Source organism: Microcaecilia unicolor, chromosome 1 (genome assembly GCF_901765095.1).
Source record: "Microcaecilia unicolor chromosome 1, aMicUni1.1, whole genome shotgun sequence".
NCBI lineage: Eukaryota > Metazoa > Chordata > Amphibia > Gymnophiona > Siphonopidae > Microcaecilia > Microcaecilia unicolor.
This window is the reverse complement of record NC_044031.1, coordinates 309,307,083-309,423,213: the sequence shown is the minus strand read 5'-3', so window position 1 is coordinate 309,423,213 and position 116,131 is coordinate 309,307,083. Positions and strand designations below refer to the sequence as shown.

The 116,131-nt window shown below is 44.9% G+C and overlaps 1 protein-coding gene across 3 annotated transcripts; it reads right to left on the bottom strand.

The window, feature by feature from the left end:
* Positions 1 to 38,512: 38,512 nt before the first annotated feature.
* MAFF (MAF bZIP transcription factor F) lies at positions 38,513 to 106,907 on the bottom strand. Of its 3 annotated transcripts, none has more exons than XM_030208298.1 (3): positions 106,696 to 106,907; positions 40,138 to 40,203; positions 38,513 to 39,982 (listed from the first exon to the last, which is right to left on the bottom strand). In XM_030208298.1, the coding sequence occupies exons 2-3, from the start codon at positions 40,171 to 40,173 to the stop codon at positions 39,554 to 39,556; spliced, it is 465 nt and encodes a 154-aa protein (XP_030064158.1). In that variant the 5' UTR covers positions 40,174 to 40,203; positions 106,696 to 106,907; the 3' UTR covers positions 38,513 to 39,553. The 3 variants fall into 3 exon arrangements, with proteins under 3 accessions (XP_030064158.1, XP_030064168.1, XP_030064149.1); XM_030208308.1 differs by lacking the exon at positions 106,696 to 106,907 and adding an exon at positions 100,616 to 100,751; XM_030208289.1 differs by lacking the exon at positions 106,696 to 106,907 and adding an exon at positions 52,654 to 52,832.
* Positions 106,908 to 116,131: the final 9,224 nt, after the last annotated feature.

Below are 116,131 nucleotides of genomic sequence, written 5' to 3'. Positions count from 1 at the left end.
ATGGATAATAGGCTTGTTCTGCCACCACTAGCAAGGGCAAAATGGGAATCCATGCGTTCCTCTTAATTTATTTTTCTTGCCCCGGCCCTTTGGAACTCACTTCCTCAAAACCTTAGAGAATTTATATACTACTTTACATACACTCCTGAAAACACATTTTTCAATCTGGCCTTTGGATTATGAAGGGAGCTTTGGTTTAGCTCTGGTACGTCTTTTTAGTCTACTAATCAGTTACTGCACTTGGGGGAAGACATGAAAGACATAACTGAAGTTTTATAATGATATTGATATATTTGTATCAAAGTTCGTTGTTTTAGTCTGTCTGTCTGAATGATTATATGAATGCCTGTTTATTGAATGTCTGGCCTGAGTAATTGAGCTTTACTATCTATATTAGAATTCCTTATACTATATAATCTATGTTCATTTATAAATGTTTTGATTTTATTGTAAATCGTTTTGATTTGACTACAAGAGAAACAGTATATCAAATAAAATAAATGATAAAAGCAGTTTCTCTTCACTGTGGTAGAAAACTGTAGTAACCACACGCTCACGGTAGATGGGAAGGCACTCGCACATGCACGGTGGAGTGACTCTCGCACTCCACGAAGCTCTGTTTAAGCTTGTTAGAAGCTACAGACCAGGCAAAGCAGGATTGTGTTACCCAATTGTGAGAATTATGGCCTGCTTGTCCTCAGAGAATATGTAATACCTTATACAGATATTAGAGCTCCTCCGACCAGGACTCTACTGAGCTGTGGATGTGCCCTGTGTGACCGTACTACTCGCCACTGCCAATGAGAGGCGACTGTGGGCTTGGAGAAATATTTACACCCTGTGTGATCGCACCACTCGCATAGTCCTTAGTATGGTAGTGCCCCGAACTAGATGTTAGAGTATAAGATAACATTTGTTATCAGAGGGCAGCTACAAAATTAGTAAGCGGTCTTGAACACAAAAAATATAGGGACAGGCTTATGAACCTCAACATGTATACACTGGAAGACAGGAAGGAGAGAGGAGACATGATAGAGACGTTTAAATACCTCAAAGGCATTTTTGGACAGGAAGTGAGCCTTTTTCAACTGATGGGGAGCTCTGGAATGAGGGGGCATATGATGAAGTTAAGAGGGAACAGGCTTAGGAGTAATCTAAGAAAGTATTATTTCACGGAAAGGGTGGTAGAGGCGTGGAATGGCCTCCCGGTGGAGGTTGTGGAGTCGAGGACTGTGTCAGAATTTAAAAAGGCATGGGATAAGCATGTGGGATCGCTTAGGAAAAGGAAGAGTTATGGGTTACAGAGGATGGGCAGACTGGATGGGCCATATGGCATTTATCTGCCGTTATGTTTCTATGTTTCTCTGTTATATGCACTTTGTGGTTCAATTTACACAAAATCTTGTTGACTTTTGAAAAGTGGCAATCAGGAGGGAGAGGGGTGGGGGAGTAAAAATAAAATTATGTACCAGTAGATATTCACTAAAATAATTTTGTGGCCTGAAAAAAAAACGTATTCAGAATGTGCAAAAGAATAAGCCACCATATTTGCTCTAATGTTCTCCACTGAGCTGCAGATATACAAGAAAGCATGAGGAGAGCATAGGGGATCCTTGGTTATTGTAATCCATGGGTACAGCCAGAGATCAAGAAAGGACTGCAGTATTGCAACAAAAAGGAGAAAATGGGCAAAGCAAAGGTAGGGAGTTTTCTCTATGATTTTTTCATGCTTCTGTGTTGCAGGGTCTTTATTCTGGGCAGGCTGGATGGACCATTTGGATCTTTGTCTGATGCCATTCATTTATTTTATATTTATTAATTTATTTGATAGATCACTATTAGCATAACATCATAGCAGTGCACAGAACCAGTAAATGAACAGAGCATAGCATCAGCACAAGATAATCATGGAAGGTAAGTAATTGAATAGTCCACAACATACCCCTTGAATTAGGTACTTTATTTTTAATTGTTCCAACTGAATGGATGTTGCAAAAAAATTACACCTAAAGGGTTGAGAATGTGTCTGTGTGTCTGTCTGTCTGGGGGGAAAAAGCATTCTGAAAATTTAATGGAATGGAACCAGTTTGGTGAGGGGGAAAATGGGTGAGATCAGACTGGGGGTTAGGTTTATTAATTTGTATTCCACCTATAGGCAAGCAGATCACACAAAAACATCCTATATAATAAAGCTCACCCTCAATGTTCTGAGGACAGTGACGTCACTGTCACTTCCTTCCAGAACGGTTCGTAAGACCATGATGATGAAGCCACCGAAATCGCCCAGGCTAGGGGCCCCGCCCTCGTGTCAAACGTCATGAGGGTGGAGCAATGTCATTCGGTGTGTCCAAGAGGCAGGTGCGGAATGCGGAGCAATGCCGTCAGAACGACGAAGGGGTCCGAAGGTAGGTAGGTAGGGAGGGAGAAGGGGGCGACGAAGGGGTCGGTAGGGAAGGAGAAGGGGGGTTGGGGAGGAAAACCTTGCTAGCGCCCGTTTCATTTGCTCCTGAAATGGGCCTGTTTTCCTAGTACATAATATAAAACCAAACATTAGGAAATCAGCATCTACAAAATGCCATAAACAGAAGTCCAAATTAGCTAATAACAATAATCAATAATTGCTGTAAACAGAAATCAAACTTAACATCCTGACATCTTAACATCTGCCTGCTGTTTCAATATGTACATTCAATGATATATCCTAACAGACAAATTATGCTTCAACAATTTTTTTTTTAATGCACTGTTTCTCTGACTGTTCTGATGTATGCTGGTTATAAGTTCCACATCATAGGCTCTGCTATAGAAAAGGTACTCTTGGGTCTTTTCAAAATGAGTTTTATAATATTGGTACAGACAATGGAAAAGAGCCTTCCAATCTTAACGCTGGTTTCGCAGATAAAGCTGCAACACAGAGTTAAAATACTGACCAGTTTTATCTTTCAATGCTTTCCTCCAGATTCTATGTAGCGTGCCACAATCCAAGAGTACTCTACAACAATGTGCGCAGCTAAATTGGATTAAGCCAATCAGTGTTAATAACAGTGCATAACAAACAATTGTAAGCATTAATTGGCAATAATTAGAATTTACGCGCATAACTCACTAAGCGTTTTCTGTAATGCACTGCGCCTAAATTCTAATGCACATATCCAAAAAGGGGCATGGTTATGGATGGAGCAATTAGCATGTTGTGGGTGTTCCGAAAAACTACACGGATGGTTATAGAATATAAGTACATAAGCACCACCATACCGGGAAAAGACCAAGGGTCCATCAAGCCCAGCATCCTGTCTCCAACAGTGGGCAATCCAGGCTTCAAGAACCCGGCAAAATCAAAAAAAAAAAACTTAATTTTTAATAATGTTCAATGGACTTTTCCCTCAGGAATCTGTCCAAACCCCCTTTAAATTCCGTAAGGCCAGCTGCTGTCACTACATTTTCCGACAACGAGTTGCAGAGTCTGACTACACTCTGAGTAAAGAAAAACTTTCTCCTATTTGTTTTAAAGCTACCATATTCTATAGCTTCATCTTGTGTCCCCTGGTTTTGTTGTTGTTTGAAAGTGTAAACAAACGCTTCACATCTGTCCGCTCTATTCCGCTCATTATCTTGTACACTTCTATCATATTACTCCTCAGCCGCTTTTTCTCCAAGCTGAAGAGCCCTAACCTTCTCAGCCTTTCCTCATAGGGAAGTCGTTCCATTCCCTTTATCATTTTCGTTGCCCTTCTCTGCACCTTCTCTAATTCCTTTATATCTTTTTTGAGATGTGGCGACCAGAATTGGACGCAATATTCTAGGTGTGGTTGCACCATGGAGCAGTACAACGGCATTATAACATTCTTGTGTTTGTTTGTTACATTTGTACCCCGCGCTTTCCCACTCATGGCAGGCTCAATGCGGCTTACATGGGGCAATGGAGGGTTAAGTGCCCAGAGTCACAAGGAGCTGCCTGTGCCTGAAGTGGGAATCGAACTCAGTTCCGCAGGACCAAAGTCCACCACCCTAACCACTAGGCCACTCCTCCACTATCCACTATCCATCCCTTTCCTAATAATACTCAACATTCCGTGCACTTTTGTAGCTGCTGCAGCACACTGAGCAGAAGGTTTTAACGTCTTTTCAACGATGACTCCCAGATCCCTTTCTAGGTCCGTGACTCCTAACACGGAACCTTGCATGGCATAGCTGTAATTCGGGTTCCTTTTACCCACATGCATCACTTTGCACTTGTCAACATTGAACTTCATCTGCCACTTGCACGCTCAATCTCCCAGTCTTGCGAGGTCCTCCTGTAATCTTTCACACTCCTCCTGCGACTTGACAACCCTGAATAATTTTGTGTCACCTGCAAATTTAATTACCTCACTAGTTACTCCCATCTCTAAGTCATTTATAAATATGTTAAAAAGCAGCGGTCCCAACACAGACCCCTGCGGGACCCCACTAACTACCCTTCACTGAGAATACTGACCATTCAGTCCTACTATCTGCTTCCTATCTTTCAACCAGTTCTTAATCCATAGTAGTACCCTACCTCCGATCCCATGACTCTCCAGTTTCCTCTGGAGTCTTTCATGAGGCACTTTGTCAAACGCCTTTTGAAAATCCAGATACACAATATCCACCGGCTCCCCATTGTCCACATGTTTGTTCACCACATCAAAAAAATGCAGTAGATTGGTGAGGCAAGACTTCCCTTCACTAAATCCGTGATGACTTTGTCTCATCAGCCCATGTCTTTGTAATTTTATTCTTAATAATAGCCTCTACCATTTTGCTCAAAGTGTAATTTAAGTGCCAGCATTTACACCAGGTTTGACTGGGCATAAATGGCCGCGACTAAATTTGGTTGCGTGCAGAGGCACTCCGTGTGTTCTATATACTGGTTGAAAATTTAAGCTGATTCCATAAAATGCAGGTGTACTTTAAAGAATACGCTTAGGTGTAATTTCTTTCTGTGCGAATTTTTCAGACACCATATATAGAATCTCCCCCTTTATGTATAGGAACCAGCAAAATAAAATCCCTCCCAAAATGGCCCAGTGCATTTCTGTGTGAATGAGTTCAGCTTGTGCAATATAGAAATACTGATATTTATTTATTTGGATTTATTTACTGCCTTTTTGAAGGAATTCACTCAAGGCAGTGTACAGTAAGAATAAATCAAACATGAGCAATAGACAATTACAGCAGTAAAAATGTTCAAATAATGCAAAGTATGACATAGTATAATAGTATACTACTTACAATGTCAACACAATACATAGTAGAACATTTTAATTGACAGTGTACGGCATAAGCAAAGATAGAACATATTGATAGGCAAGAGAGAAAGAGGAGTTAGAAAATAAGGCTTATTTTCGAAAGAGAAGGGCACCCATCTTTTGACACAAATCGGGAGATGGGCATCCTTCTCCCAGGGTCGCCCAAACTAGCATAATCGAAAGCTGATTTTGGGCATCCCCAACTGCTTTCCATCGTGGGGATGACCAAAGTTCCCGGGGGTGTATCGGAGGCATAGCGAAGGTGGGTCTTGGGCGTGCCTAACAGATGGGTGTCCTTGACCCATAATGGAAAAAAGAAGGGCGTCCCTGATGAACACTTGGACGACTTTACTTGCTCCCTTTTTTCTTATGACCAAGCCTCAAAAAGGTGCCCGAACTGACCAGATGACCACCAGAGGGAATCGGGGATGACATCCCCTTACTCCCCCAATGGTCATTAACCCCCTCCCACCCTCAAAGAAACAACTTTAAAAATATTTTGTGCCAGCTTCTATGCCAGCCTCAAATGTCATACTGAGGTCCCTCGCAGCAGTATGCAGGTCCCTAGAGCAGTTTTAATGGGTGCAGTGCACTTCAGGTAGGCGGACCCAGGCCCATCCTCCCCTACCTCTTACACTTGTAGTGGTAAATGTGAGCCCTTCAAAACCCACCAGAAACCCACTGTACCCACATCTAGGTGCCCCCCCTTCACCCCTAAGGGCTATGGTAGTGGTGTACATTTGTAAGTAGTGTGTTTTGGGGGGCTCAGCACACAAGGTAAGGGAGCTATGCACTTGGGAGCAATTTGTGAAGTCCACTGCAGTGCCCCCTAGGGTGCCCAGTTGATGTCCTGGCATATCAGGGGGACCAGTGCACTATGAATGCTGGCTCCTCCCATGACCAAATGGCTTGGATTTGGTAGTTTCTGAGATGGGCGTCCTCGATTTCCATTATCGCCGAAAATCAGAAAAGACCAAGTCTAAGGACGACCATCTCTAAGGTCGACCTAAATTTCAGGATTTGGGCATCCCCGACTGTATTATTGAAACAAAAGAATGGACGCCCATCTTGTTTCGATAATACGGGTTTCTCCGTCCTTTCACGGGGCCGTCCTGCGAGGACATCTCCAGGAAAACTTGGGCATCCCTTTCGATTATGCCCCTCTAATTTAAAGAAATGCTGAAACATAACGGTTAAGGAACCACTCCTTACAGGCTGCTTCTCCTGATCACAGACAGACAGGCACACACACTACATAAACACATAGGGGATTCAAAATAATCCTTAAGGCATGCTTCATGTGTTTTTCCCACCACACACCACCCCTGTACTGCCATACCCCTATCCCTAATTAATTGGCTCTTAATCTATTTTGTTGTCTTTCTTGTGACTGAATCAGTGCTTTCTTAATGGTAGCTATGTATGGAGACACCTAGTGATTGAACAGTACAGTTTGCTGCTAGTTGTGTACTGTCAACTAGCAGTGGATAAGCATGGCAATACATGTTGCCTTGAGACTAGCATCTTGTTGTTTAAACTGTAAATTCTATCCTTTGAAATTTGTTGACAATGACATCTAATGGTTAGGTATATTATCACACTTGGTTTCATTTTCTTATTTCCAAACCAGCTGAATGCTTGGGTACAGTTCTATTCATATTGTCCTTCTGCTTTCCCTACAGGTCAGAGAGATACACAGATAACACACATGCACAGAAGAAAACTCAACTAAGGGTTGAAAAGAATTCCATGAGCCGTGCTCCGCATGCTTTCCCTACTTGTTTCCCTATGTCTTATGCTCATAGCAAATTCTCCTTATCTCTAGCTGTTGATCTTGGCTGCTACTGAAGATATTACATTATACTAGACTTATATCCCACCAATACCATGAATAGTTCCAAGCAGGTTACATTTTAAACAAGAGTGAACCACATGTTCAGATATTAGATCTCACTCAGTTAATAAGTACAATAAAGATGAAAAAATATATATATTGAAGTACTTCTGAAATAATAATAATAAAGACAAGTCTTAAGTGACTTCCCAAAATATAGATAATTTCCTATCAATCTAAGTTAGGAATACATTCCAGACCCAAACCAGGCACACACCAGTCCTGCAATATCCTCAAAAGTGCTGTTCAAGCTACGAGGAACGCCAGTTCCCCTTTACCAACTGCTAGGTAGATATTTCTTACCAAGTAAGAATTACTAGCTTCCTTTTTACCGTTTGCCCTCACAGAAGAAACACCCTAGTTTGCCCTTTAAATCTGGCTTATGTTTGGAATATGATGTTTATTTCCATATTTGCTATACTACGCTTCTAAAGAGCAAATCAGTGCTTTGTGTCATCAAACTGGACAGAAAAATAAGTAGAAAGCATTTGGGTCAATCACCTTACAGTGCCAAATCACATGGTCCCCATCGTAACCACAGCTATCTTCACTAGCAGTCATCAGAAGCTGGGAGAAAATGGACTTTTAATCACTTTATAAAGTTTTTGAAATTTGATTCAACTTTAAGATATTGGGGCAATGCATTCCACAGTGCTGGTACTAAATAAAGAAATGCAGTTTGCCTTGTTATGCAGTCTATACTTAGACAGGAAGGAAACGTTAAGACAATTTTGGTCCTGACAACGCAACAGCCTGTTTGTTACATAATGTGTTTTTCATATTCTTGCTTTATTGCATGTTCAGGTATTCATAAACGAGTCCTGTTATTTGTTGATTGTCTCTAGTTTGGGGAATTATTGCTTCAGGTGTTTACATCTTCATTTTTTTCCTGCTGCTTTGTACTCTCATCTACTACTCATTGCCTTTGTGGCACTAAGGTGTCATAATAGCTTTACTTACTCTAAAAAGAGTAAGATTTCTTTTAGTTCCTACTGTAGAATAGCTCTTCTGTTCCCTAGGTCAGCTGGGAGAGGGGGGGGGGGGGCTGCTGCTACAGAGATAGAGGTCTCAACCCTGGGAAGAGGGGTATCCCAGTCATTTCGGAGTGTAGGATTTGGAGAGAATTCCTAGTGCATGGTTGCTGAGGATTGCCACAGCAAGGACTGGGCTAGGTGAGCTAGGAGGGGATAGAAAATAAGGGAGAAATCCCAAGGTAGTTATGAAGTACATCTCATAGTACCAAATCCCAGACTTGATTCCAAGTGAGCTGGAAGCCCATAGGGCATAGGAGCCAGCTCTGTGAGTGCTGGGCACACTGAATATTGAGTAAGCTCCTTCATTGTGTCCAGCAAGTGATTTGGTGTTATTACAAAATGATTGAGGGTGAAAACATGTTGGTGCTTATGCATAGACTTGAAGAGCAACTGCTACCTCCCACCGCAAACAATAAATGTAATGCTTTATGCTACTTTTTGCTGCAAGCTTTGTTGTGCTAGCATCTGCAGTACTTATTAAATTAAATGAAAAATAACTGTAAGAATTTCTTCTAGAAAACTAGTTCTCTCTCAGGGTTGTTTCAGAATGTCATTTTTCCTTTAGGTAATATTGCACTTTTAAAGGCCTCATGACCTTGCTCAGTCTCTCAACTTGTTTTTTTTTTTTTTTCTTAAAATCATGCACAACCAGCCTTGAACCTGCAACCTTCAGGCTGAAAGGCAGCCACCTTCTAGGTGAAGCTATTCTATCTTTTTATGAACAAACATTTCTGCATCCAGTATGCTGCCAGAACCTCTCTGGCACTCAATCCAAGGCATGGAGGATTAAGAGACAAGAAGCTCCCACGGGATTTGAATCTAGGCCTTCCAGTTCCCAGAATGCTACTCAATTAGGCAGTGGCGTACCAAGGGGGGGGCGATGGGGTGCTCCGTCGTCTCCTGCTACCATCCTGCGTTTTTTTTTTAATCCATGCAGCGACGCAGGCAGCGCCTCGTGTCTCGAGGAAATAGGAAGTTATCTCAAAAGTGGGCGGGACATAGCGAGAGAAGGCCCGACGCCGGCAAAGCGATTTTCTTTTTTGACAGCACACTGCAGGGCAGACATGAGGCGCTGCCTGCGTCGCTGCATGGATTAAAAAAAAAAAACTCAGGATGGTGGCAGGAGAAGAGGGCTCTGTCGCTCTCCACGGAGGGGGGGGGGCTCAGATGGGAGAAGGAGGTGGGGAGCTCAGAGGGGAGAAGGGAATTGGGGAGGGGTGGGGGGAGCTCAGAGGGGTCCGCAGAAGGGAGAAGGGAACTGGGGAGGGGTGGGGGAGCTCAGAGGGGTTCGCATAGGGGAGAAGGGAACTGGGGAGGGGTGGGGGAGCTCAGAGGGGTTCGCAGAGGGTTGAAGGGAACTGGGGAGGGGTGGGGAGCTCAGGGGTTCGCAGAAGGGAGAAGGGAATTGGGGAGGGGTGGGGGAGCTCAGGGGTTCGCAGAAGGGAGAAGGGAATTGGGGAGGGGTGGGGGGAGCTCAGAGGGGTTCGCAGAAGGGAGAAGGGAACTGGGGAGGGGTGGGGGAGCTCAGAGGGGTTCGCAGAGGGGACAAGGGAGCTCAGAGGGGTTCTCAGAGGGGAAAAGGGAACTGGGGAGGGGTGGGGGAGCTCAGAGGGGTGCTCAGAGGGGAGAAGGGGATTGGGGAGGGGTGGGGGTGCTCAGAAGGGAGAAGGGGTCTGAAGCTGGAACTGTGGTCCAACAAGGGGGCAGGAGGGAGAATGGGTCCATGCCTGAGGCAGGTGGGAGAATGGGTCTGGGGCTGAAAAGGGGGGTTGCAAAGCATGTGGTGGATGAAGGGGGCTGGAACTGGGGGCTGAAAAGGAGGGTATTTGGGATAAGGGGGCTAGTGCTAGAACTGTGGGCTGAAACGGGGCAGGGGCTGAAACTGTGGGCTTTAAAGGGGACAGGGAGAACTGGCTGGGGCTGAAGCTCAGGACTGGTGAGAGAAAAGGGCTGGGGTTGAAACTAGGGGCTGAAAAGGGGACAGGGAGAAATGGCTGGGGGCTGAAGCTCAGTACTGATGGGAGAAAAGGGCTGGGGACTGGTGGGATAGTGGGGCTGAAAAGGGGGGCCGGTGGGAGATGTGGGCTGGGGCTGGAACTAGGGGCAGGTGGAACTGGGGGCTGAAAAGGGGGGGCAGAGAGAGAGGGGACAACAGACCCTGGAAGGAAGTGGGGAGCATGAGGGAGGGCAGACCCTGGATGGATGGGAGAGGGAGGGCAAGACGGATTGAAGGGGCAGAGAGAAAGTTCAGATGGTGGGTGGAAGGGGGAGAGAGAAAGAACGCAGACTGGGGCAAATGGTAGATGGAGAGAGAGGGCAGACAGTGGATGGAAGGGACATTAGAGAGGGCAGACACTGGATGGCAGAGAGAGAGCAAAGACAGATCCTGGATAGAAGGAAGACAGTGAAAAGAAGATGAAAGCAGAAACCAGAGACAACAAACTGTAAATATATATTTTTATTATTTTGCTTTAGGATATAGTATTGTAGCTGTGTTGTTTATAAATAGAACATGTAAATAAGGTAATCTTTTTATTGGACTAATTTTAATACATTTTGACTTAACTTTCAGAGAACAAAACCCCCTTCCTCAGGTCAGGATAAGATACTGTAACAGCACTATACTGTACTGACCTGAGGAAGGAGATTTTGGCCTCTGGAATGGTATTATTTTATTTTCTGTATTTGTTTTATTTCTATTTGTTAATTTGTAAAGTGGTGATTGGTATTTGTTAGTTTTTTCAAATTTACATCTGCTGTCTTTATATTTTGCACAGTACTAGAGGACATTTTCTGTTTCTGTGGTGTTGCATTGTATACAGAGTCTGGCATCAGGGGTTCAGTTTAATTTTTGTCTAAATAGAAAGTTTATGATTACTTATCCTATAGTGGATTAGGGTGTATCTGTCTTTGTGAAAAAGACATGGCTTTCAGTTGGCATTGACTGTGCAGGATCTACGATCTGTACTGTTCTGTCTGGTTTCGTTTTACAATAGGTGAATTGATGTTCTAGTGCTCACTGTAGTGTTTAAGATGCTTTCCTTTTCCTTGTGTGACTTGTAGAAATGACTGCTTATGGTATGGTAGAATTGCTCTGTAGGTCCTGAGTGTTTTGTATTCTCGGTATGCCTAGTACTGGATTTGGGGGGGGGGGGGGGGGGGGGGGGGTGTTAAAAAATGACCGGCCCCGGGTGTCAACTACCCTAGGTACGCCACTGCTATTAGGCTACTCCTCTGCTCCTGGGTACATTTTACCTGTAGATTTTCTGTCACTTCTTAAAACATGGAAAAGAAAATAAGATGATACCTTTTTTATTGGACATAATACATTTCTTGATTAACTTTCGAAGGTTGCCCTTCGTCAGCTAATCTTCGAAAGCTAATCAAGAAATGTATTAAGTTATGTCCAATAAAAAAGGTGTCATCTTATTTTCTTTTCCATATTTTATTTTGTTTTATTTCTATTGATTACCTTTAAAAGTGGACTAACACGGCTACCACAGCTCTCTATCACTTCTTAAAAGGAAAAGCCTAAGCATTTACTTATTTATTGGCCCCACTTGACCTCCCACCTTTTTTTCCATGGTGTACTCGAAGGGGAGACACAAAACATAAAAATCAGACATTGCAATACACAATACAGAGAAATGTACAATACACATCAATAAAATTCATAACCAAAGATCTCAGAAAACTGATGACCTCCTGAGAATTCCAGTGTCAGTCCCAAAATGTACGTACCAGAAAGCTTAATGTACAGACAACTGTTGTAATGCATCCTTATTAAGTGTATTATTAGTATTATGCTAATATTGTATTATATCTTTGGTATTTGAATTCCAGTGCTGTTAAATGTGTATATTTTTTATACTGTTTCATGGTAGTTCTATTTTAGGTTTCAATTTACATTTTAGTTTGCCTCACTTATTGTATTTATGTTCTTGGTTATTTTACTGTTATGCTGTTAAAAAAAAATCATAAGTTTTATGTTAAACTGTACGTGCTGAACACCGTCTTGAGTGAATCGCTTCATAAAGGCAGTTAATAAATCTCAAATAAATAAACTGCAAAGTCATGGAAAAGCTTGTACAAAACATGATGATTTGAGGTGCCTTCATGAAAAATAATTTTAGAACATGCGTCCCTGCACCGTAGCCCACATTGTAGATTCAATAATACTAAATACAGTTCTATAACTGGAAATGAAGGAGAATGAAGGAACAAACAAACAAACAGCAAAGCTAACTGTGAAGAATGCAAATTTCTTCTAGGTATGTTTAGCATTAAAACATTAGTAAAGTACTTAGCACTGAACATGGCAGCATGAGGCACAAGCTCCCAAATAAAAATTGAGTGATACCCTGATAATTTCAGTGGCTTGAGTAGTAGAGGTCAACCGGCTTTTGCCTGCTTGCTGGAGTACAGTGTCAGAGTTATGGTGGGCAAAAAGAAATCAGAATTGACTAAGGTCCCGAGTTGTATGGAAGATGCCCCTATGGTAAGTGGTGCATGTGCAGGATAAATGATGGCAAGCCACAAGTCAGGCAAAAGTGCATCTGAAAATGAGAATATCATAGCCCAGCGACATGCCAGAGAGATTTGGATTCAGCTTCTTTTAACAAACAGGATATGAAGGATTGGGTGTCTGAGTTAAAATCTGAATTCCAAGCTTTGAGGGTTATCAATAGAAATCAAACAAAATAAAACATGGAAAAGAAAATAAGATGATACCTTTTTTATTGGACATAACTTAATACATTTAAGCTTTGAGGGGAAAGCTGCGAGATGCGATTAAGGATGTTAGGGCAGATATTGCTGATCTGGAAGGCTGCCTTGCCTTGTTACAGAAATAGCACCAGGATCTACAGCAGGAGATTCGAGATTTGATAGTACAGGTAGAAGATCTGGAAAATAAAGCCTGAAGAAATAATGTCAGGATTTAAAGGGGTTCCAAAGAGTGAGGCTTTTGCAGATGCCATGTTGGTAGTACAATGTTTATACAACGAATCGACTGGTGTTGGTGATGAGAGGCCAGGGAGGACACCCGCCCTATGAAAATAGACATAGCACATTGAGCCCTGGGATCTAAAAGAGGCAAACTTTCAAGAGACATTGTGGCATGTATACATAATTTCAGGAAAAGGAACTTTTGCTAATGAAAGCCAGGGACATGATAGTGGCATCATTTGGGACAATTGTAAGATTCCTCAAGCTCACCCTGAAAAAGAGGAGGGAAGTTAAGGAGGCTTTGGAAGTTTTGTGCAAGGAAAATATCAAATATTGTTGGTTATTTCCCTTCAGGCTATTGGTGAACATTGGAAGAGAAGCAAAACAAACCAGTGAGGTAAGTCCAAGGAGGATAAAAAATTCTTTATTGAGAAAACGTGAAACATAAAAATGACCCGACACGGCTGTGTTTCGGCTCGAAGGCCTGCTTCAGGAGTCTTGATTAATCTACATAGAGAACAGATATAGACAGATATAAACATATATAGTACGTCTTTTAAATTGATAAAGTAAATAAATAGTGAACAAAAAATGGAATAAACGCATAATGTGACACACAAAGAATGAGAATAAAAAAAGGTGGGAGTGTGAGCCAGGCTATCCAAAGACTGAAACCAAGGTAAAATTAAAATATATGACATTTAATAGTTTTGAAACAAATAATAATAAAACAATTATACATAGAAAATGACTCGACATAACGTGTTTCGGCCAGACGGCCTACATTGGGAGTCTGATGCACTAAGGTGAACAATGAATAGAGATTATCAATGGTTATAATCACAAAATCTCCGTGCACACAAAAAAAAGCCAAATGAAAGATCTGCAGACAGGATCTAAAAAGGTCTTGAAAAAGACCGTTCAGTGAGTGATCCATCTGCCGCTGCGTACTGCACCAACGATAAAAAAGCGCTTTCATTTGGCATTTTTTTGTGTGCACGGAGATTTTGTGATTATAACCATTGATAATCTCTATTCATTGTTCACCTTAGTGCATCAGACTCCCGATGTAGGCCGTCTGGCCGAAACACAACGTTATGTCGAGTCATTTTCTATGTTTAATTGTTTTATTATTATTTGTTTCAAAACTATTAAACGTCATATATTTTAATTTTACCTTGGTTTCAGTCTTTGGATAGCCTGGCTCACACTCCCACCTTTTTTTATTTTCATTTTACGCCCCGTGGGATCTACTGAGTTCTCCACGCACGTGGATTCTCTCTACATAAAGAATGAGAGCCATTATGACTGTATAACAATTGTATAAGTGATGTAAAGATAATTAAAATACTAAGATTTAGTTATACAATGGAACATACTAATCCAGTAATATATATATATATATATATATACATGATGTAATATTTAGTTTTACAACTACTAGGCATGCAATTGCATAAGGATGTGTGAAATGGAGCAAAACAAAAAAATAATATAAGCCATATATAACCTAATGTAGTTAAAAACACCTAAAATTGTGAGTTCATTAGGGACAGAAAAAGTACCTGCATATGATTTGTACAGCATCTAGTAGCACTATAGAAATGATGATTAGTAGTAGTGTCACAGATTTTTCGTGTTTCAGTCAATCCTTGGGAAATATAATATTCTCCCTGGCAGATTTGGGTGAAATTTACATATAAACAAAAAGTCGGCATTGAATTTTTGCATCTACTTTAGAGCATTTGGATTTTTCCACATGAACACGGGCTCTAGCAATATTTTCAAGCCTGTTTTTGAGGATGCTCACATGTATTTTTAGGGCCCTGTTTACTAAGGTGTGCTAGCGATTTCAGCACGTGCTAAAAAGTAGCATGTGCTAATGCTAGAGACACCCATAGTGTCTAGCATTAGCGCATACTAATTTTTAGCGTGCACCAGTGGCGTATCAAGGGGGCGGGGGGGGGGTCCACCGCGATGCACGCTGCTGGGGGGGGGGGGGCCGCGCGCCTGTTGGCCGAGTCCGCTCGTTCCCTCCCTGCTGCTCCCTCTGTGCAGAACAGGTTACTTCCTGTTCGGGGGCAGAGGGAGCAGCAGGGAATGAGCGGACTCGGAGCCGACAGGCGTGTGGCACCCCCCCCAGTAGGTAAAAAAATGCACCCGGGGGGGGGTTTGCGCTGCACCCAAGGGGGTTATTTCCCCGGGGGGGGGGGCGCATCGGCGATCCGCCCCGGGTGTCAGCCAGCCTAGGAACGCCACTGGCGTGCACTAAAAATGCTAGCGCACCTACAACATGGCTTAGTAAACAGGGCCCTTAGTGACAACAGTCTTTGTTTTCAGTGGCAGGAGGTGAGGATGGGATTTTGGGAAGTAGTAAAAGAGAATATTGATTTTCTTGAAACTCTGATCAAGGTTTTAGAGTCTCTTGCTTTCTCATTTTACCAGTTCAGTCTGGCAGGGATTTAAGTAAAAGCAAAATCCATAGGCTCAGTGAGGTGAATTTGGCAAAATATTCCTGAATCCATTGGGCTTACATAACCCTGGATCCTAAAGTGGTTTGCTGGTCCTGTTGCCATTGTCAAAACCTGCTTGCCAACACTGTTTTTCTTGAACGCAGTTGCTGCAGGAGGGAGAAGGTGGAGGTGCCATCATACCATAAAGATCCGCTTCTAAAAATAACACAGCAGATAATTGCTTTTGTGATAATGTTGATTGCTATGAGAGGCCTTGGGGTAGGTGAGTCATAGATAAACCACACCCTCAGCAATGAGAATTCAGCTGTATAGCCAGGTGGCCTCCTTACCTGGCCTGTGCTTACTGTGGCGCCAGACTGTCAAATTGACTCCACCTCTGACCTGCTGGAGTACATTGTGTTGTTCAATAAAACAGTTCTGACCAGATATTTATTTATTTATTTAATTTAGATTTTGCTCACACCTTTTTCAGTAGTAGCTCAAAGTGAGTTACATTCAGGTACTCTGGATATTTCTCTGTCCCAGGAGGGCTCTGGATATTTTTCTGTCCCAGGAGGGCTCACGATAGTTTTAAAACATGGATCCCTCCCTTTTATTAGGATTGGGCAAGTTTGGGAGTGAGACAAAGGTAATTTCTCTGTCCAAGTCTGTGGATTTCTGTGCATTCCTACAGAACATGTTGCCATCTGATATCACATGAGATGTGGGAACCACAGTGACTGAAAATGATACTGAGCTGATTCACCATAAACTTCACTTTGTCAAGGAAAGTGTGGGATTATGAGAGATGCTCCTTCCTCTTCTGAACAGGAAGGGAAAAAAAAGAGCAAAATCAGAATGAAGTAGAATTAAAAATAGCTTGATAATAGCTATGGTGGAAACATGACAACAGCAAAGCTGAAGATTGAACAGGGAGTGGAGGAGTAGCCTAGTGGTTAGTGCAGTGGAGCGGACCTTGATCCTGGGAAGCTGAGTTCAATTCCCACTGCAGCTCTTTGTGACTCTGGGCAAGTCACTTAACCCTCCATTGCCCTTGGTACAAAATAAGTACCTGAATATATGTAAACCACTTTGAATATAGTTGCAAAAACCTCAGAAAGGCAGTATATCAAGTCCCATTTCACTTTCCTTCTTCAAATTCTGAGTATTTCTCTTTGCTGACTCCTAGGAATAGTGCACATCAAAGAGGTTCTTTCTCCCAAGGTTCAGAATTTGCCAATAAGTAGGTTTTTGTAGCCCCTGCCTGGCAGGCTTCTTCTGCCACCCAAAGGTTTGCCCTGCCACCTCCACCTTCTCTTGGCATGTGAAGAATGCTGATGAGGAATTGATCTCCTTAAAGACCTTCTGACCTGTAGGTAAACATTTCTAGAATTCCACATCAGGGCATTTATCTGTCCATCCATCCATCTCACCTTATTTGATTTCACTCTACCCAAAGCTCTGCGCCTTCTTAGTTTCTTGGGCTCCATTTTTATTTAAATTTGTAGTTATCTTCCTCTTTCACCTCTTTGCTCACCCAGCATGTTTGGACAAACTTTGTCCTTGTTGGGCTAAAAGAATCAGTCCTCTGAGGCTTGCTCTTAGCACCGCTCCTTTGATAGGCAGTGATTGCCATGAAATCAATAACCATCTTCCCTCCATGCCAGGGCTTGAGTGCATTGCTCTTGCAGTACACCCAGGCAGCCCACTTTGGTTTATCCAGACCTTTAGAGCAAGATACTCAGCTGAGAGTACTGTGGCCTGAGCCACAGGTAGGATCACTTAATCAATTTTTATAGGACTAAAATCTGAATTTAGTGGCAAGTCTAATCCAGGCCCCTCAGTACACAGTAACTTTAAAACATTTTAGGTGATAAAACAAATTGATTCCTTGGCAAGTTGGGGGAGGGTGAGGATATTCATCTTTAAAGATTTTAAATGTGCCTCTTAAATTGCCTCTTTCATGATTATGCCCCTCAATACATTGGGGTACTGCTATGTTTCATGCTCAGAAGAACCTTGTATACATCCAGGGCCTCTCAAAAGGGAGGGGGGGGGGCAGCAGGCCTCACACAGAAAAGAGGCATCCATTGGGGGGTGGGGGAGTTTAATATTTGGTTCTGCACCTGGGTTATTCTTTCATTATAAATGTTTGCACGTGTACAGCTAAAAATCTGTCTCAATTGCTTCTATGTCTTTTATTGATTAGTTCCAGGACTGCCTCTGTGATTACCTGAAAAGCCCGGACTGGAGTAGAATCCTCAAGATGTGTTTTTTTAAATGGAAGAGGAAGGATGCAATAAATGAGGTAAAGTTTTGTTTTGGGTTTTCTTTAATTCTAAGAAGAGTATGGGAATGTAAGAAAATGTTAATGAAAAAAAGAAAGAGAGAGTTTAATCCTTTGTGGTCATGTACAGACAAAGGAATTCTGTGGATTTTGCAGTAACATTTTGTTCATGTAATGAAAGGATTGCATTGGCTACCAATTTCAGCCAGGATTACATTTAAGATGCTGTGTTTGGTGTTTAAGGCTTTTTCTCTCTTTATTTAAGTGAGAAAAATATCCAAGCTTTTGTTTGCTTGCTGTGTTCATCTCAGTGTTGTTTATTACAGCTTCCATGGCTCCAAGTTGTGAAATTAACTTCCACCAGAAACAGAACTTTTTGTTACATTGGTCCTCGCTTCTGGAACGCTTTGCCTACAGAAGTGAGTTAAACAAGCAACCTTATTATTTGTTTACCTAGGAAAATAGTGCATTTCCCCCCAAAACAACCAGGGCTTTTAATTACAAAGCTCTCCTATCTTTCAAGTAATACGTATCCATATACTTTCTCTAAGAAGAATTATAGAGAAAGAACAGTCCTGCATCTCTGAAACAGTATATAGTCTTTAAAAAAAAAAAAAAAAAAAAACCTTGAGTTATATATTTTAGCAACTGTTTCCGTAGGGGAAATACGAAAAGGGAAATGGGACGTGATATACCGCCTTTCTGAGGTTTTTGCAACTACAGTCAAAGCGGTTCACATATATTCAGGTACTTATTTTGTATCAGGGGCAATGGAGGGGTAAGTGATTTGCCTAGAGTCACAAGGAGTTGTAGTGGGAATTGAACTCAGTTCCCCAGGATCACTAACCACTAGGCTACTCCTCCAAATAGGTAGTGGGTTGGTATTGGACAGCCTTGTGAGGAGTCTACTACACACTGTTTCTTGGTTTTGTGAATTCTGTGGCTGGCTGAATAAGTAAGCAGGCATTATCCATATTATCTATAACTACACAAAATACAGACCTAAAAAATGAAAGAAATATGTTCTGTCCCTAAGCTTTCAAACTTCAAATTTCTCTTGAACTAGATCAAGACAGGAGGGATGTTAATTTGTATTATGTATGTCTATTTTACTTGTATGTTTCCTTGTACCCCACCCCGCCTATGTGATAGGCAGGTTATAAATATAGTTCATAAGTTAATAAATAAAAGTATGAACTAGGTTTCAGTAGTGATGCACCAGTTCAGAGGGAGTTGGGGAGTTTTGGATTTAAAAAAAAAATCCCTTTGCAGTAGGAGGAACTATCTTCAGTTCCTAGAACCCTGATTCTGTCTGGTTCCAGAAAATGTAATGTGTGGACACCGGTTTTACAGAGAAAAGAAGGCAAGTCCAAGGTTATTTCAGTGTGGTCTGGAAATCACCACTGGCTGGTTGAACCTACCTGCTCTTTCTCCTGTAATATTCATAACTAAATAATCAGCATCCTTTATTCTTTATTTCAGCTTACTATACTGCTCCAAACTGACAGGAAGTAACTGCACAGTTACAGACTAAATTTCATAGAAAAAGGGAACTATAAAATTTGGATAGGAAAAGCACTCGTACTTTATAAGAAAGGGTGGAAGGAGGGTAGAGAAAGGGAAAGGAACAGGGAGAAAGAAGGGGGAAGAAGGAGGAGACAGGAGGGGAAGCAGGTAACAAAATAAGTGTGGAGTCCTGCAGGGATCTGTACTGGAATCGGTGCTATTTAACATTTATAAATGATCTGGAAATCGGAATGACAAGTGAGGTGATTACATTTGCAGATGACACAAAACTATTCAAAGTTGTCAAAGCACAGGCAGATTGTGAAAAATTGCAGGAAGACCTTAGGAAATTGGAAGACTGAGCATCCAAATGGCAGATTAAATTTAATTTGGACAAATGCACTGTGATGCACATTGGGAAGAATTATCCAAATCATAGTTACCTGATGCTAGGGTCTACCATGGGAGTCAGCACCCAAAAAAAAGATCTAGGTACCATTCAGGCTTATTTTCGAAAGAGAGGGGCACCCATCTTTCAACACAAATCGGGAGATGGGCGTCCTTCTCTCAGGGTTGCCCAAATCGGCATAATCGAAAGCCGATTTTGGGCGTCCCCAACTGCTTCCCGTCACGGGGACGACCAAAGTTCCTGGGGGCATGTCGGAGGCGTAGCGAAGGCGGTACTGGGGCATGCCTAACAGATTGGCATCCTCGAGTGATAATGGAAAAAAGAAGGGCGTCCCTGACAAGCACTTGGCCGACTTTACTTGGTCCATTTTTTCTTACGACCAAGCCTCAAAAAGGTGCCCGAACTGACCAAATGACCTCCTCTGACTCCCCCAGTGGTGACTAACCCCCTCCCACCCTGAAAAAAACAACTTTAAAAACTTTTTTTGCCAGCCTCAAATATCATACTCAGGTCCATCGCAGCAGTATGCAGGTCCCTGGGGGGGGGGGGGGGGGGGGGAGGGGGAGGTGTGTGTGTCAGCGAAGGCATGGATGTCCTCCTTTCAAACATTTTGGATGTCCTGAACTTCCCCCCCCCCCCCCCCACACACACACAGGGACAGCCAAATTTCAAGGGAGTGGAGTGGAGGAGTGGCCTAGTGGTTAGAGCACTGGTTTTGCAATCCAGAGGTGGCCAGTTCAAATCCCACTGCTGCTACTTGTGATCCAAAATCTGAATGAATAAATAAATAAATAAAGGGGGTGTCAGAGGCATAGCAAAGGCATGGACATCCTTCTCATAGAAACATCCACATTTTGGACATCCTCAGGCATAGCAAGGCGCCCAACACCTGGACGTCTGGGACGGAAGCATAGCAAGGTGCCCAACACTTGGATGTCCTTCACCCATACTCAAAAAAAAAAAAAAAAAAAAACGTCCCTGATGAGCACTTGGACGTTTTCACCTGGACTTGTGTTTTTTTTAAGGTTGTAGACAGCAATTTATTTAAGGTTGTAGAAGGCTATTATACACGCATCTTGTCTGCGTGTATGAAGCCATCTTTGGCATGCGCAGAGCAGCCACGCATAATGCTTGGCTGCTCTGCACTGCATCCTTCTATTTGTCTCATTTCAAACGTTACACATAGTCGTGTGGCATTTCGTTCGCAAGTCTCTTTCCATTTGGAAAGCTGAGTTGTGCTCTAGACTTTCAGAAAGTAATTTCAGTCCTCCCTTCCTTAAGAAGATTGTATCAGAATCCTGACACACGCTTTTCAGGCAGGCTTCTCTAGAGGAATAGCACCATCTGTGCATTACTCTGTCCAGCAGAAAGTAGTGGGATTGTAGCAGAAGAACTGGTACTGTGGGCACCTCAACTCTAGTAGCACAAAAATGGAGAAAAATACCCCCACAAAACCCTGTGGGCACAGAGATATGAGTATGCTAGTGGGGATGCAATCCCAGCCAGCTGAAATAGCAGGAGCAGCAGCTCTTCTGACAGTTAAAATCAGGTGGCCAGTGGCGACCTAATCCCTGTTGGATGAAGAGCAGGCAGCTCTAGAAATGGTGCAGGAGCTGGCTAGCACAAGCCAGGGACAGGGGAAGTGACTGCTGGAGAGATGAGGAAGGAGGGATGATGTGAGAAAGTGACTTCATGGGGGAGTGAGTGAGTGAGGATGAGGGTGAGAATGAAATAGGAGACAGAGAATTCAACTGTGAAAATGAAATGTGCATCACCTTCACTCATTCCACTCAGCCCCACATTCGTGGAACATACAGGCATTCTCTAAAAAAAAAAAAAAAGCATTTCTTTGACTTTTCCTCTTTGCATACACTTGTTCACGCTTTTTATACTTTGCAGTTAGATTATTGCAATGTGGTTTATGTTGGCATCCATTGTTCAAATGCCTTCAGACACTTCAAAACTCCATCTGTTTCCTATGCAGGCTTGTAGAAATGACCATGTTACTACATTATTCTTCAAGCTACCTTGGCTCCCTATTTCTTTTTGTTTTACGATATGTCTCACTCATAAAACCTACCACCATTGTGCCCCATCCTCTCTCTCCTCTCTGGCCATCCCTTATACTCCCTCTCTTTCTCTCAGGTCGATTCCCATCACCTTGTGTTTCCAAATCCTAGGCAGGCTAGTCTACTGGTAATTCAGCATTGTATTTTTTAGCTCCAAAATTTGGGAACGATCTTCTCCCAGCTCTTCATAATGAAGGGTCCTTTGTTAAATTAAAAAAAAAATCTTTTGAAATCTAATTTTTTTTTTTAAATAAGCTTTCAGCGGCTAAGTACTCTGGGCATGGACTCCTGCTAAGTCTACCTGTTATGATTGGACTTGTCTTTCTCTGTCCTCTTATGATTGTATGTATGAAATATCTTTCCTATCAGATATTGGCATCTTTTTCATTGTATTGTATTTCCTCTTTTAGACTGTGCACCACCTCCATTGCCCCGGGTACAAGTAAGTACCTGAATGTAGTTACAAAAACTACAGAAAGGCGGTATATCAAGCCCCATTCCCTTTCCCTTAACCTGTTCACCAGAAAAGACGGTATAGTAAGTGTTTAATAAACTCACTCCACCTCCTTGCAACCCAATCATACTTGCAAACCACCCACTTATCTAACCCTACCCCACCCCACACTTGCATATACACATTGAAAGGCACCTACTGTATTTGCAACATGCCCTTTACAACAAGTTAAACTCAGCAAAATTCCACATAAAGGTGCATATGATGGAACTCTCCTTCTCTATAGTTTTGGTATCAAAAGCAAAGCCCCCTTGAGCTGAAATATTGCCATGTCTTTACCCATACCCACCTGAGATGCGACTGTACTTAACTACAGTCGCATCTCAGGGGGATATGGTAAAAACACTGTCAAAGTTCTCTGTGTTATTTAAATTTCTTATCAAATCTGGCAGGGTTCTTTCTTTAGTTGTTGTTTTCATTAGAAACAGCAGGGGTGGGCTATGAGGTACTCTGCAACAGCCTGGTGCCCACTCTGTTTTCCATTCAGAAACTGCACTGGAACAACAAGGGGTCTAGTTGTAAATTAGACTTTCCGAAACTAGACAAAATGACACACACAGGAAAATCTTACGCAACCTTAATATCTAAAATTTGGTTGCCCTTTAAATGCAGCATCTTCAGGTAAGTAGTAGGATATGCATACATTGATTCCATTTCAGGAGCGATTATGAGAAATAAAACTGCATGTGAGGAACTTTGCCACCCACTCCTTCCTGACAAATGTATTCTACAGTTTTCAAAATGATAGAACTTGTGGTTTCAAGGTCCACTTTATCACAGGTTCACTACCTTGAGCCTTGGTATCACTTTATTATTATTTATTGCATTTGTATCCCACATTTTCCCACCTCTTTGCAGGCTCAATGTGGCTTACAATATATCATGAATGGTGGACATATATTAGAAAATAGACATTTAGTGTTACAGAAGGATCTTGGGCAGCATGATGAAGAAAAAACATGATAATAGTATAACAAGCAAGTATTATAAGACAATTCAGAATAAATGTGGAGTAGTTGTGTATATTCACATTGGTTGGTCTTTGTGGTATGCCTTGTTAAAGAGATGGGTCTCCAGTAGGTTGCTGAAGTTCGTTAGTTCGTAAATCGTTTTTAAGTTGCGGGGCAATGCGTTCCATTGCTGTGTGCTCAAGTAGATGAAGTTTGATGCGTGCATTAGTTTGTATTTTAGACCTTTGCAGTTAGGGAAGTGAAGATTAAGGAATGTGGTGGATGATCTTTTGGCATTCCTGGGTGGTAAGTCGATCAGGTCTGACATGTAGGCTGGTGCGTCTCCGTGACTGATTTTATGAACTAGTGAGCATATTTTGAACGTGATATTATCACAGGTTCACTACCTTGAGCCTTGGTATGAGTCCGCATTTTGCTAGTGTCATGGATGTGGAGAAGAGGTTGACCACCTTGTTGGTTCTGACACCTTCTCCCCAGTCCACAGTTACTAAACAGGGAGGTAACGAGCTCCATATTGTTGAAGTTGTAGGGAAAAAAAATATTTTTGTCAGTACTGTACCGTAAATGGAAGCTACTGAACTACTTTTGGACTAACATCAGCCAATGTGCATGAAGCCAGTTCTGATGGGGTTATTGCAATAAATCCTGTTGCAGCTATAATTGGTTCAGATAGCGAAATAATTGTTAAGCTTGAAGGTGTTAAACACTACATCTGCTACCACCAACTGCATAGGCTACTGCCTTGGTCTTCACTCCCAATGGGTCAGGTTAGCAGGATACCCCTAATAAATATGCATGATAAAGATTTACATGACTGCTTACATCAATTGGCAGCCCTCAAGGACTGAGAGAAAAGACAAAAGTACATGTAAAATACATTTTCACTCTCTATGTATTAAACAAATTGTATGCAAATAATGTGCATGCAAAAAAAAAAAAAAGTATGCAACCAGAGAGAGTATACCAAGCACCACAGAAACATGCATCGATTCTAGTGCTGTGGTTTTCAACTCAGTTCTCAAAGAGCACCTGGCTAGTTGGATTTTCTAGATATCCACAATAAATATGCACTAGATTTATTAGTATGCACTTCCTCCATTGCATGCAAATCTCTCTCATGCATATTCATTGTAGATATCCTGAAAACCCCGTGGCCAGGTGGTCCCGGAGGACTGGGTTGAAAACTACTACTCTAGTGTATTATCAAAAGAATCAATATTTTTTTGCTGAGATTGCACCAAGACCTGGAGAAATATTGCAGGCGCATGTACCACCATATGTGAATATCAGCTTCTCCGAGGACAAGCAGGCTTTTGTAGTCTCACAGCTGGATGATGTCATCTGATGCAGCCCGGTGCGGATCCTGAGTAATGACTGAGAACTTTCTAGTAGTGTCCCGCCAAAACGAACTGGTCCCTCAGTCTTTGATTTTCCATAGAACAGAGAGAATACAACATTGTGTTCTCAAAGTGCCTTCCTGTACAGGTATTTCTCCTGTTTTTCAAGATTTTTCTTTTTTTTTCTTTTACATTATTTCCTTTTAATTTTCATAGTTTTTTCAGCACTTAGTTTCCTTTCATTTTCATGAGTGGCTAGGCTATTTTAGGCCAGAGCACTGACCTCAGTTTTAACACTTCCCCTTTTTCAGTTCAAAATTGAGTTTAATTTGGCAGCCCTTTTTTCTCGATGTCCTAGAAGGTTTCCAGTGGCTTCAAGAGGTGCACTGAATGTAATCAGGTGATTTCTGTGATGGACTCGCACTCTTGATGTATCAAGTGATTTGGACCTGACCATCAGCCTAACTCTTGTTTTCTCTGTTTAAAAATGCAGTTGAGAACACAGAGCATGGCAGGTCCAACAGGAAAGACTTTTTGGCTCCTTGAAGGCCAGTATATCGTCATGGGTACTGGAAGCATGGACTTCGATGACTGCCAAAACTTCAACATCCATTGGGAGTGCACCAGCATCGACATGGTCTCCACCTTTCGCGACATTGGGCGCTGAGAGTAGGCCCCAGGACCAGTTAGCATGAACGCAACACCGAGGGCCACTATTCCCTCTATGCGAGGAGGAGTCCTCCCACTGTATTGCTGCCAGTGGAAGGTGGTGCTTGCTTCAAAACTGTGTGTTAAATAACTAGGGGCAGGCAGGTTTCCTGGTGTTCTACAGAGCTTGCCTATCTCTCACTATTGAACATGTGATAGAGAAACAGCACCCACCACAGGCTGGACTGTAGGTAGGGGACTCCTGCTCAGCTGAGAGGGAACAGTGCTGAGGGCACGTATGGGTCCTTCGTTCTAGTTGGCACAGAAGGACCATGATGGTGAGCATCAGGGAAAACCCATGAAGCATAAGCATTGGTCCTCATTGATGCACGGAGCCAGGAGCACTGGGGCATTGGCTTCACCAGTACCTGAGAAGTGCTGGCATCGGGAGGAGCACTCACCCTCCTTGGAAGAGGTGCCGGTGCACAAGTTTCCAGGCAGCTAGGTCCCTGCTACCAGTTCAGCATAGACTTTCTCAGATTGCTTCTTTCCTGGCTCCTCCACCTTTGTCAATGGAGTAGCCTAGTGGTTAGTGCAGTGGACTTTGGTCCTGGGGAACGGAGTTCGATTCCCACTGCAGCTCCTTGTGACTCTGGGCAAGTCACTTAACCCTCCATTGCCTCTGGTACAAAATAAGTACCTGAATATATGTAAACCGCTTTAAATGTAGTTGCAAAAACCTCAGAAAGGTGGTATATTTCCCTTCCCCTTTCTTCGATGAGCAGTTCTGAGCCATGCTGAGGGAGGAGCTGGCACAGATGCTGCAGCTGCAGTCCGCTCAAGCATCAAGGGTGCTTACGCCAGTTGTGCATCAGCCCCCGATTCTTCCTGAGGGCTCAATCCATGCCTGTGCAGAGATTCTCGATGCTTGCACCATGAAGGACATCAACACATACAGTACCGCTCTCGACGTCGGGTGAGGAAGCTTCCCTGGAGTTGGAGGGCAGGGCTGTACTCGGCACTTTTCAGGGCACGGACATGGTTCCACTGCGCCAAGGCAGGCACAAACTCATTCAGCCCGTTCTGAGTAAGATGAAGAGTCTGAGTGGGGACCATTCATGGGACTCACAGGAGGACCTACACTACTTCTTCGTGGAGAAGCCTTATGGGATGCCCCCTGATCCCTCCTCACCTCAAGAGAGATTTAAATCTCCACCTCAGGGTCTCTCTTTCACTGGTTTTGTTAGAGAGATGGCTTCTGCCATCCCCTTTAAGTTAGAGATAGAGGAAGAGCCTAGGGCAGAAAGTTTTACTGTCCTAGACTGAGTCTCCTCCTAAGGAAGGGATCACAGTACTATTGCACCCTATCTTTAAAGATGTACTGATGAAGAACTAGGAAGCTTGCTTCTCAATGCAGGTAGCACCTAAGAAGGTGGATATACAGTATTGTATCCAGAAGGTTCCCGGATTTGAGAGAGCCCAGCAACCTCACCACACTCTTGTGGTCCATCCCACCCTCAAATGAACTAGGAGCTCCAGGACTCATGCCTCGGTACACCTGGTTGAGAGGCTTGGATACTGGACTTGTTTGGAAGGAAAGCTTTTCAGTCCTCAATGTGCATTGCCCGCATCCAGTCCTACCAGTTCTACATGAGCCTTTACTTGCAGTCTTTGGTCCACAGTACACTAAGGTTTGCGGATTCTCTCCCACAGGCCGCACAGGAGCAGGCCGCACAGCTTTGCCAGTTGGCCAGTAAGCAGCTGGAGTGTAGAAAATATTTGGCCAGGGCCACATACAACTCTTTTGATAAAGCATCCAGACTGCCATGGGTTTGGAGATGTGCAGGCTCTCATGGCTGTGTGTCTGACCTAGAACAGCGTGTCAGGACAGTTTGGCGGACATTCTTTGCCAAGGTGACAACCTGTTTGGAGATAAGGTAGAAGAGGTCGCGGACCTCATCAAGAAACACGCAGATATAGTAACATAGTAGATGATGGCAAGGATAAATCAAGATCAGATATACATATGATGTGATACATCATATGTATATCTGATCTTGATTTATCCTTGCCATTTTTAGGGCACAGATCATAGAAGTCTGCCCAACATTGGCCTTGTTCTAAAATTTCTGACGACATTAAAGCCCCTGAAAAGTCCCACTCCAGTCTATCCAAATCTATTCAGCCTCAATCAGGGCACAGACCACAGAAATCTTCACAGCACTAGCTTTCCTACCTAAGCTTCTTTGGATCCATTCCTTCTAAACAGGATTCGTTTGCGTTTGTCCAAAGTATTTGCCACCATTTGCATCTCTACCACCTTCCATGGAAGGGAATTCCAGGTATCTGCCACCCTCTCTGTGAAAAAAATACTTTCTGACATTATTCCTGAGTCAGCCCCCTTTCAATTTCAATTCATGTCCTCTAGTTCTACCGCCTTCCTGCTTTGGCACATGTTTGTTTGAGGATCAATAGCTTTGAAATATTTGAACATCTGTATCATACCACCCGTTTCTCCTTTCCTCCAGGATGTACATGTTTAGGTCAGCAAGTCTCTCCATGTACGTAAATATTTTCAGGTTAATTGACTTCCAGATCTCGACATTTCGAGCCCCTATTCTCCTAGCATTGTTGTTTTCAGTGTTATTTTACTACCATTACTAGTACTACTACTAATCATTTCTATAGCACTACTAGACGTACGCAGTGCTGTACCTGGGTAATGGAGGGTTAAGTAACTTGCCCAAGGTCTCAAGGAGCTATGGTGGGAATTGAACCCAGGTCATCAAGATCAAAGTCCACTGCACTAACCATTAGGCTACTCCTTCACTCCTGGTGAGCCTGGTAGCTAGGGGTTCCCAGCAGTGAGAATACAAAGGCCTGTTGTCCTCTGAGAAAGCAAAGTCACTCAACTTTAGCAGGTGTTCTGAGGCCAGCAAGCCAAATATTCTAATATATCCTCCCACCTCCCCTTGGTGTTGTATTCTTCAGCTATTGAACATGACTGAGGGAAGGCACCAGTGCATGCACGGTGGAACGCTACTAGAAAGTTCAGTCTCGCTACTCAGCGTCCACACTGGGCTCTGTTGGATGTCACCCAGCTGTGAGAATACTTGGTCTGCTGTCCTCTGAGAACACCACCTTACAGGTGGGTAACTTTTGTTTTATGCACCTTAGATGCATGTACATATTATGTCAAATAGGCTCAGAAAAAGTCAAATAGTAGAAGTAGAGCATATAATATCCAATAAACAGAACTCTACTATAATAATAATAACACATTAAAAACCTATTTCAAGAACCTCGGTGGTACCACTCCGGTAGCTGATAAAATCATTGCTACCTAAGCTTTACGTTGCTACCTAAGCTTTATGTATCAAATTGTCATTGGTTCTAAATTTTGAAAGAATTATTTTAAACATTAACTTTGGTTTATATTCTACTTCACTAACTTAATACATAAATGTAAAAGTCAGGAGAGCACTTAGCTTAATCCTAAGCAGTAGCAATGGCAATTGTAGCAGGTTTAAAGCTAGTTTCCAGCATTTTGTTCAGGGACTACTTTGCAGACATGTTTTGCCCTAAGGTTTTTCAAGGCTAGTCCCCTACAGAAGCAGAACACAATTAAACAAAATCACTATTGTTCAACCTATTATAATACTTTTTTTGTAAGAATAATTTTAAAGAAAAATACCTCAGTATGCAGTCACCATCTCTTAAACATGCTCTCTCTTCAGTTTAAAGATGGTTGCTGCTTTTTTGCTATGCCTCTTATACAAACACTCAAAAATCAGCTGACTAAAACTAACTAATCACAAAACCCTGGACTATATCAATGACATCCATTCTAATTCAGCATTTAAACCAAATGGATTCATTGAGTTAAGCCTATATATCAAATTCTTTGTCATAATTACCACCCTTCTTGCAATACATCAACAACTCTCCATATGATATCTGTGACTTGATCAGTACATAAGCATAGCCATGCTGGGACAGACCAAGGGTCCATAGAGCCCAGCACCCTGTCACCGACAGCAGCCAAAAGAACAAGCAATTTGTCCCACCCATCCTAGAAATACTGTATTATTCCCTCGTCCATTCAATAACATTCTATGGCTTTTTCCTCCAGGAAGCCGTCCAACCCTTTTTTGAAGTCCTCTAACCGCCTTAACCACCTTTTCCGGCAGCAAATTCCAGAGTTTAACTACCCACAGTTGCACTAAAGGGGCTTGAAAGTTCCTAGTAGAAATAAGAGATTTGCATTAATTTAACCAGAGCCAACCACCACATCTCAAAAAAGATATAGTGGAATTAGAAAAGGTGCAGAGAAGGGCGACGAACATGATAAAGGGGATGGGACGACTTCCCTTCAGCTTGAAGAAAAGACAGCTGAGGGGAGATATGATAGAGGTCTATAAAATAATGAGTGGAGTGGAACGGGTAGACGTGAAGCGTCTGTTTACTCTTTCCAAAAATATTAGGACTAGGGGGCATGCAATGAAGCTGCAAAGTAGTAAATTTAAAATGAATCGGATAAACATTTTCTTCACTCAACGTGTAATTAAACTCTGGAATTTGTTGCCAGAGAATGTGGTAAAGGCAAGTTAGCTTAGCAGTGTTTAAAAAAAGGTCTGGATGGCTTCCTAAAGGAAAAGTCCATAGACCATTATTAAAATGGACTTGGGGAAAATCCACTACTTATTTCTGGGATAAGCAGCATAAAATGTTTTGTACTTTTGGGGGATCTTGCCAGGTATTTGTGACCTGGATTGGCCACTGTTGGAAACAGGATGCTGGGCTTGATGGACCTTTGGTCCGTCCCAGTATGGTAATACTTATGTACTTAGGATGACTACTGCGACCCATGTACACTAAAACACACAGACATTTCATAATATATACAACATGCCTTCTTGCACAGTGTCAGATCTAGAAGAAATAGTTATGGATGTTCTAGTATTGTGCAAAATGGACCCACCAATGTAAATGCACACCATTGTCAGCCACCACAAGCTGTATGGCTATTAACTATTAGCATCTTTTTCTTTCTCTTGCTACCAATGAGGCATAAACATTCCCCTATAGTTTTTCCCCATTGCTATGCTATAGTCAAAAATTGAGAAAAAAATGGATACAGCTACAGTATATTCCAATGAGATCTCATAATAGAGACTAGCTCTTTAGATAAGGTGGAAAAATGTTGAATTCTGTAAATAACATTGGTCTGGTCTCGGGCACATTTTTACAGTTAAGCGTATTGTCCACCATTTTACAGCCACAGTGCACCCTTCTCTCTTTACCCTGCATTCAGCCATGCAATCACCTCTGCCATTTTATTGTTCATTTTATTTTCAACCCATCCTCTAATAAAACAACAAAAGTTGTGCATAGTTCATGGTCACATACAAGAACCTACGCTACCCTCCCTTGGGCGAATCTCTTGATCAAGGTGGTTAAAAAAACAAAACACCCCAAAACTGGTGTTTTGTCTGAAGAGGAGGAACATGTTGGCTAGCTCTGGAATCAGTGTGGTAAAACCAGTTGGCCTAACAGGGTTTAAAAAAAAAAAGGTTTAGACAAGTTCCTAAAAGTAAAATCCATAAACCAGGGCCGTAGCCAGCCACCCATTTTTTTTTTTGGGGGGGGGGGGGGGGGGGGGAGTGCCACTAATTCCTCTCTGCTCTTCCCCCTCCCCCATTAAAGATTTATCTTTGCTGGCATGGATGCCCAAGCCATGCCAGCTGAAGATCTCTGTGGCCTGAACCCCTCCCCACTGTGAAGTTAGCAGTGTGTTTTCCAGCCATTGACACCAGTACTCCTCGCACATGCTCAGAACACAGTACAGGTAAGGAGTGATGGCATTGGTGGCAGGAAAGCATGTTGTTGACTTCTTTGCACTAGGGGAGGTTTGGGTCACGGAGCTCTTCAGCTGGTGGGGCTTGGGCATCTCCACCAGCCAATCAAGGTACAGCAGTTTGGGGAGCCAAGCCCAAAGCAGGAGGACCAAGGCCCCCCCCTCCCCCGGTGGCTATGCCACAGCCATAAACCATCATTGGGAAAATCCACTGCTTATCTGCTTTACTCATCCTGCCAGGTACTGGTGACCTGGATTGGCACCTGCTGGGAACAGGTTTCTGGGCATGATGGACCTGTGGTCTGTCTCAGTACAGTAATACTTATGTACAGCAGGTATTTTTGTGTCCTTGAAGGAGTCACACTCTTAAGTTTGTACCTGAAATTGAGGGACAGTATTGCAAAGTAAACAGGTGACTTGATTTACCACTCTGTCGGCATTAGGGATCCTATTTATCCCATGTTAGATTAAATTCTGTTACAATGTGTTTCCACTGCTGCCTCAAACAGGCCGTCCAGTTTAAATCTACCCCTTTAGAGCTTCACATTATGACCCCTGTTTCTACAACTTCTTTCCAACGGTAAAGCTTTTGTTCTTGGGCATTATCACCTTTCAGGTATTTAGATTTCTGTATCAGATTGTAAGCTCTTTGAGGGACTGTCATTTTGTGTAGGGTGCACAGCGCTGCGTATGCCTTGTAGCGCTATAGAAATGATAAATAGTAGTAGATTGGCCCCATCTCTGCTCTCAGGGGCCCATTTACTAAAGGGTTGCTGTGCGCCAATCTGGAACTACTGCTGGAGCCCAGCGGTAGTTCCCACCCCTAGCGCTCACCATTTTTGGCACTACAAGAATATTTTCTATTTTTATAGCGCTGGTGCTTACCCAGCATAATCCCGCTGCCTGGTTACAGCCAGAGCCCTTACTGCCACTTCAATGGGTTGCAGCAAGTGCTCCCCCTCCCAAAATGGCCACACAGCAAGTGGTTCACTTACCGCACAGCCATTTCTTTTTAAGAAACAAAGACAGCCTTTTACCTGCTGTGGTAAAAGGGTCCTTCAGCCGACTTTTGGGGCCGACTCCACATCATCTGGGTTGCCTTTCTCTGGACTGCTTCTGACCTATCTCTGTCCTTTCTGAAATAAGGCTTCTGGAATTGAACAGAGTACTTATTAGAACTTTATGCAACTGGAGTCCTTTAGGGTATAAAAGAAATTAGTACCTGTGGTGCAAAAGTACCACTGTGAGATGTTTTCTGGTGGAATTAAACAGGTATGTTTGTGTCACTGAGGAATTACCCGCACAAAAACAGAGAGGAGAGTACAAGACAAGCCCAGGGAGCACGAGACAGCATGTTTTTCCAATAAACATCTATATAGTAGATGATGGCAGATAAGACTAGCATGGCCCATCTAGTCTGCTTAGAACAGCGTTGTATCTGTGACTCCGTGTGGGTTATTCCCCCCCCCCCTCCATCTTGTCTTTAGGGTTGTAACTGACTCCTGCTGCAGTCCACTCCATTCTTTGCCCTTTTGTTTTTTAAATTTTGTTTTACTGTTGAGAGGAGATGCTTGATATATTTTTTTCACCTCATGCTACAGCTATTCTCTGTGTTTATCCCATGCCCTTCTGAATTCCATGTGTTTTTGACCCCACCACTTCCTGTGGAAGAGCATTCCAGGGCTATAGTTTTCTTTTTTTACACTTGGGGTAATTGGCTTTTTTTTTTTAATGATTTATCAGTTAAACCTAAAATCAAAAGCCCTAATTACCGGTCAGACCACACTCCTCTGTGTCTCTTGATTTTCTAAACTGTCTGTGACTTGGCATGTCTTCAGTTTATTATAAATTATTCAGATATGTTAATTATAAACCAATTAAATCTGTAAAATTATGACCTATAGACTTTGGACAGTATACATACTTCTCCCTAGGCAGCCTAACCTTCCACGAGTTTTGGTCAGCACTTTCAGTACCTTGGGATCATTGGACACTTGTCACCCAGAGGGGTTGCTCCTGGTCTGTGTATATCCATTTCTGACACAGCCCCTTTGTGCACTGATCACTTGCATTTAAGTACCTCAGATGCATGACTCTGCACTTTTTCATATTCTATCTCAACTGCCAAGTGTCCTCTGGTTTTTTCCTATCCCTCTTCAGTCTGTCCATTACTTCAGAAATGTTCATTCTGGTGCAGATTTTAGTGTCACAAAGATATTGAACAGAACCAGGTCAACAATGATCCTGGAGGCATTCTGCTAATTAACTGTTCTCACCTCAATGTGAATTTCATTTACCATTTCCAGCTGTTGTCTCTCTCAAATGGTTTCTAAGCACCCCCCCCCCCCCCCCCCCCCACACACACACACCCTGGCACTGATCTCAGGCTGCTCAGCTTATTAATGAGGCTCCCAGCCTAGGTAATGTCAAAACCTTTGCAGAAATCCATCTAAACTACTTCTGGTGCATGTCCTTGATCTAAATCTTTAGCCACCTAATGGGGGGGAGGGGGGGGGGGGAAGGAAAAGAAAATTATTCAGGTGTATGTACCAATTTTCACCTTATCTTTTCCAAAATTATGATCCAAAGCAGTTTACTGCATTAGCAGAATTCAGGCACAGCAAGAGATTACAACCTGAGGCAATGGGCAATAAAGAGATTTTCCCATGGTCACGAGGAGTGTCCCTTGGAGAAGTGGGAACTGTGCTTTACCTGGTTCTCAGTCTGCTGCTCTAGGCACTAGGTCCACCACTCTTTCCTATATTCAGAAAACTGCTTAGAACATTTTATATGGAGGGAAAATTATTATTATTATTTTTAACTAAGGATAATATATATATATATATATACTAGTAAAAAAAGGCCTGTTTCTGACACAAATGAAATGGGTGCTAGCAAGGTTTTCCTCGGAGTGTGTATGTTTGAGAGAGTGTATGTGAGAGTGACTGTGTGCGAGTGTGTGTGTGTGAGAGAGAGAGTGAGTCTGGGTGCGAGTGTGTCTGTGAGAGAGAGAGTGTTTGCGAGAATGAGAGTGTGTGCAAGTGCGTATGTGAGACACAGTGTGAGTGTGTTTCACACAGATACAGTGTGTGCGAGAGAGTGTGTGTGTGAGACACAGACTCTCTGTGAGACAGAGTGTATGAGACCAAGAGAGTGTGTGAGTGACTGTGTGACACATAGTGAATGTGATACAGTGTGAGACAGAGTGCATGAGACAGTGTGTGAGAGTGAAAGACATTGACTGTGAGAGTGTGTGTGACAGAGATACCTCCCCCCCCTCTGGTGTCAGGCCCCCCCTCTCTCTCTGGTGTCTGAGCGTTACTGTGCAGGATGCTGAGCTCTGGCTATGCTTCAAGGAACTGACCAATCCTATTTAACAGAATGCACCTCCAACATTCTGAAGCCGAGAAACCTCGTGTGGTTGGTCACTTCTGCTTGTGACGAACCCGGAAGTGCGTGATGTCAATTCAGGAGATGGATACAGAGAGCAGGAATGCCTCAGCCATACAGTCAGCTTCAGAATGTTGGAGGTGCGTTTTATTATATAGTATATATAATATATATATATTTTTTTTCAAAATGACCTAACAAATCGGGGTTAAAAAGTAAAATAAATTGGCTGCTTTGACACCCAGCGTGCAGTTTTCAGAAGGCCACAGTACTGCAAAGTACACAGGCATTTCTACTATCTGTCAAGCTGCTGGACAATTTTCAAAGTAAAACACAGGTGCTTTGAAAAACACAAAAATATACATATGTACTTGCACTTATGTCATCTTCAGGTAGTGAAAAGAAATGAGAGCAAAATACCACACGGACATGTACACTTTATTCCCTATCTAAATATCTCCTCCCCCGGTAAATTCTCTTTAATCTAATAATATAAGCATGCACACTGTGAAAGCCAACTCTGCAGTTTTCTCATGAAATTGGGTAGCTCTTCTAGCTGTGTACAGTTTCCTACAGTCGTGGGTGGCATTTTATTGTGCAGCCCAAAGGTCCTGCTACTGCTGTTGTATGTTATAGGGCTGATTATAAACTTTGGGTTCTGTTGGGTAACATTCAGCAGTTCAACCTCATGAGTCAAGTTTTGAAACTTTTTACCCTTTTATGAGCATTTAATTTCAGTTAAAAAAAATAAACATGAAAACGTTAAAGGCCATGACGGTTGGTTCCACCCCCCCGCTTCTCACATTGTTAGTGAGCTCCAAGGGGGTCCCCCGCTGCCCCTCAGGCAGCTCTGAGGAGGACCCCCACTCCTCAGGTAGCTGTAAGGAAGAACAAACCCTCCCCCCCACCTTACGTTTGGCCACAAATTGGGCTGGGGAAAAATTTCAGACATCTGCCAACTCTGGCGTGCAGAACAGTTTTGGCCCACACTAATCTAGCCAGGCAATTTTATTGGCACACTAAATCCATGTATTTTCAGCAGAAAGGCCCTAAAACAGATATTTACCAATATTGTATAAAAGCTGAATCAGCCCCTTCCCCCCCCCCCCCCCACCACACACACACACACACACACACAAAAATTGCTTGGTAGAAATCCTTTTGTACACTGTTTTTCCTTTCTTTCGTTCTGGCTGTAGATAATGAAGAAGAACAATTTGAAATTTCTCTCGCTGCTGCTTGATTCTGAACATGTGTTTTCCCCTATGTGAGTACTCACACATACTGTACACACACACACTCACACAAAACACAAAGCCTAGTCCTCCGAGTGTCTGGCAAGCTTGGGCTTCAGTCTCTAATGAAGTCACCACATCTAGGTTCTGCTTTACCAAAGTTTTGTTCTCTTCTGTCTCCATAAATAGGGGGAAGCCTAGTAAGTCAAGGTAGGAGTGTTTTCCCCTTTGAAAAGTTAAAAAAAAAAAAAAGAAAGAAACCCTAAAAACCTACATGAAAAACTTTATTTAAACAGTATACAAAAAAAAAAAAAAAAAAAATACAAGCGTCTAGATAGGGAATGGGGGGGGGGGGGGGGGGGGTGGGTGAAGGTATTTACTGAAATTTGAAAAATAAATAAATTTTGCCATATATGAAAGCAAGTAATAAAAGGAGATTTTATATTTATATATAAACACTCATACAAAATAAAAACACAGTACTTGTGTATACTAGCATTATATCACTAGGACACAGCATAATCCTCCATGGTGAAGGTAGAAAATAATTTATATTCATACAATAAATAATTTTAAGAGCAATAGGTTGACAGTGAAATGCCCAGCAAGAAGCTGCCACTAACGGGCAGGAATGTACCAGAGTCAGGAAACAGGTGTGCGAGGGTATTTGTAAGGATCAGGGTAAAAGCAAAAGTGTATATTTGCTTTTTTGTGGTGAAGTGCCTTGCAAGGGGGAAGGAGGGGTTGGAACTAAAGAGAAGTCAGGAATGGGCCAGATGCTACTGCCTTTTTTTTCCCCTTTTATATTTCACTACCTACAAGGCAGCATGCCTGTATACTCTCCCTCCATGTGTACATAGCTGCTTTACCAAAAATGGAGCCAATATTAAACAATTAATTGGGCTCTAAAGAAAACGTCTGCAGCATCTCCTGTGCCTCTTTACTATATGATCAGATGCTATACTTCCAAGTAGCTGAGGCTCTGGTCTCTACCGAGAGAGACTGGGTGCTAAAGCCCACAGAGATGAGGCTACCAATTAATCATCAAAACAGTCCCTCTCGCTCCGGCTTGATGAAGAGGAAGCTCAAATGTGCTACAGTGGCACAACTAAAAACAAAGATGAAACCTTGGATCATCCCTCAAGAAACCTAGTTCAGGCATGGGTAAAATTAACCATGGTTGCCATTAGCTTGGAATGTAGTTAAAAGGACCAGGTTTCTGGGGTGAGTTGCAGCACTTGTGAGAAGTCAGCTGCTGTCACTTGTCAACATCCATCTTTCACTGTACTTCATGCCACAGGCCAGTGATGGCGAACCTATGGCACGCGTGCCTCAGGCAGTTCCAGCCCCGCCCTCCGAGCACCAGGCCCCACCTCCGAATAAAAGTCATACCTGGTCAGGGTTAAGGCGGCGTTGGCAGCAGCAGTAGTGAAAAGCATGCTGACTCGGCGCGCCTTCAGCCTTCCCTGCTGTCTCTCAAGCTCTGTGGCCCCGCCCTCATTTCCTGTTTCCACAAGGGCGGGACCACAGAGCTTGAGAGACAGCAGGGAAGGCTGAAGGCGCGCCGAGTCAGCACGCTTTTAACTACTACTGCTGCCGCCGATGCCGCCTTAACCCCGACCAGGTATGACTTTTAAATTTCGGAGGGGGGCCCTGGTACTCGGATGGAGGGAGGGCGGGCTGCTCTGGAAAAGCTTTTGCCTTTGACGCCATTGGTTTTCCTTGTCAGACCAGCCTCCATGTAGGGTTGCTGGTGTGTTTTCACTATGACAGCACTGCAGGATTAAATAAAACACCGTTCCGTTTGTGGGGCACAAAGATTGGCTACCACAGTAGTAAGAAAATGCTGATAGGAGAGAGAGTCATTGAATGAGCAGCATTCTGGTTCCTCCCATGACAACCCTCGATCTCTTTGTAACACCAATTGTATCTCTACCCTGGAATGGCGATGCCATAACAGATCTTTGTATGCCACATTGAGCCTGCAAATAGGTGGGAAAATGTGGGATACAAGTGCAATAAATAAAATGGGAGGGAGGGAGAGGGGACCCTGTGGAACTCAGAGGGAGGGGGGATCCTGTTGAACTGGGAGGGAGGGGGGATCCTGTAACTTGGGGGGACGAGAGGGAGTGGGACGGAGAGGGAGGGGGAGGGGGAATGGCACTTTCCGATAAATAATTAGATTTTGGGTTGCTGTTTGGGCACTCGGTCTCTGAAAGGTTCGCCATCACTGCCATAGGCTGTCACCATCCTGCTCCTGATGACATCTTCTACATTGAATATCGCTGTGGATAATAATGACCTCTTGACTAAGTCCACCCAGTTTCCCTGACCTGTTTCTCTCATTGCAGACCTTATTCTATCTCTGAACTGCTGCCCTTAACATAGACATGTGCCTCTCTATCCCCAGTATACTTGACTTCTGACCCCATTTTTATTGTTTGTGGTGATTCTAGGCAGCTATGACCCTGTCACTTTTTTTTTTTTTGACTTGTGTGTGGCTCCGACTTCCTGCTTTCAACTTCATACCATGATCCTCACTGGCATATTTAAGCTCAAGTCTTTTCTTCCTTGATTAGGGAAGCCTGCTTGCTACTTAGCCTTCTATAGCATCGTCCCTTTTCTTCCTCTTCTGTTTTAGTGTGTAAAAAGATTTCTGTGTCTAGGAACCAGTACTGGTAGTGTCACACATGATCTGAAAAGTTTATTATATTAAGGAGGTAAGAAAAGACATCCTTTATCCTTATGTTCACAATGAATTGACAATAGGAGGTTTCTAAGCCTGATTTCACCCAACCTTTTATCTGTCTTTATGACCTAGCTTCTCTTTGTCAGGTGTTTGCTTTATCTGTATACTCTTCCTGTCCTCGCCTTCCTTCCAGTGTTTTGCTGCCACAACTCCGGTCTTTGTACTCTATGCTGCTACATTCTCTTCCCTTTCTTCTTACCTGTCTCTACCATCTTTCTTCTTCAGTACACTCACCCTTTGCCATACTTAACATCTCTCCCTCTCCCAGGCCTACCTTATCCCTTCCTATTCACATCTTCTCTGTTCCTGTCCTATACCAAGGAAGGTGTAATCCTACGTTCAGTGCTTCCCGCTTTCTATCAGATAGTGTCTGTCCAGCAGAGTGAGGGACAAACCCATAGTAAATTGCCTAGAAATGATGTACAGGATTATTATAGCACCAATGTTCTGTTTCTGCCATCCATCCATGGCCCTCCTGTCCCCTCACAAGGAAAAATGAAACAAAGAAATCTGCATGGGAAAAACAGAGAAAACGTCTACAGATAAAGATCACACAGCCTAGCTAATAAAATTCTGACACTTCAAATATTTCCATAGTTCCTTTTCTTTTTAAACCATGACCATTTGAGTTGGTCACAGTACCAAAGCTGATCCTTTGTTTGCTGCACTGCTGTCACTCCTCATGGCAGGGTTCATTTCACAGTCTCCCTTTCCACAAAAATGTCAGATGCAAGGCAAGACTTTGTAATCCTGTTTTCTTCCATGGAGAAAAGGATATTCACTCAAACTTGGCCTCTCTCACTCAAACAAGTTTTATGCTGTCGCATATGATGAGAGCAATTCCCCTCCCTTTTGGATTTGTCAGCCACTGAATGGTGAGGTTGGGAGTCTGCAGTGCTTTCTGGGAAATGGGTATCATAAGACCAAAAAAAGTATTATTTGATTGGTTAAGGCTTACAGTAAGAGGTAGGATAAGCTGAAGACTAGGAATAAGTGGCTGGGTTGGAAGGGATGCTGCCAGTGGATTTGACAATGGTGATGACGCTAGTGGTGGCTACCTTGGCAGGTGCGATGGGACTGTGGGCAACAGTGCGTGCAAAGTTCTGCAGGGCCTCATATTTGGCACGCAATGCATCAAGCTCTAGTTTCATGCTGGAGTTCTCCTTGGCCAGCTTCTCTACCTCTTGCTCCAGGTCTGTCTTCTGTTTCTCCAGCTCTTCTTTCTGAGAGACGCGTTTCACGCGGCAGCTGGCAGCATAGCCACGGTTCTTTAAGGTGCGTCGGCGTTGCTTCAATCTCACAACTTCTTCCTTGGAGAGCCCACGAAGGTGATGGTTAAGCTCACGGACCGTCATGTTCATCAGTTCCTCATCGGACAGGACAGGCATGTTCTCCCCCATTTCCTGCTTCACCTGTTCAGTCGAAGAGCGAGAGGATCTTTACATAAGCAGAGTACTTGAAGGAAAAAGAAGAATATCAAGTAATAAACAAGAAGTTAAAGCAGGAAGGCATAGAGAGACAAGGAAGGCTTGCATTAAGAATACTTTCCGACGGGGTCTCTTCTCACCTTTAGGGCTTTAGTTGATATCCCATCCATGGACATTTCCCACCAATGTAACTGGATTTGGTGCCTCTACAAATAAAAATGCAGAAAGTTAATCTAAATTCCATTAATTTTTCAAAAACGTTCTCTAGTTAAGGTCACAGTTCTTTCATTCTTCCCTCCCCCCACCACTCCTTGAAATCTGAACAGAGCCCAACTCTGAGCTTAGATACATCGGTTCTGCCTGCCCATTTTACATGTGTGTCATTAGCAGGTAAGAACTTCTCACCCCTAGTTTCTACACTACATCATTACCCACCCAATTATATGTTCAATTACCTCCTTTCCTCTTTCCACCACCCCCCTTCTATATCTGTCCAATGCGTGCACGAATTTTCTCAATTTTGGTTGTTAGCCTCTGAGTTATTAGGAGACTCCAGACATCGGCTGTCCTGTCGGCAATAGAGTACATCTGCCCACCCTCTCTTCAATACCTTGACCTTTCATTCATAAGTTCCTTTTTCTGACTTGAACTGAAGTATCTAATTTGGAACCTCACCTCATAGAAGCCTGGCACCAATATTTAAAAGTGTGTCCCATAACAGAATTCATTATGTAAAAATTATAGACTGGTTCAATTTGTATGTTTGCTACATGAATGCCAGATTTACCAAAAAAAAAAAAAAAAACCCAAAACCAGGCTTTACTAAATCTGGAAACAGTAACCTCTCTTCTGACAGAACTCTTTTTTTTTTGTGAAAGAAATGTCAGACTGATTTCCTTATTAGTAACTATTTTAAGATTTCCAAACTATACTCTGCTTTCTAGTGAAATAAAAAGCTACACAACTGTACAGTGACTGTAAGGTTCAATAAATGATATACGTAGTACTTTCACATATATCAAAGAGAGGAAGAAATGGCAATCAACTTGTGGTGTCTCTAGCAGGGCTGCAGAGCTGGTACACCAAACCTTCCACCGACTTCTATTTTTCTACTCTCCGACTGACTTCTACTGATATTAGGCTTCAAATTTTTGTTCTAGATCTAAAATACTGGTAAATATAAATTTAGATCCAGGACAAAGACAGATAAGTATGTCTAAAATGATATATTTACCGTGTATAATAAAACATTTTTTTGTTTTGAAACTGGAGTTGGAGTCTGATTCTGACTTTGCAGCCCTGGTGTCTAAATAGGAGTATTTATGGGGTGGGGCAAACAAAAAGGTGACATTTCCAGACATCATATTCTCATCTCACCAATGTCCCAAGAGCTTTCTCTGCATAAAGAAATCCCTCAGCTAGTTTTGGCTACTCAGTAAAACTTAACATTAAAATTATTTGATAGCATCTTTCAACCAGTTCTTGTAGATGGGAGTGAAGTCTGGCATCCTTACAGGGTAGAAAAGAATCTTAATATACACCTTGCACCTTTCAGTTCTGTAACATCCATGCCACATCTCCCAATAGAGCTAGGACATTTGCCCTTAAAACTTACCTTCCCAAAACGACACACCAAATTGTGGTGTCACTTCAGAAACAGTAACACTCTCCTAATGCCAGACAAGTAACACAAAAACCTGTAAAAGATTCAGCACCTATAAAGCAAATGTAACAGCCCTAACTCCCAGGACCAAACTGCCTATGAAAGATAACAATGTAACTATTTACACTAGATCCTAGACACTAATCTGCCTCCTATTGGAAAGTCCGAATGAGACAAACTATTACAAACTAGAAAAATCCTTCAACTCTTGTCACATAAACACAGACACACCCTCAGCTAATACAGGATAGGAAACCACAAGTTAGAAAGGATCATGCAGACAAAACCAAAATTCAAGCACCTGAGAAAGCCAGACTTTATGACCAGCCCAGTATTGGGGAAAAAAAAAAGAGAAACAAAAATGCATTTCCTCCTGTACTTGCGCATCTCTATTGTTTTATCTCGCAAATTTCCCAAGCCTGACTTACACCAAACCATGGTAATTTACATTTTGTTGTCTGGGCATACTTTTTTTTTTTTCTAAATCGGATTGGTCACAGTCTCTTGGTTACTTTCCTTGTGCTGATCTTCTCCTAAGTTCTTTACCAGGGTCTCCTTTATATTTCTTGTTGTCTTCCCTTCCTTTTGTACAACAGCCAAACATTATTGGTTGGTACCTTTTTTCTACATTTTTCTCTTATTTGCCTCTCCACTCAGAGAATGAGGGGGAAAATGTAGCTATATTTGACACCATGAGACTTCAGTCTCCATTTTTTCACCTATCACTTACCTACCAGTTTTGTTCTCCCCTTTTGTCTTATGTCTCCTTTTCAAGCCTCCTATTCTTCTCCTTTCATCCACTCAATTGCCCACTTCCATTCTCTGTTCTTACCCCTCTGAAACTCTCATATACCACTTTCTGATTCACATTCCATCACCAGCCCCATCTTCTCTTTCACTCAAATACCTCCTGGCATCCACTCCTTTATTTTCTCTTACCCTCTAACTAGTTTTCCATTCCTCCTCATTCATCTTCTCCCCCGTCCCATTTCCACCCCTTCCAGTCCTTTGTCACTTTACACTTCAACTCTTTCCTAATTCTTTCAGATCTTTCACACCATTTCTGCAAATAATATCCTACCCTCCACCTATAGAGAGACTTGCTGTCCTTCACACCTACTATACCAAAATGGTTTTAGATCTAGCTAGCCCCTTTTCAGAAGTAGTTCAAAATGAGTTATATTCAGGTACTATAGGTATTTTTCTGTCCCCAGAGGTCTTAAAATCTCTGCTTGTACCTGAGACAATGGAGGGTTAATGACTTGTCCGTGGTCACAAGCAGTACCAGTGATTTTGAACTGATTTCTCTGGTTTGCAGCCTGCTGTTCTATGTATTTGTGTTGTCCGATCTTCTTTCTTTGCTTGGCATAGCATCCATGTCTTGTATCACCTACTTCCTTGTGCTCTTATTCTCACCTTAATCCTAAACCTCACCATCTCCCATCTGGATTACTGCAACTCTTTGCAGGCCTCCCTCTTCACCCCTTTGAAAACACCTCCAACTCATTCAGTCCACCGTTGTCAAGCTCCTTCATCAGGCTCACCTTTTTGATCAGGTCACTCTTCTACTACGCTCTGAACACTTGACTCCCTCTCTTTTTCAGGATTAAATTCAAAATACTTGTCTTCAAAAGGTCTCTTCCCCACTACTCCATCATACATCAACAACCACTCTTTCCTCTTAGACCCCAACTCTAGAATTCATTGCCTCCCTACATCCGACTTGAGGGATTTAAATCTAGTGAATGAGAATTCAAGACCACCTTCTTTTAAGACGCCTTCCATTGACTTCCCCCATCCAAATTTTTTCCCCCTCCTATCTCACTCCTCCCTTCCTTCACCTTTTTTTTTTCTTCTTAAATTTTATAGCTCATGTAAACTGTATAAATGCCACATATGTGGCTGGCGGCAGTACATCAAGCACCTGGAAATAAAAGTAAATACATATATATGCAAATAGATATCATGCATATGCATGGTAGCCCACCCCCGTGCTAGAGAACACAAGGAGCTTTTTGAAGGGTTGTATATTCCTTTCATGGACTACTAGCCAGGGCGCACCGTGAATGCTTTAGAAGAAGACATCAGTGTAAAGATTAATCTTACTAGTTCTCAACTTTTCCTCTCTTCACCCACCCCATCCCCCTTTTTCTCTGTACCAGCTCCTTAGGTTGTTAATTCCCAGCTTTTCTTCCTCATCTTCTTACCTTTGCCACTCCTTTCCCTCTTCACACACACAAGTAGACACTGGACATCCTGCCTCCGGAAACAAAAAAGACAAACTTCCTGTACTTGAGGAAACGGGAGGGCAGGCTTGGATCTGCGACAGTATTTTAGAACTGACTGAAGCACAGATGCCAAAGGCTTAAACTTATGTTTTACCCAAAAACTGACAAAAAGCCAAGCATTCTGTGCTCTAAGCAGAGACTAGATTCTGATCAGTGTGTCAGCATAATTAAGCAGCACTACCAAACCTTGCCTGGAAGCTGTCATGGTGGAAGGAAAAGTGTTGGTCAGAGGGAGAGAGAAAAAAATAAGTACAATTTTTTTTTTTTTTTATTTTCTAATCTGAAACTTCAAAGCATTACATATGATGAAGTCAAGTCAAGTTTAATTTACTGCTCTGTCTAGATTGCTGATGCTTTCATTATATCCTCATAATTACGGACCAAGAAAGGGATCTGGGTGTTGTCGTCGATAATACACTGAAACCTTCTGCTCAGTGTGCTGCTGCGGCTAGGAAAGCGAATAGAATGTTGGGTATTATTAGGAAAGGTATGGAAAACAGGTATGAGGATGTTATAATGCCATTGTATCACTCCATGGTGCAACCGCACCTTGAGTATTGTGTTCAATTCTGGTCGCCGATTCTCAAGAAAGATATAGTAGAATTGGAAAAGGTGCAGCGAAGGGCGACTAAAATGATAGCGGGGATGGGATGACTTCCCTATGAAGAAAGACTAAGGAGGCTAGGGCTTTTCAGCTTGGAGAAGAGAGGGGAGACATGATAGAGGTATATAAAATAACTAGTAAAAAAGGCCCGTTTCTGGCACAAATGAAATGGGCGCTAGCAAGGTTTTCCTTGGGGTGTGTGTGTGTGTGTGTCCCCTGCTCCCCCTCCAGCCACCCAGCGATTATACTTTTTCCCTTGCCCCCCTGCAGCCATACAGCGATGGTGTTCTCTCCCTTACTTCCCTTCCAGGCAACCAGCCAGTCTCCTCTGTCCCTTGCCCCCCTGCAGCCACTCAGCGAATTTCCTGTGTCCCCTGCTCCCCCTCCAGGTACCCAGTGAGTCTTCTATATTCCCTGCCCCCTCCTCCAGCCACCCTGCGTTTGTTCTCTCTCTCCTGCCCCTCCTCCAGCCACCTAGTGATTGTTCTATCTCCCCTGCCCTCCCTCTAGCCACCCTGCTATTCTCCTGTGTGCCCTGCCCCCCTCTAGCCGCCCAGTGATTGTCCTGTCTCCCCTGCCCCCCCCCCGTCCAGCCACTCAGTGATTTTCCTGTGTCCCTTGTCCCCCCTCTAGCCACCCAGTGATTGTCCTCTGTCCCCTGCCCCCCTCCGATTTTCCTCTCTCTCCTGCCCCCCTCCAGCCACCCAGCGATTATATTGTGTCCCTGTCCCCCCTCCAGCCTCCCTACGAATGTTCTCTCGCCCCGTCCCTTTTGCCACGCCCCCCAGCGTCCGTCACCGTTCCCCTCCCCCTGATGTCTCTGTTGCCACTGCACCCCCTTCCACCCGCACCCATGTCGTCGTTGCTGCCGCCACTCCCCCCTCTCCAAACGCCCCCCCACCCAACTGACCTGCCCAAACAGAAACAGAAGATTTTAAGAAGCAAGACGTTACCGCAGGCAGCCAGCAGGCATTGGCTGTACACTCTGAAGCCGCTCCTCCTCTAGCCTGACGTCAATGCCCCTGCAGGATGAACCCGTAGAGTAATGTCAGAGGCTAGAGGAGGTGCGGCTTCAGAGTGTACAGCCAATGCCTGCTGGCTGCTTGCAGTGCCGTTTTGCTTCTTACAATCTTCTGTTTGTGTTTGGGCAGGTCAGTTGTGTGGGTGGGCGTTCGGAGAGGGGGGAGCGGCTTCAGCGACGACCTGGGTCGTGGTGGGTGCGGAGTCATCGTGGGGGTGGGGGTGGGTGGAGCATAGACTACCTTTGGGGGTGCGTGACGGCAGGGGAGGGGAGAGAGGGGAATTGCTGGATGGCTGGGGGGGGGGGTCTGGAGACTTGTGCCCATCTGTTGTGTGTGTGTGGAAGATGAGTGGAGTGGAACAGGTGGGTGTGAAGCGTCTGTTCACGCTTTCCAAAAATACTAGGACTAGGAGGCATGCGATGAAACTACAGTGTAGTAAATTTAAAACAAATTGGAGAAAATGTTTCTTCACCCAACACATAATTAAACTCTGGAATTCGTTGCCGGAGAACGTGGTGAAGGCGGTTAGCTTGGCAGAGTTTAAAAAGGGGTTAGACGGTGAGTTTAAAAAGGGGTTAGACGGTTTCCTAAAGAACAAGTCCATAAACCTCTACTAAATGGACTTGGGAAAAATCCACAATTCCAGGAATAACATGTATAGAATGTTTGTACGTTTGGAAAGCTTGCCAGGTGCCCTTGGCCTGGATTGGCCGCTGTCGTGGACAGGATGCTGGGCTCGATGGACCCTTAGACTTTTCCCAGTGTGGCATTACTTATGTACTTAATCCATCTAATAGTATTTACTGCACCACCACTGTATCTGAGCCCTGTTCCAGAGGAACACCATTACATATCATATGGGATATACAGTTGTTGGCACCCAAAGCAAAGAAACAAACAAATAGACCTGTGTACAGTAGACATGTGGATATCCAGATGCCAGAAATCTGGACCACCAGAGAATCCGGACCCTTCAAATTTTCTTACCAACCGCCCAAGAATCTGAACTCCCCTCCTCCCCCCCCCCACCCCACAGTACATCTTCTCTCCTGGCCCTGCGCACTCTCCCAGGCCCCCAAGTGGCTATGCCTCCCCCTTCCTTCCCTCTCTCCCTGCACAATCCAGCATCTTTCCCCCTATAGCTGGCCTTGGCTGCTTGCTCCTTCTCTAACCTGAAGTCTTTGCAGTCCAGCGGCAGCCTTATTCACTGACTGCCTCCAGCATGCACCAGGCCTTTCCCCTTTGACCCAGAAGTTGCATCAAAAGGGGCAGAACGGGTCAGAGGGGAAAGGCTCGGTGCAAGCTGGAGGCAGCAAGTGAGTAAGGCTGCCGCTGGATTATGAAGACTTGAGGTGAGAGACGGAGCGAGTAGGCAGGGCCAGGAGTGGGGGGAAAGAAGCTGGAGAAACCTGCCTGAGAACCCAAACAATGCAAAAATCTGGACTGACCTGATCCCTGAGCAGTCCGGATTTTTGGATTTATAAGTACATAAGCATCGCCATGCTGGGACAGACCAAGGGTCCATCGAGCCCAGCACCCTGTCACCGACAGCGGCCAAAAGAACAAGCAATTTGTCCCACCCATCCTAGAAATACTGCATTATGCCCTTGTCCATTCAATAACATTCTATGGCTTTTTCCTCCAGGAAGCAGTCAACCCTTTTTTGAAGTCCGTATGATAACCGCCTTTTCCGGCAGCGAATTCCAGAGTTTAACTACGCATTGAGTGAAGAAAAATTTCCACTAATTCATTTTAAATTTACCACACTGCAGCTTCATCACATGCCCCCTTGACCTAGTATTTTTGGAAAACGCAAACAGATGCTCCACATCGACCCGTTCCATTCCACTCATTATCTTATAGACCTCTATCATATCTCCCCTCAGCCGCCTTTTCTCCAAGCTGAAGAGCCCCAGCTTCTTCAGCCTATCCTGATAGGGAAGTCAACCCATCCCCTGTATCATCTTTGTCGCCCTTCTCTGCACCTTTTCCAATTCTGCTGTGTCTTTTGAGATGTGGCGACCAGAATTGAACACAATACTTGAGGTGCGGTCGCACCATGGAGCGATACAATGGCAGAATAATATCCTTATTTTTGTTTTCAATCCCTTTCCTAATGATACCCAACATTCTATTTACTTTCCTAGCCGCAGCAGCATATTGAGCAGACGTTTTCAACGTATCATCAATGACGACACCTAGATCCCTTTCTCGGTCTGTGACTCCCAACGCTGAACCTTGCATGACGTAGTTATAGTTTGGGTTCCTCTTTTCCATATGCATCACTTTGCACTTGTTCACATTAAACGTCATCTGCCATTTAGACGCCCAGTCTCCCAGTCTTGTAAGGTCCTCTTGTAGTTTTTCACAATCTTCCTGCGATTTGACTACTTTGAATAACTTTGTGTCATTGGCAAATTTGATTACCTCACTAGTTACCTCCATCTCTAGGTCATTTATAAATATATTAAAAAGCAGAGGTCCCAGCACCGATCCCTGGGGGACCCCGCTAACTACCCTTTTCCATTGCGAATATTGACCTTTTAATCTTACTCTGTTTCCTATCTTTCAACCAGTTTTTAATCCACAGTAAGACACTACCTCCGATCCCATGTCCATCTAATTTCCTCTGTAGTCTTTCATGAGGGACCTTATCAAACGCTTTCTGAAAATCTAGATACACAATATCAACAGGCTCACCTTTGTCCACATGTTTGTTTACCCCTTCAAAGAAATGCAGCAGATTAGTGAGGCAAGACTTCCCTTCACTAAATCCATGTTGACTTTGTCCCATTAGTTCATGATTTTGAATGTGCTCTGTAATTTTGTTCTTGATAATAGTCTCTACCATTTTGCCCGGCACCAACGTCAGACTCACCGGTCTATAATTTTCCGGGTCTCCTCTGGAACCTCCAATCTTCCGGTACCACGCTCGATTTTAAGGATAAATTACAAATCAATAACAGTAGCTCTGCCAGCTCATTTTTTTAGTTCTATCAGTACCCTAGGTTGAATACCATCCGGTCCAGGATATTTGCTACTCTTCAGTTTGCAGAAACGCTCCATTATGTCTTCCAGATATTTCAATAAGTTTTTCCGACTCTTCAGCTTCGAATACCCTGTCCGGCACCAGTATCCCACCCAAATCTTCCTTGGTGAAGACGGAAGCAAAGAACTCATTTAGTTTTTCTGCTATTTCTTTGTCTCCTTGATCGCCCCTTTTACACCCCAGTCATCCTGCAGGCCAACCGATTCTTTTGCCGGTTTCCTGCTTTTAATGTATCTAAAAAAATTTTTACTATCAGTTTTTGCCTCTAATACTTTCTTTCAAAATCCCTCTTTGCCTTTCTTATCAGCGCTTTGCATCTGATGACATTCCTTATGCCGTTTTTTATTTTCCTCATTCGGTTCCTTCTTCCATTTTCTGAAGGATTCCTTTTTAGTTCCAATAGCCTCCTTTACCTCACTTTATCTTTATTTTTGTGATGGGAACTGGACACCAGCAACTCATCCCACACAGGCCACCAAACAGCAGCCAATTAGAAAAAGGTTTAGTCACTACTGCTTAGGTCCCGATCTAAACATTGAAGCGGATGGCTTTGAAGTGTTATATCAAGTACATGCACCTGTTCAATGTTAACAGAGCATGTGAGGGAGAACAGACTTGATATCGTTAGACTTGACCCTGCTTTCCATTTATGGATTTCCTGGCTCCTGAGAGAACTTGCTTGCACTGGACATCCAATATTATGTATATATATTTCTTTGTGTAGGAGGCCATCAAAATGTTAAATGTCACTACAGTTGCAGAGAACATTCTGGCCTCTGCTCCAGAGATTGTGTCAAAGGGTAACAGTAGGTGTTACATTTAGAGATTCTGATCCAACAGGATTCCATTGTTTGTAGGGAAGTATAAAAGCCAGTTACAAGGAGCCATAGCGAGGGAATCCTGATATTGAGATAGAAATGGGGAAAGCCACTGGTGTCCCTGGGATTGGTAGCATGGAATGTTGCTATTATTCAGAATCTCACAAGAAATATAATGGAACGACTGTCACTCCTCAATAGAAAAGTGGAAAAAACAAAGGGAGTTATTCCAGAGATGAATCATGGTAGTCAATTGTATTGGTATTTTTACACATGAGTCCAGTGACTTAAGTGTACATTGACCTATTTGTTAAATTGTTATTGTCATTGGTACTAAATTTACTGTCTGTTATGGAAAAATTAATAAAAAACAGATTGAACAAAAAAACAAAAAAACAAAAACAAAGGGAGTAACAAAACTTGCACAACAGTGGTAAGAAACATAAGGCTATCCTGCTTATTTTCGAAAGAGAAGGGCGGCCATCTTCTGACACAAATCGGAAGATGGCCGCCCTTCTCCCAATGCCGGCCAAATTGGCATAATTGAAAGCTGATTTTGGCCGGCTTCAACTGCTTTCTGTCGCAGGGACAGTGAAAGTTCAAGGGGGCGTGTCGGCAGGGTAGCGAAGGCGGGACGAGGGTATGGTTAAGAGATAGCCGTCCTCGGCCGATAATGGAAAAAAAGAAGGGCGGCCCTGACGAGCATTTGGCCGACTTTACTTGGTCCATTTTTTTCACGACCAAGCATCAAACAGGTGCCCGAACTGACCAGATGACCACTGGAGGGAATCGGGGATGACCTCCCCTGACTTCTCCAGTGGTCACTAACCACCTCCCACCCCGAAAAACACAACTTCAAAAACTTTTATTTTTTATTTTTTATTTTTAAAGAATATGTCTTTTGCTATGCCTCCGTCCCTGCGACGGCAGTTGAAGATGTCCTTCTCTGTGATGGCAGTTGAGGACGTCCAAAATGTTTCTGTGAGAAGGACAGCCATGCCTTTGCTATGCCTCTGACACCCTTTTTATTTATTTATTTATTTGGATTTTGGATCACAAGTAGCAGCAGTGGGATTTCAACCGGCCACCTCTAGATTGCAAGACCAGTGCTCTAACCACTAGGCCACTCCTCCACTCCCTTGAAATCTGGCCATCCCTGTAGGGGGGGGGGCAGTATGCAGGTCCTTGGGGGGGGGGGGGGGGGAGGTATGTATGTGTCAGCGGAGGCATAACAAAGCTGTGGACGTCCTTCTTTCAAACATTTTGGACGTCCTCAACTGCCCCCCTCCCCCACAGGGATGGCCAAATTTCAAGGGAGTGGAGTAGAGTGGAGGAATGGCTTCACTAAATCCATGTTGACTTTGTCTCATTAATCCATGCTTTTGAATATGCTCTGCAATTTTGTTCTTTATAATAGTCTCTACCATTTTGCCCGGCATCGACGTCAGACTCACCGGTATATAATTTCCCGGATTTCCTCTGGAACCTTTTTAAAAAATCTGCGTTACAATCTTCCGGTACCACGCTCGATTTTAAGGATAAATTACATATTACTAACAATAGCTCCGCAAGCTCATTTTTCAGTTCTATCGGTACTCTGGGATGAATACCATCCGTTCCCGGAGATTTGCTACTCTTCAGTTTGTAGAACTGCCCCATTACATCCTCCAGGTTTACAGAGAATTCATTAAGTTTCTCCGACTCGTCAGCTTCGAATACCATTTCTGGCACCGGTACCCCCAACTCTGGTTGCCAGTGCTCTCCTACTTTTGATATTTTCTACATTAAAAACCTTCTTTGATTACTAAAAGTAAACTCACAAAATAGTAGGGAACACTTTATAGTCTATGTGCCGAGGAAGGAGAGTACTTTTGTCCACAGACATTGCTAAGTACTTCCAACACCTCTGGAGTAACCCACTGCTCTGACTACAGAGACAACAGCCACATTTGCATAAAGGCTAGACAAGGTAATAACTGAACAACTTACTCCTGTTGTACTAAAGGTAAAGAGAGGATCATGAAAGGGGTATCAGAAATGGAAGGCAAATTCTGTACAGCGCCAGAAAAATAATGCCAAACACCATGACAAAATAACTCCCTAATGCTAATAGTAAGCAAATATAGGCATGCTGTTAGCACGGAGCACTAAGAAGTAAAAGGGGGAGGATGGTGCCTGGCACATGCATAGTCACGTGACTTCAGTCGAAACAACACCCAGAGGGCAAAAGACATCCATTAGTTCCTACCTCCCTGCCCGACTGTGAGGAAGGAGTTTGTGTTCCTTGCCTGATCTTTCTAGACTCGTTCCCAGCCTTCCCCCTTCCTCTTGCTGCTCTGTACCTGTGTCCTCACCCACCTTCCACCCTCCTCCTCCAGGTGCCGCTACCTGCCTTTTTCAGCTGCTGTCCATGGCTGCCACCAGAGCCTGCAGGGCCCTGCTTAATACAACAGGACCTGAGTCGTAGAACCTCTTCCCCAGAGCAGTACATTTGTCATGAGTGGTCAGAGAACAGGAAGACCCAAGTCACAGACACCCAGACACCCTAATGCCAGCTGAAAACTGGCATAGGGTTTGCAGCAGTGTGGGCACCTGTGTGCTGTTCTTTGAGCATCTGGATGGGGGGGGGGGGGGGGGAATAGGAAATGGCCTCATTTGCATGCTTTTGACTACAATAGCATGCTACTTGCACCGATCGTAAACAACCTTGTTTCCCACGGTCCAGGCCTTTGAATATTTGCACTGGTAAATGCGGATGCTAGTGGCCTCTAGCACCCGCATTTTCTTCTGAGCATCAGGGCCTCAATGACACACGGGATCATCACCCACAGCTTAACTGAAAATTAAGGCAGATTCAATTTAGAACAAGCAGCAGTAGAGCTGACAGCAAGAGAGTGGAGGCAGCCAGGATCAGGCATGTAATTCAAGCCATCTGCTAAGGTGCAAACAAACTTCTATTTCTCAAACCTCTCTAACTTGCATTAAATCTTTCTGTGGTCAAGGCTTGTTCCTATTTAGATAGAGACGTAGAGGGAAACAGACACCATGGAGTGTGTCACAAATATGCAAAAAAGAAAGACGAACAGAGCTGACGGGGAGAGGCATAAACTGGTTATTTTAGCAGGCTGAATTTCTGTGACAGAAAATAGCTTTCATCTCATGCCAGGTCCTTTCGTGCCTGCTGAATTTCTTCAGGTTTCACAATCGCTTACCTTTATTTCAGTTTCATTCTTGCATGTCATAGCTGGCTTTACTGAAAGATAATATATTCAAGAAACAGGTATTGCTTTAGTTGATCTTAGTTCTGGTGGAAGGAGGGGAGGAACTCTGGTGCTATTTTCACCTGGATTGTGTAGGCACAAATAATAAAGCCAATTATGTGTCACCAGGAAGAACGGCTTCTGCTGTTTGAAGAACTGTTTAACTTTGGGGGCGGGGTTTAAACGTGTCTTTGGGCTGGGCTCTACCCATACTCTGAAGCCAAACCCTGCCCATGCTTTGACTTCATCTCTGCAAACCTAAGCACCTGGAATTTACAGACAGGCTGCTGCAGTAAGTTTGCACCAGAGCACACACCTTCCTGACACAAGCATAATGCTAAATTTGTGTTCTGATGCAGTAAACAAATTTATATGCAAATATAATCTGTGCAAAAAAAAACTCTGTGGTATCCACAGAAAGCACACACACGACACACACATACATGGATCTACACTAACAGGGAGATGCAAAAAGGTCTCCGGAAAGAACCGCTCGGTATTTCCACCTTGGTAAAAATTACCGATTTGGAAATAGAGCGATTCCTAAAGCAAGTTACATGAAAATGAGCTGCTCGCAAAAGCAGTGAGAAGCCCGATAAGAGGGAAGCCAGTCGATCAGCTGAGCATGCGCAGAACAGCCAATTGCTAAGTGTGACTGTTCCTGTGCATGTGCAGAGCAGTGCTTGTATACGGCTTTCATACACGCATAGAAGCTGTGTGTATGAAAGCCGATGTACTTTTTATTTTTTTTTTTCTCAAAACTGCTGTGGGGTATGCTTCCAGGGCTGAAACAGTGGCTGACGGGCAGACTGTTATATTGGGGCTCCAGCATCTTCCCTGCCTCCCTGCTGCCAGGAGAGGGGGCATGAGGAAAAAGTGGCACCTGCCTCCAATCCCACACTTCACTGCCACAGTCAGTGATCTCTGTGCTCCGGCGTGTCTTGGCTTTTTTTCCTCCTGCAGGAGTGGCAGCGAACCCTGGAGTAGCTGTGGAGTACTTGGACTAATGAAGAACTGTCAGGACTTGAAACCTCCAGACCTCCCGTTAAATTTTCCACGGTAAAAGTAGGGGCTGCTTCTGTGTATCATTTTGAAGGTAAAATTATGTATAATCATACCTGATAATTTTCTTTCCATTAATCATAGCTGATCAATCCATAGACTGGTGGGTTGTGTCCATCTACCAGCAGGTGGAGATAGAGAGCAAACTTTTGCCTCCCTATATGTGGTCATGTGCTGCCGGAAACTCCTCAGTATGTCGATATCAAAGCTCCATCCGCAGGACTCAGCACTTAGAGAATTACACCCACGAAGGGACACTCTGCCCAGCTCACCACCGCCGAAACGGGGGAGGGGAATTAACCCAGCTCATCCCCACACAAGTGGGGGAGGGGAATCCGTCCAGCTCATCCCCGTGGAGCGGGGGAGGGACACCACACCCGCCGATGCGGGGGGATCTGGCTTATCCTGCAACCGCAACCGCGGGAGGAGCTGACTGACCCTAACACCGCCGAAGCGGGAGGGGTACAAAGCTGCCCTACAGCCGCACGAAGCGGGAGGGAGTGCCGGCAGAATTTATGTCTCAATCCAGCCCCGTAAAACGGAGGGGAGAGGAATGCAGCAGCTCACTGTAACACAAACTCGTCTCAACTCTTGAAGAATCCAAGTGAAAGAAGAACTTGAACACGAAGTCCTCCTGAAGTAACTGAAGGCTAAACTTGAACCTAAAATTCAACCAGAATATAAACAGTACAGATATCTGGGAGGGGCTATGGATTGATCAGCTATGATTAATGGAAAGAAAATTATCAGGTATGATTATACATAATTTTACCTTCCATATCATCAAGCTGATCAATCCATAGACTGGTGGGATGTACCGAAGCAGTACTCACCCAGGGCGGGACATAGAAATCCCTGACCTCAACACTGAAGCTCCAAACCGGGTCTCCGCCCGTGCAGCCACAGTCAAACGGTAATGCTTGGAGAATGTATGAGCCGAAGCCCACGTTGCCGCCTTGCATATCTCTACCAAGGAGACGGATCCGGCCTCTGCCATCGAGGCCGCCTGAGCTCTCGTGGAGTGAGCCTTCAGCTGGATAGGCGGCACCTTCCCCGCGGCCACATAAGCCGCTGCAATGGCTTCCTTGACCCATCTTGCCACTGTAGGCTTAGCAGCCTGCAGACCCTTACGAGGACCTGCAAACAGGACAAACAGATGATCCGATTTCCGGAAATCATTGGTCACTTCCAAGTATCTGATGATGACTCGTCTCACATCCAGATATTCAAGAGCGGAGTACTCCTCTGGGTAGTCCTCCCTACGAAAGGAAGGGAGACAGAGCTGCTGATTCACATGGAAGCGAGAACCAATCTTGGGCAGGAAGGCAGGCACTGTGCGAATAGTCACTCCTGCCTCAGTGAACTGCAGAAAAGGCTCTCGACATGAGAGCGCCTGGAGCTCGGAAACTCTTCTGGCTGAAGTGATAGCCACCAAAAAGACTGCTTTCAACGTCAGGTCTTTCAGAGATGCCCTCGACAAGGGTTCCAAAGGCGGCTTCTGCAATGCTCTTAGCACCAGGTTGAGATTCCACGCAGGCACCACTGAGTGCAGAGGAGGGCGCAGGTGATTAACTCCCTTGAGAAAGCGCACCACATCTGGCTGCGAAGCCAGGGAAGCACCCTTCAGGCGGCCCCTGAAGCAAGCCAGAGCTGCTACCTGGACTTTAAGGGAACTGAGCGACAGGCCTTTCTCCAGACCTTCTTGCAGGAACGCCAACACTGAAGAAATTGGAGCAGTGAAGGGAGAAAGTGAGCCTGCTTCACACCATGCTGCAAAGATACGCCAAACCCTGGCGTAAGCAGTAGAAGTAGAGCGCTTCCTCGCTCTCAGCATAGTGGCGATGACCTTGTCTGAGAAGCCCTTCTTCCTCAGACGCTGCCGCTCAATAGCCAGGCCGTAAGACCAAAGGGAGAGGGATACTCCATCACCACGGGACCCTGATGTAACAGGCCCTGCTCCACTGACAGCCGCAGAGGATCGTCGACTGAGAGCCTGAACAAGTCCGCATACCAGGGACGTCTGGGCCAATCCGGACCCACCAGGATTACCCTGCCGGGATGCTTTGCCACCCGGTCTAGCACCCTGCCCAACATGGGCCAGGGCGGGAACACACAGAGGAGCTCTTGTGTCGGCCACTGTTGGAGAAGAGCATCTACTCCCAGGGATCGAGGGTCCCGTCCTCTGCTGAAAAAGCGCGGCACTTGGCCATTGGCCGATGACGCCATCAGATCTAGGCTCGGCTGGCCCCAGCGCTTCGTGATGTCCAAGAACGCCTGAGCAGATAGTTGCCACTCTCCGGGCTCCAAGGTATGGCGACTGAGAAAGTCCGCCTTGACATTCATGACTCCGGCAATGTGGGCCGCTGAAAGCTGCTCCAGGTTCGCTTCCGCCCACTGGCAAAGACTCATAGCCTCCTGGCTAGAGGGGCGCTCTTGGTACCTCCCTGGCGGTTGATATAGGCCACAGCCGTGGCATTGTCCGACAGGACCCGTACAGGCTTCAACACCAGTACCGGGATGAACTCCAATAACACCAACCGAATGGCTCTGAGTTCCAGGAGGTTGATAGACCACTTTACCTCTGCAGGAGACTAGAGCCCCTGCGCTGTCCTTCCCAAGCAGTGGGCTCCCCAGCCCATCAAAGAGGCGTCTGTCGTGACGACAATCCACTCCGGGGTCACCAGAGGCAATCCTGCAGACAACTTGTCTGTCTGCGTCCACCAGCTCAGCGCCTTGCGCACTGCTGGGTCCACGGGAAGGCGCACAGCATAATCCTCCGACATTGGAGTCCAGCGCAGCAGCAGAGATAGCTGTAGTGGTCTCATATGAGCCCTGGCCCAGGGCACTACTTCCATCGTGGCCGTCATAGAGCCCAACAGCTGCACGTAGTCCCAAGCCCGAATAGGAGAGGCTACTAGGAACTAGTCCACCTGAGCCTGAAGCTTGACAATCCGATTGTCTGGCAGGAACACTCTGCCCACTTGGGTGTCGAATCGAACTCCCAGATACACCAGGGACTGAGTCGGGCGCAGCTGGCTCTTCTTCCAGTTGATGATCCATCCAGGGAGCTCAAAAGAGCAACTACCCGGTCCATAGCTTTGCCGCACTCTGCATAAGAGGGGGCTCGGATCAACCAGTCGTCCAGATAAGGATGGACTTGTACTCCTTCCTTTAGCAGGAAGGCCGCTATGACCCCCATTACTTTGGAAAAGGTCCGCGGAGCAGTAGCCAACCCGAAAGGGAGGGCTCTGAACTGGAAGTGTCGTCTCAGGACTGTAAAACGCAGAAAGCGTTGGAGAGGAGGCCAGATGGGAATATGCAGGTACGCTTCCTTGATGTCCAAGGAAGCCAAGAACTCTCCTGCCTTCACTGCCGCTATAACAGAGCGGAGAGTCTCCATGCGAAAGTGCCTCACTTTCCAGGCCCGATTGACCCCTTTGAGGTCGAGGATAGGCCGGACAGAACCTCCTTTCTTTGGAACCACAAAGTAAATGGAGTAACGTCCCTTGCCAATCTGATTTTTTGGCACCGGAACGACCGCACCCAGGCGGATCAGGTTGTCCAAGGTCTGCTGCACTACCACAGCTTGACCGGAGACTTGCAGGGAGAGAGTACAAACCCGTCTCTTAAGGGTTGGCAGAACTCTAGCTTGTAGCCGCCTCTGATGACTTCCAGCACCCACGCGTCTGAAGTTATAGTGGTCCACTCGCCCAGAAACGAGGACAGCCGTCCTCCAATCTGCACTGGGGCGTGGACCAAGGCCCCGTCATTGGGTACGAGACCCTGGGGGAGGACCGGAGGGAGCACCTCCGGGACGGCGGTCTCTGCGAAAGGAATGCTGCTTGGGGGAGAAATTCCTCTTGAAGGAAGAGGGGGCAGAGGAACCCGACTTGCCCGGGCGGTACCGATGGGCTTCCTGCAACCGTCCTCTGGAGGTATCGGGACGAGTACTAACCCGAGCCCTGACCTCTGGTAATTTCTTGCCCTTAGACGTGCCGAGATCGGTCACGATTTTGTCCAGCTCGACCCCAAAGAGCAGCTTGCCTTTAAAAGGCAATCTAGCCAGGCGGGATTTAGAGGCGTGGTCAGCAGACCAATGTTTCAGCCAAAGCCACCGCCGCGCAGAGACTGTCTGAGCCATGCCTTTAGCTGAGGCTCTCCAGACATCATACAGCAAGTCTGCCAAATAGGCTAAGCCCGATTCCAGGGCCGGCCAATCAGCCCTCAAGGAATGATCCGAGGGGGAAGCCCGCTGCACCATAGTCCGGCACGCCCTGGCCACATAGGAGCCGCAAACTGAGGCCTGCAAACTTAAAGCAGCTGCCTCAAAGGACGACCTTAAGGCCGCCTCCAATCTTCTGTCTTGGGCGTCCTTTAGGGCCGTGCCACCTTCCACCGGCAACGCCGTTTTCTTAGTCACCGCAGTGAATAAAGAATCCACGGTAGGCCACAGATAGGCCTCACGTTCACTCACAGCCAAAGGATAGAGGCGGGACATAGCCCTAGCCACTTTAAGGCTCGTTTCCGGGACATCCCATTGAGCCGCAATTAAGGTGTGCATGGCATCATGCACGTGGAAGGTTCTAGGCGGGCGCTTCGTCCCCAGCATAATGGCACAGCCAACAGGGGCTGAGGGAGAGACGTCCTCCGGAGAGGAAATCTTCAAAGTGTCCATGGCCTGTAACAACAGGTTGGGCAAATCCTCTGGGCTAAAAAGCCGCGCTGCAGAGGGGTCATCCGCTCCATCCGATCGGGGATCTATCTCCTCCAAGGAATCCGCAAAGGATCGTTGGGAGACCTCAGACATGCTGCCCTCATCTACATCGGAGGAGACAAAAGTCCTCCAAGGCCTGGAAATCAACCCGAGGGTGTTTACCTCTGGGAACCTCAACCTCTTTATCCGAAGAGGGAGCAGGGGCAGCGTTTTGCATGAGGAAAGCCTGATGCAGCAGCAAAACAAACTCGGGGGAGAAACCCCCCAGACTGTGCACTTCCGCAGCCTGGGCAACAGCCCTAGACGCACTCTCAACCAGCGCTCGCAATAGCGGGGGAGAGACATGCTGCGCATCCAAAATGGCGTCCGGCGCGAAACTCCGTGAAGGAGCCGCGCGGGAAGAACGGCGCTTAACTTTAGCCGCTTTTGTGCCGTCGCCCAAATTAAGGGCGTTCATGGCATTAATGTCTCCAACCTCAAGGGCGGCCCCGAAGAAGCCGTCCGAGCCGCGTGGCCGGCCAAGATGGCGGAGGCGAGGAGCGGGGGATGGGCGTTTATGGCGGGAAAAAACTGCCACGCCGGAGGAACGACCGGGACATTCATCGGTCACTAAACTATCACCCATCAAGGGCGAATCAGGTTGTAAAACCCCCGCATCCCCTCTAGAAGCGCTCCAGCGATCCGGGGAGCGACCCTTTGCACCCTCGCCCTCCGACGCCATTGCCACGAGGAGAAGAATCGGGGAACCCCCTGCCCGCTATAAAAAGGTAAAATTACCTGCTTGCCGCTCCGAGCTGTAACGAACTGGTGTCCCAGTGAGTAGCTGCAATGAACGTTTAGAATTAAACGCCTTTAAAGACGTTTAAAATTTTTTTTTTTTTTTTTTTTTTTTTAAACGGAGCCAGCGGGAGGGGGGGGAAAAGGAGGGACCTGGCACCACCAGGTTTGCACTTGCTCAAAAGAGCCCTCAACCCCAGGCCTCAACAAAACCTAAGGATTAGGCTTGGAGGCCTAGCCAGAGCTGCTGCTGTGTGTGACCACCACCTGCTGAGATAGAGAACATACTGAGGAGTTTCCGGCAGCACATGACCACATATAGGGAGGCAAAAGTTTGCTCTCTATCTCCACCTGCTGGTAGATGGACACAACCCACCAGTCTATGGATTGATCAGCTTGATGATATGGAATATATATTTAAATGCTTAATAACTCATTTAAGTAGATTGGCATAGGATTCCAGTTGTCTGCTCTCCTACATGGTGAAAAGCCTGCAGAACCCCACTGTGCATCTCCCGCTGAATAGCGTGCTCGCTAAACCAGCTGGAACCTGTTTAAAAAGCATATTGCTGGCCCAGTAGGCTGTGTGCATTGGGTCCTAAGGCAGCTAGCGGTGATGTGTTCATACCTGAACAGAAAAACATTTCAGCACACACCTATTGGAATCCACTTCTGTGCATAAAATGTTTGCAGTGCCGACACAGCACATACACAGAATAACATTCCTGCACATGCACAGAAGTGTGTGGTGTAATTTTCCTGCTCAGGCATGGTGGACAAGGCTCTAGCTGCCCTGAGCACAGAGCCAGCTAGCACACTTCTTGCCTTGTTTTTTTTGTTTTGTTTTTTTAAACCCATGCTCTTTATAAACATCACGAGAAAAGGCAAGTTCCGTCACTTGCAGGAAAAAGAATAGGCATTAAATCCTCATAGGCGCTACTGCAGGGTCTTGGGTATAAGCTAACTTTGTGCAAAACTTGCAACCACTGCATAGAAAATTAAAAACATCAGTAGTAATGAGGCTATTAGCTATTCTGCCATAGAAGACTAAGGCTGAGCACAACGCCGGGGCTTTAACATCAAATCTGAGGAGGCGTAGAAGGGTTAGCTAGTTCTGCATCTGTGTACCAACAGAACTGCACTAAAGTTGCCTGCATTTTAGTGCAGTGGCCCAGAATTCCAGGAAGAAAGCTGTACCCTTTGTTTCATAATCCTCTCTCACTATAAATACTCCAAATTTTGTCTATATATGTTAGCATTGGCTTTTTGTGTAGATTTGTGTTTCTGCTCAGTAGCATGAATTTAACTTGAGGGCCCCAAGTGACAATTTTAAAAAGAGCCCCCTGTGCAGGAGCAAAAGTGTCCACCATCCTCTGAAGATCCAGGAGTGGCTGTAAGTGGGCCCCTTTCTTCCTTGTCCCTCCCCCCCCCCCCCCCAGGAGCTACTTAACTGACTAGAATTTATACCATTTTTGCTGCTTTTCCCATCCGTTTCTCAGGTTCTCACTGAAGGAGGTTTTGGGCTTGCCCTCGCTGAAACCAAACACATAACTGAGTTGAGAGTCAATTTAGACAGAGGCTGCATGAAAACTGGAAGAAAGAAGGCCCTATGGTAAAGTCGATTTTCCATCAGTTCCTAGAAGCTCCTCATATGACAGAGGTGAATTCCACTACATATCTCACCAGGTCATTCTGCTCTGCTATAATATGGTTCATGGCATCCTTCTACAGACAAGAGGGAAGTTAACTGTCAAAAATGACAACCGAATGGCACTCTGGATAATTAACGTGACAAAACAGTGGAAGAACTCTTTGGAAGACAGACCCTCAGTTCTGAAGAGAGAGAATTCTAAACTGAAAGGAAGGGCTAGTTCATGTTAATCATTAAACCACACTAAACCCAGAGACTTCCAAAGCAGGAAGTTTAGGAGGAAGTTAACTACCAGTTTATCGAGATTCAATTCCTCTTTTTTTCTTGTTAAACAGAAAGTACATTTGCATAAAAACAGAACAACAGGGGGAAACCTTGCAGAGGCAGAACCTTAACCCTCCATCAGCCCCAGGTACAAATAACCTTAGATTGTGAGCCTAGTAGGGACAGAAAAGTATCTGCAAAAAAATAGAATATGTAAACTGCTTTGACTGTATCTACACAAGCAGTATATCAAGTGTGGAATAAACACAAACATACTTGGGAATTAACCACATCCACCTAACTAGCTACTAACATTTTGGGGAAAGGAATTCTGGATTTAGCTTACACCTTTTTTTCTGTAGTAGCTCCAGGTCATAACATACAAGTATGTGATCCTTCATATGTGCCTTGGAAGATGGAAGAGAAGGAAGGGGGCCTCTGCCTTTATGTAATTCTTCGGTGCAGATGCTCGAAACTCCAGCTCAGTTCCAAACAGCACCGGAGTTTTACCGCCTGATCAGCGCTGCAAAACAGCTCCCTAATAATGTTCAGCACTAATGACATGCAAATTTAGGTGCGATGTCAGCACTGAACATTAGGGAGCTGTTTCCAGTTCTGCGGGAGAATTGTGACTGGACATGAAGAAGGGTCAATCCTCATGCAGAAGAGGTTTGACAGGTCTGGACGTTTCTCCCGGACCTGTCAAACCTGACAGGCAGATGTGCCAGACCCCTCGTACTACCAAATACAAGGGCCCTGGAGGTCCAGTGGACCCCCAGACCCCTTCAGGCACCGAAAATAGTCTGGTTGTCCAGTGGGACCTCCAACAGACCCCGCCCCACCCCCAAGGCTAGTCCTAGTGGTCTAGCGGATGGGTTCACCAATCCAACCCTCTTCCCTCATACTTTAAAGTTGGAGGAAGAGGAGGAGGGACTAGCACTCCCTCCCTCCTTTGCAGGTGCAATCTCAAAACAGTGGCTCTGTCCCTGGTGCATCCTGGGATGCACTGGGTGGGGGTAAAGCCCCCTAATTAGATTTAAGTTTTTATATTTAGTGGAACTTGATATCCTACTTCTACATATTAGAGGTAATTCTATAAATTGGCCCTAGATGTAGAGGCACCACTTTCCCACATCATAGGTGCCAATAATTGCTAGTTATGTTGTGAAGAGTGTGCACTAGGCTCTATTCCAGGGGTTCTAAACACAGTCCTTCGGACACACCTAGCCGGTCAGGTTTTCATGATATCCACAATAAATATACATGAGATAAATTTGCATACAATAGAGATAGATTTGCATGCACTCTCTCATGCATATTAAGAACATAAGCATTGCCATACTGGGAGAGACCAAAGCTCCATCAGGCCAAGTATCCTGTTTCCAACAGTGACCAATCCAGGTCACAAGTACCTGGCAAGATCCCAGAATAGCAAAAGGGAAAATTAGGTTCTTACCGTGATAATTTTCTTTCCTTTAGTCATAGCAGCTGCAGCCATTACAGATGGGTTGTGTCCATCAACCAGCAGAGGGAGATAGAGAGCACACTTTTTTCAGTGCCTCATACCAGCTTGCTCCACTGCCTCTCTTCAGTATTTGAAGCTTCCAAAGCAGTATGGCAAACCGCAATGGGAATAACATAAGCTTTCCTCATAGCGAACGATGGCCCTACAACAAAGGGCATTAACTCAGAATGGAGGGAATGAACCATTCTCCCGGAGGGCATAAACTCATCCTCCACTGAGACATAACTGGAGGGAATAAACTCATCCTCCAAAACATGAAACTGGAGGGAATTAAGTCATCCTCCTTTAATTGAACAAGAATCCTGAAGACTGTTTTCTGACTTTCTCCCAAGGACGGAATCTCCAGGAAATACGGAACAGAACCTGAAATAGATTTACAGCAGATAGCATCAGACAGGGAGGGATCATGGCTGCATCTGCTATGACTAAAGGAAAGAAAATTATCACGGTACGAACCTAATTTTCCCTTCCTTGTCATCAAGCAGATGCAGCCATTACAGATGGGATGTATCAAAGCAATCCCTAGATAGGGTGGGAACAAGCAACACCATGCGCCAGCACTTGCGCTCCAAAATGTGCGTCCCTCCTGGCAGCCACATCCAGCCTGTAATGTCGGGCAAAAGAGAGCTTAGAAGCCCATGTTGCTGCACTACAAATCTCTTGAATAGAGAGTGCTCCAGTTTCAGCCCAAGAAGAGGAAATTCCTCTAGTGGAATGCGCCTTAAAGGCATCAGGCGGAGGCCGGCAGGCAAGCAAATAAGCTGAAAAGATAGATTATTTAAGCCAGCGGGCAATAGTGGCTTTAGACGCTGGAGACCCTCTGCGAGGACCTGATAGCAAAACAAACAGATGATCAGAGGTCCTGAAAGAGTTAGTAACTCGCAGATACTGCAGCAGAGTCCTGCGCACGTCCAACAAGTGCAATTGCCCAAAAGATTCTGGAAACTCCTCCTCGACAAAGGAGGGAAGAAAAACAGGCTGGTTTAGGTGAAACGCTGAAACCACCTTAGGCAAGAAGGAAGGCACGGTCCGAACCGTGACCCCTGACTCTGAAAACTGCAGAAAAAGGTCTCTACAGGACAGCGCCTGGAGCTCTGACACCCGTCTCGCCGAAGTAATGGCCACTAACAAGACGGCCTTCAGTGTCAAATCTTTCTCTGAAGCACGCTGAAGCGATTCCAGTCTACGGTCTTGAATATCCTTCAGGGCAACACCTCCTTCAACAGGGAGGGTAGTTCTCTTTGTCACAGCTGTGACTAGGGCATCCACTTTAGGCATAGCAAAGCGAGCCATATGCTCCTCACTCAGTGGGTATAATTGCCCCATAGCCCTGGAAACTTTCAAAGGTCCCTCGGGGTCAGCCCATTGAGCCGAAATAAGCTCTTGGATGGAGTCATGCAAAGGAAAGGCTTGAGCAGGCTTTTTGGTACTAGCCATCCTAGGATTCACAGAGGAGGCTGTGCCACTGGCAGGGTCCTCAATAGAGAGAGCCTGCAGGGCATCAGAAATAAGCGCTGGCAGCTCATCACGGTGGAAAATCCTCACCGCGGAGGGATCGTCCAGATCCTGAGTCACTTCTGCACCAGACTCTGGTTCCTCAGACCATGAAGGCCTGCCAGAGTCCTCCAAATCCTCGCAGCCCGACCACGGGGGGGGGGGGGGGGGGGGGGGAGGTGCATCACTCTCTGAAGGGGAATGAGCCCTTCTGCGCTTCATATTCTGCTAATTATCAGGGAATAACGCCTCAGAGGGCATACCCAGGCTAGAATCCACCGAGGGGGCATTAGAAGAGGCCCGTGCCGGGCTTTGTGGGAGAGCTCTATTAAGCATGTATGCTTTATGCATTAATAAGACAAAATCAGGGGAGAAAAACTCACCCTGGGCACCCCGATCTCTGCCGGGGCTAGTAGCTCCCATATCAGCCTCACTCCGAGGCCTCCCCCCAGGCTCAGGACTCTCCGACTCAGCAGAGGTCGCGCCATGTGGTAAATTCAAAATGGCGCCCGCTGCCAGCTCAGAGCGCGAAGAATCGTCGCTCGCCATGCTCGGGCCGGCTCTAACGTCTGTACAGCACGATTTACAGAGCCCCGCTGCTGATCTGCGCTTGCCACACTTGGAACAGCGCTTTACTGTCTCCGCAGCCATCGCTGAAAACGGCGGTAAAATTCAAAATGGCGGTTCGCGCCAAAATTGCCCCGATCGCGGGCCCACCCTGGAGGAGTCAGAAAACACTCTTACCTCACTGGACCGAGTATCACAGCTCCGGTCCCACAGAAAAAGGCAAGGAAAAACCTCTGTTCTAGCGTCTAAGCGCGACGCGACTTTTTTTTTTTTAAACGCTGTGAGGAAAGCAGAGGTAAATAGAACTCCGGAGGCTCAGGTGAGTGGGAAAGGCAGGGAAAGGGCGAACCTATGTGCCTGCATCCACTGTTGGTGGGGAAGGACAGGGAAAGCTAAGCAATGTGTCCACATCGATGGAGGTATGGGTAAGGCAGGGAAAGGGCGAACCTATGTGCCTTTAAAGTGAAGCTGCTATAGCCTCCAACACCCTTGCTAACAACTGGCAAAAGCACAAAAGCAACCTCCAGGCAGATTTTAGATGGAGCTCGAAGAAGCTGCAGCCACTCTGCTAGGGGAGATAGAGAATACTGAAGAGAGGCAGTGGAGCAAACTGGTATGAGGCACTGAAAAAAAGTGTGCTCTCTATCTCCCTCTGCTGGTTGATGGACACAACCCATCTGTAATGGCTGCATCTGCTTGATGACAAGGAACAGATTTTATGTTGCTTATCCTAGAAATATGTATTGGATTTTCCCATGTCCATCTTAATAATTGCTTGGACTGTTCTTTTAGGAAACTATCCAAACCTTTTTTTTTTTTTACCCCGCTAAGCTAACTGCTTTTACCACATTCTCAATTACTTGTTGAGTGAAATGTTTTCTCCGATTAATTTTAAATTTACTACTTAGTACCTTGTTTGCATGCCCCCTAGTCCTAGTATTTTTGGAAAGACTAAACAAGTGATTCACATCTACCTGTTCCACTCCACTCTGTATTTTATAAACCTTTCTCCCCTTAGCAGTCTTCTCCAAGCTGAAGAGCCCTAGCCACTTTAGCCTTTCCTCATAGGGAAGTTGTGCCATCCCACTTATCATTTTCATCACCCTTCTCTGCACCTTTTCAAATGACCAGAACTGCACACAGTATTCAAGATGTCCTGAAAACCTGATTGCATGGTGTGTCCCAAGGACTGGGTTGAAAAACTCATGCTCTAATCTATAACGTAGTGCCTAAGTGCTATAGCGCATAACTCAAAAGGCGTATACTTGAGTGGGCCATGGGCAATACACGTAACTTCTAGAAGACTTAGGATGTGCACATCACTTGGTAAGTAAATGGTCGTGCCTACATGTGCCATTGATACGATGTAAAAGGTCACACAAACACTTAGATATGCCCATGCTGACTTATGTTAATATTCTATAAACTTAACTTGGCGCACAGATGCTGTTATAGAATTGGCGGTAGCACTCGGTATTGACATGCCTAAATGGAGGCGCCAATTTATTGAATTGTCTCCATTAGAGAATGACACAGGGCCAAAATTTGTCCCCGTCCCCCAAGGCCCTGTCTCCATCTCCGCCCCATCCCCATGGGCTTTGTTCTCATCTGCAGAAGCCTCAAACACTTATGATTTTACATTTAAATCTTTTTATGAAAGTATAAAAAGGAACAATATGTGGTGCAACTGTTACGTATAAATTACAAATAGAAAACAATAATAACAGCTAGCAGCTATATTAACCCTCCCACCACCACTCTCTACTCTTCCAACCCCAATAATAGCTGACTTCTACTACCCCAAGGAATCCTAATCCACCTTGTTAAATTGTCCAGGAGTACAAAATACAACCCGTTCTGTAAGCCCTAGAGGAAAGAAATATGCCCTATGAAGCACTGTTATGATTTTTTAATCTGTGGATGAATAAGAACTCAACAGTCTCAGGATTCAGTCTAGCTCTCCTGTCTTCCACAGTCCCTCCTGCAATAGAAGATGACTTCTTAGAAAATGGGCTGGTAGCAGGATGTACAGGATTCCCCATGGTAATTTTGCTAGCTCTGGCCAGCATGTTTGCTTCTTTTTTCCAAAAAATAAAAATATTGTCGTCTGCATCAAACAAACATAAATAACAGTCTAAGTTCATTAACAGGCTTCAAAGTAGAATGTGACACGGGGACAAAGTTTGTCCCCGTCCTCACGAGCTCTGTCCCCATCCCCGCACCCATGGTATCTGTCCCCGTGTCATTCTCTAGTCTCAATTAAGTTCAAAACCATATTACAAACAGTTAATTTTTTTTTTATTTTAATAAAATAAAACACACAAAAAATACAACCCACATGAGAACTTTAAATTGGGGAGGAAAATTCAAATCCAGTATCCTCTCACCACTGTTTGTAGTTTTTTCTCTCTTTCTTTCCCACTCTGGTTGTGACAGGGCACTGGATTTCAGTGCTTACTCACCTATCCCCTGCCATAATATCTAAGCAGCTGGCTAGACAGGTATAAGGTAAGCAAAGTTATAGGGTTAATTATTCAAACAACAAATTACTCCTGGAAAGTACTTCAAGTGGTTCAATTAGCTGAACCACTTGAAGTATTCTCTGAGGAGCAATTTGTGGTTTAACTAATTAGCCATACAGCTATGCTTATCTCGCACCTTTCTAGCCAGCTGCCGTAGCAGCTTTTTTCTTTAAAGCCTTTCATACAATAATGAGTTTATGAAGTGAGATATGTTACTAGACTGACGGATTAAGGGCCTGATGCACAAAATTTACTGGGCCAGCAACAGGGGTTTTTGACTAGTTCCGGCCAGTCTTGCAATCACTGTATTCAAGGAGACATGCACAAAAGGGATCTATGGGCTCTTTCACCGTCCGCTGTAGCAGATTACATTAATGATATGCAAATGTATTAAAAGCAGCTGATTGCTATTTAAATGGGCATTCTATGGGATGCACAGCCATTTGCCAGCGATGCACAGCAGGGACCGTCTACCTTTAGTGAGAGAAATTTTACGGGAGGTCCGGAGCTGCTGTAGTGTAGCTTCTCAGCAAAGAAGTCTGCTGCAGGGATCGTTGGAGGGTCAGAAGCTCAGCTAATAACTGTGGCTAAAAGCTGCCCACTCCCGGCATACGAGCCACCATTGCTGTCATTGGTGTTATTGCTGCAGCTCTCCGGTGTCTCCAGCAGAGAATAGTTGCCAGCATGTGACGCGTTATTCCCATTCTGCAAGCTGGTGATGTGGGACAGAATAAAATCCTCCTTCACAAACTTTCCCATGTGCATCGGGGCCTCAAGGTGTTTCTCCATCGGGGTGGGCCTCTCTAGTATCCCATCATGTTGTAGAGCATACAGAGGCGTGGGACAGCCGTAGAGCCGTGCTGGGGCCACTCTGTAAAGAACATGTGCTGCCACTGCCCGGACATAGCCACTGGTTTCTCTTTTGGGGCATCTATGGCCAGGTTGAGGGTTTCCCTTTAGTTCAACGACAGCCAGGTGAGAACAGGAAGAAGAGAGAAATGTTCTTTGCCATCGGTGAACAGTAAACCAATTAAAAATCGCAGCTGTTATGAGGAAAAACATGTACCTTAGCTGTTGTAGCTGTCAGGAGGTTAAGAACTGTTCTGGGCACGAACACAGCAGCCACGTTGACTCACTCCTGTCCTATAAAAAGTAGGAGTATGGGCTTAAATCTTATCAGCCAAGTCCACCATGAGCCATCAGGCCCAGAATGGCAGAGGAAGAAGGCAAGGCTCAATATGCAGCAATTTTTGACACGATCGTTTATTAAAATTTGCTATACTACTATATGCTACGATCTTAGCTAATAGATTAATGGTGGTATTGCCCAGGTTGGTACAAGATCATCAATTTGGCTTTGTGAGGGGGCATAACACAGTTACTAATGTCCGTCATCTCCTGTGTTCCATGTATGTAGCATAGAAGGATGTCTTGGAAGCTATTGTAGTGCTATTGAAAAAGCCTTTGATTCACTCTCCTGGGGTTATCTTTGGCGTATTTTACAGCGTTTTGAATTTTGTGGCCCCATACTGGAATGGATTCAGCTTATGTATGCAGGGCCTTGAGCCCAGGTCTTACTCAATGGCGTTGTCTCCCCTTCCTTTGCTGTTGAGAGAGGGATGAAATAGGGCTGCTGCTTGTCCCTATTGCTTTTTGTTTTATGTATAGAAACATTTGTATTAGAGGTTTTAGCTGACCCAGGATTAAGGAGAAATTCGGTTGGGTAGAACATCGTCAACACTGGCCCTGTTTGCAGATGATTTGTTAGTGGCTCTGGGCATTTTCGAAAGAAATGTCCGAGTTACAATTTGGACGTCTTTGCAAAACATCCAAATTCAGGGGCGGGGAAAACCGTATTTTCGAAAAAAGATGGACGTCCATCTTTTGTTTCGAAAATACCGTTAGAGACGTCCAAATCCTTAAATTTGGACATTCCTAGATTTGGATGTCCCTAGACATGGACATTTCTGACTTTCGGCGATTTTCAAAACCAAAGAGGTCCATGTCAAAAATGTCCAAATGCAAGCCATTTGGACGTGGGAGGAGCCAGCATTTCTAGTGCACTGGTCCCCCTGACATGCCAGGACACCAACCGGGCACCCTACAGGGCACTGCAGTGGACTTCATAAATTGCTTCCAGGAACATAGCTCCCTTACCTTGTGTGCTGAGCCCCCCAACACCCACAACTGTATACCACTACCATAGCCCTTATGGGTGAAGGGGGGCACCTATATATGGGTACAGTGGGTTTGTGGTGGATTTTGGAGAACTCGCTGTTTCCTCCACAAATGTAACAGGTGGGGGGGGGGGGGGGGTAAGGGCCTGGGTCCGCCTGTCTGAAGTGCACTGCAGTACCCACTAAAACTGCTCCTGGGATCTTCAACGCGGTCATGGACCTGAGTACGCCATCTGAGGCTGGCACAACATATTTTTAAAGATGTTTTTTGAGGGTGGGAGGGGGTTAGTGACCACTGGGGGAGTAACGGGAGGTCATCCCCGATTCTCTCTGGTGGTCATCTGGTCATTTCGGGCACCTTTTTGTGCCTTATTCGTAATAAAAACACATCCGGGTGAAAACGTCCAAGTATTCGTCAGGGACATCCTTGCTTTTTTCAATTATGGGTCAAAGACGTCCAAGTGTTAGGCATGCCCATGTCCCGCCTTTGCTACGCCTCCGACACACCCCTTTGAAATTGGATTTCCTTGTGATGGACTGCAGTTGGAGACGTCCAAAATCGGGTTTCGATTATACAGATTTGGAAGTCTCTGGGAGAAAGATGTCTATCTTCTGATTTATGTCGAAAGATGGACGTCTTTCTAAAATGAGCCTGTTAGTGACCCAAGGAGGTCATTACCACAGTTACTGACTATATTGAGCAATTCTGGCTCCTCTTCTGGTTTGAGGATTAATGCAGAAAAGTCTGAAATTTTAAGTTTGAAACCGGGGTTGAGAGAGCAGTGGGGAGGGTGTTTTCCTCTTAAATGGGTAGGGGATATGATTAAATATTTGGGGTGTTATATTCCTAATAACATGTCCCATATCTTTATCATGCTAATGTTTCTCACTTGCTTCGGGAGACTCAAACTCTGTCAATCATGGGGTTCATCGCATTTATTAATTAAGCCTTTGCAACTGGGTGTGTGCACTCTTATGTGAAAGAAATTTGGTCTCTACACTCAATGCTCTAAATATTTGCCAATTATTTGTACTGCAGACGCCTTGCCTGCCATGGTGGATCCATGCTTTTGGTGCTGGGCTGGGGATTAAAATGGGTGTCACGTTTGGTTGAAGATGATGAAGTTGTGTTGTTGGATTATAATACTATTCAATTCAATTATGATCTCAATCCTCACGACTGGTATTTTATTTTTTTAAATTTACAACTGAAACACTAAGTTCAATGTCTATTAACATCCTATCTTATTGACTTTTTGGAATTCGATTTTGATTCAACAACTTCAAAACATATCTCTGGATTAAGATGATATTTTACACTATTCCCAATCTGGATTTTGAAGGTTTTGTAATACAGAAACCATGGTTGGTTCGATTGTTGCCCTGGGCAAAACATTGTTGAGCCAAGGCAAATATGCCATCAATACAATTCAACCGCTCATGTGCTTTTGAACTGGTTGATCACAAAGTCCTATTTACACTGAGCAAATTTGGAATTTCTGGATCTGTATTAAAAGTGGTTTCAAGGCTTTCTTATCAGCAGGTCTTATTCAGTAAAATGGAACGAGGGATCTTCAGATTGGAGACCGCCCTATGTGTGGAGTACTGCAGGGCTTTTCCTTATCGCCCACTTTATTTAATGTTTTATTACAATCACTGGGTGTTTTTTTGGAGGAGGTTAATTTAACTTTTTTCCATATATGCAGATGACAGATTGATTTTGTGCCCTGTTTATTCTAACTAGACTGAAACACTGGCATTATGAAATGTTTCACTATAATTGAAAATTGGATCACTGCTCATAGGTTTAAATTAAACAAGGAAAAGGAGAAATTAGGTCTTACCTGATAATTTTCTTTCCATTAGTTCTTCACACTAGTCCAGGACAAGTGGGTAGTTATGTCCATCGACCAGCAGGTGGAGATAGAAAATCCAGAACTGAGCTCTACCATCTAGCCACGTGCTAGCAGCCCAGTTCCTCAGTATTGTACACAAGCCAGCAGAAAAAAAAACTAACACAAATGCATGAACAGCAATCAACAAACAAGGAAACAAGATAAAACCCCAATGACAGGATCCAAAACAGTGAGCAAGGCAGTCAGAACCTCAAACAAGACTGGGAGGGCTCCTGGAATAGTGTGAAGAACTAATGGAAAGAAAATTATCAGGTATGACCTAATTTCTCCTTCCATTACGTTCTATTTCCACTATTCCAGGACAAGTGGGATGTTCAAACGCAATCCCTGCGAGGGTGGGATAACGGCCCTGCTGCCCTTAAGACCGCAGCCCCAAAGGACGCATCTGCTCGTGCAGCAACATCCACCTTATAATGCTTGCTGAAAGAATGCAATGACGACCACGTCGCTGCTCTGCAAATATCCACCAGAGATGACAAGGACAGAAGAGAAGGACATCTCCGCCCATGACGTGGCCACATGCCTAGTCGAGTGGGCCCTCAAACCCAAAGGCGAAGCCTTTCCTGCCAGGAGGTAGGCAGACAACTCCGCCTCCTTTAACCAGTGGACAATGGAAGCCTTAGAGGCCATAAGGCCCAACTTCTGCTTACCAAAAAAAAAAAAAAACAATCTGAGCGACAAAACTCGTCAGTTGCCTCCAGATAACGGATGAGGACCCTTTGAACATCTAGAAGCCACAATAAAGCATACTGGCTCCCCACATCCTGCCGACAAAAGGAAGGAAGCTCAACCGATTGATTGAGATGAAATTCCGAGACCACTTTGGGTAGAACGGACAGCACCATCCACAGAGAACCCCCCCCCCCCTCTGAAAAACAGAGAAAAGGGTCCCTCCAAGACAGCGCCTGGAGTTCAGAAACACGATGAGCTGAAGCAATAGCTACCAAAAACACCGCTTTCAGAGTAAGGTCCTTCAGGGAAGCCTGACGAAGAAGTTCAAAAGGAGGATGCTGAAGCACCCTAAGCACCATATCGAGGTCCCAATCAGGACAGGGAGCCCGGAAGGGCGGCCGAAGGTGACCCACCCCTTTCAGAAAATGGACCACATCTGGGTGAGCCGCCAAAGAAGAATTACGCAAGCGCCCTCGGAAGCAGGCCAAGACCGCCCCCTGCTGCAGAAAGTCAAGGATACTACTCACTGAAGCCTTAAAGGGATCTAGACCCCTTTCCGCGCACAAACCTTCAAAAAGACGCCAGACACAGGCAAAGGCCGACGAAGTAGACCAAATAACCCTTCTTTCTCAGATGAGACCTCTCAAAGGCCAGGCTGTAAGACCAAAGGGGGAGGAATCCTCCATGTCCACCGGCCCCTGCCGGAGAAGACCCCTCTCCTGTGGAAGCCGCAGCGGCTGGCCGTCCAAGAGTCTGATAAGATCGGCGTACCAAGGGTGCCTTGGCCAGTCTGGAGCCACCAGAATCACCCTGCCGCGATGAGTCGCTATTCTTCTCAGCAAGCGGCCTAGCATCGGCCAAGGAGGAAAAACGTACAGCACGCCCTCTACCGGCTACGGTTGAAGTAGGGCGTCCAGACCCAGTGAATTCTGCTCCCTGAGACGACTGAAGAACTGCGGTACCTTGGCATTGTCCTTCATGGCCATCAGATCCAGGCAGGGCAGACCCCAACGCTGTACCACCAGTTGGAACACCACAGCAGACAGCTCCCACTCGCTGAGATCCAACACATGGCGACTGAGAAAGTCGGCTTCTACGTTGAGAACCCCAGCAATGTGAGTGGCTGAGAGGTAAGACAGGTGCCGCTCTGCCCAACCCATCAAGATGGCGGATTCCCGGGACAGATGGCTGCTGCGGGTCCCCCTTGCCTGTTAATATAAGCTACCGTCATCGCATTGTCGGAGAAGAGCCGAACTGGCGTCCCCTTCAGCCACGGAACAAAGGACTTCAGAGCCAGATGAACCGCTCAAAGTTCCAGAAGATTGATGGGCCAGCAAGCCTCCTGTGCCAGCAACAGACCCTGAGCCAGATGACCCCTGTAATGGGCCCCTCAGCCTGACAGATTTGCATCCGTTGTGACCACCTCCCAATTCAGCAAGGGAAAAGCCATGCCCCGAGTCAGCGACCGGGAACAGAGCCACCACCTCAAGCTCTGTCTGGCCTCCAATGTCCAGGGCAGCCTGATGTGGTAGGCCTCCAACACCAGAGACCCAACGGGAGAGTAGAGACCGCTGCAACGGATGCATGTGCGCCCAAGCCCAAGGGACTACCTCCATGGCTGCTGTCATGGAACCCAGGAGCTGCACATAGTCCCAAACCCGTGGACTGGAAGCCAACAGAAGGGACCGTACCTGGGACACCAGCTTTGCGTGCCATGCTTTGTCAAAAAGACCCGAGCCCACTGGGTATCGAAAAGAACACCCAAGTACTCCAGGCGCTGCGAAGGAGTCAGACAGCTCTTCTTGAAATTGATCACCCATTCCAAGGACTGCAGTAAACTGACCACCATGGAAGTTGCTTCCAAGCTGTCCTGATAAGACGAGGCCCGGATCAGCCAGTCGTCCAGGTAAGGGTGAACTCGAACCCCCTGCTTCCGGAGGAAGGCCGCCACTATAATCTTGGAGAAAGTCCTTGGGGCCATAGCCAGGCCAAAGGGGAGTGCCTGAAACTGGAAGTGTTGGCCCAGCACCGTAAACCGAAGGAACTGCTGATGGGGGCCCCAAATTGGAATATGGAGGCGAGGAACTCTCCCCTCCCTCACGGAGGCAATGACGGACCTGAGGGTTTCCATCCGAAAGTGCGTCACCCGCAGGCACTTGTTGACGCTTTTGAGATCCAAAATAGGCCGAACCGTGCCTCCCTTCTTGGGCACCACGAAATAAATGGAGTACCTCCCATGCCTGCACTCGCCGAGCAGGACATGCACAATGGCATGAAGAGACAGCAAGGCCTGAACCGTGGACTTGACCTGTGCCTCTCTGACAAGACTCTTGGCACGGGGACTGCAAGAAGAGAGGAGTGACTGGGCGGTAAAACTCTAAATCTGTAACCATCGCACAGAATGTCCAGTACCCACTGGTCTGAGGTGATGAAGGCCCATGCATCCTAGAACGCAAGACGTCCCCCTACTGGACCGAACGCGTGGACCAATGCACCATCATTGAGACTGACGGGCAGGAGGGCCTGGCCGCCCTGACTTTCCCGCACCCTTCCTTTCCCCCCGAAAGGAAGACTGCCAGGGCTGGATTCTAGACCGCTGCCCAAAGACTGGGCTACTCGGTCTGTATTTTTTACTGTCCCGAAAGATAGGACAAGGATACCCTAGGCCGGTCCTCTGGTAATCGCTGGGGCCTAGAGTCCCCGCGCTCCTTCACAAGATTACTCAGGTCCTCGCCAAAGAGTAACTTCTCCCGAAAGGGAAGCTTGACTAACCGGGCTTTGGAAGCCGAATCTGCTGACCAAGCCCAGAGCCACAACTGGCGCCTTGCAGAAACCGCCAATGACATACTCTTGTCCGAAGCCCTTAGCATGTCGTATACCGCGTCTGCCACATAAGCGAGCCCTGCTTCCATCCTAGCCGCCCGCAAGCTACTCCTGGCTCCCAACTTCTGGTGCCAGTGCATACAAGCACGGGCCACAAAGGATCTGCAAATCGCAGCCGGCAGACACCTCAAAGGCCTGTTTCAGGGCCTGCTCCAATTTCCTATCCTGTAGATCCTTCAAGGCTACTCCGCCTTCCACTGGCAAGGTAGTCTTTTTGGTGACCGTCGTCACCAAGGAATCTACCTTACGAAAGCTCAACTTCTCTTTTTCCTCCTGCACTAGCGGGTAGAAAATGGCCATGGCTCTGCCTACCCGGAGGCCTGCGTCACGAGTATTCCATTCCGCGGATATCAAGTCTTGAATATCCGGATACATCGGGAACACCTTAGAGGGCCCCCTCAGCCTCTTCATGGAACCAGACGGTTGGGAACCAGAAGGTCCCCCCACAGGTTCCGAAATTGAGCGAACCGATAAGGGCTCCGAAATCAAAATGCCCAACTCGTCCTTTTGGAAAAGTCGGAGCACCCGAGGGTCATCCCCATCCCCTGAGGGGAGTTCCCCCTCCTCTAAAAGCTCCAGTAATGAGGGGCCCGCCGAGGACGTGGAATCCACATCTGACCTGGTGACCCCAGGGAAACACATTCCAAAGGGTCATCAAGAATGACAGACCAAATCCTCTTGGAGGGAGGGGGGCTGACTCCGCACCCCCCGGGACCCCCGGAGCTGGCTGTCCCCCTGCTCTATTAGGAAGGCCTGGTGAAGCAACAAGACGAATTTATGGGAAAAAGGCATACCCTGAGCAGGCAAACCTCCTGCAGCGTTAGCGGCATTCTCTGCCACTGGCAAAGCACGTTTCCTTCCAGCGGGGAACAAAATGGCCGACGTTCCCGCCTCCACAAAAGCGAAGCCGCCAACAGCCCCTCCTGGGGAACCAGACTGATGCTCCAAGTCTGCCTTCCCCCAGGAAGCTCCACCAAACTCCCCTCCTCCACTCGGAGACCCCGGCCTGCACACTGTGCAGTGGCCCGAAGAGGAGGGTCGACCCCTACAGGATGAGCAGCGCTTCACACTCTCAGCGGGGACCGACATGCTGCCGGTACTCAACACCCCGCTGTCGGCCAGGCGCACTGAAAAACGCTAGCCTGTTCCCCCTCTACATTGTTTCTCCTTTTTTTTTTTTGGAAGCGCTAGCGCCGCACAGAAAAAAGGCGCGCCGAGGGAACACGCGAGCCCGACCCCGGTCCACCGACCATGCTCCACTCACCACCTGGATCCTGTAGAAAGGGGAACTCTCCCACCTCCTCTCCTCCCCTGCCACAACTGACGCCGCCGGTCTGAGGCCGCTCTGTAAGAGCGAATTGAAGCGCCTATCCTCTTTTTTTTTTTGTGGTTGCTGTAAAGGCACTGCACTAAAGAGACTGGGGAAGGAAAAAGGAAGAAAACCTCCAGGCGTGAGGAAGACAGGTACCCAGCACCACTAGGTATCTCTAATTTTCTTCAGGTTGGGAACCAGTCACCAACCGGACCAGGAGGCTAGATGGTAGGGCTCAGTTCTGGATTTTCTATCTCCACCTGCTGGTCGATGGACATAACTACCCACTTGTCCTGGAATAGTAGGAATAGAACATAATGGAAGACGAAATTTCTCTGGTTGTGGTCTGTGGATCATCCTTTTAGCTGTCTACAATTTAATAATGGGACAGACTGTTTTCATTTTGATAAGTCAACAAGGTGTAGAGTTAGATAATATGCTATCTCATATCAACTTAGTTGTTAAGAAGTCTTTTCTTGTTGAAAAAGTTATGGTGCATTAAGAAATTTTACCACCCCCACCACCTATGGAACCCCAGATTAACAGTTTAGTTAGGAAGGCCTTTTTAAAGATGAAGCAACTTCTTTTGCCATGTTCTTATTTTCTGAGAGATCACTTTAGAATTATTGTTCAACTTTTGCTGGATTACTGTAATTCAGTATATCTGGGTATAACTGCTAGGCTGATTCATAAAATTAAACTGATTCAAAATTCAGCTGCTAGACTTATCTTCTGTAAGTCCCACAGCAACCAAGTGACTCCTCTATTGCGGGAGCTGCATTGGTTGCCAGTACAGGCTAGGATTCATTTTAAAGGTATTAGGCCTAGTTTTTTAAATTTTGGAAGGTAACTATCCAGATGGATTGTCTCATCTCAATTATTGAAAATTCTAAATTCCATTGTAACTACTAGGCGTTGCAATAAACAACTTCTGGCTTTTCATCTATTAAGTCTGTTAGACTCAAGGCTTTATTTTCCCACTCTTTTTTTTATTTCTGGCTGTACGTGTATGGAATAATCTTCCTTTAGAATTACGTTTGATGAAGTCTTATTCATTTTGTAAAGCTTTGAAAACGTATGTTTTGAGTTTAGTAGTTCTTAGTTTATTTTATAATGTTATGTAGTTTTTGTTTTTAATAGTAATCTTATAGATTTTTTTTGTACACTCTGGATGTTTTGTAATCAGTTTTATTGTATCTTGCCTTGAATCTCAACTTGAAAGAGCTGACGGATAAGTCTGGTATAACATAACACTTTCAGATTAGTGGTGTCATCTTTAATCCTCTCTAGGATCGATTATTGCAACAGTGTTTTTTCAGTTTGCACCAAAGCTTCATTGCATAGTCTGCAGGTAATACAGAATATGACGGCCAGGCTGATTGAATCGATTTGATTGTTACACCATATTTGTTTGATATGCAGTGGCTGCCGGTGGAGTTGAGGGTGCAGTTTAAACCTGGGACTCTTGTTTTTAGGATACTGCATGGTGAGGCCCCATAATATCTTGTAAAATTGGTTAATATTTCCACTGGTTATAAGTCTGAACGTTTAAGAGGACAACGTGTGCTGTATTTTCCATCGGTACATAATGTTAGATTTAAGGGATTATTGTCTACTTCTAAAATTATACTGCTTTATAAGAAATAGATCTCCTTACCATCAGAACTTAGATTGATAAAAAAAAGTCTTAAATAACTTCTATTTCAGAAGTATTTCAATGTATAGAAACTGGTTCCTAGTTGATGTTCTTTCATCTTTACTGTAGTTATTGACTAAGTGATATGTAACATTTGAACATGTGGTTCACTCTCGCTTAATATGTAACCCGCTTGAACTATTCATGGTATTAGCAGGATATAAGTCTAGTATAATGTAATATAATAATGAATTCTGGCCTCTTCCAGCTGTTATGAAGGGGATAACGGGATATGTTTGCCTTAACACCCCTTAATAGAATAGTGGAAAACTGAATTTGTGACTTTGAGGATAATACTATAGAAAGCCTTAAGATTAGCTTGAGGGAAGGACCACATTTGGCTGAGTGTGTCCAATTGCAAGAGCTACACTAAATTTTTATAGTTTGAGTGTATATACATTCATCTAGAGCTCGGAAAATGCGTCTGCCCTCTGATAGGAAACATTTCAAGTGTGGTGCTGAGGAGGCATCTTGTAAGCATTGTATTTGGGACTGTCCTTTGAATCCTTTCCTTTTAGCAGACGATCTGGACTCATTTGAGTAATATGCATTCTTGGAGGTGGGTAGCTACACCGCATCACAGTTTACTAGACAAGATGGATGAAATTGAGGAAGGCGCATGGATTTCTGTGCTATTTTTAAGGAAAGCATGTTTGGTTGCTAACTGGTGTGTCTTATGCTCCAATGGATATAATCACCACCAATGTTGTTCCAATGGCGTAATCAGATGCGTGAACTATTGTGTATGGAGTGCCTTTCTGTGGAGGACAAGGGTCGCAAAGCATGAAAACAGTTTAAGATACGGACCCCCTTTTTGAACACATTAACTAAAAGAAAGCAATCTGTTTTCGTGAATAAATTGGATTTGGAGTCGTGCCTCACCTTGGCATATTGAGTAAAGGGTAATTTTCAAAGGTGGATGATGGCTCTATTATTGTGGGCAATATGTTTAGATTTGGAGGGGTTTGGCTGTTTATGATAATGCTGTGTGATGTTTTCTGATTTTGTATGTTCTTTGGCAAAGATTGACAAAAGATTTTTCACCATAAAATTTGCTATACTGCCTGGCTTTAAGTGATCACAGCAATTTTAGAAATAGAAAGCTAACTAAAAATAGGATATCTCTAGATCCTTCATACAAGAATACCCTGACAAAAAGAAAAAAAAATCATCATAAAGGGTCATGATTCAATATATCACCTTTCTATGGTACAACCAAAGCAGTTTACATTTATTATATGCAGGTACTTTCTCTAATGGGCTCACAATTTAAGTTTTTGTACTTGGGGCAACAGAGGGTTGTGACTTGCCCTGAGTCACAAGGAGCCACAGTGGGACTTGAACCCAGTTCCCCAGGGTCTCAGCCCATTGTGCTAACCATTAGGCTACTCCTCCAGTCCACAGGTACCCTATAACGAGTTCCCTTCTGCCGCTCCCACCCCCCCACCCAAACATCAGATTAAACTGCTTCTTTGTCCAAGTGTTTGATTTAAGACATTTTGAATTTTTTCACTTTCTTTGGATGGATTTCATAATCATAGTGATTGGGGGGGGGGGGGGGGGGGAAAGGAAGGCGCAGTTACTGGATTGCATATGGGAACTGAGGGCAATTTTCAGCTTAGCCCTCCTTCCATCATTCACCACCTTCTACCTCCCCTCAAATGACAACTTGTAACTCCCTCCTCCTACCAGTTGTGATTTCCCTGGCATAGCACTCCCTTAGCACCTCAAAACAAGAGCTCTCGTCCGTCGGTAGTAAGACTCTGCTGTAATCTTACAGCTTACTGAGATGGGGGGGGGGGGGGGGGGGAGTACTGGCCTCGAACACTACAGTGTATGCTTGATACTATCTTACACAGCTAGCAAGGCACTAGTTGGCCACCCCAGATCAGCAACAGAAAAGTTCCTGACTGGACTTGAGAAAGCAGATAAGAGCAGGCCTCACCACTCTTGCTAGAGGAGTCAGAAGGAAGTTTGTGACGCTTAAACATTTCCAAACTAGAAAGTCATACCAAACACGATTTGCAATCACCACCAGGTACAGGTAGAATGCCTGGGAGCAGTGTCCATGCCCATGGAGAAGGGAAAATTAGGTTCTTACCTTGGTAATTTTCTTTCCTTTAGTCATAGCAGATGAAGCCATTACGTATGGGTTATGTCCATCAACCAGCAGGGGAGATAGAGAGCACTCAAACTTTCACAGTGCCCTTTTGGCCAGCTAGCTCCACTGCCTCTTCAGTATTTGAAGCTTCCAAAGCAGTATGGCAAACCGCAATGGGAATCACAAGAGCTTTCCTCACAGCGAACGATGGCCCATCACAAGGGCATGAACTCATAAAGGAGGGAATGCACATCCTCCTGGAGGGAATAAACTCATCCTCCTTATTGTATAAGTGGAGGGGAACACACGCGCCTCCTGGAGAGAATCAACACATCCTCCAAAAAAAACATGCTGGAGGGAATGAACACATCCTCCTAAATTTAAACTGAACATGAATCCTGAAGATTGTTTTCCAACTTTCTCCCAAGGAAGGAACTTCAGGAAATTAGAACAGAACCTGAAAAACAGATTCACAGCATACAGACAATCATACAGGGAGGGCTCATGGCTTCATCTGCTATGACTAAAGGAAAGAAAATTACCAAGGTAAGAACCTAATTTTCCCTTCCTTGTCATCAAGCAGATGAAGCCATTACGTATGGGATGTAACAAAGCAATCCCTAGATAGGGTGGGAACAAGCCACACCATGCGCTAGCACTTGTGCACCAAAACGCGCATCCCTCCTGGCAGCCACATCCAGCCTGTAATGTCGGGCAAAGGAGAGCTTAGAAGCCCATGTTGCTGCACTGCATATCTCTTGAAGAGAGAGTGCTCCAGTTTCAGCCCAAGAGGAAGAAATCGTTCTAGTAGAATGTGCCTTAAAGGCTACAGGCGGAACCCTGCCGGCCAGCAGATAAGCTGAAAAGATAGTTTCTTTGAGCCAGCGGGCAATAGTGGCTTTAGTCGCTGGAGACCCTCTGCGAGAACCGGATAGCAAAACAAACAGATGATCAGAAGTCCTGAAAGAGTTAGTAACTCGCAGATACTGCAGCAGAGTCCTGCGCACATCCAACAGGTGCAGCTGCCCAAAAGATTCTGGAAACTCTTCCTCTGAAAAAGAGGGCAAGAAAATAGGCTGGTTTAAGTGAAAGGCTGAAACCACCTTAGGCATAAAGGAAGGCACGGTCCGAAACCGTGACTCCGGACTCTGAAAATTGCAGAAATGGGTCTCTACAGGACAGTGCCTGGAGCTCTGACACCCGTCTCGCCGAGGTAATGGCCACCAGAAAAACAGGCTTCAGTGTCAAGTCTTTCTCCGATGCTCGCCGAAGCGGCTCAAAAGGAGATGCCTGCAGGGTTTTCAAAACTAGCCCCAGATTCCAAGCTGGACAGGGTGCTCGCACTGGAGGTCAGAGCCGAAGCAACCCTCTAAGAAACCGTGCCACATCTGGGTGAGCAGCCAAAGACACGCCTTCCACCTTACCACGAAGGGAGGCCAACGCTGCCACCTGCACCCGCAGGGAATTATAGGCCAAGCCTTTTTGTACACCTTCCTGCAAAAAGTCCAGAATCGGCGAGACAGGAGCCCGCATTGGAACAATGGCTCTGGAAGCACACCAAGACTCAAACAGGCACCAAATCCTGGCATAAGCCACGGAAGTGGACCGCTTGCGGGCTTGCAGGAGAGTGGAAATAACTTTATTGAAATAACCTTTATCCCTCAATTGCGCCCTCTCAATAGCCATGTAGTAAGACCAAAGCGGCCGGCGTCCTCCATGGCTACTGGTCCCTGAGTCAACAGGTTCGGTACCAGAGGTAACGGCAGAGGAGCCTCCAGGAGCATCTGTCGGAGGTCTGCATACCAAGGTCTCCTTGGCCAATCCGGGGCGATGAGGACCACTTCTCCTGGGTGCAGCCGAATCCGCAAGAGCAGGCGCCCTATCAAGGGCCATGGGGGAAACACATAAAGTAGACCTGGAGGCCAGGGTTGAGCCAAGGCATCCAACCCCGCCGAGCGAGGATCTCTCCGTCTGCTGAAGAAGCACGGGACTTTGGTATTGGCACTTGTCGCCATTAGATCCATCACGGGCTTGCCCCATTTGGCACAGATCTGCAGGAATACTTCGTCTTCCAGATTCCATTCTGCTGGATCGATCTGATGCCTGCTCAGTTAATCGGCCTGCACATTGCTCTGACCTGCAATATGAGCTGCCGACAGACACTGAAGATGCAGCTCGACCCAGTGGCAAATCAGTTCGGCCTGCGCGGCTAGTGCTCTGCACCTTGTTCCACCTTGTCGATTTATATAGGCCACCGTTGTCGTGTTGTCCGACATCACTCTGACAGCCAATCCTTCCAGGGTCACTTGAAAGGCCAGAAGCGCCTGAAACACCGCTTTCAACTCTAGGCGGTTGATGGACCACTCCGACTCCTCGGGTGTCCATAGACCCTGGGCATGCTTCCCCTTGCAGTGTGCGCCCCAGCCCTTCAGGCTGGCATCTGTTACCACTAGGCACCAAACGGGGAGCGTCAGCGGCATTCCTCGCCGCAGCATGCTGTCCGAGAGCCACCACTCCATGCTGAGACGGGCCGCAGGGAGCCAAGTAAGTCTGCATTGGTAATCCTGAGAAATAGGAGACCATCTCCGGAGTAGGGAATACTGTAGAGGTCTCAGGTGCGCTCTCGCCCAGGGTACCACTTCCATCGTGGCTGTCATCGATCTCAGCAGCTGGACAATGTCCCAAGCTCACGGGCGGGGCATCCTCAGGAGCAGACGGACCTGATTCTGAAGCTTGCACCGCCTTAGCTCGGGTAGGAACACATAGCCCGAGACTGTGTCGAACCTGGCCCCCAAAAACTCTAGAGATTGTGAAGGGGACAGGTGACTTTTGGCCATATTGACGACCCAGCCTAGAGATTGCAGTACTGAGACCACTCTGGCTGTAGCTTGTAAGCTCTCTGTTGCAGAGTCTGCTCTGATGAGCCAGTCGTCTAGGTACGGGTGAACCCTGATACCTTCTCGCCTGAGAAAAGCAGCTACTACCACCATTACCTTCGAAAAGGTTCGGGGAGCTGTGGCGAGGCCAAAAGGCAAGGCCCTAAACTGGAAATGTTTTCCCAACACCGCAAACCTCAGAAACTTCTGGTGCGGGGGCCAAATCGGAATTTGCAAGTAAGCTTCTTTCAGGTCTAGAGACGTGAGAAACTCTCCTGGCTGAACCGCCGCAATGACGGAGCGCAGGGATTCCATGTGGAAATGTCGCACTCTCAAGGACTTGTTCACTTCTTTTAAGTCCAGAATAGGGCGAAAGGACCCACCTTTTCGCGGCACCACAAAGTAGATGGAGTATCGGCCGCAGCCTTGCTCGGCGTGAGGCACCGGGGTCACTGCCCCTAACTGAATCAGACCTTGTAAAGTCTCCTCCACCGCTGCCCGTTTGACGGCAGAACCGCATCGGGACTCCACAAACACGTCTCTTACTGGGGCGTTGAATTCTATTCTGTATCCATCTCTGATCAGGTCCAGAACCCACTGATCTGAGGAAATCTTGGCCCACTCCTCGACAAAGAGGGAAAGCCGTCCTCCGATGACAGGCATCGAGGAGAGGGTCGGCGCACCATCATTGAGAGGGTCGCCCCTGAACTCCTGGTCTTGAGCCACCAGCTGCAGAACGCTTGTCCGAGCGAAAGGAGTTCCTCTGCTGACCACGGGCACGAGAAGTGAACCCTGCAGAACGCCCCGGGCGGTACCTTCTAGCTTCACAGAAGTGAGGTCTGTACGAGGAGTGGACCGCCTGGCCCTTAGAGGAAGGCCTCTGCCTATCTTCGGGCAAGCGCTGGGGTTTTGGATCACCCAGGCCTTTCACAATTTTCTCTAACTCCTCACCAAATAGGAGAAGTCCTTGAAAAGGCAACTTCACCAACCTTTGCTTAGAGGCCATGTCCGCTGCCCAGTGTCGTAGCCACAGACGACGGCGAGCCGCCACTGCTACTGCCATTTGTTTAGCCGAAGCTCTGACAAGGTCATAAAGGGCATCAGCCAGAAAAGACAAGGCCACCTCCATCCGCGGAGCCACATCCAAGAAGGGCTCCGCTCCATCTCTGGGCTGAGCCACTGCCTGTTGCAGCCAAGCTAGGCAGGCTCTCACAGCATAACAGCTGCATGCAGACGCCCGAACAGTGAGACCTGCAATTTCAAAGGACCGTTTCAACGCTGTTTCAGCCTATGGTCTTGAACATCCTTCAGGGCAACACCTCCTTCAACAGGGAGGGTAGTTCTCTTTGTCACCGCAGTGACTAGGGCATCCACTGTAGGCATTTGAAAACGAGCCATATGTCCCTCACGCAGAGGGTATAACTGCCCCATAGCCCTGGAAACTCTCAAAGGTCCCTCGGGGTCAGCCCACTGAGCCGAAACAAGCTCTAGGATGGAGTCATGCAAAGGGAAGGCCCGAGCAGCTTTCTTGGTACCAGCCATCCTGGGATTACCCAAGGAGGCCATGCCACTGTCAGGATCTTCAATCGAGAGGGCCTGCAGGGTATCTGAAATCAGCGCTGGCAGCTCATCACAGTGGAAAATCCGCACCTGACTCTGGTTCCTCAGACCAAGAATGTCTGTCAGAGTTCTCCGAATCCTCACACCCCGACCACGGGGAGGAAAAAGGTGCACCACAATCTGAAGGGGAATTAACCCTTCTGCGCTTATCTTTAGGCCAAGCATCCGGGAAAAAAGCCTCACTGGGCAGTCCCAGGCCAGAATCCATCGGGGGGCAATCAGAGGAGCCTCAGGCGACCCTTGAGGAAGGGCTCTTTTCATCATGTATGCTTTATGCAGCAAAAGCACAAAATCCGGGGAGAAAATCTCACCCTGGGCACCCAAATCCTGTCCGGTGCTAGCCACTCCTGAAATAACCTCATCTCGAGGTGCCCCACCCGGCTCAGGTCTCTCCGTGTCCACGGAGGCCGCGCCATGCGGTGTAAGCAAAATGGCGCCCGCTGCCAGCTCAGAGCGGGAAGAAACATCGCTCGCCATGCTCGGGCCGGCTCCTACGCCAATACAGCACGATTTACAGAGCCCTGCTGCTGATTTGCGCTTGCCACAAGTGGAACAGCGCTTTACATTGTCCGCAGCCATCGCCGAAAAACGGCAGTAAAATCCAAGATGGCGGTTTCGCGCCAAAATCGCCCCAATCGCGGGCCCACCCTAGAGGAGTTGGAAAACACTCTTACCTCAAAGGATCTAGTGTACAACTACGATCCTGCTGAAAATCAGGTCAAAAACCTCTGTTCCAGCGTCTCTGCGTTTAAAAACGCGACGCTATTTTTTTTTTTTTTTTTAAAGCTGTGAGGAAAGCAGATGTATTGAAGACTCCGGAGGCTCAGATGAGTGGGAAAGGCAGGGAAAGGGCGAACCTATATGCCTGCATCCACTGTTGGTGGGTAAGGACAGGGAAAACAAGGCAATATGTCCACATCCACAGAGGTATGGGTAAGGCAGGGAAAGGGCTAACCTATGTGCCTTTAAAGTGAAGCTGCTATAGCCTCCAACACCCCGGTTAACAACTGGCAAGCCAGGAACCACCTCCCGGCAGATTTTTCTGGAGCTCGAACAAGCTGCAGCCACCCTGCTAAGGGAGATAGAGAATACTGAAGAGGCAGTGGAGCTAGCTGGCCAAGAGGGCACTGTGAAAGTTTGAGTGCTCTCTATTTCCCCTGCTGGTTGATGGACATAACCCATACGTAATGGCTTCATCTGCTTGATGACAAGGAAATGGTCGTTTAAATTAAAGTACGTTTAAATCTCTTTATCACTAAAAAGAAACAAACAAATGTAAACCACAGATCTTCACAATCTTCAAAGAAATACAAATTGTTTCATACACACAATTAACAATGTTATATCAAGTACAAACTTAGTTTTGTTTTTACACTTTCCCCCCACCTATCTTCCCCCCCCCCAACTGCATCTCCCATCAAACTTCAACCTCAAAATCAATATTAAATATTCTGCTGAACAGAATCTAATTGTCCCACACTCAGTCTTTCCATAGTACACAACATAAATCATGTCAGACCGCCAAGGATGGTGGGGCCGGGTGCAACCAACACCTTAAAATATTATTTTTCCCCATTAAAATGGCCCTACATAAAAAGTCCATCAGACCAGGTCTAATAGGATGTGTCAGTCCAAATACATCAAACAAGATTCTTGGGGTCAAATGCCAATTGTTCTTCAACACACCCAGAATATGTGCTTTCAGGTGAGCCCAAAACTGATGAATTACTGAGCAGCGCCAGTACATGTGTCCCGGTGATGCCAAAGATGCCTGACATTTTGGACTTTTATCCTCTACATAAATAGTGGCTTTAAAGGCACGGTGAGGTGAAATATATAGACAAAATACCATTTTATATTATAGTTCCCATAAGGTAATGTTATCAGTAAGGGCGCTGGTGTGTTTTAGACAATTTGGTATCCAAGAGGAATCAATTAGTACATTCAGATCTTTAGTCCATGCCCCCCCCCCCCAGAGGCTCATAGTCCAAAACCAACAATAAGTCTTTCAAAGATTGATGGTGATATCGCAGAGGCACCAGTTGTTGTGCACCCAGTGTAAATGTAGTAGACAGCTGCTCCCGCACGTCCTCTGTCAAAGCAGAGGCAGGCAAAGAGTTTACATGTCTTAACTGTAGATAAGAAAAATGTAATCAATCTTCTACTGCAAACTCCGTTCTTAAACAATCATAAGATTTACAGTAACCCTCCTCCGTAAGTACATGAAAAAGATATAATATTCCCTTCCATCCTAAACACTGAAAGGAAGCATTACTCATACCCGGAGAGAAGGACCCACTACCTTGTATAGGTGCAAAACTTTCTGGAAAAGATAAGATTGCCTGCAAACCCAGCTCCACACCCTGCATAGGGGAGACACAAAAAGTGATTCCCTCACCCTTGTCTGGTGTAGCGTTGTCGAGGCATGCAACACATAACTAAAATGATACGGCACACACAACCTCTTTTCCAGAATTGAGTAGCAAAAACAATTGGTATTGCGGTACCAATCATTGAGAAGCTGCATGCCATTGAGAGCAGCTTTAGGTTAAGCAATCCCAACCCTCCTTTATCTCTAAGTAAAACCACCTCTGCTAGAGGAAGACGAGCTTCTCTTTCCATTCCATAGGTACCCTATGAAATGTTTATTAAAACGTTTCTCCATGATACCAGTTAACACACAGGGAACCATTTGGAAATAATAGAGCCACTGTGGGACAACAATCATATTATATAAAGCTATTTCCCCCATCACTGAAAGCAGATACACCCTCCAAATTTGTAATTTGCACTAAGTTACCTCCAGTAGTGGGAGAAAATTATCATAAAGCTGTGTCAAATCCTGGGGAGATACTTGATAGTATATCAGCCCACTGTAAGGGAAATGACCCCATCCAATTGTGACAAACTGCTTGCTGCATTGGAAGGGCTACTGATTTACGGAGATTTAACGTAAATTCCGAATAATATCGAAACTTGTTTACCAACTTCAAAAGATGTGGCAAAGACAAAAGAACTGACCAATCATCAGCAAACGATAATACTTTGATAATTCAGTCCCTATCTATATACCAGAGATTTCACCATCCCTTAAAACCGTACAAATAAAGCGGTTCCAAATAAAGTAGAAACAAGAGCGGGGACAGGAGACAACCTTGCCGCATGCCACAACCAATAGAAAAGGATTAAATGGGTTGCCCATTAACAAATACTGCTGCAGATGGGTTGGCATACAAAAGTTTCAAAGCTCTTAAAAACCAACCAGGCAGGCCCATGTATTTCAAAACCGAAAATAAATAGTTCCAGTCAACCAAGTCAAATGCCTTTTCAGCATCTAGACTAACTAGAATAGCTGGGACTCCATGACGGTGACTATGAGATATCGCAAGTAAGGGCTTCCGAACATTCAATACCGAATGTCGTCCCTTCACAAAACCTGTTTGTTCAGGGCCGATCATATCAGGAAGATGAAGAGCCAATCTATCTGCCAAAAGACGTGAAAATCCCCCCCTTTAAATCCACATTAAGAACAGAAATTGGACAGTACGCTTCTGGTAAGTGTGATCAAAGCCATTTTATCATATGATGTCAAAAACCCAACATCTACTGATGCCGAGTAATATGCTTCCAAGGAGCCACACAGACGAGGCTATAACATTTTGTAAAATGCTGGTGGATACCCATTGGGACACGGAGCCAAATAACATTTAAGAGCCTTAATAGCTTTTTTTGATCTCAGTGGCACTCAACAGAGCACTCAGCTAGATGAGAACTGCAGCAGAAAAGCAGGTAGTCCACCATCCTCTAAATAATCTGTCAGAGAAGGCCCAACCACCTGCAAAGTAATCCTAAATTTTTTATTTTTATTTCCTTCACCTTATTAGCATGTTGACCTCCAGGAGTTTGCATAGTCAACATAAAATGTGAGCCATGGCACATCTTCGTTACTTGAACCGGTAACTTCCCTGGTTTATTTCCAAATTTATGAAATTTATATTTCCAAAAGTTCAACCCCTTTTTTGTAAGATCATGGATTAAGGAATTTACGGAGACCAGGGTTGCCACTAATATTAGCTAAAGTAGGATTTGCAATATATCTTTTTTTTTTTTTTTGGCTACTTTATATCTAGCTTCCAATCATACCTTGCGCAATCCGCCTATATTGGGCTACAATATACGCAATGACATCTCCATGAAGTACTGCCTTAAAAAAGTTCCAATATAGGAGGGGGTTATCACGCTGTTGTCCACTAAATTCCTCGGACATCTGAAAAAGATACTTCCGAAAATGTTCATCCTCATAAAGAAAAGCTGGAAATCATCACAGACGACCACCATGCTGCTGTTTACTACCTTCCAAATCAACCCAAATCATATTATGATCAGACACATCCAATTGTTTGATCTCAGTCCCTGCAACCCGAGGAAATAAGGTTTGTGTAAGCAAGATATAATCAATGCGCAAAAAGGTATTATGTACCCTAGATAAATGGGTAAAATCTCTTTCCGTGGGGTGCAGGAGACACCAAGGATCAACCAAGTTTAGAGAGGAACAAAAGAAATGGCAACCCCTTTATGGGTCTCAACTCCACACCACTCCTCTAGGCTGATCTATCTACTAATGGGTCAATCACTTGGTTAAAATCCCCCACTACTATCATAGGCAAGGTGGTATCTTGTACGCCCATCTGTCAACTTTTTAAAAAATGTATGCTCATATCTATTCGGGTCATACACCACTAAAAGAAAAAATGCCTGATCACTTAAGTTCACCCGTAATAATATATAGTGACCATAATAAAATGCACAGTCCTCAACAGGTTCGTACGAATCAACACTGGTACTCCGCCCTCCCTAGTCATGGTAGATGAATAGAAAATCTCACCAACCCAGCACTTACATAGCTTCCCATACTCAACATCAGTCAATTTTGTCTCCTGAAGACAAGAAATGTCAGCTATATGCTCTTTCTTGAGACTTAAAATATTTGTTCTTTTTATCGGGGAAGTGATTCCTAAAACATTCCACGAAAGGATGCACACTGAGGGTTTATTAAGCTAACCAATTCAATAAACCGTTCCCAACTGACACTAAAACAACCTTTACCCCGTGTGCCCAGCCCTTACCCAGAGAGCATGCATCACTCACCCCAACTAATAGCAAGTATAATACACCATTCCCAAACCAGAACACCCACCAAACAGATGAAGCAAATGCAAACATTACCTAAGAAAAATGCATCTTACCCTCCCAGTTGTCCCCCTCCCAAACCATCTCTCCCCAATCCAAAGCCCAGTCATGGTACCACAGCTGTTCCCGAGCAACACTCAGGAAAAGGTGCGCGACACGTGGCCTATGCTAACCAGTGTTTCTCACCGCCCACCACTGTAGATTTGAAAATTTCTGCATATGGCATCCCAAACATGGAACAAATACTAATTGGTAACAATACCATAAAAAAGACTGATCCCAAACCTGGAGTTCAAAAGCAGACCTTATGATTGTGGTCTTAAAAGGAAAATTATCCCATAACAGTACAAGCAAAACTGTCTCACTCAAGAGTCTGGAACATGTTGATTCATCCAATTTGCTGTCTTTTCAGCAGAGAAAAGACTGCCAGCAGACTTCATGGTAAATTTTTAGAATCACGGGATAGAGCAACATAAAGTGCCAGCATTTCTCACTAAGCTGCGCACATAGCGGGTGAAAGTTCTTCCGTCTCTCCATTAATGCCGCAGAATACGTTCTGTCCTCTGACAGCCTCACACTAGTTTATAATGTGATCCTAAAATGTGTTTAATGCCTTTACTCTTATTCTCATTTCTAAGGACTTTCACTGCTACAGTTCCCACTGCAAAGATACGTGAACAATGCACTATGTGTAATGTAGTTCACAGGCAATGCAGCCACACTTGCCTGTCTGGATAAGAACTGTTTACCATTGGCTGTGCTGCTGCCTAGACTTCCTCTCTTTCTCAGCCAAGCTTGGCTCCTTTGTCTACCTGCTATCATTTCCTGGTCATTCTTACTATCTCTGTCCTGAGAGGTCAGCCAGGTATGACCTTTCCCTCCAATCGAAGGCTGCCCCATAGGACCACCCCTTGCTACCCGATGGAAGGCTGTGCCCCATTGGTCTTTACCTCCTCCTCCTCCCTGGGCCTGTGTGAGCCTTCTTGACCCCCCTGTCCCTCTCGCCATGAGGCATTCTCCATCTTGCTTCAGACCAGCACTTGTCCTGCTTCAAACTCCCTGGAACGAACTTGTTTTTTTAACTTGAAAATATCTCCTCCCTAATGAGATATCGCACACTCCAGTCACCCAGCTCTGAGATACTTCTATCTGTTCAGCTATTTCTCACCTCTGCAATAAAGCTGCTTCTCTTCAGACTTCTACCTCCAACCACTGCTACAGCTCTCAGAATTACGGAGTCTCTGTGCCCTGGAGCAATACTTATGAACATCTGACTGAGTAAATTATCTGTGATCTATTCAATAAAGAAACTTCAGAAAAATAATAGCGACTTCAGGTGTGTGCTGGTGTGCCAAGGTTATACTCCAAGATATCAAGACTTTACAGTAACAAGTTTTGAAAGTCTTGACAGAATAGTCCTGGAAAATCTGAACTTGAATATCATCATATTTAACCGAATCCCTGGTTAGTCCGTATTACCACAATAGTTCCACCTTCTGCAGGTAACTGTGCACTTTAGCTATTATAGGGCAAGGTCGCGCCCCTCTATCTTGGCGTCACCCCAGTCGATGCCCCCTACTCAAACAAATAGGGCCCGCTGTCACCAATTTCAGGAAGGTATTGGCTAACCAAGTTTCCAAAGTCTCCCTAACTGTCTGCTCAGGAAGCGATTCAGGGAATCCTATAAACTGCAACTTCTCTCCTGAAGCAGTTCTCTAAATCATCCAGCTTCTCAGCATGTTATCTTAACTCATCGCTGTAGTGCAATCAGCTCCGCAGTACAAGCAGTGTCACCATCCTCCAAGCCGGAAACACGGTCTTCCGGTGCCACCGTTCGAGTCGAGAGGTCTGTGAGTAATTGCTGCATGCCGGCTATTTGGGTGGATAATTGCAGAAACCGGGAATCCTGCAGAAACGCTGTTATGCCTCGCTGCAGTGGTTCAGTAATAGGCTCCACCATCTTGTCATCGGCCTGGTTCCTGTGACCTTGATCTTTCTTCTTCAAATGCGCCGCAATTCAGGCATTTTCTCAAGCTATGTATTTGTCCATAAAGTGTTCCAATCTCTCCCAAGAAAATAAAGAAACAAATTGAGATGTCTTGTGTTAGATTACACAGTTAACAGAGGGAAACACCAAGCAGCTCAAGCGAAGCGCAGCCTGCCCTGCTCACAGCATCACGTGACCTTGTTTAAATTAAAGTATAACACTGTGGTGCTTTTAGAATAGCCCTAAACAACTGGAACAGCTGCAGAAAGCAGTATGCATTTGGAGTTTCCCTTTGGTTGAATCCCTGTGTTGGAGTTTGTTTATTCTAATGCCTGAGTAACTACTCTGTAAGCAACAGCAGTGATCATAAGGAAGAGAGACCTAAGCAAATTATTGCCCTGGAATCACACTGCCAAAGCTGAACTGCAATTATCTGGCTTCATTACTCAGAGATTATTTCTTTTGTCACTTTCATCAAGTAATAGATTCTGGGAACCACATTTATCCATTTTATGGCTACAAACGCTACTAAAATCGTTTTTTAAATTCAGTAAACTCTTCTCATATCGGTTAACCTCTGGCAACTACCTTCTTTGCAGGCTTTACCAGCTGCATCAATCACAAGCTCCCACTGGTCCCTACTTACTTTCCTGCAATCGAGGAACACGAAACAGAGAGGACCTGGAATCACCGAGCAGGCTTGTATGCATGGAAGAAGGTGAGCTGATTTTTAGAAAGTGCTATCTATTGAGGTACTGAAGTAAACTTGTTTTTAAAACAGTTAAGTAGTTACAGTGGGTTTCTGCATCATTGCTGACCCAGAAGCTTTTTTTGAAAAGTAGATGTCTCTCCTTCCTTTAGCTCCCAAACCAGAATTTTTTTTTTAAACCCACGGTCGCCTATTCATTGGATTTATTAGCTGCCTTCATGAAGAAATTCACCCAAGGCAGTGGCTTAGGTAGCTGAAATGAAAGCCACAAGATACAATGAACCCAAAAACTGTTCCCTCTAAGCTGAGTGGGAGTCCTCCACCTACAGTCCTGCCAGTGGGTGGTGCTGTTTCATTATCACATTTTCAATAGTGAGGGACAGTCAAGCTCTGCAGGACTCCAAAAGAACCTGCTTGTCCCTAGCCATTTAAAACACAATATTGAAACACCACCCCTCCCTGGAAGCAATGTATTGGGAGAACTCCCGCTCAGCTTAGAGAGAACAGTGAACCCAACCCTCTCCTGATTTATTTATTGGGATTTATTAACTGCCTTTATGAAGAGATTCACCCAAGGTGGTGTACAGCAGGTACAATTTAACATAAAACTTATAATTTTGTTAACAGCATAACAATAGTAAAATAACCAAGTATAAACATACCTACAATGAATGAGGTAAACTTGAAAACAGTAAATTGAAATAATAATATATACACACATACTTAACCAGGGGTTACACATCCAAAGGCAAAAATCATGCCTTACAAATGAGGTGCATGCTGTACAGACCAGTAACAGATTGTGCTGGGAAGACTATTTGTACCTAGTGGATACATACGTCTTCAGTGTCTCTGTCAAATACATTACAAAATAATCCTACAAGAAACAACTAGATCATCCCCTCTTTCCATATGTCCACGACCAGGCAAAACACACACAGGGAGTAATATTTAGCCTGCGGCGGTCAGCAATTTTTAAGCTGCTGAGAACTGAGCCTGGACATTCAATACTGGGCCATGTCTGGGCTCCAGAATTGAATATCTAGGTATGAACTGTCATCCAGATGTTTACCGGGCACTGGCTGATATTAAGACTGGTACCCAGTTAGCTTGGTGGATAAAGTTAGGATAACTATCTTGATGTCCTAACTTTATCCCTTACTTAGTAGGTTAGTCGACTGAATACTGTTGCTAACTACTTAAGTACCGGCTCCATCCACGGATTATCCCTGCACTAACCAGACAGCGCAGGGGGCAGTTCATGCTGATATTCACAAGCATTGTCCGGTTAAGTGGTGCCGAGTCTCTGTGGATATGCAGGCACATATGATGTAACCGGGCAAGAGGCTATCCTGCCAGTTTAAATCGTTTTGAATTTATCGACTCCATAGCTGTTATTTAAAAATGTAACAATGTTTGACATCACAATGTTACCAAGCACATAACCCTTCAATGTAAAGCTGGTGCAAGGGCACAAGATGCCATAGGCAAACCCTCAGCCTTGCATCCCTCTCCCCTGAGTTTTTTTTTTGGGGGGGGGGGGGAGGGGCAATCTGAAGAGTGTTCACCCTCCCCATTGGAACTACTCCCTCTTTCTTTTACTTTGCGAGGGCTGCAGCAGCTTCTCACCCCTCCTCCCCTCCCCAGGAAGCTGCTATCCTAAGTGAATGCCTAGCCTAGCCAAATGATTCAGCCAACCCTGCTACTCCCAGGAAAAAAAAGCAGCTTAAACTTAGCTGCAAAACTTTACATTTTTCCAAATGGTTTGAACTCTTAAGTGTCCATCATTCTTTTACCTAAAATTCATTTCCACAGCAACACAGCAGTGTGTGGTGTTGCCAGCACAGGATGACAACATCCGGCAGTACAGATTCTAAGAAACAGAGCCCTTCTCTCCCTGCAAATGGTTTGCATTAGATAGGGAGCAGAGGAAGAGAAACAGACAGGTTGGTAAAGATAGTGGCCCAACTGAAATTCTGCATAGTGAAAGTAACTAGGTCTTTAAGAACCATCACTTTAGCACAGTGACTTTCCTCAGGCATTTAGGCAGCACGGAAAAATTATATATAATAAACACGTTTCTCTATGTAAACAAGAAAGAAAATAAAAGGCTATTAAGCTAATATTTTGAAAGTGTTCTTATCATAAGAATCTGTGTTTAGCGTTCTTGTCTGACAAGAGCATCCCAACTGCTTTCACTGCTGAATTTCGGTGAAAGGCAGCTCAGAGCTGGCCCCATTACCCAAATGTCCTCATAATTTCAGCCAATACATCCCGTGTTTTCAGCTGTTTGTGAGAGCTTGTGGCATGTGCTGCCAGTGCCAGGAGCCGACAGTCTGCTTCCTTGCTGTCACCATTTCTTGCACACAACAGTTCTAGACAGCGAGTGGTGCTACACTGCTGCAAGCTTTCCCTTTAACAACCCAGCCTTGGGACATTAGGTCAGTGGTACAGAACTAGTTTTAAGCATTCTAGCTGGGACAATAGAGGCCAAAACTAGGCCTCTTCCACTAGCAATAGGATGCATGAGAACCCAAATTTGAAAGAAGTCCGCCCTTTTTTTCCCCCCCAATACAAAGTTTACAGAAGTCTGTTCTAAAATCACAACCAAGCCACTATATATAAAATACCCCATGAAATAACTTGAAAGATACGTTAACATGTTAAATAATTTGGTTCTTCTAGCAGGGCTGGCATAAAGGTGATGCAAACGGGGGAACTGCCCTGGGCCCCAAGTCTACTAAAGGCTGAAGAAGATGCTGCCTGCTAGTGGGCTTTGAGAGCTCCCTGCTAAAGTTCTGCCCTGGCCTCAGCATGTTTAAACACCAGCCCTGACTTACAGCCCACTTAGCCAGGGAACCAGTACAAGGCCAATTTATAAAACAAATACTTTAAATCAACCTACAATTAAAATAGGATTAAGTCTAATTTTTTACATTTAGAGGCAGAGCAAAAAAACAAAACAAAAAAAGTTTAGTTAAAAAAAATAGACAAAATAAACTAGGCCCTGGTGGCACTAGAAATATCAACCTGAATTTGACTCTCAGCTCAGGCCTTCTGCTCCCCAGCAATACCAGTTACTGTGCAATAGCAACATCTGTTGGTCAGCCAAGGACTGTTACTGCAGGGACTGGAATAAAAGGAAGTTGCAGGGAGACATAACGGGGAAAAATAAATCCCCAAGTTGTGAATGAAGACTTAACACAAGGATCCCAAACCCAGTTCCAACTGGATGCCCAGTAGAGCAAGAGAAACGCTTCTCAAGAACATAAAAGTTGCCCTAATGGGACAGACCAGGGTCTAATTAGTCCAGTGTCCTGTTTCCAGCAGTGGCCAGTCTCGGTCACAAATACTTGGCAAAGTCCCAGTAGGAAGGATTCCATGCTACTGAACCTCAGAAATAAGCAGTGGCTTACCCCAGGCTTACCTTAACAATTGTTTGGAATTTCCTTCCAGAAACCTGTCCTAAACTTTTTAATCCAGTTACATCAACTGCTTTTACCACTTTGCTCTGGAAGTGCATTCCAGAGTTAAACTTGTATTTAACATTTCTTGTTATTTTCTCTTGTTTTAAATGTGCCATTATGTAACTTAATAGAGTATCCTCTAGTCTTTGTACTTTTTGATAATGTAAACAATCAATTTACTTTTTACCTCTTCCACTCCTTTCAGGATTTTATACATTTGTCATACCTCCCCTAAGCTGAAAAGCTGAAGAGCCCCAACCTCTTCAGCCTTACTGCATATGAGAGTCCTCCTGACCCCGTAATCATTTTGATGGCCCTTTATACATTTTCCAGTTCCACTTTCTCTTTTGAGAAGCTCTTCTCCCTCCCTGCACACACAAAAATGTCTTAAAATCATGTCGTTTCTAAAAAAGCATGGCATCTTCTACAGAAATGTGTGCATGCTGCTTGTATAGACCTCTGTTGGGCAGATATGCACAGCCTAGACTTAAAAAGGTGCAGGATTGATTTTCTGGATTAACAAGCTATATAAAAACAGCATGGTTTACAGTACAAGACACATGTAGGCACCTGTGTCCAAAAGCTGTAATGCAGCCTATTTCTACAGCACAGTCCTCTGCTATAGGGCGTATAACTGCCCTATCCAACACTAGAGAGGCTGAAGGAGAAGAAATGCACCAGTGGAGGGAACCCATGCTAGCCTGCTTTCAGTGAGTGTCATTTTACAGATGCCTTTTGAAGTTTATCAAAGCAACTGATGGAAAATGCTTAAAGATTCTAAGAAATATCAACATCAAAATTTTTAACATTTGTTTCTAGGGCATGCTGTGGAACAGTACTGAAAAATTAATTAGCAGTATAATTAAAGCTTAGCAGTAACTGTGCAACAACGCACCAGAAGGAAGAAACTGTGTTTCATGAGGCAGAAGCTTGGCCTCTTGTGCAGGCAGTTTCATCAGATGGTTCCAGATCACAATGATAGGGTCCTCCCCCCCCCCCCCCCCCCATTGCCTGCAGGGATTTGAAGTTTCAATATTCCCATTGATGTCCCTAGAAATACCAAAACTACAAATCCCTGTAGGCAATAGGACATAAACAGACTGGATCAGCTTAGGAGTGGGGTCACTGGGAACATGTGGTAACCCAGAGGTTTCCAAAAGACCCTGAATAACTTAACTGTGCATGAGAAGTGTATAAAATAGAGGCAGTATGCATGCAAATCTACTTGCACGTTATTGAGATTCTGAAAACTTCACTTGTTTGCAGCCTTCAAGGGCTGAACGTGGACATTTCAGAGCTTCTCCAACATGTGCTAGGGAGACTTCGGAGACAATTGGGTTTTCAGGATATCTATGCATAAGAAATCTGCATACACTGGACAGAAATCATATGAAAATTGATGCAGTACAGAGTCACCGATTGGAGATATCCCAATAGCCTGTCTGCAACGTCTCCCTTGGACAAGTTTGAGAAGATCAGGTCTTGTTCCTTCCTTGGCAGGACTGTAGACCCCTGCTGAGTCTATAGGAAAGCTACAGGCTCTTGCTCAGAGAGGGTGGGCAGAGAGCAGATGACATTTAATGTGGACAAGTGCAACGTGATGCACATTGGGAAGAATAATCCCAATTTGATGCTAGGTTCCACCCTAGGAGTCAGCACCCAAGAAAAAGATCTAGGTGTCATTGTGGACAAAACGCTGAAACCGTCTGCCCAGTATATGGCAGCAGCCAAAAAAGCAAACAGAATGCTAGTAATTATTAGGAAAGGAACAGAAAACAAGACAAAGAATATTATGCTGCCTCTGTATTGCTCCATAGTGCAATTCTGGTCACCGTATCTTAAAAAGATATAGTAGAATTAGAAAAGATTCAAAGAAGGGTAACTAAAATGATTAAGGGGATGAACTCCTCTCATATGAGGAAAGGCTTAAGAGGTAAGGACTCTTCAGTTGAGGGGGATATGATAGAAGTCTACAAAAGACTGTAGTAGTGTGGCATGGGTAAATCAATTTATTTACTCTTTTCAAGAAGTACAAAGACCAGGGGGCACTCAATGAATGTACATGGTGAATTAAAACAAATAAATAGGAGGAAATATTTTTTCACTCGACGAATAGCTAAGATCTGAAAATCAATGCCAGAGGATTTAACAGTTGTTAGCGTAACTGGGTTAAAAAAAAAAAGGTCTGGACAAGTTCCTGGAGGAAAACTCCATAGTTTGTTACTGAGATAGGCATGGGGGAAGCAATTGCTTGCCCTGGATCAGTAGCATGAATCTTGCTACGAGTTGGGACTCCGTCAGGTACTTGTCACCTATATTGGCCACTGTTGGAAGCAGGATACTAGGCTAGAGGGACCACTGGTCTGACCCACTATGGCTATTCTTATATTCCCAAGCCACAACAAACGTAACATCCAGATCAGTGGTTCCCAAACCCTTTGTGGGGACTAGCCAGTTTAATCTGCAATGAAAATGCATGAGATATATGTGCATGCATAGCCTCCAGCTGGGGAGGCCACAGCTTTAAAAAATAAATAGGTTTTCCTTTTAGGTCCATGAAGACTACTGAAAACAGATCTTTTCAAGAAGGCATACCATAAACATCCATCTTAAATACTAAATAATAACGCAATACACGGTCTATACATTACCAAACTTTTACCACATGATTGATTAACCGCTTTGATGCTTATGATCAAGCATTACCACTTCAACCTTATGCTGAATAAGAACTCTCCATAATCAATGACCTAATGTATGTTAAATCCCAATTTATTCTCAGGAACCTTCATGCAATACCATAATTTATTCTTCTTTAACATGTATGTATGCACATGGTGTATATATATATATATATATATATATATTTACCATGATCTGTTCGATATATGCTATGTTCCATGTATGTTACCATGTATGTAATCACCTTAACGCAATAACATCTGTAATTCTGGTACCTGGAAATGGCAACCACCATTATGGCAAATGTAAGCCATATTGAGCCTGCAAATTGGTGGGAAAATGTGGGATACAAATGCTACAAATAATAAATAATAATAATGAGAATGCAGATCCTTAATTCTTATAATCTGGTCTAATTCACTGGCACTGTGTGCTGAGAGGTCACCACATGTACGTGACAGTAGGTCAGGTGACATTTGATGCTCGTGCTTGTGTCTGAGCTGAGGTCTGCGCATCAGCCCAGGAGCTGAGAGCATTAACAATAACATAGTAAGTGACAGCAGATAAAGACCTGAATGGTCCATCCAGTCTACCCAATAGTGACACTCATTCTCAATTAATGATTAAAATCAACAATGAACGTGATATTATATACTTGATTATGGTCTGTCTTTTGTGTTTCTGGGACATACAGAAGTCCACCCGGCCCTATCCTTATGTTCCACCTGCTGGAGTTGCCGTCAAAGCCCTCTCCAACCTATTTGTCTTTTCATTTGCACTGTTCTCATGTTTTAGCCTCTGAAGTTGCTATCTAAGCCCTTTCCAGCCCATCCTAAACCAGATTGCCATATATGAGACACAGACCATACAAGTCTGCCCAGTATCAGCCCTAGTTCATCACAGCTGGAGTCACCATCTAAGCATCATGTGACACATCCACACACATGCAGCCATTTAAGTTTAGGTTCTTTTATAACTTCCATTTTCTAGTTAGAGATCCTCTGTGTTCATCCCATGCCTTTTTGAATTCCGTCACCATCTGTGTCTCTACCACCTCCTTAATGGAAGACTTTCTGCATCTGTGCTGTTAAAGCAAGGAAGAGGAGGAAGAGACAGCACTCAAAGAACTTGGTACTCGGAAAGTGAGAAGCTGGTGTAGCTTATACTTACACGGGAACCCCGCAGGAATTGTTTCCGTCCCCACAAGAACCCTGCCGAACCTCGTTCCCATGCAGGTCTCTAGTCTGAAATTCACCATTCCTGTTTCAGGTGGAGGTGTAAACAAAAATATTTATGATCCCTAACAACAGATATCTCTCTTCATTTTTATTTATGCTTCATTATTAAGATATCGGTGCTTTAAAAGATTTGAAAATGCCTGCTTACTAACAGTTTTAGGAGTCTACTCAGAGCATCAATGATGAATGGAAAATGAACACAGCCCACAGCTAAAGGGCACTTTAAAAACACGGCCTGTAGCTATTAATTTTACTCCCCAAAACCAAAATAACATGACAAAAATAAGACCTGAAAAAATTAAGTAGTAATCAAGGCAGGGTGTTGACAAATGAGAGATGAGCAAGTGATATCATACGCCAATCATCGAATAGAAAAAGTACTCTTATGATCCATAGAATGAGCCCAGCCCACCGCCCACTGAAGCAAGTTTCTACCTCCTACAGATAGAACGCCAGTGGGAAGAGGAGGAGACACCTCAGGGAACATACACTCACTATTTTGACAGGCTGCTGCTCCAAGTGCTGCAGAGATGTAGAGAAAGAGAGAACAACCCATCTAAAAAGATTATGAGAACAGGGAGACAGGAGGGGAGAAGAAAAAAAAGCAGAAGTCTACAGAGCAAAATGAGTGCTACGAGGTACAACGAGTGAGAAGAGGCAGCTGGAATGGAGAGAGTGGCTAAGAGGCTAAGCTAGAAGGGGAGACAAAAGTACAGAACATGTAAAGAGAGCCAAACAGGAGAAAAAAAAAAGAATTTTATTCACTCTTTGGACCTTTAGATTTAACCTTGAGCCCACCGGTAACATCGCACCTGCTGTTTGTAGATGATTCAAAGCTTTGCAGCTCCTGTTACTGTCACTTAGCAGACAAACTCAGAGCAGAGAAAAGCTTCTCAGATGACATCAGGATGACTTTTGGCTTAGCCAAAAATGTGCAAAGGCGACCTTTCTTCAAGGGAAAAAAAAGTCAGCAAAACTAAAAATGGCTCTCTGACTAAAGATTGTAACAGAAAGAAACTTGAACAGGAAGTTGTGTATAAATATCTGGGAGTACAAGGAGGAGCAAGAATCCGGCAGAAATTACAAAGAGAAAAGAGTAGCAAGATTAACTAACTACACAGACCAAAAGAGATACTGAAGTGCTTATCAGCGTGAACAAGATACAATCGGCCAAGCCTCCCTATTGTCATTTGGCTTAAGATTCTTAAGAAATGAAACTTCTTGCTCAGTTAGTAATCAGTATATTCCAAGACTGTACATTCCAATAGTTGAAAGTGATATAAGCCTCCAGGCATCAACATCATTTAAACTTTTTTTTTTGTCTGGGCAACCCGCTTCTTAGCTAATCATTCCTCTTAGAACTTTAAGGTCCTTACAAGTGAGCCTTCCAATTGTCCATTCGTTGTGATTATACTTGTCACATAGAATTCTCACATCAAGTTCCAATGTTGTGAAATCCCTGCCTTAATGTATGAGCCAGGGGGGAAAAATACAGAAGCTTTTAAGAAAATTTGGAAGACTTGGGCTTTCAGACTTGATGGTATGGGACTTGTAAGGCTAGAACTGAGTGGAGAGGGAGACTATGGCCTGAGCTAAGTGAAGGAGGATAGTCCTTGCTTTGTGGAATGCCTGTTTTCCTGTTTGCCAACACTGTAACCTGTCTTGATCCCTCACTCATCTTTTGGGTTCTAATTAATTGATCCTAACCTTTGTTTTTACTGAATTGTAAGCTGTTTTGGTGCTATTGATGAAAGATGAATATCAATTATGAGTATTGTTTCTAATAATAGCCTGCCTCTTATAATCATCCCCCCCCCCTCCCACACCCTCTTCAGGACCAAAAAAACCCTGTAAATTTAGTCTAAAATACAAAACTTAGTTTCCTTTATTCTTGAATTTGGTCATCTGGCATCACTAGAGAACTCTTCTCCACTCCCACCCCCCCCCCAATCACATACACACTATGGCAGTTGTGTGTGTGTGTGGGGGGGAGGGATAGAAGAGAGATATGCGGGGGGGGGGGGGGGGGGAGGGATAGATATGCAAGTCATTTCTCTCCTCCTCCCCACAATGACTGCATTTCTCTTCTTGGAAAAAGAGAGAGGTGAGAGATTGACTATGGATACCAGAGACTGGAGCAACTCGATCTATGTGTTTTTTTTCTGCATCTCATTACGTCCGGACACTTGATGTTGATCTGCATCTCTATTCATACAGATTCATGATGCAGGCCTAGCAGCCGAAACACAACATTGTTTCGAGTCTTGTACCAATAAACATTGTTTATCTCTCGTTTATCTCTGGTATCAGTGGTCAGAGACCCACCCTTTTTCCTTTTGTGCTTTCTCATGAGGCCTTTGAGTTCTCCACACTTGCGGATTCTCTTGCATTTCTCTTCCTACCCTATTCTCATGGCTGACGCTGCCATCAAGTTTCTAGAGCAGGGCTGGTGTGGAGCTGTGGCCATCTGCACATGCTCAAATCCCCACACCATAACCGTGGTGTCAGCATCAGCCGGGAGAAGAGAAATTCTGGACAGCACCTGGGATTGAAGTGCCCCTATTAACACACCCCCCGACTCCAGAACAGAGAGTTGCACAGGGACAGAAATCTAACCCATCCCACTGTAAGTAATCTCCTCCATCCCAACTTCTGGCCCACACCAGCCCTTGCCGTGCCACAGTCACCTTGATGCCCCCCAAGAAAGCCAGATTCTACAAGCAGTAAAAATGCTAGTAAAAGTAACATAAATCATTTTCTTCTGTACTGTGCTACAACAGCAGATGTACAGATTAGCAAGATCCAAAGCAGTCCAAAACAAGTAAAGTCAGAAACAGAAACAACATAGTTTAAATTTAGTTGTTGTACCCCCCCCCCCCCCTTTTAAGATTTACCTTAGGGTTTATAAAGCAAAACCATGTGCATGTAAGGACTGGATAAACGAATTAAAGCAAAGTTTAAAGCAAATACCATCAATATATAAGACTTGGTAGTAAAAATGAAATAGTAATAGCATATTCACATAAAAAGCAGCCTGAGGCAACAGATTTTATTTTCCACTGAACATAATTAACTTTGTATAAACTTGGTGGCTAACAGTGTGCTGAACTGGACAATGTTGGCACATTTTGACTGACGCTGAACAGAACTTCTGCATGAAGGAAACCCATGGAACCATAAAACGAATGGAGCTTTGCTTTCCCTCCCCGCACATACATCAGATTACCCTAGTAGTCTAGGGGCTTGCTTAAGGGGCAGGAAAGGTCCCCACTCTTTCTGCCCCCTGTCATTGATCCTTTTGCCGCCGCCGCCGCAGCCATTTTAAACAAGTGGCAGTGGCAAGAGGAACAGTGGCAGCTGGCAGGAAAACGTGGGGACCTTTCCTGCCCCGAAGCAAGCCCCTAGACTACCAGGGTAATCTGATGTATGTGCAGGGAGGGAAAGCAAAGCTCTATTAGTTTTATGGTTCCATGGGAAACCCCGCAGGATCCGGGTCCATACCCATGGGATCCCCGTGCAGTTCTCTACTCCAGAAACCAACATGTTTCTAATAACTGTCTGGGTATTTATTAGAAAGCATATAGTATAGTAGATTGTAAACCTCAAAATAAACAAATGTGCTTAAGGTAAATTTCACAGGTTGGCCTCCATCCTTACAACTGGACAACATTCTATTCTACCAAAATAGAGGAGACTCCACCACTGGATGTGGGGAAAAGAAGCAAACAGAACTGTCAAAATTAGAAAATTAAGCAAACCAGACCAACAAAAACAAGTGTCTAAAGCACAAATGGATAGCAGAAAACAAAAAGTATTACTTCAGAACCTGATTCACCACTTACAGAGGTGAAAAAGCTGAAGAAGACAGCTTAACTACAGAACAGGGCAACAGCCTACAGACAACATGGTTTACAGCCAGCAATGAAAATATCCAGTGAACAGCCAAAGGCAGACTGGAAACAGTTCCACATCCTGTCACTGGGTGTGACATGGCCTGTATGTGAAAGGCACAATTAGGTAGCAACGCTCATCCAGTGGAAATCTGTGTACTTGCCTATCATCATACTACTAGAAAAAGATTGGGATCGTGACCTTGGCAGAAGTGAGGAGAAACCTGAGCCATTCTTAATTCTACCCATAAGTTTCCATGCAAAAAAACTGAACACTGTGATAAAGGAGAAAATTTTGAAGAATAGCACCGCTAACAGACATGGCAGTAGTATGTTATCAAGTGCAAATCAAAGACCGAGAAAATATGGCAGAAAGACACAGATTGGGAGCGTCCGGCCTGATTAAAGCATTGCCCGTTTACATTACACCCTCTAAACTCCAGAAGGAGGTTCTCTTTGGCACAATGCAAGTAAACACTTGCAGCAAATCTGAAACAAAGATCCACTTTGCCCCTGGGAATGTTGGCCAAGTGATTCAGAGGGTGGTAATTCTACGGCCGTGAGCCTATATATATATATATATAGATGCCTAGACGGCACCCAATTGACACTTATTCTAGCAAGGAAAATGGGTGTCTACCTCCTTTTCTAAAACACTAGCTTAGAAAGGTATACACGCAATGCTGTTAGGCAGGAGCACTTATTTGAGACCTATAACGTTGGGTAAATGAGTAAAGGACAAAAGTTAAGAGAGAAGGAAAATCCCACAAAACTACAGGAGGAAAGTCAGGTCATTTACCCCCGCATCCTATATATGGCACCCAACTTTTCATCATACCACAGAAGTTATTACAAACATCAATGTTTATCTCCCCCTCCCACCAAGTCAATTTTCAGTGGTAGAAGTGAGCCTGGTTTTTAAATGCTGACCTCATTATATTCAGCATCACTGTACACATAGACGCTATATTCAGCTTCTATCTGTACAGCTAAATAGTTTAATTTAGGACTGTTTTTCTCTCTCTCCTAATTTAAACCCTCTACAGACAGCAGCTGAATGTCACCACTACCCAGCTGGTTGGCCATTTTGCCATAACACTATCCCTATAATGCTCCAAGGTTTTCAGCAACTCTATCCAGACTGTCCCTAATTTTACCTAATATCCGTAAATGCAGAATCTGCGTCTTTCCTATAGTCTTTAAAGCTCCTGTATGAAATGCCATCTTGTTGCACTCACCAACATTAAGTAGGATCTAGCAAGTACACATAGGGCTGTCACTTTCACAGATCCCTTCTGTGTTACAGGAAAACAGAAATGGCAGTTCACACGGAGGACAGGAGCCACCACCTGAAGAACTTATGTGATGCAGTTGTTAAAAACATATAAAAATAGTCTAGATATGTGGACTGGTACCTTGTTTACTTTTTTTTTTTTTTTTTAATACAATACTTCCCATTTAAACACTTGAGAGTCATATATGCTGACTCATAGTAGTTTACTGGTTTAACCACTAGGAGCAAAAGAAACTTTAGTGATCGAATTCTGTAGTCCCACTGAGAGAGACAGAATAAAAACTTTGTACTACCCAACTGAAACTGGGTAATTAAATGTTCCAAAATACTGATGATCAGTTACCAAAACTAATTCCCAGACATATGGCAGAAAAAAAAAAAGAAATCACTTAATGTAGCAGCCATTTAAAAGTGTGGTTCCTCCAAAATTACGAGTAAATTTTCCTTAAGCCTCTTGAAAGAGAATAGTGAAACCATCAGAGGTTTTTTTTTTTTTTTTTTTTTTTTTTTTTGGGGGGGGGGGGGGGGGGAACGATTTTGGTAAGTATAGCCACCTCGCTTTGGGAGTTGATAGAAAAGTAATGGTAATCCTCTGTGTGCAAGTATCAAATCATAAATGACTTCCAGGGATGGTCACTTGCATAATGGTTTCTTGGTAACTACCTTTCCTAGATACCTTTACCCTACATGTTAGGGCCAGCTACTCATTTACCAATTGAAAATAAATGGATAGCCAAGTTAGCTAGAGGATAGCTTTCTGACAAATCCCAGGGTGGGACTGGAATTCAGATTGTGCAGTAGACAAGTGCCCTATTTACAACGAATTGGGGAAAAAAAGTTGACACAAATTTTTAAAACGGGGCTGATTTTGGAAAGAAAAAAAATTCCAAAATGCTTTAGAGACTTATCACCCACAATCATCATCTTTTTTTTTCCTGACTCAAACTGCTCCTGATTCCTCTCCCCTCCCCCGTTTTTTCTAATCACCTATCAGGGAAACACGCTGGTGTCCTCGCAGCTACAGTACACAGTAGCCACCCCCACCCCAACTGTGGTAAAGACTGTACCTGCACTTACCCCGCCCCGGACCGGCTGCTTCAGAGACTTGCACATAACTCGCGCAGATCCCCGGTGACATCACGCCCAGCACTCCAAAATTAGCTCCATCGAACTAGACTCTGCTTCCCTCCCCACCCTCCTCCTCCATCAAGGCTGTGATCATTCACGGATCAACTTTGTGACTATTAAAGCGCACCGATCCCTTCCCCTCACCAAAATCCAGAGACGGTGCTGAAACACAGCCACTACTTGCGTTCAGATTCTCTTTCGTTTAGCTTCAGCCACAAGGCACATGAAGTCATATTTTCTTTTTGGAAGATTTTCTTCTCACCCAGAGCCAACTATCTCCCCAAGTCGATCATGAAACCACGAACAGATCGTTTCCCCCACTCCCCAAATAAATAACAGGACAAGAATCTACATCGGCTGCCTTTCACGATATCAGTCCGGGGGAGGGGGGCGACTGGATCGAACCCTCCTATTCCTAATTGGAGGAGGGGGGGGGGGGAGAATTGGCGGCAGGTTGTTTTTTTCCTCCTCCCAAAGCGAGGCAAACACGCTTCCGAATTGCAACACACTAAAACCCTGCCAGACTAAGCGCCCTCACCGACTATCTCTGCCCAGGAGATGCGAGCAAGCACAGGCTCACCTGCTGATCCGCACTGTCTCCTGCTGTGGGGGGGGCGGGGGTCCCGACTTCGGCTAACAACACCTCCGCCACCAATGGTGCTTCTCGTCCCGCTCCCAGCACCGCTTGTTTGGGAGCTGCTGCTGAGTTGTAAGAGGCGCGTTTCCTGGAATTACTCACTCAGAGATTCCTTTCATTCATAAAAACACAGTCATGCACTTACGTCACCCCCCTCCCCGCCCAAGGGAGCAAGAGGGAGAGGGGAGGGGCACGACGTTGGACGTACGTATAGACGTTGACGTAAGGGGGTGGCATCATGGACGTGTTGTCACATTTTTTCCGGAGGTGGTAGCGCGTGGTTTGTGATGCTGACGCAGCGCTGTAGCAGACTCGTAGTGAGTGACACCAGGGCCGAATGTCATTGCAAGCGCTGGTAGAGGCTGGTTGAAGGGGTCGGTGCAGAAAACTGCCTTAGAACTCTGTGTGACATTCTAAGCACAGATTCTTAAAGCAGGCTTGAAAGAATGTTGTACCCAGTGGTGTAAGCAGACATTGTACACGAGCCAGTACACAAGATATAGCTGTTTTGGGGGTTTTGTTTTTTTTTAGCAGCAGCAGCTGTAAGTCTCGTGATGTCATACCAGGACTCAGGGGTCGTGTGCAGACATGAGACTACATTAACCATAATGCCTTGCAAAATATCCAAGACATGCACACACCATACTTCTCTGCTAACATTATAAAAGGCCTGGAAACAGCCCAGCTCGCTCTCTTGGAACCTGCTCCTCTTGGGACCTGCCTCTCTTGGAAACTGCTGCTCTCTTGGGGTCCGCTGATGCCTTGCTCCTAAAACATGTGCTTACCTAATGCTGTTCATACTGTGTAACAAGGACTTGTAAGTAACATAACTTTTGATCTACCTGCTACTTTGTTCTGTTTTAGGCACAGATTACCTGTAAAGATTCCTCTTAAAACCTACGTGTGCAATTGTATATTAAATCAATCTTTTTGGAAACTAAAAATACGGTCTCTTTGTGTTCTGAGTATATAGAAGCTATATATACTTAATATATATTTAATTTATTGCAATTATCACCTTTGGTGATTGGTGGAGAAATTAATATCCTAAAACTTATAAATATAGCACCTGCTCTTAAATTATAAGCAGTGGCGAGTTGCTCTAGAGCTATTTTCCCCAAAATAAATCATTTCTTCCAACATATTAATTGCTGGAGAAGTGGGTAGAATTTCTTGTAACATATTAATTGTAACATTTTAGCAGCAGCAACTGCCATATTTTGCACACACATACAAAATTGTATGGGAGTCTATAGTTGTGTTCAAATACATCTGTGCACCTGCTGGAATGCTATTCTGTTTATGCAGTGTTGACAATACCAATATTTATGCACATAATAGGATTACAGCAGGTTCCCAGATGTATAGGTATACAATATTCTCCCTCATCCCAACAGTCTATTGGGGATTTTAATCTGCTTCAGGAGGGAACTCATAGCCATAATAGGTGACATGCTGGACACAGTGACAGCATTAGGATTCACACTGGTAATCAATTCTCCAACCATGGAAAAGGTCACATACTAGACTTGGTGAAGAGAGCTGATATCCCAGAACTCTGGGCTAACAGTATCGAAATAACACCTCTCATTGCCAGACCATAAGAACATAAGCGTTGCTGTACTGGGACAGAGCAATGGTCCATCAAGCCCAGTGTCCTGTTTCCAACAGTGGCCAATCCAGGTCACAAGTACCTGGCAAGATCCCAAAAGAGTAAAGCAGATATTTTGCTGCTTATCCTAGAAATAAGGAGTGGACTTTTAGGAAAGTATCCAAACCTTTTTTAAACCCTGCTAAGTTAAATACTTTTACCACATTCTCTGGCAACAAATTACAGAGTTTAATTACATGTCGAGTGAAGGTAATCAATAGAAATAAAATAAAACATGGAAAAGAAAATAAGATGATACTACTACTACTACTACTACTTGACATTTCTAAAGTGCTGCTAGGGTTACGCAGCGCTGTACAATTTAACATAGAAAGACAATCCCTGCTCAAAGAGCTTACAATCTAAAGGACAAGTGAACAGTCAGTCCGATAGGGGCCATCAAATTGGGCAGTCTGGATTTCCTGAAAGGTAAGAGTTAGGTGCCGAAAGCAGCACTGAAGAGGTGGGCTTTCAGCAAAGACTTGAATATGGGTAGGGAGGGGGCTTGACGTAGGGGCTCTGGAAGGTTGTTCCAAGCATAGGGTGAGGCGAGGCAGAATGAGCGGAGCCTGGAGTTGGCGGTGGTGGAGAAGGGCACTGAGAGGAGGGATTTGTCTTGTGAGCGGAGGTTTCGGGTGGGAACATAAGGGGAAATGAGGGTAGAGAGGTAGTGAGGGGCAGCAGACTGAGTGCATTTGTAGGTAAGAAGGAGGAGCTTGAACTGAATGCGGTATCTGATTGGAAGCCAGTGAAGTGACCGGAGGAGGGGGGTGATATGAGTATAACGGTTCTGGCGGAATATAAGACGTGCGGCAGAGTTCTGAACAGATTGAAGGGGGGATAGATGGCTAAGTGGGAGGCCGGTGAGGAGTAAGTTGCAGTAGTCAAGGCGAGAGGTAATGAGAGTGTGGACGAGAGTTCGGGTGGTGTGTTCAGAGGAGAGGGCGAATTTTGCTGATGTTAAAGAGGAAGAAGCAACAGGTCTTGGCTATCTGCTGGATATGCGCAGAGAAGGAGAGGGAGGAGTCGAAGACGACTCCGAGGTTGCGGGCAGATGAGACGGGGAGGATGAGGGTGTTATCAACTGAGATAGAAAGTGGGGGAAGAGGAGAAGTGGGTTTAGGTGGAAAGACAATGAGCTCGGTCTTGGACATGTTCAGTTTCAGGTGGCGGTTGGACATCCAGGCAGCAATGTCGGATAAGCAGGCCGATACCTTTGCCTGGGTCTCTGCGGTGATATCAGGTGTGGAGAGATACAGCTGGGTGTCATCAGCATAGAGATGATACTGGAAGCCATGAGATGAGATCAGGGAGCCCAGGGAAGAGGTGTAGATTGAGAAGAGAAGGGGTCCAAGGACAGATCCCTGGGGAACGCCAACAGATAGGGGGATGGGTGTGGAGGAAGATCCATGAGAGTGAACTCTGAAGGTGCGGTGGGAGAGATAGGAGGAGAACCAGGAGAGGACAGAGCCCTGGATCCCAAATGAGGACAGTGTGGCAAGAAGTAAATCATGATTGACAGTGTCGAAAGCGGCGGATAGATTGAGGAGGAGGAGGATGGAGTAGTGGCCTCTGGATTTGGCAAGGAACAGGTCATTACAGACTTTAGAGAGTGCTGTTTCTGTCGAGTGTAGAGGGCGAAAACCGGATTGAAGTGGATCGAGGATGGCATGAGAGGAGAGAAAATCAAGGCAGCGGCTGTGGACGGCACGCTCAAGTATTTTGGAGAGGAAGGGTAGTAGGGAGATGGGTCGGTAGTTGAAGGGACAGGTAGGGTCAAGTGATGGTTTTTTGAGGAGAGGTGTGACTACAGCGTGCTTGAAGGTGTCAGGGACAGTTGCAGTGGAGAGAGAGAGGTTGAGGATATGACAGATGGAGGGGGTGACAGTATGAGAGATGGTGTTAAGTAAGTTGGTGGGGATGGGATCAGAGGAACAGGTGGTGCATTTCGAGGAGGAAAGAAGGCAAGCGGTTTCCTCTTCGGTGATGTCAGGAAAGGAGGAGAAGGAGGCCTGGGTTGGTTGGTTGGAGAGGGTTGAAGGGTGAAGAGGAGGAGGAGATGGCTTGGTAGTGAACTCAGGGTTGATCTTTTGCACCTTGTCGCAGAAGTAATCGGCCAGTGATTGAGGAGAGAGCAAGGGGGGGTGGGAGCGGAGGGCACTTTGAGGAGGGAGTTAAGGGTGGCGAAGAGACGACGGGGGTTGGAGCTGAGAGAATTGGTCAATTGGGTGTAATAGTCCTGTTTTGCAAGGAATAGTGAGGAGTGGAAGGATGATAGCATGAATTTGTAGTGAAGGAAATCTGAGTGGGTGCGAGATTTCCTCCAGAGGCGTTCAGCAGATCGGGCGCAGGAGCGAAGGTAACGGATGCAAGGGGTCAACCAAGGCTGGGGATTAGTACGCTTTGTGGGACGGGAGGTGGATGGTGCGAGGGTGTCCAGAGGAGAGAGTGGCATTGTAAGCGGATACAGCCTTGTCAACGGACTCGGAGGACACGATGGAGGGGAGGAGATTAGAAATACTAGAGGATAAGGTGAGGGGGTCAATAGCCTGGAGATTTCTGGAAGTAGTGGTTAAAGTTGGATGGGGCTGAGGGGGGGGGGGGTGACGAAGTGTGAAGGTGATCAGGTGATGATCGGAGAGAGGAAGAGCTGAAGCGTTGAAATTGGAGGGAGAGCCGGTAGAGGAGAGGACGAGGTCAAGACAATGGCCGTCTCGGTGAGTAGGGGTGGTGGAGCATAGCTGGAGGTTCAAAGAGGATGTTAGAGTGAGGAACTGGGAAGTGTGAGGGTCGGATTGGTCATCAATGTGTATGTTAAAGTCTTCGAGAATGAGGGACGGAGATGAGGGTTCAAGAAAAACGGAAAGCCAGGCATCGAAGTCGGTGAGGAAGGAAGGGAGGGATTTATTAGGGGGATGGTAAATGACTGCCACTCTGAGTGGCAATGGGTAGAATAGCCGGATGGAGTGTGCTTCAAAGGATGAGAAGCAGTGAGACTGCGGTAAGAGGAGGGGTTGGAAACTACAGGAGGGCGAGAGTAGTAGCCCAACGCCTCCACCGCGGCCAACTGGGCGGGGAGTGTGGGAGAAGAGATAACCTCCATGGCAAAGGGCAGCGACTGAGACAGAGTCGTCTGGGGAGAGCCAGGTTTCAGTTAGGGCGAGCAGTTGAAGGGAATGAGAGATGAAGAGATCGTGGGTGAAGGGCAGTTTGTTGCAGACCGAGTGGGCATTCCACAGGGCACATGAGAAGGGGAGGACCTTTTTTATTGGACATAACTTAATACATTTCTTGATTAGGTTTCCAGTTCTGGGTTGTATGTCACTATAAGGGGAATTCTGTCTGTGGCTTTTTTTTCTTTGTACTGTAGCAGATTTTCCCTGGGTGTTTTGATTCAAAATTGACTACTCCCCAGAAAAAGTCAATTTTTTGGACACCACGGTCTCAATCAGCTACCTATCTACTTCTATCTATCTACTTATCATTTCTACAGCGCTACAAGGCATATGCAGCGCTGTACACCATACACAGAAGACAGTCCCTGCTCAAAGAGCTTACAATCTAGATAAGACAGGTAAACAGACAGAACAATTAAGGGTAAGGGAATAAAGAGGTGAGGATAAAGGACAGGGTAAGCGAGTTAGGAGTCAAAACCAGTGGTAAAGAGGTGGGTTTTGAGTTTGGACTTGAAAACGGCTAAAGACGGGGCTAGATGTACAGGCTTGGGAAGTCTATTCCAGGCGTGAGGTGCAGCGAGATGAAAGGAACCTCCACAATTCCAGCTTCCACCCTTCACATACAAAAAGATCCATTATTTACAGCCAAGCCACAAGATACCACCATATCTGCTCTGACCCAGAGGACAAAGACAGACACCTTGAAATCCTGACTGCATCCTTCGAACAGAAAGGCTACAACCCCAAAATAATCTCCAAGAATATTGCCTCCTCCCTCAAAATACCCAGGGAAAATCTGCTACAGTACAAAGAAAAAAAAGCCACAGGCAGAATCCCCCTTATAGTGACATGCAACCCAGAGCTGGAAAAATTAAGAAAAATCATAAAAGATCTGCAGCCTCTACTCCAGAAGGATGAATTACTGAAAGAGATTTTCCCATCCCCATCAGTGTTGGCCTTCCGACAGCCACCCAACTTAAAACACAAGCTAATTAGAAGTAAGCTCCCAACACAGACTCAAAAAGAAGAGAATGGCACACATCTTTGCAATATATCCAGCTGCAAACTATGCCAAAACATTTCACAGGACCCCACAGTCATTCACAAAGTTATAATATTCAACGTAAATAAATCCTTTACATGCTCATCTTCCAATATGGTATACATCATTCAGTGTAAAAAATGTGACGAAGGGTGCTATATTGGAGAAACAAGCCAGATGCTAAAGACAAGATTTAATTTACATAGACATCATATGAAAAATGCTAGTGCCAGCCAGGATGTCACGCCTGTGGGGCGGCACTTTACAAAGCCAGAACACTGTACCAATGATTTCATAGTAAGAATCCTGAAAGATAACTTTAAAACAATACAGGAACGTAAGACCTTTGAAGTCAGAATGATTAAATATTTTGACACCCACCAGACAGGACTTAAAGATCTGGGTTTTCTAGTCCATTATAAACCATAAAAATGTACTGCTTTGTCACCCTCCTGTCTCCATGCATATCTCCCTGTCTCTCACCTATCCACCCCCATCCTGTTAGACTGCCACTGAAATGCTTTGATGTTTCACTTATATATACTGTCATCTACCAACATTTGCTTATTTCCGATCTGACGAAGAAGGGCAACCTTTGAAAGCTAATCAAGAAATGTATTATGTCCAATAAAAAAAGGTATCATCTTATTTTCTTTTCCATGTTTTATTTTGTTTTATTTCTGTTGATTACATTTAAAAGCGGACTAACACGGCTACCACACCTCTCTACTCAAGATGTTGAGTGAAGAAATATTTTCTCTAATTTGTTTTAAATTTGCTACTTTGTAGCTTCATTGTGTGCCCCCTAGTCCTAGTATTTTTAGAAAGCATAAACAAGCAATTCACATCTACCTGTTCCACTCCACTCAGTATTTTATAGATCTCTATCATATTTCGCCTCAGCTTTCTGTTCTCCAAGCTGAACAGCCCTAGCCACTTTAGGCTTTCCTCATTGGAAAGTTGTCACATCCTTTTTATCATTTTTGTCACCCTTCTCTTACCTTTTCTAATTCTGCTATATCTTTTTTGAAATGCAGTAACCAGACTTGCACTCAGTATTCAAGGTGGAGTTGCATCATGGAGCAATGCAAAGGCATTATAACATTCTTATTTTTGTTTTCCATTCCTTTCCTAATAATTCCTAACATTCTATTTGTTTTATTAGCTGCTGCTGCACATTGAACAAAGGGCTTCAATGACGATACCTAGATCCTTTTCCTGGGTGGTGACTCCTAATGTGGAACCTTGCATCACATAGCTATAATTTGGGTTCCTCTATCCCACATGCTTCACTTTGCACTTGCCCACATTAAATATCTGCCATTGTAAGGTCCTCTTGCAATTTTTCACAATCCTCTTGTGATTTAACAACTTTGAATAACTTTGTGTCATCAGCAAATTTAATTGCCTCACTAGTTATTTCCATCTCTAGATCATTTATAAATATGTTAAAAAGCAGCGGTCCAAGCACACCCTTGGAGAACCACTTCCTAATCAAATGAGCACCTAATATAAATGGCACATTGCAGAGCTTGGAAGAAGATCAGAAACCTTAAAAAGCTAACTGCTGAGAATTTCCTGGAGGCCTTGGACTATCCAGATGTGGATGAAAAGACAGCTACGGTGTTAGAACAGGTTGATATTTGGAATACACACTTAGCTAAGGCTCTAGAGAAAACTGTCCCACTAAAAAAGGTCTTATGCCGCACTCACAAATGTGCACCTTAGGTCTCATCAGAACTTCTGACTCTTAAACATGAAGGATAGAAACTGGAAAGAAGATAGCATAATCTCACCTGAGTGAGGACAGGCTAAACTGTAGAAAACACATGACAAAGTATTGCCAAGCCTAAACAACAGCCAAAAAACAATATTTCTCGTAATGCATTGAATAGGCTGCCAATTCAACCGAACACATGTTCAGCATAGTAAGCAGCCTACTACACCCTCCGCAACAGAACTAGCTAGTCAATGATTTTGCAGCATACTTTGCCAACAAAATTAAAAGTCTCCACCAGGATTTACAGGCATTCTCACACAGTTTCCTGTCAGTTAACCAGAAGCACATAAACATGCCCTCAGGCAAGGGCCTTGACAAAATCCTAAGAGGTCTTTGACCAACTACCTGCTCCCTTGACCCCTGCCCATCAAACAAGGTGCATCAAGCATGCGAAAGTTTCATGGAAAGGGCCACAAAAATTGTGAACTCCTCTCTTTCTAGACGGCAACTACCAACAACATTAAAAAGGGCAGTGATGCATCCTCTTTCAAACAAGAACAACCTTGACCAGGACAAGCTTGAAAGTTAAAGGCTAGTATCTAATGTCCCATTTCTAGAAAAGAGAATAAACAGTCTGTGTTCAACTTGGCTAGAAGAGAGAAACTGGCTAGATCTCTGTCAATCTGGATTCAGACCTGGTTATGGAACAGAGACATTACTTGTACCCCTACTAGATGGACTTCACAGAAACCAAAACAGGGGATTTGCCTTGGAATTAGTACTGCTGGAATTATCAGCAGCATAGGCGCCCGGTATAAGAGGCTTGGACAGGCTAAGCCTCCCCTGCTGTGCTCTGAGAGGTTTAAATTGTTGAATTACCTTCATCCTCACAGCAGGAGCTGCAGTGAAAGCCCTCTAGCCTTGTGTAACCAATTGTAGAAATTGGTTTATGGTTTGTTTACCTTACTGCTTGGAGAGCAGGGGGGGGGGGGGGTTGGCTGGGTTGCCAGGGAGATATTTAAGGAAGATGACTTCCTGACCTGCACTGAGAACAGATAGCAGCAGAATCGGACAACCAGACAACAAAGGTAGAAAAGATCATTTTATTTTCATTATAGTGTTTGGAATATGTCCACTTTGAGAATCAGGTGCTCAACATTAAAAGTTTATATTTATTTACTTATTTATGGCATTTTATCCCACATTAAACATGAATTAGGGTGTTTTGTGGCTCTACATGAGAATTGTGATGATATAATCCCTTGTTTCATATTGTTGACAGTCTGCATTTTCCGTATGGGTGGTATATTGGTGTATTAGGTTCTGCCCAGTGTAATATTTATGGTACAGTAAGGTTCTGAGTATGTTTTTGCACAAAGTTGTGCATAGTGTTTTGCAGTTGAGCGATTGTGCTTAGAATATGCTTTGAGCAACCACTTTATTCTTTGACATATGATACATATCTAATATCTAAATTTAATAAAAGGTATTAATTGTGACTTTTATTTTTATTTATTTATTTTTTTTCTGTGTGTTATCAGACAATTATGAATTTAAGCTCCACCCCTGGCCCCACCCCTAACCCCGCCCCCTTTAGCCTCCCCAAACAGTTGGACCACCAACCGCCTATGATCAGCAGCTTTTGCACTGTGAACCACAACATCATGCTGGTACAACTGGCAGAAACACGTATCAATAGAATAGTACTTGCCTGTTTCTGATCCTATCCATGAGATAGGCAACAGTCCATACTGTTTGGCAGCATCTCATCGCCACTATGGACACTGACC

Excerpts from the sequence above, each read along its gene's own strand:
- MAFF (XM_030208289.1), bottom strand. The coding sequence starts at position 52,683 with ATGACATGCAAGAATGAAACTGAAATAAAG. Across the intron at positions 40,204-52,653 it reads AGAATGAAACTGAAATAAAG|AGGCACCAAATCCAGTTACA; the intron begins GTAAGCGATTGT and ends TTTTATTTGTAG. Across the intron at positions 39,983-40,137 it reads TATCAACTAAAGCCCTAAAG|GTGAAGCAGGAAATGGGGGA; the intron begins GTGAGAAGAGAC and ends TCGACTGAACAG.